Source organism: Vespa crabro, chromosome 4, assembly GCF_910589235.1.
Source record: "Vespa crabro chromosome 4, iyVesCrab1.2, whole genome shotgun sequence".
Taxonomy (NCBI): Eukaryota; Metazoa; Arthropoda; class Insecta; order Hymenoptera; family Vespidae; genus Vespa; species Vespa crabro.
Genome location: NC_060958.1, coordinates 19943 through 164121, shown reverse-complemented (window position 1 = coordinate 164121; position 144179 = coordinate 19943). Strand labels below are relative to the sequence as shown.

Here is a 144179-nt window from a genome sequence, read left to right as displayed (position 1 = left end):
AAATAAAAAAGATCAGAACAGATCAGATCGAATAGGATTGGATCCGATTGGATAAGATCAGATCGATCGTTCGAAAGGATCGAGGGTCGATCTCGTTCGATCAAAAGAACTTTCATTGCAACTCAGATTTCGATCAGAGCTGATACGCGAATTTAGAAACAAAGTGAAACTCCATTTCTGGCTTGGTAATGGTGGAAAACACGCGAACGTCGTTCTCCTTTCTCAGCTTTTCGATCTCGCGATGTATGTAGGTCCACTTCGATAACTGGACCGTTACTCGCTCAGCGAAACAGAGAGAAAGAGAGGAGGAGAGAGAGAGAGAGAGAGAAAGATAGATATACTATAAATTACACAGTTTCCATAGACAAGGGAAAATAGATTATCGAAACGTTCTTGTTCTGATCATTTTACACGTGTCTCGTGATTAGTAGTACGTTTAAATCTCGAATTCTTATTGCGTTTAGAAATTCAATGTAACAACGAGACCACGAGTAAAAGTTCAATTAAAGATGTTCGTGTATCGTAAAGATGCCCGTTGGTCGTTAGATGCGGTAAACGCGAGCTAACTTCCATTTTACCAAATAAGAAGGGATAAATGTTGTACGATTATCTCTCAAGATAATGATCATTTTATTGCTATTTCTTTTTCAATCTTTATATACATATATATATATATATATATACACATATTAAATAGTAGATATTATTAATCACGTATAATTATCAAAGTATGAAATGATTATTATTTAGATAGTTGATATTATTTGTAAATAATTTTTCATTAGAATAATTTTTCATCCGTTAAAAACAATTAAAAATGATCATTCGTTGAAAAATGAAAGTACACATACGCGCACCATCGACGCAGCATGCATAGTTGAGATTAACAAGAAAAAACTTCGCAGGAAACAAGGCTTTGCCATTCATCCTTCGTCCCAGTTTCACAACACCATTGTCCATCGTATTTCTTGCCCTATCGCAATCGTAGTCTTGACACGCGATAGAACGTCGATTTGTCACGCAGTCGGATCGCGCTATTCCGAAATCATTAAACGAATGATCTCCCTCGTCTAAAGTAAAAAAGATCTAAAGTAAAAAGTCTAAAATGAATATCTGGAAATGGTTCAATTGTTATTAAATTTTTTCCATCATTTGTTATGACCGATACGAGTTTGTTTCAGATTTGTGATTGTTGTACATATACTTTTATTTATTCCGATTTATTTATTTGTTTAGAGGGAAGATATTCATTACAACGAAGAAATTATTATATATTAATCAAAATATATTAAAAGGAAATTATTCAATTACTAAATCTAAAGCAAGAAAAAATGGACAAATCAAAAAATGGGAGCAAAAGTAATTCGCTTGTACAAATCTGATCATACGAATTCGGTCTTCGATTATGTCCAAGATCCTGATAGTAAAATCCCTAACACTTACGACCAGACAGAGAGAGAGAGAGAGAGAGAGAGAGACTAAGTACGGGATGGTATGCGTGAACAAATGTATGATATCATCCGATAGGTAGGCTATCCGGCTACGTGCTTTCTACCTACCACCGTGCCCCCTATCGGCGATAAAACTTCCTGCAATGTTGATTCTTCTTATGTCCCTCAAGAAAACCTACCACGGCTACTCTCTCTCTCTCTCTCTCTCTCTCTCTCTCTCTCTTTTTCTCTCTTTCTCTCTTCGGCGTTCGGTGTACCATCAAAGAGAAAATAACGAGGGAACTTTTTCACTGGATCTTTTTTTTTTAACCCAGGATGAGAATAATACTCCAATGCAAATAACGAAAAATAAAAAAGTAAAAATTCTTATATGAGAGAGAGAGAGAATTTATTATGAATATTTTTTAATATTATTTCCTTCTTTTATCTTCTTTTTTTTGTTTTTTTGAACACAAATAAAAACATTGCACAGTCAAGCTATCGCTGTAATGTCGCTGACATTTAATTCAATAAAAAGTTATTAGTACGAAGATTAAAAATATTATTTAATATTATTAGATTGAAAATAAATTATTCGTAATGAAATGTACATTATAGTAAAAAAATTAAACGAACGATAAATACGAGTATTTTCTAAAGAAAAAAAATATTATTGTTAACCTACAGAATCAGGATTTGAAATGTACATATATACGTACATTAGCTATATCGTTTGCTTTTCTCTTTATTATTCTTCTTCTTCTTTTCCTATCTTTTCCTTGCTCATCGCGAAGAGAGTCATTGGTATTCGTCGTGTGTTCTAACTCGAAGGAGGACAATGAAGGTGGTTAGGAGGGATAGGTAGTAGAGATGGGTGAGCGCGCGAGCAGCACTTATGTGCCCACTCGTACATGCTCGATTGTGTGTTGTATGAGGCACGTAGAGTGCACCTAAGACTCTCTCTTTGTATTTCTTTTAACGTGTGCGACGAGAACGCGTTTCATGGGACCTACCGCGCATCCCATTATGCTTACGCGTAATACTCGAGACGTTGGTGACTTCAATATTTTGTTGTTGTTGTTTCTTTTTTTTTTCCCTCTTCTTTTATCTCCTACCACCGATACATCTTTGATATATAATTATCTCTCTCTTTCTCTTTTTCTATCTTTCTTTTATTATTTTTTCCTAAATATGTTTCCTAATCATTCAAGTTTCTTCCTAACAAAACATGTTTTTTTCTTGGTAAGCTGTGACTCATCATGCTTCCAGACGATCTTCGTCATATCTCTTCCTGTGTCTGCCAAGTTTTACTAATTTGCTATTACCTGAAGGTATGAAGGGAGGATTCGTATTACAAAGCTTCGAGCTACTGCACCCATTTTTACGTCACAATGATAACTCCGTGCGATCAATAATATCTTACACTCTGTTTTTTTAGTTATACTTTTAACCATTGATGGAAACTTTTCTTTTCTTTTTTTTTTTTTTTTTATGAAAAAGTCGAATGAAAAGTTTACGTTCTATGAAAGAAAAAAAGGAAAGATAAGATTAGTTGGAATATTCGAAGATAATAAAAATTTTCTTAGTCAATTTTTAACGTGTAATAAATAGAAAGTTGAACTATAGACCCGTCCAATAGTTATTTTTCTTTGTAACCTTTATTGTACGAAAGATCGATAAGAAAAAATATCGAACAATATGGCCTATCTAAAAAAAGCCCATAGAATTTTGTATTCTGAATAAAAACAAAGTATAAAAGACAATAATATCTTCAAAATAGATGAAAACGCTTTGTTCGAATTTTTCTATTTCATTTCTTCTATATTTTTTTTTAAACCGACCCAGACGATTTCTACGAGGGAATGAAAATCACGGCACGTATTACGAGCTATACTTTCATCGGACTTTAGATTCTAGAAAATCTTTTTTAGGTTGCTAAGTCAAACGGTGTTGTCTAAGAGCCTTCGAGAAGTCAATTTGCAATGGGAACGCCTATATATCTCGTCCTTCGCGAGCGCGTGCACGCAGCTTTCTTTCGAACGCGAATCTCGAGCAAGTAGACGAGGAGAGCCTGTGTGTGCCTTTCCCACGGTCAGTTTCTCTCCCTCTCTCTCTCTCTCTCTCTCTCTCTCTCTCTCTCTCTCTGCGACACAAGACGCGGAGAATATATGCTTTCGGGCCCTCTGACACTTATGCCGATTTTCCTGGGAATGAGATCGCTAACTCATGGTCGAGTTGTTGTTGGTCTCTTTTTCTTCCCTGAGATTTCGTAGAGTTTGATATATTGTCGTACGGTCAATGCTTCGCCGGGCGTTTATGTAATATATGTATATTGATGAGATTAACGATTATGATGATAATCATATTCGTTATTTAAATTTGACTATCACTTTCGAATTCAGTATACATTTACTTGTATCATCATACGTCATTTCTCCATTTTTCAGACACTAACAAATATTTTAATGAATTTCTCAATCAGCGAATTTTATCTGGTAAAATTTAAAGGATATTATACTTTTATTCACTAATTATTAATTAATAATTGGATTTGGAATAACGTTATTAAATTTTCTTCATAGATATGATATTTATTTGTTGCCCGATCCCGAAGGGATTTTTGATCGTGCCCACAACCTTTACATCTTCACATTTGAAAGGTAACATTAACATGATAACATTAACCACCCTATACTTACATTTATAATCTCTTCGAATCCTTTGTTAAAGTCATCGAACGATAGCAAAAGTAATCAATTATTCTTTTAATCGTACATTAATTTATATCACCAGAATAGTTTTACGAATACGAGTATTTGAAAATGAGAATAAGTTGAGTCTGTAAACGATATCAAGCGACTACCTGCTTTGCATTTCTCGAAATCTCGTTCTCGCGCGAAAGTAGGCGTGGATGAATGCATGGATAGACAGTACAATATATCTAGACACATGTGTGTGAGTATATATACATGAATCGTGGGGATTGGTCGAAGAAAAGAAACGCGTATCTCGAGGATAACGAGAACCGAGTCGACCACCCGCACGCGCCTCCGTTCTAATGTTGTACGTTACATACGTATCTATACCTATACCCCCTGCTGGTTCGCGTCGCCGACGGCTTTTTAGGTCAATAAAACTCGACGAGCCGTTGCAGTTGTGCGAGAGTTCGAAGGAGACACGCGAAAGACGAGAGCGAAACACGTTTTCCCTCGAGATAGACAACCCTTTTTCATTTTCGTCGTCTCCGATTTCTTTTCGAGGCTAAATTCTACATTATAGATGCGTATTTAATCATTCGTTAACAAAATAAAAAGATGAATGAACGACAAATGAAAAAAAAAAAAAAAAAAACATAAAAAAAAAGGAAAGGAAGAAAAAGAATTAATCTTTTATCCGATTTCTAATAGTCCTCTTTCACATTTATTTTTATCGTTCGTATAAATAAAATCATTTAAAACATTATTGAACTCGCAAAGCGGATGAACTCGGGAGACTTTTCCCGAGTTCATTCGCTTCCGGCTTGTCTCGAATTTCGATCGATAAGATACCTTTCGTGTCTTTCGCGAATACGTCTTGTCTAGTCATACGATTTTTTTTTTTTCTTTCGAAAGACGGAATAGAAATATCGAATTCTTGCCTTTCCTATCGCGAATTCGATGTTGAAAACGTTGCTATTTTTTATTTTTACGATGGAATAAAAAAAAAGAAGTACAAGCAATTTCTCTTCTACTTATATCCTATAGACAAATTAGAAAAAATGCAAAGTTATCTAATAAGCTTACCTCGTTCCACGCGAACCCCATGAGGCGCGCGTCGTCCTTGAGAACACATATAACGAGAATGAAAGGACCGCGTTGACGGTGCCGGACATCGGCGTTTTCCGCCGACCAAGTCCTGCTTCTTCTTTTATCTTCTTTATTTCCCTTATTTATATTTTTTTTTATAAACTCTCTCTCTCTCTCTCTCTCTCTCTCTCTCTCTTCCACCCTGTCTCTTTTTCTATCTGCCGTACGAATCAATGTAACTTTTACTCCGAAGTAGGAAACGAAAGTAAAAGAAAAAAAGAAAAAATGAAAAAGAAAGAAAAGAAAAATGGGACCTAAAACTCAATCGAAAAAATCGCAAAGGGTACTAATACGCGTACTCGCGTGTCAACTCTGACCGAAGTAAGAAAGCTAACTGAAGGTAAAAAAAAATCACGATCCCAAAGACCGTGCGCGCTCGCCCGACGTCCAAGCAAGACTGAAGGGGAGACCGAAGTCCAAGTCGGTGAAACCTCTCTCTCTCTACCTGCGAAGAGACACCCGTCCATTCCTTCTATTTCGAACGTAATATGTTCGCACGTACCCGAGCACGTTGCTACGTTTGCATACAAAATTTATGTATTATATGTATATACGTAGCTACGTTTTTCGGTGTATGCATATACACAGCAGACAGACATATATAAACCTACTCATGAGACAAATATATATTTACATACATGTATATGACTCTTAAACACACACATTTACATACATATATATATATAGTATATTCCTATATCGTATAGACGCATGTATGTACACACACAGAGATAATTCTCGTTTGCCGTTTGTGTCGTAGCCTACTCACCTAAACACCCACCAAGTTCTTCTCTAACCTATCTCCCGTCCGTCTACCCACATAACTCGTTGAACCACCCACTCGGTTACCATACTACGAGATATCATATTCTCGGATGGCCCTGAGAGAAGAAGAATACTCAAGGAGATACTAAGTACTGAGAGAAGCAATAATAACGCGTACCGAGGGTCCTCTTTGTTATTCCTTTTTTTTTTTTTTTTTTCAAATTCTCTCTTCATGCATCTTACGTTATCACACGATGCATCTTTTGCAATAAGATTTACTTATTATTCGAAATAAAGAAAGAAAGAAAGAAAGAGAAACTTACAAAATATTTCCACGAAGGAGAATAATCTCAGTTGGTAAGAAGCTGACATTCTCGTGGCGCTTCTTTTTTCAAATCGTAAGCAACTATTGCGACCTTTAAAGGAAGGACACTGGCTAGCGTAGGCACGTTAGTATTCTTTTATCCACACTGCTAAGTCACTATGCGTACATTTAAGCTTTATTATATTCAAATATGCGCACGTTTAATGCCCTTCCGTATATGCATCTACCTTATGTTAGTACGTACAACCCACGTCCTACCTATGTAATAACATATCTATATACGTATATACAATGTAAGTAGATACGTATGCACCACCATGGATATCACGAAGAGTCAGCAGAATCAAGCACGACAAAGTTTTAGAAAGATTTCTCCTTCGGAGATGTTTAACTCAACTCGCCTACGATATCACGAGAAATGAATATCTCTATATACATGTAATCGAATAGAACTAATACCATGTTTACGAATGTACATATTGACATTTATTATCTTGGTATAACTTTGTGTAAAGTGTAATGATAGAAAGTGATGATTAAGTTTTCTTGTCCAACTATAATACAACGATAACAATAATAATATATACGTAATATTATTATTATCTGCATGTATCAATTAGAATTGAGAGAGAGAGAGAGAGAGAGAAAATAATAAACATAACAGATAACTGAATAAAATAATTTAGAAAATATAATTAAATGAAACATTGTACGTGTTTAATCTGATTGAAAAGTATCGCAAAACTCTTTGTTTCTTTTCCTACATAATCTAATCCTTCTTTTTCTCTTATATTGTCATTCAATCTAATCGTGTATAATCGTATATACATTTTGGTGTAACCATTGTTATCTAGATTCAATTGCAATCGATTTTTATGAATGATAGATTCTATCAAGACTTGAATTATTTAATCATCCACTTCTTACATTCGATGTTTTTAAATCTAGTCATGACATTGGAATGTATAGTAACTCATCGCCAACGTAAAAGTCACTATATCTCATTTTCAATTTGCCATGAGTTGCCTCGATCGTCAGGCAATAACAACTTTCCCAGTCGTCAAGCGAAACCTGTCTGATCGAAACTTTGTAAAAGATTAAATTATTTTGATCGATTGCATTAATCATTTTTATGCAAAGTTCAGTAAATCTAATCAAAAAAATTAATTCAATATATTCCACAATATTAATTTTAATTAGACTAATGAAAAAAGATAAACAACGATTGAAAATCATCTATATGTAACAATATTGTAACAATCCATTTGTAATTAGTCACTTATTTTCGCGGAATTATCATAAGTTTATATAACTATATGATAATAATATATTCTGGGTTTTTAAAGAGAATACTATCTCAAGGATATGAAATGTTATTTTTAGAACAGCTCAATTTCGTATTCTTTTTTCTTTTTCTACACACACCCACGCACACACATGTATATATATATATATATATAAATAGATAATAATTCAACACAGAGGCAATAATTAAATCAGGTTTGTCGAATTTGTTAAAGAAATGATCCGACGATAAAAAAAATTGCGTTAATCAAGTAGATTAGATAAACAAATTCGTGAAATGTATGATATTAGTTTAAAAGGTGTATGCGCGTAATAACGTATTTGAAGTCTTTTTCTTTTCTTTACGGTAAATGCGGCCTCTAACTCGGGTCGGGTCGAGACAGGCTCACGGAATGAATGTGGAAGACTCGTGGAAGGTGCGCAGGGACTTTAGCTTCCTTCTTTATCGCGTGCGTATACACCTCTAATGTCTAACGGTTCCGTTCTGCGAACGAGCAACTTCCTGAGGCACTTGCGAGAAAAGACGTCGACTGGTAACAATACCAGTGACCCGACACACACGTCCTCGCTTCTTCCCCATTAAGATAAATATCAAAAATGTTTGTGAGTCGGTTTCTTCAAATTGCCAAATTTTTTCTTTTTCTTTTTTTTCTTTTCTTTACTTTCCTTTTTATTTTTCTTTACCGATACAATGTAGATGCATCTTTTATTTTTCTTCCAATAGTTAGATATAACGTAACGATTAATTCGTTAAATCAAAAATAATTGTTGACTATGTATTTAGAGAAACGAGAGCAGAAAAAATAAATTTATCATTAAAACGGTTAATGATCATTTCTACGATAGTGTGACTCATTAAAAGCGATCATGAATCATGATATTAATTTGGTATTTAATTAAAGCTGCCATGGGAAATTAAAAGTTGATTTAAAGACGCTTCTTTTATATATATTATTATATATAGATATATACATATATATATATATATATATATATATATATATATATATATGTATGTATATATATAAAATACATGATTTCCTACGTGATTCAGATTGTCTTGTAGCTCCATATTAAATGTTACAATAATTACGTGAGTTTTTTCTCCCGGAAGAAAAAGAAGGAGAAAGAGCTGTTATATATTCGTTTGAAACAAATAACAATAATAATAATAAAATTCTTAAATTTTCATATGAGAAGCGTTAAACATTGTAAAAAGTATTATAAGGCGATCGAATAAATAATAGATATAAAATATATTAAACAATAAATTACTTACCGGTGAGTCGTCTTTCGCAGCCGTCTTTCGCCGTTTCCGGGAGTTCTCGGCCTGCAGTAGTTTCGAAAGCTTCTCGATCTCGCGACTCTTTCCTCGCATTTCGTCCATCTACGATGAAAAGAAAAAAAAATGTAAAAAAAGAAGAGAAATGACAAGAATCTGTGTGCGTTCGTATGCTCGAGAAAGGATCGATACTCGCACGGCGAAAGTTGCAAAAAGTAAAATCAAACGTCCGATCTCTGTTCCCCTCTCTCTCTCTTACAATTGCAAGTAACAAATAAGAAAATAAAAGATGGTGAATGGGGAGAGGACAACGATCGGTCCCTTTCGTACCGCTTTCGAGAAGCTCTCACCAAGTTGGGCCCCAGGGGCCTTTTGCCATCACCTTGGGAACGCGCGAATTTCGAACGTGTATCATCACATTATTCCCCCCAAAATATGCATTCATGAGGTAGGAGGTAACCCGATGTGCGTTTATGGCTTTCTTGCGATAACGAGTAAAGCGACTTCCATTAAAGTGAAGTGCACTCGTAGCAAGGAGTGATCCTTTAGATACAAAAGTAAAGTTTCTGAGAGCTTCGAAAGACGATTGTGATTCGATCGGAAATTCTTCGAATTTTTCAACATATTAATTTCTCCTCGAAATTCTTGTCATATTGTTTCTCGCGTCGCTCGCTTATTTATATTCGAAGAGATAAAAAGAAAAAATATGTAATCAAATTGAACAATGATGCTCTTCCTTTTTTTTTTCTCTCTTATAAAATCAAATGAAATTATTGACTTCGAAACGTTGGGAATAATTATTTTTTAATTAATTAAATTGCCTTTAGCAACGAAGCGTTTTCAATTTTTCAATAGGTAGCAGATTTTAATTTGCAGAGATGTAACCATTATTCTCTCTCTCTCTCTCTTTTTATCTTTCATCCCTTCATTGCGAATCTTTCGCTATTTGGCCAATCGCCCGGCATCCGATTGAGATCGTATTTACGTCGGCAATGCGGCAGATACAATTCTCTTTCGACGAATGTTGCGATTAGCAGGTCGTTCCGTGAAACATCAGAGGGCATCGATACTTCTCCCGATCGTGCTTCGATCGTGAGTAAGCAAATTTAAGAGGGAGAAAGAGATAGAGACAGAAAAATAAACAAAGAGTTCACAATGTAATCTCGAGTTAAAATATCTATGTATATAAGATTACACGGAACTCTTACTTGATGCGATAAAAATAAATCAAACGATCCTCTGTCGTTTTAACCTCGTTAAATAATACATTTATATAGATTTAAAGTAAAATAATTAACACAAATAATTTATCTCTTGCTCCAATATTTTATTTTTCATTCAAGTCTATTTTAATTAAAAAGGTTTTTTTTCTTTTTCTTTTCGTTTTTTTTGTTTTCTTATCGTCAAAAAACATCTTCTTTCGTTCGTTAGACTACTCTAAAATAAGTATCTAATTTGGTACGGTTAATCGTATTAAAACGAAAATTAAATTGAACGAAGGTGGAGCAGAACATTGAAACGTTATAGTAAATTGATTAAAGTTGTTCTATGTGTATGCATAATAATAATAGATGAAGAGTAATTTCATTAAAGAACATAGTCACATTCTCTCCCGTTAATTTCTTTTTTCCTGGCTGTATTTTTACCGTAGACTTCGAATTGAGTAAGCTTACCGTAGGAAGAAAAAAACTGACGACCGAATAAACGAACAAACACTTATTTCGACTCGTAGTGTGATAAATCGATTATCAAGGTAAACGAAGCCTCGAATCGAAGTCCAATTAATCCGATCCATTTCAGTCCTATATGTATATATATATATATATATATATATATATATATATATATATATATATATATATATATATATGTATATATATGTATAGATTTTACATATAGATTTATAAAAAGAAACGTATAAGATGAAAATAGAATTTTATAATAAGTCAATTTAGGACAAATTTCTTATAATATCCAGACAGATTCGCATTACATAGATTAAATATCGATTAAGTTTCTCTTCTAGGAGATATTAGATGAACAAGAACTAGTACCGTTGGATAAAGCAAAGTAAATTGATCGCTAAGCGGAGCATCGATGCAGTACATCAAGAAGGGGTCGTTGTTACGAGGTGAATTATGAAAAGCATCTTTGATGGGCTCTTCACGAGTGTCCATTCACAGAAAAAATTCCGGACCTATAAATAGCGTGGGAAGAGTTTGAAGATTTCGAATAATTGCACGGTATGGTTCTTACGAGGTAGGAAAAGAGACAGAAAAGATTTTTTCATATCGACAAAAATGTTGTCCATCGAGGTAATGTCGGTTATAGCGAGGGACATGGCCAATAGTTTTTCCTTCGACACGGGCTAGACCTGGAGGGCACAATTTTTTAATAAGCACCTTCGATCGAACCTCCGTGAAACGAATTTTCGCGTGAATTCAGTATCGTATGCGTGAGAGAACTATCCTTGCAGCCTCCTTTCTTTTTATCGCTTATTTTCTTTCGTTCTCTTTCGTTTCGATCACAAGGCGTAGATCATAAGGCGTATCATCGATTAGATCTTCATGGATGAATGCTAATTTCAAAAATCGAACAAACTGAAGTACGATTAGATGACGTTATCATCGAAGATGCATTTGAAACGGTATAATATCAAGTTTTACACTCAATTAGGTCTTTTTTATAATTTCTATTAGAATTAATTCTAGGATAAAATATATTTCTTATTTTCTTCGTAATACTACTTGAATTGATATTAATATTTTAATTGGAAATAACATTAGACTTTTTCAAATAGAACATGACATTTCCCAAGATGCCCCAAGAATTAATTATTTCAAACTTTACTTCTCTAATCTTAACGATTTTGTCATATTTATCTTCATTTCTTACGAAGAACAGGAAAAAGAGAGAGAAAAAAAAACAACTCTAATTGAAAACTAATTAAACTGGAGTATTTGAAAACTTACCATTTTAATCGTTTCGCTTCTCAAAGATTTTCGTAATGCAGTGAGCTCGGCCTCATGATTCTCATGTTGAATCCGTAATTCGGCCGCTCGAACTTTTTCGGCATCTGTGGCGATCTAAAGGAATACGTTCGGTGTTAATTATAAGGTGAAAGTTTAAATTACCTTTTAGAATTAGTACTAGTAGATCTAAAAGCAACGTTGTTAATCCGTGTAAACGCGTGACTAGGCAGACTCGTCCTGTGCATACGCGTGCGTATGTACGTCTGAACACTACAGAAATAGCTTGACCGTACTTGAGGTCAACTTGGTACGTAAATTACAGCACGGTCAACGTATAATGATATCTTATCTATAATGATATGATATTTATTTAAACTTTTCTATCGCTTTAAACGATCTATCATTGAATTTAATAATTAAACGAGTAAACGTTAATTAAACAAATAAATATTTCAACATAACAGATGAAATCACACAAATCAGAGATCTTAATCCTTATTAATCGAATACTTTTCACTCTTTCTAATTTTCTCCTCATACTTGATATATAGATACGTCAATATTATCTAGGATGAGTTAACTAAAGATAATGAAATATTTTTTGGTCAATAGAAAATACGGTGAAATCTTGTAAAAACAACATAAACTCAGAAAAACAACAACCGAACAAATATAACGATTGTGTATGATAATATATATTTTTCGTCTAAGATATTGAACGTATTTCTAATAACGAGTCTTAAAGGGTACGTTATTTATATTAATAATCGATAAAGTAAGATGATTACTTACACGTAATTTCGCTTCGAGTTTCTCGTTATTCGCGCGTAAAGCGTGAATTTCAGTTTGAAGGCGTCGGACCTCGGCACAAGTGGAACCATCGAGTCTACAGGGGGCGCTCTTTCCCTGAAGATTCAAACTTTCCAACTTGAGCTTTCGTATCGTATTCTCCGATTCTACGAGCCTCTTCTTCATTGCCGATATCTCTCGTTTATGATTCTCTTCCTTTATGAGGTCCACCTTCAATGACGACGACGACGACAACGACGACGGCGACGGCGACGTGCAATTTGATTCTGCCGAGGCCCCACGAGAGACTCTGAACAGAGAGATAGAGATGGAATGAGAGAGAGAGAGAGAGAGAGAGAGAGAGAGAGAGAGAGAGAGAGAGACTCGTAGCAGAGGAATGAAAAAGGAAAAAAGCAGGTAAAGGAGAAGGAAGTTTGATGCTCGTGTCACTCACTCACGCCGTGATTTCCGTTCCTCTTATTCTTTTTATTATTCTTTCCTGCTTTCCATCGAGTCTTCGTCACCATCTTTCTTTTTTTCTTGTTCTTTTTTGTTTTTCTATTTTGTTTATTTTTGTTTCTTTCTCTCTTTTCTCTATCCTTCTCGCGCGACCTCGTAAACTTTAACGTCTCCTCTATCGAAGCTCGCTCGGGTTTTTTTTTTCACGATGATATCAGGAGACTTTGCGATTACCATCGTATTTTTAATTCGTAACATTCGACAAACCCTTTTGATTGAGATTAATGAGCAAAATCTTTCAACGATTAATCAATTATTCCAACTGATAATATTTGGGCTCTTCTGACATTTACAAGATTAAGAAGATTATCATTTAATAAACGAACAATAATTCGAGAGTAATGAATAATTAGAGCAAATTTTATTATATCTCTTTTATCTGCATAAGGTTATGTAAACTTTGACGATAAATGCGTTAATTAAATCCATAGATAGATTATGTAATTCTTTCTGACATTAAACCTTTACAAAGAATTAACCTATTACTCAAAGAACCGATAAATACCATGACATTTTAATCGATCGATCAAGGTCAACCGATAAACGTACCTGCTCTTCAATTCCGAGATTATAAGTTGATACTTGGTAGCTTCCGTAGCCTTCGCTTCCCTAATGGCCGTTTCGATTTCTCTTTTGACTAATTTGGCGGCCCTTCTTTCCTCGTGCAACTCGGTTCTGGCATTAGCAAGATCCTCTCGTAATCTACGTGCTCCTTCCTCGAGCCACTGTATCGTTTTTCTGAGCCTCGTCGATTCGTCTTTGACGTTATTATTCGAAAGGACAAGCCTACGTACGGAAGCATCCTGTTCCTGTTTCTTTCTCTTTACGTTTGCTACACAAGTGTCATTTTCAATCTGTCTTTCTTCTTGGCATTCTCTCTCGTCCGGCAATCTTTTACTGCAATCCACAATGATACATTTTACTTTATCCATTAGATAACGTTTCTGCGTCCTCGTAAACAAAGGTGAACGATACGTTGAATCGAACAATAACATAGAACATATCGTAAAGTATCGTATCGTATCGAAGACGCGTTTTAGAACGTTTTGTTTACAAAAATTTCTAATATACCATGAATGAGAATTTTATTAATGCTTATCGATTATCCTTTACGTTTACCTTTTTCTTTGATCAGACGTAAGACAATTAACGTTGTAAGAAACATCCTGCCTAAACTTCCTCGTCGTATCGTCCTCGTTCTTTCTATCACGCTTTATTGATTCTGAGTTTCGATAAGAATCGACGGGAATAATATCAACGTCGCATCCATCGTCCTGTTCGTCGTTGCGTCGTTGCGTCTTTTGGGGAATGTCCGTAGCCGTCGTCGAAAGATCCAATCGTCTTCGTTTTCTAGTACACTGAAGATGTGGATCATTTCCAATTATTATCACGGAACATTCCCCGTTTATCGTTGAGTTAGTCGAATTGGTCGATTTGACGGTGTCTCCCGCAGAGAGCCTCGTCATCGTCGCTGAAAGATTTAAATGAGAACGAGGGAAACCATGAATAGATTTTATTTTTAAATTTTCCAACTTTTATGAGTCAACATGTATCGGTGAATAATTTTTAACAGATTTTATCGCTAATCGTACACAGTATCTAGCTATTGTAAATATCTATGAGAGAAGGAGTGACATATATCTCGCAATATGTTAAAAATGAAAAGAAAAAACGGATAGATAAATTTATCGATTTATCTACCGAATGTGAAACCGATTTTCCATTGAACCATATCCAATAGGAAATATTTTCGAGCGTTCAAATGGCTTAGCTCAATCCATGTTACCGCTTAAATCTTAACCTACTTCTTGGCACGCTTAAAATATACAAATATCTGTTCGGTAAGACTAATGGTAACACGAGAAAAGGTAATAAATGAGAAGAATAAAACGAAGGCAAAACATTAATGGTGTTTATAATAATAATAACGACAACAACAACAACAGTAACAATGGGATAATATTTACGTTGGATACGAGCAAGAAAAATAAAGGCGAAAGTCGAAAGATGGCAAAACGTTATTGACTTTTTTAAAGCGATAAAATCGCAAACAACAGACCGTCGAATAAATCGAAGTTATTGGTAAATTGAAATTTCCGTCTCTTTCTATCACGAATACGGCAAACTTTTGAAATACCACTTTGTTATCGTGGAGCATCATCGATCCAGCGAGAACAGCAACGATTCCCGGTGCCGTGCGTGGAGCTCACCAACCTCGCTCTTTATTGCACGTTCCGTTCACATCGTGCCTTCAAACTGATACTGTGTACGTGTGTACGTGTGAAGAGAGAGAGAGAGAGAGAGAGAGAAAGAGAAAGATCTATGAATAGCACAGTGCTTTGGCCCGCATTGGTCGTGCCCCTTCCGTTCCGAGTCGCTACTTTTTTTCATCTTTTCCATCGAAATCATCAAGGAAAAACTGCCATGCTTGTATTTTCCTATTTTTCTTTCTCTTTTCTTTATTTTCCTTTTCTTTTTTTTTTTTCTTTTTTCCTTTTTGTATACATATTCCCTTGTTTGGAGATTATTTCTACTCTACTTCCATCTTCCTTATGAGGAAAAGATAATAAAATGAAATAAAAAAGGGAAGGGAAACCTTTTCTCCTCGTTTTTTGAAAATGTATTCATAAAAAGTATTCTCTACTATCTCTAAATCTTCAAATAGATTTAAGTGACAGGTAGGAAGGAAGAGAAGAAAAAAAGGATTCCTTTCAATCGTTTTCACGTTTTTCTGACTCTTCTAACGTGCAAAATGAAATATATGTAAATTTGTAAGAGCTAAAAATACATGACGATTTAACGTATTTCGTTTTATTCGAAATGAGAGAAACGGCGAAGTATCTAAGGGAAGCAGCTAAGCTTTTGCGAGGGGACACCGGCTCGAAAATAGAGAGAATAGATGGTGAGGGTAACGGTGAGTCCTCGGAACTGTGTCTCTCTCTCTCTCTCTCTCTCTCTCTCTCTTGTTTTTCATGCGCCCGCGCGCGCGCGCGCGCGCGTGTATGTCGCATATACGTATGTACGAAACGTACACTTTCGATAGAATTCGCATAGGCGCGGTTTTAAACTCGTTTCGCGCGCAGAGAAAGTAACTTGTGCGGGCGGAAAACTTTCGTTACGGATTGTAATAACGAAATCGAAAAGTACAACGAAGGTGAGGTACAACGAAATTTCCGACTTCGATCTGTGAATTTAGGTCAAACGTTCGTTACTCTCGATACTCATCGTTATTATCGATAATTATGAAAACCGATAATGAGATGCAATTAACCGGTAATTATTCATCCTTATCAACACCCAACCATACCGTTTGAACAATTTTTTATTATTTCGCTGTTTTGCAAACACAACAACTACAATTTTTATTTGATGCAAAAAACATCGAACTCATGGGATTTGATGAAGTTAAAACGAGTTTCGCCTCGAGTCACGCGATGGATATATATTTTATATTAGATCTCGTTATAACGGAATTCATGGGATCGTGTAGAAACGAATTTCTTGTTTTATATTATTTTCCTTCCGCAATGACTAAAAAGAAATAAATTTGAAAATACATTCACGTATAGTCGCGTTTAAAAATTCTTTTTTTCTTTTTTGTTTATTTCTTTGTAGAACCTTACATTATATTTTATCGTCTTAAAAGTCATCGAAGATGTATTGTTTTTCATATTGAAGGCCGTAATTTATAAACGTTATCAAAAATTACTATCGAATACGTGCGATTATTAAAATCGAAGAATATCGTCGTGAAGTTGTAATGAAACAAACATCATAAATCATATGTTACAGTTTCACAATGCAAATAACGCAAACTGAAGAAAATTGAATGAGTTCAACGTTTCTAGGAATAAACGGAGAAAAAAAGCGATGGAAACTCCCACATGTAATTCAAAGATGCGTGCATGAAAAAGGTAGACTCGATTAACTCGTTGCGTCATCGACTCGAAACTCGACCCTCCGTCCATTCTCCTTCGAACAATTTAACTTAAGTCGCCTAATTTTCTAATCGTATCGTTGTTACTGCGAATAACAACGTGTGTACATTGAATGAATCAAAAATCACGAAATCGAATTCGAAACTCGTAAAGTAATGCTTCGTGTTAATCGAGTTTGCATTAATTAATTAGTAAAATTAAATTCGTATTGTCCTCTAGGCGAGAGAAAAATGAAAAATGAACGAAAAGAGAGAGAGAGAGAGAGAGAGAAAAAAGAGAAAAAAAGAGAAAAAAGGAAAAATCATGTTAAAAAAATGTGTTTCGAAACGATTTACAAGGACTCACCGTTCTTGTAAGGACGATTTTGCATGATCGATAGGTTCGAGATGTTTCGTTAGAAAATTTTGCTTTTCCTGGGAGAAGAGGGTCCTCCGCGTGAGAGACACCGTCACTAACTAAAAGCCTAAACTACACTGGCAGCAAGCACCGAGAGAGTTATATGTAACCGAGCACGACGATCGTTCTCGCTCGGTTTCATCCTCGTCTCTTCGCCTCTATTTAGCCTTCTCTCATCTTTTCCAACCACGATCACCTCTCTTTCTATTTCCCTTTCGTTCGTAAAGCTCGACACCTACGCATTCTCAAGCACGCACGTGTGTACACATATGTACGTATATATATATATATACATACGTATATACAGATCGTTATGTCTACGAACACGTAATATCTCGAACGTGTGGTCGACGTGTCGTAGAAAACGTACATGTGTGTGCGTGTGTGCATGCCTGTCCCTCTCTCTCTCTCTCTCTGGCTGTCTATCTGTATCTTTCTTTCATTCTCTACCTACGTGTTCGTAACATATCCTATCGTGAAATTACCTAGAGCCAAGTCTGCGACGTACGTTGAATAGACTCAAACCTCCTTTTCTCCTGTGATCCGACAAATTCCCTTTTTCTCTCCACTTGAGTAGAATTTTGCTTTTCCGATCTGCATTGTTTTTCTCAAATCTATTTTTCCTGTTCTTTTTTTTTTTCTAAGCGACGAAATTCATTCTAATTCATATTGATAAATATTAAAAATGTTCTAATTATTCTATCCCAATAATATTTGTATAAACTGTGCCAATCAATTGAATTTGAAGAGATAGAAGGGATATAAAAGAATAAAACTACAATGCAATTGTTTTTTAGAAAATAAAAAAAGTTTGGTATTTGCTCGTCCATTAAGGAAAAATAAGATTGGAAGGGGTATAATTTCTAACAATAGTATCGAGTGGGACGAGGTATGGTACTAGAGGAAAGAGGAAAAAAAAGTTAAGAAAGTAAAAGAGGAGGAGGAAAGAGGAGATGGCAGGTGGTGGGTAAGAAAGGGAAGAAGACAGAGTAGAGAGGCACTACTATCGGAAGCGCCTAGGGGTTACGAGTCACCAGCACGAGTAGCCGGCGAAGGAGAGTCGCGAATCGTGAGGGTGGCTTTCCGCGTCCCTATCGATCGACGCCTGTGCAGTGAGCAACCCCTCGGTGCCGAGCGTCGACCGTGTAAAGCCCAGGGAGACAATCTCCTCTGGTTCGCGCGTCCTGCTGCGTTCTACGTCTCCTTCTACCTAGTTCGAGTTAGCAACATCCTCTACTTCTTTTTCTACGTCTTTGGATTTGGATTAGTCCTTTTTCACGTGTGTTCTCACGATTTATCTTTCTTTCTTTCTTTCTTTCTTTCTACCTTCCTCCCCTCTCTTTCTTTGTACTTACCACTTGGCGAAGAAAAAAAAAACTAGAAAGTAGAATTTTCTCATACTTCGATCTCCTTTCCAAAGGAAAGTAAAAGAAGAAGAAGAAGAAGAAAATTGCCCAGTGAAATGTATATCCGAGGTGAATATTCGTGTGTCTATATGTATAAAGTGTATTTGAATGGTGGTTAGAGTGTGTCTTTCTCAATATATTTCGTTTTCTTCGCTCGTAGGTATGTATTATAAGTGATTTTGTTGTTCTTCTTGTTGTTGTTGTGATTGCGAAATTAGAGATAAGAGCTTTTACGCTCATCGATTCGAATACTGTCCGAATTTGAAACGTTGGTACAACCGGTTAGTCGACAGTGAAACAGAAGTATAACAGATGTTTAGTGAATCAAAATCCACTTTGCACGTTCGATTTAATTGTTTACATTTAGAACACATCGAGCGTGGACGAGTAAATTGTTATCAACCAAGGGACGGATCGCGAAACGATTAACCGTACTCGTGGTTACTTTATCGGTACGCTTGTTAGATTTATATAATAGTTTATATGGGAGTACTGTATACGTGTAACGAAGAAAAGTGGGAGGAGAATGGTGGTGGAAATAACGAGCTAATCGATTTCGGCGAAATGCTATTTTACTAGATTTGATGTAACCTCAACTTTAAGCTGTTAATAAATCTACATCCGTTGAATATATTTATTCGATATTATAGAACTTGTAGAAAGTTCAAAGACAGCAAAGTTATTGTCTTGACTCGCTTATGGCTCTCTATTAGATCGGATAATGAAATTATATTCTAGAAATAGCCGCTTCAGACGATGCCCGACTACTTATATTAGAGGTCGTTTCTCTTTAGAACCATCGAACCTAAGACTCTCGAATACCGACTGTCAGACGTCTTTGACCATTTCCACTTTGCCGCTTGAACGAGAACCATTCACGATTTTACTACACGGTGTATACGAAATTGTCGAGTCATAGGTACGATCGAATAGTACAATAAAATAACCACTGGGACGACTTCGCCGTATGACAAAATAACCTCCAGTTGCTATTTCCCCTCCCACTCTTTATATTCTCGATATACAAAGCTATTCTTCCGTACCATCGGCTGAATCATTCATGCACCAATGACCATGAAAACTAGACTCTTGGTTCGTCGATCCGGATCGAAGTATCGATTCGAAGAAAAGTTCGTGAACCTTGAAACCCCTCTTCGAAATTTAACGACTTGGTGAAAAGAAGACCAGAAATGAAAATGTTCTGATTATACCAAAATATAGACACCGGCCTGTTTCTTCTAAATCAAATCCTTCAAAAATCGAAAGTTTTAATCTAGAGAGAGAGAGAGAGAGAGGGGTGGGGGGCGCTTTTAGCTATTTTTTTTTTTTTTTTTTTGTAAAATATATAATTTGAATGAATTGTAATATTTGATTTTATTGAAAACGATAAAACTTACAATATTTTCCTATAGAAACTCACTGTCTTTTTCCAAGCGAGATTTATGAAATTGTCAAGTGATTAATCGATTCCTCTTTTTCACGAGCAGATTTCACGTTTTCTTTGCTCGCCAACGATTTCGATACTTTCTCTCCTGTCTCCGCACGCGAGTCGTCAATTTCTTGATAGTAGCAATTCTATCGGTTCTACTCTTCTTTCTATTTCTTTTTTTCCTTCGACAACCAGTTGGTATGATTAGATCACGGAATCGATGCGATTAGATAATGTTTCACTCGTAGTTAAGACGTGAAACTGGACGCGAAGGTGTTACGGCTTTATTGATAACAAGCTAAATACATTTTCTTTTTCTATAGAGATTATCGGATTCAAGGAATTCTTTTTCCTTTATTTCATTGAAATACGATAAGAATGCAGGTGTGAACAATCTGAGACAAGTGCCAGGTATGAAGAATTGAGTTTGTAAGGTGTTTATCAACATTTCTTGATAGTAATCCTTCAAAAATTGCTAATTTAATTTTTTTCGTATAATTTTTTTTCGAATAAAACTAAACGATGTACGACCCATTGTAATGGATTCGAGTTCGTCGATTAAGGTACATTAAGTTGTTAAAATATGGATGAATTCTGCAAGGCATAACAAAGGCTTAAACAAGTCGCATTATGCGTTTGTCTCGATTAGCACCGTCTGTAGTTTCCCTGTGTACTTAATTTAATTCTACTCGTTTAAACGTTTCACACGAATCCACCAACAAAAACGAATCAAATTCGCATAGTTTCTTCTATTAAAAAAAAAAAAAAAAAAATATAAGAAAATAACACTGCATTTGGTATAATTAAAAAAGAAAACAAAAGAAAAAGAAAAGAGATACTATAAATTCTATCACAAAAAAATATGTATTTCTTTTTTCCTTCCAAATATATTTTTATTGCGTCGAAATATTGAGGAAAATGAGAAAAAGGGACTAATAAACTGTTGATAATTCGATTATCTTGTTCTTCAAGATGATTCAAATTCATTTTGACGTTTATGTATGTGATAAAAAATAAAAAGAAAAGTAAAAGAATTGGGATGTCACGAAAACAGCAGATTGTTGTAGCCTGGTAGTACATGACTTGCTGTTTTGCGGTTAGATAATATTTCTCTTGTCTCTCGTTGATGTGCAAAGAGGACTGTGGGGAAGAGAGAAGAAATCTATGAAACGGAAGAATAGAAAAGAAAGAGAGAGAGAGAGAGAGAGAGAGAGAGAGAGAGAGAGAAAGAACGTGCGCGCGCGCGCGCGAGGAGGAAACGACGAGACCTTTTCTTGCATGCGGTGCATTTCAGTTGCCGCGTTGCGTTCTACTGTCGCGTTGAAAACTGTTCTTCGTTTTTCATCGATCTTTCTATAACTTTTTCTTAATCAATCAATCGATCTTTTTTATCGAGCACGTGAAAGTGTCTTCTTAATGATTATTGTGCATCACTATAAATGATAGTAATGATAAAAAGTAAAGTAATATTTCGATCGAACGATTCCGATAAAATAAATAAAAAACGAACGTTATCACGACGAGTCAATGAGAAAAATTATATGCCACCTAGTATATCTGTATCATTTTGTTGGTTTTACGATAAATATGCCAAATTTTTCATGCATCTCGAGAGCACGTAGAAATTATAAAGAACGATTGAGCGTTCTATTATGAAATAGAATAATAACTTAAAAAAAAAAAATAATTGTCATATATTCATTGTAAACGTTCGTCATGTTCGCATGGTGCCACGCAAATTTCATATTTTGTAAACTTTCGCAAAGTAGAAAAGTATTTCGAAAAGAGAAAGAAATTGTTCGTGTTCACATTCTTTTCATTCTTCTCCTTTGGTTTCAGAGAAAAAAGGATTATAGAAGAAACTGATGACAATAGAAACGAATGCAAAAATCGAAAGTATTTTTCTCAAAGGAAAAAATAAAGAAGTAAACGTTTCGTCGCTTCGATTAGATTCGGTGAGGATACACGCGATAAATTAACACGGCGAAGATAAGTGGAACGATCGAGACGTGAGTGGAGGAGCAAGGTCACGGATAAACGAGGAGCTCGCAAAGTGTTACTCGAGTGGGAAAGAGCTTGTTTTCTTCGCGTCGATGGACGTTAGCAAGGTTCTTTATTACGAAGACCGTTCACCGTCGGTGTCGCGTTATTAAAATAGACGACGTAGTCGAGTGAATCTTAAAAGGATTCGGTTCATTCGGCTCGACTTGGCCCAGAAACGATGGTCATCGTGGCAAAAGCGTTCAACTTGATAAGACCCTGCATGATTCACGAGCGAAATTCGAACGGTTGAGGGGGAAAGGATAAGAAAAAGGAAGGTGAAACAGGAAGAAGTAAAAGAAAAAGTAAAGGAAAAAAGTAGAAAAGAAAAAGGAAAATAAAGGATGTCGGAAAGCGAGACGAAACCAGCCTCACCGGTGCCAAACGTTTGCACGCAAGGTTGCAACAGTCTTATCACCGTACAATGTCCAACGCTTCAAGTGACATCGCGCATGTTGCGTTCGCCAAGTCACGAAAGTGTCACCACCGATATTTCCCTCTTCAGTGTATCCTCGATAGCGAGCGAATTACGAGGTGCCAACAGGTTGGTCACCTTCAAGTCGTACAGCGATGTGCAGCTAGCCGGACGGGGACCCTCGCCGAAACCCGATCGGCAAATTCAGGGTAACAGGTGGGTGAACATCCATTGACCCATTCATGAGATCTGTCATGTGCAGAGCAGAATAAAAATAATGGGCTTGCTCTACTCATCAATGTGCTTTATTCGAAATGTGTCATCATTAGCGATACTTTTTCAATTACTCCTTTGGACGAATTTGTATTTGTCAATATGACGTACGCGTTGAATGACACGCAAACCTAACAACTCATATTTGTATACAGGACGGTCCATGTAATTGGAATTATTAAATATTAGGTTTAATGAAAAAGTCTGAAACGTACGTTATATTAACGATAGCCCATCATTTTGTCATATCCAACGTAGCTAAGAATCTATTTTATCTGATTCGTTCAGACCAGCCGATATTCCGGAAATTCTCTGGTTCGAGGAAGAGAACGATCTGATCCGCAGTTGCGGTGTTCTCTCCTCGGCACTGGGCCTTCGTAAAAGCTTCAGTACGAGCGATGTCTCGCAATTACCAAGCCCAGACGCATCTGTACCAGCTGGACTTCGTTCGGCCGTCTCAGCATTGGCGCTCGATACCCAAAGAAACAATCTACTATTGGAACACGCGAGGCTCGATCATGCCTCGAGATCCTGTAGCACGTGGGTCGCTGTTGGTGAACCCGTAGCGAGTACCTCTCAACTTCCGAGTCCTCACGGTGGTGCAGCGCAAGAACAGCCGCAACAATCATCGAGCTCTCACTCGTCTGCACCTCAGCCACCACCAGCTCCACCACCACCACCTATACCCTTTACCGGTGCCGATCTCATTAGGTCTGTCAATAAGAAGGTTCGACAGAATTATATACGCCGAAGGTAGGTTATAACTATATACAATTAAGGTTATGTTCGGTCCTCTCTTAATCTTGCTCGAAAATCGAAATCATTCGTTTTAACGAAGAAAATTTGTGAGATCGTTTAAGGTTAGAAGAGATTAAGCCTCAAGATATTTTCTAGATAAGCGAAACTTACAAAAGGAAAGAAAGAGTAAAAACGTGTTCTAGGATTTAAGAGAAAACTATTTAAGAGAAAAATATTTTCTATAGAATATCGACATTGACAAGGAATTTTATGAAGAAACTAACCGACGAATCTAGGACGCCTAAAGAGTATCCAGAGTAACCTAAAATTGGATGTTTACACATAAAAGGAATGTATCCTTGAAACATTAATACGATTCATGCTTCTCAGGTTGCTGACGACTTATCGAGCTCTCGAACGACTATCTCAAAGTGAATTCAACTTGGATCAATTGGAGGCAGCGGCAAGTGCGGCACAAAATACACCAGGTACGACATTGCTCGTACCTGGTACTACTTCAGGACTTTCTGGTACATCGATAATCGGTCGTAAGGAACGGAATCACGCCTTGACCGTCAGAGACGTCGAAAGGGAACGTGGTAATCAATTATCCAAGTACGAGAGGAACATGATGATCTTCAATTGGCTTCACACCCTCGATGATACAGCGATCGTCGACAGTGTCGAATAATCCTAATCGATTGATGATAATCGGCTTATCAAAAGCACCTATGGCGCTTACCGATCACGGACTAATCGGCATTGACGGATTATTTCTATCTTCTTCTTCTTCTTCTTCTTCTTTTGTTTCTTTTTAATATTCGTTGTTCCGTTTATCTTAACCTCTTCTTTCTTTAACTTTTAAATCTCGATTTAAGATACACACACACACACACACACACACACACACACACACACACACACATACATAAATAAAATCGAGATGTAATTTCGTAAACGGAAGATCTTTTCATAAAGGAATAAAAGTTGTTACAGTGCAAAGATATGGAAAAACAAAAAAAAGAAAAACAAAAAAAAAAAAAAAGAAAAAAGAAACTGATTGAGAGACGTCCGTCCCCTCTCGTCCAAAGATATATCACATTAAATAGATAAAAGACAAAATAAAACAAAAAAAGAAAAAAGAAAAAAAAAAAAAAAACAAAAAACATAAAAAAAAGGAAATAATTCCGGCGAACATATCCGAACAATCGGTCGATCGGAACAATGTGTACGAAGATAACGATTCTCACTGATTCACCAAGTGCACGCACCTAGAGCCATAGAATGTTGAGACTAAAAATGCGACATCACGATCTATCTCATTTTTATTATACTTATACTTATCGTCGATGCAACGACAGAGTATGTGATATATTTTCCATTTTTCTTATTCGATGACAAATTTTCTCTGTTTTCTCCGTCATTGACAAGATGAAATTGAAAAATGAATGAAAAGGAAAAAAAAAGACAAAAGATACATAATGCAACATTGATATTATTGTCGTTGCATCAGTGATATAGTATAGCGAATCTAGGATAGCGAAACTCTTATCTTTTTTTCTTTGTCAGTGTTATACTTTATCCAAAAAATGAACAGAACCGTTGATAGCATCGTTGCTCGACTGCTACTAATATATTACAAAATTCAACTATGTAAGGAAGAAGTTTTATTATTTTCTTTCTTAGAAGCGGAGATTTCGATTAATCGCGTCTCGCCAGGTGTTCAGGATAAGTATTAATTAAGTTACAAGAAATCGTAACGCTAAAATTGAAGAGAGATCGCAACGAGCTTTTGAGAACTTTCTTAACGAGCCTCGATACGTTTACTTTGACATATCCAAACGATTTGTCGTTTTACTAACAACAAATTTATACATTTTCTACAGTAAAAAAGGGGGAAAAAAAAAAAAAGAAAACGGAAAAACAAGACGAACACACTTTTGTATTCAGTTTGATACAACAAGATATTTTTCTATCTATTATGCAAATCAATATATTGACAGGTACTTTAACAGAAAACACGAAAAGCTCCCTGCGATCTGCCTTCGGTTTAATAATACGTGTTCCTATCAAAGCCTTAACAGTCAAACATAAATAGTGAAACCAAAATAAAAAGAAAATAAAAAAATAAAAAAAAAAAGGAGAAAGAAAAAAATAAATCCTGCCCCCCCCCCCACAAAAAAAGAAGAAAAAAAAAAAAAGAAAACTGTAACCTTTGGAATTTACTTTTATACTAATTCTCTCACCGTTAAATAACCGACCGATTAATAGACTTCGCTTATAATACGCAAATAATTATCAGTATTATGCGTCATAACACACAATAAACACCTACACGTACTAATGAGAAGATTTATATATATACATATATATATATATATATATATATATATATATATATATATATATATGTATGATATGTATATGTGCGTATACCTATACATTCCTGGGGTTGTAAACGATGAATGCGTGATTGGAATAACGTACGCTTTCCTTCTTATATTATATATTTAACGTTTCTTCCAAATGTTACATTTGTGAGTCTCGCAGTACCGATCCTTTACCCGGTGATTTCACATCGGATGGTATGGAATCCTAATAAAATCGCAGAATCTATTATACATAGAAAAGACTTTATTTAACCTATATTAGAATGATACAATGAAATTCAGCAACCTCTTTATTCGGATTCACTAATAGAGCTCGCATCCGATTCATATTCACTAACGTTGATTGTAAATTTGTACTCTTGATCGCATCCTAAATAAGCGTCGCTCATGAAATATAAAGTATATGAATGTTGTCCAGGCGCCGGTGCAACAAAGTCTAACTTTACTTTAGCTTTTTGTTGCAAAGTTAGTCTCTTGATGGAGAGTAGAGAATTGGTTTTGGGATCACCGATGACAACCCACCAACCTTCTTCACGCTTTTGTGGGAAGAAAGGTGCCATCACTGGGCCGGTCACTTCGTCTTCTCTTTCGAGCTGAACGATAACGTTAACGGTACCGCCACTGTGCAATTTATCCTTGTCCTGAACCTCGTAGGACATTTCGATGTTGGGATAACGATTACAGAATTTAGCAACGTCCGCCATTTGTGCATCGGTCAGCTGTAAAAGTCTATTTCTATCGTCGAACTCTAGTTCTATTACATCGAAAACGGTCTCGACGCTTTTCTCTGTGCATCGTTTGATCGTTTCAGAGGTAAAGTGCGGTAATTGTTTCAGGTAAGAATCCTTCGACCACATGGCTTGCGTAACCATCTGTGCTAATTCCATAGCTGCAACGGCTGGTGTCAACCAACCTGAAGAGCTAAGGACATCGACGCAGGCTTGTATCAATCTAATCGTTTTGCTCAAAACTAATTCCGTGTCCTTCTGTAATTCCGGACCTAACTGTATCCTAGAGAGATGAGCTAGTAAGAGTAGTTGAGCCTTCACCTGAGGATCAGCCATTCTTGTCGCTTGAGGTGCATGAGGTAGTCGCGCTGCTAAACTTCTCAACAAATTCTCCTCTCGTTGTCTAACTGGAATCGTTTCGTACTCCGCATAGGCAGCCGCCGATATTATCTCCAGGAGACCGCGTATCTTCGTTTTATTGTTCAATGATAAACTAAACAATTCTATGGTACCATAATTGATGTAATAATATGCGGCGATCATTCCAAGATTCAACGGTAATGTATCCATTTCGTCCTCGACCGCGACACATTTGGCCAATTCGAGATCGTTCAACGTAGTTTCGACCAATTCGGATAGGTGATCGGACAAATGCCTATGCGTGACCCCTTGCAATCCGTAATAATTTGGATTTTGAGTAAGTCTCCTGTAGAGGAACGTCCATGTTAAATAATCGACCGCGTCTTGCTTGTTTTCTATCGTCTTTGTAACAATTTCGGCGTTAAAGTGATCGTGTAATCTGTGATCCAAATGACTTTCCACTGGGAGCGGTTCGTTTAAGAACTTCTTGAAGAAATCCTTTTTAGAACTTTGACAAAGGAGCACGCACTTGGCATCGTCGTCCTCGAGAGGTCGATTAGCCCGTGCTACCATTTGCAATACGTCCGTTATCGGATAATCCTCGTACGCGTGAGTTTTCCCGTTGTAACATTGAGTGTCCATCACTACTACCAAGTGGGAGCTAATGGATAAACTCCAGCATAGGTCCCTGGTTGCCACTGCTACTTGAATGGCATCGCTGTCGAACATTTGTTCGACTAAACGTCTATCATCCGCAGATAATCCTTCGTGCAAATAAGCTATACCTTGAGACAAGGTCTCTTTCAACGTTTTATCCGTCATTCTATCCAAGAAGGGCTTGATATCAGCTTCCTCGGCATGGAAGAATCTCGATGGCGCACCCTCTGCCGCTGTGAACGTTAACAAATCGATGGCTGTTAATCTGGCCTGTCGACGAGTTGGTACAAATACGATAACAGGCTTGTGAGCGGCGTGTCTCAATATAGCGTTATACACCGGTTTGGCCATAGCAGCCAATCTGGAGGCGTTATGGGTGATGTTAATTCCTTGAACGTGTAATTCCAATGGTACGGGTCTTACCGAAGGATGAAAGTTAAAAGTTGCCGCAGCTGGTGCACCCAACCATTGCGCAGCGTCTTTGGCATCGGCCAACGACGCTGAAAGAGCCACTATTCTAGTTGGTTTATCCAATTGCGAAGAGATGTATCTCGCTCTGGAACAAGTAACTTCCAATACAGGACCTTCCTCTCCGCCGATCAATTGCAATTCGTCCACGATAAATAGCTGAATATTCTGTACGTTTTTTCGTTGTTTCCACCTTCGAGAGAGCACGTCCCATTTATCAGCGGTCGTTATCACTATTTGTCCTTTGGCAAGTAATTTCAGATCCGTTCCAGTTTCTCCAGTCAATAAAACTACTTTTCTGTTAAGTTGTTGGCCAAACTTTACTAGCCAATCGGCATAAATCAGTTCGGCTAATGCCTCCTTGCTGACCATATAGATGCATCTGCCTTCTTGATTTTGTGTCAACAAACGTAGTACCGCAAATTCGGCAATAGTAGTCTTTCCAGAGCCGGTTGGTGCACCGACAAATACGTTATCGTCGGAATTGTATACCGCATTGAATACTTGGGTTTGTATCGGATTAAATTGCGGAAATTTGTTGGCATATAAATTTTCGAATTTTGCATTTCGCAATGCGGTAATCGGCAAAGGCTGGAGATCTAGCAACTCCGTGGGCGGTAGATTCTTTTCCGGTAATATAAGGTGTCTAAAGCTTACGGGTAATTGGGTCTCAGCGCCGATCCATCTGTCCGATACCACGCGTAAGAAATACTGCGGCGGTAAGGGTTCGAATACTGGAACGAAGAATTTGATCAAGTGCTCGTCGGTCGCGTATTTCGCTTTCAAAAGGAAATATTCGTGATGTAGTATGACCTCGGAATCGACGTCCTCGACGAGAATCCAAAATGCTTCGGAGGCACCGTGTACTTTCTCGTCCCATTGAAAGTCAGGCGTGATCGTTAATTCGACCCGTAAGGTAGACCGCGTGATCGGCTGAATGTGCGTCGACAATTCCAATTTTGGAAACTGACGGACATATTTATGAATGGTTTTGCCCAATTTCGGTGAACGTATCATTTCACCGGTTTCATTCGGTCCGAGATCGTACAATCTTTCCCACGGCATGTTTTTCTTCTCTATTTTCTTGACTATTTCCTCGGGCATCTTTCGGAATTGTCTTAAAAGTGACATGGACTGCCACATTCTACGATCTATCATCTTGCACAAGGATAAACATTTGTCCGCTAATTGGGCCCATCCGCGGAACAATACAATTTCGAATATAGCTCGCATTAATCGCGTTGCCGATTGCGTAACTAACATCATGTCGGACATCAGAGCGAATCCCTCTAATTTTAATTGTGAGATGTATGCCTGCAACAATACGTTCACTTTGGCACTAGGCTCTTCGATGCTTTCCTTGACCGGTATAGGTACCCTCTCCATTAACTTTTGCAATTCCAATTTCTCTTCCTCCCTGACGTTGATATTTTTGAATTCGCTGGACAATGAGAACACTCGGAATAATTCGATCTCGCTTAATGTACGCTTCAGAAGTTGATTGTACGTCGACATTGTTTCGTGAGTGCAATAATAATGCGAAGCTATTCTACCTAATTCGGTTGCTTGGAAATTTCCCGATTTACGATCGTACTTAATCAAACCACTTCGGTCTAACGCAACCGCGGCAGAATGGATCAAGTCAGCTCTATGTAATTCCAATAAAGGATCTTCTCTCAATTTGTCATGACTTATTCCATAGAGATTGGGACAACGCGGCATTCTAACGTACAAATACGTGTAACCGAGCCAGGTCACGGCATCTCTAATATTTTGAATGGTTCCTAATACTATCTCTGCGTTTAACATATCCGGTAGCTTGCTGATCAATTGCGATTCGATCGGTAATTGTTGATTCAGAAGAGACAAATAATATTGTAGCTCGCTATGATTGGTAATTAAAATTCCTTCGCCTTTGGTGTCATATTGCGGACGACCGGCTCGACCTAACATCTGTAGAACGTCCAAGGCACCTAATTCGACCCACCTGCCTTTTTCTGGATTATAAACTTGCGTACCCTTGATAATGACCGTATGAGCTGGCAGATTAACACCCCAAGCCAAAGTGGCGGTTGAAACGAGAACTTGTATGTGCCTGTCGGCGAAAAGATCTTCGACCAATGTACGATCTACTCTGGTCATACCGGCATGATGGATGGCAAATCCGTATGGCAATAAATCCTTAAGCTCTTGATTCTTAACTTGTTCCGCTTCGCTCCTTAATACCTCCATAGAAGCGGAACCTTCTCGAAGAAATTGCCCTAAGGTATCCTTTTCTAAACACATGTCTCTGATCGCACGTGCAGTTTTACCGGTCTCCTTGCGAGAATGCACGAAGATCAATACCTGATTCCTACCTGCGTGTTCCATTGTTTTTTCATAAACTATTTCATTCATAACTTGAAATCTTTTCAATGCTTTTTTCTCGGTCACGCCAATGTATTGCTGTTCCAAGGCAACGGGCCTAAAACTATTGTCAAAATAGAAAAGGCCTGTTTCCATTTTTATACGCAGGAACGTGGCAACGTCTTGATAATTTGGCAACGTAGCCGAAAGACCTACAAGCCGAACGTCTTCCTGCGTCGTTTCAATGTTCCTGATCGTTCTTGCCACCAATGCCTCCAATACCGGTCCTCTTTCGTCATGCAACAAATGAATTTCATCGATAATAATTAATCTTACTAACGAGGTGAACGTCTTTTCGCCACCTTTACGCGTTATAATATCCCATTTTTCCGGTGTGCAAACAATTACTTGCGTCGCAGCTATTTGTTCTCTGGTTAACTGATGGTCTCCGGTCAATTCCGAGACTGTTAAATTATAAGTCGACAATCGTTTTCCAAAATTACCAACCATTTCTTGTACAAGAGAACGCATTGGCGCTACATAAATAATTTTGAATTCGTCCGCGTTTATTGTGCCGTCTGCATTAATGTGTTTACCGATTTCACGCATCATACAGAGAAGAGCAACGTTTGTTTTTCCAGCCCCAGTAGGAGCACACAGTAATAAATTTTCATCGCTTTCCAACGCAGTCTGATATAAACGACTTTGAATTCTGTTTAATGTCTTAAAACCCTCAAAGGCAGGTTGGACGTATTTTGGTAAATCTTCGATCGGTAGAAGTTTCTCGTTCTCGCCAAATGGTTTGGGTTTCAAAGCAGGTACATGAACTTCCTCGTATCTAGAAATATATCAAATAAAAGGAAATTGTAAATTATAAATATAAATGGGTGCATATGGGTCAATCTTACGAGTTTAAATAATATACAAAGGGTGGCACAGGAACTGTTCTAAAACATTGGGCGATTTATCAAATGAACTTGGGTCCTTAAGTTTGACATTTTTTTTTTTTTTTATTTATTCCTCAAAGAAAGCTATTATACTACCAATTTGTTTCTTTGTTAAAACTCCATTTCAAACATTGTTCAAGACTTTGGAAATAACAGCAATTCCATCCGTTCATTGAAATTTTCGATATCGACGGGGTACGGTAAACTTTGCTCTCGAGATAATTCCACGAATGGATCGAGCAGGGTAGGGGGAAAATTGGCCAAATGCGACCACCAAATAATTTATGTAACCAAACAATGCACGATCCAACTATACAATGTTTTAAGATCAATTCTAATTTGTCTTCATGGTGGTTCCAAGGATTTATGCAACGTTTCTATATATACACACATATATATATATATATGTGTATATCGTCTGACGATAACAGCACGAGCTGTGTCGTTTTCGAAAAAGTAAGGACCAACTGCGCTGTTAAAAGTTGGGAACTAAAGTGCGTTCTAATAACTGATTTACCGTTCTGACATTAACCTCTTTCATAATGTTAGCTAATAAAAGTCAGCCATATAAGACGTTTGAAAATCGTTGGAAATTCCTGTGGCCCTTGCTATACATACCCTTTCCTTTGTTTCCTAAAACTTCCATCAGGTAATTGACAACGCTTGTTTGCCATAAAATGACTTCCTTGTGCAAATATTAAATCCTCCAAGTCTATTAGATTTCTAGTCCCTTGTACTTGACCTCCTGGACCACCGGTGTCTTCATTTTCTTCTCTTCTCTTACGCTGCGCTCTGGCTTCCATTGTTTCGTCCGCATCATCATCCCCTTTTCCTGTATCCAATTGTTTCAAAATTTTGGCAAGTATCGGATCATCGTTCATCTTATTACGTATCTTTTGTCTCTCCGATTCGGACTGCGAGGCTGCCAACATTGTGCAGTAAGCAACTAAAGTAAAAGATTAACATTATTAAATAAATTATATTAGTCCACAAAGTAATCATAAAGTATTGGCATGTTAACTTACTTGTGTGTCTATATTTTTTTAACTGCTTTATAAAATCGAAACAGTCGTAACCCAAAAGTAAAACTAATTGATTTTCACAATCACGATCATCGCTAGCATCCTTCAAAACTGTTAAGACTTCTGCTGCTCTTGCTTGAGAGACCATTGCGTCGTCGTATATTCTACTTAATCTTCTTTGGAGCCAATACGCATCTATATCAAGCGGATGCAATGGTTTCTCCTTTTTCATCTCTTCCGCGCCACCTAACTAAAAAGAAAAGAAATATAATAATTCATTAAATATAAATAATAAAATCGTACGTATATTAATTACTATATTATTTATCTTCTTACGTTCTCAGCATGAATGGCTCTATCATCGTTAGCTTCCTCTCCTTCATCTCCCTCGTCATCATTCTCCCTAACCTCTCCATAAACGTCTTCATCATCTTCCTCGCTGCTCTCTTCAAATTGTACGTTAATTCCATAAGTCTCATCAATATTTTCTTCATTTGTAGTACTTTTTTCGTCGCTTCCAAAATCTGTTATCTTCTTTCCAAGATTCACCAATAACGCAAATCTTTCTTCGGCTAGCGAACCAAGTAACAATTCTGTTTCCTTCTTCTTTTCTCTTTCCTTTAATCTGTCATTTTTCAATACCGCCAAAACCTCATCCGCAGCACCACATAGAATGTCACGTGGTTGATCACCTAAAGCTTCTTGAATAAAACTGAGCAATACTTCATAAGTTTGACGTGTTTCTTGAGTTTTGGGCCGATAAACGATACCAACCATTTCATCAACTCCTTCAGAGAGCAAAGTGGCACCTCTCATACGTGCAAAATCGTATTGTGCTTCGTCGCGCTTCTGACGTCTATAAAACATAAACATTATTTATATTTAACGTTTAACGTTCAATCAATTAACAATTAAATTGAATTAAGATTTCTCTTACTTTGCCTTTCTTTCTTCAGCTTTTCCTGGTTTCGTTCGTTGAGCTCTGTCTCCCATCCGTGTGCCATCGAGCTTCCCAACAAGGGACATAACTTCTCCTGTAGCTTCATCTCTGCTACGTCTTTCTATTAGTCGAACGTCTGCTTGTAAAACTAAATTTGAATTCTAGAAATAGACATAAGCTTCATTAGAGTAATAACGTTTTAACGTATGATAACACATTACGAATGCATTCCCGGTAAACATTCCCCCATAAGTAACGTTGACCTATGAGACCATTTTAAAATGGATACCTTCGTCCACGATTACGATAAATAATATTATTTGTTTGTTTATTTTACTGATATGATATTAGATTTATATTTAAAAAGAAGGATCAACTGATACTCACTGCTTTATACTCGTACTGCAGTTGCCGCGCTGCTGCGTCCGCCATATTCTCTTACAATATATTGTGAAACAAATATCCTAATAGGTTAATCTTAGAAAAGATACGAACTGCACTTCCGAATGCTTCATATATCCATACACTTCACGCTTGTTTTCTCATTTACGTTATTATTAGCATTGGTAGAATTGTGCATAATATAAAACGATCATATCCGTAAACTATTTGTCCATCTTATGGTATAACGTATTGAGTTAATGAATTAGAGATATCGATTGTAAAAAATCGATATCCGTATCGATATCCGTATCGATTACTGCATCGATCTTTTTTAAAATCGATTATACCATATCGATATCTCGAGGATCGATCCTTCTAGATATTTTACAATCGATCCCGATTGTTACTCTTCGACCATAGACATTTTTCTCGATCGATTTTTTATTTCAAGAAAGAAAGAGATATTAGAAGAGATATTAGAGGACTGTATGAGTGTGACACGAAAATTTATCATTTGACAATATATCCATAGTTTTTTTTGCTTTATTACGAATTGTTATGTTGGCCAACCTGTCGCGTATAGTAATTGCCCAATCTCGATACGTTCGGCATTCCTATGATACGAATTTGATTGGTTCGTCTGTTGTCGTCATCTTTCCATACATTTTCGTTTCGCTGTTCGCATTGAATTGAACAAAATTTCAAATCAACTTGTAGTATTTGAACATTTCTTGAAGGAAATTTTTTTTGGAAAAATCGATTCGTTGACACCTCTATTGTGAAAGTCCTAAAAAAGGAATGACAAAGCGCAACAGAGAAAGTTCTGTGATAATGCGTATAAAGTTGTATTAGCAAACAACATTGTTGTTTGCTCAAACGACTGATTCACTGAAAATACACAAGTATAATTGAAATTTCTCAGGAAAGATGAATTTTTTGGATCGTTCTTGCTGTTGCCGTTGACAGAGACATAATTACAATCAGTTACGTCCAATTGTTAACATTTTCTAATTTACAATATGATTAACAAATTATTATTGACAATGAGATAATTACTTCTTACAATCTTGAAGCTTTAACGATAATTTGTTGATTTTAAAAGAGGAAAAATATGTTTCTTAATGAAATTATCAATTAATTTTATTTCACTTTTTCACTTTTGCTAGTTACGTTCTGTCGGTATAAAAGGTACCTTCTATTACCCACCTTCCTTCGTTCGTTTCCAACGAGCGAATTGTGAATTGCTTTTATAAAGGCGCATTTGTAAGTAACCTAAATTATACAATAATTACGCAACATTATTATTAAATGCATTAATACCAATCGCTTTTTAATACCAAGATATAAACACTTGCGTATTTGTCAAATGATAATTACATCTAAATAACTTATTTCGATGTAAAAATTCTCAACGTCGTTTCTATTTTCATACGAAGTATTTCTTATCTAATCGCCTTTCTACCTCTCATTAGCCTTCATTAATTTTAATAATCGATACTGCTCAATAAAAATCTCCTCCGCATTTTATACTGAAGGAAGTGAGATAATAAATGTAAACGTTCAAGACGGACAAACTCATCGAAACCATAAATAAACGAGAAATTATCTACCAAGTATGGACCATATCAGGCAAGTAAGCGTATTATCAATAGGACCTATGAACTTTTCAAGATATCTTAGAAAAGTCATTCTCCCTTTTTTCTTTCTTTTTCTTTTTTTTTGCTTTCCTTTTCTTACGATAAATATTACTGATCGTTCCGGTTATTCGAATAGCCGTAACGTCAATTACGTACTCGCTCGTACAATGATAGCGACATCTACGAATCGCAAACACCTGATAAATTTCTTGATTACATCGAACGAAACTTACGAATCTTTTCAAATAATAAGTCAATTTATTCTCGAATCTAGAATCGAAAGTGTCCTTTTCCTTTCCTTCTCTTTTTTTCTCATCTCATTGAGAAATGAAAGTCGCCAAACAACTTCATCCTTTTTTTCCTTTTTTCTCTTTTTTTTTTTTTTTTTTTTTATAATCCGTAATTGATCCATTTTTTTCTTTATCTTATCTTTCTCTCAATAATTTCTATCGCTTGCTTCCAGTAATTACAAGTACGCAATTGAGTGAATAGAAACGGGTAAATAAGACGTCGCCATATATGCCATTAATTTTACACACAGCTGTGCTTACGTGCACAGTAAGACTATATAGAGTTTGTCTCTTGTCTTTTCAAACGAGAAAAAGCAAAGTATCCACTTGGGGAATATCGTTTTCTTTCTTTTATTTTTATTTTCTTTTTTCTTGTCGTTGATATATCATTCTGCATACTGGCGCTTCACTAAAATAACGGGCATTCGATAAATTCGAATTGTTACCGTGATTTCTTTTCAAATCTAAAAAGATTAAACATTTACAATTTATCCGAACGATCGTTCTTTTATCAAATCGACAAAATCTCAAAGATGAACACATGCCCAACAAGATCGAGACTGTGCTTTTACGTAACGAAGTCATTGCTTTTATCTGAAATATAAAGCGAACGCGAGAAAATAAAAGGAATCGTCGCGTTGGTTGACTCGAATGAGTCGAAGGCACTATCGTATCTTTCGGTAGAAAGAAAAAGAGAGAGAGAGAGAGAGAGAGAGAGAAAGGATTTTATTAAGCGTTTCAAATACCCTTGTTGGAAGTGTAAACTAAGCAAAGAGGAAAATAACAAGTGTATTGCAGATAGTTAAATGTAAAGTCAACGTCATACAACATAAAAAGGACATATATTCATTTGATAAATATCATTAATAATAATAATAATAATAATAATAATGATAAAGTTAATATACGAGAAAAAGAAGAATACGAACGATTATATAAAAATCGTATTATAAAATATAATTGTAGACAAGTAAATAAATGAATTGACAGAGCGACATTAGTAGTAAACAAAGAAAAAAAGAAAAAGGAAATATGTGCTGGCTTAGAAAAGAGAACATATATAAATAGAAATAATAATTCTAGCAACGACGAAAGAGAAAAAAGAGAATAATTAAAAGGAGAGAAATCGCTGTATGGAGGTTAATTAGCCAAAATCACGTGGGAGGGCAGATAACCGGTATCTTTGTCTTCTACTTCTTATCGTAACTTTTCCCTCTCCTTCGTTCAACTTAAGATTCAACTTCGTATTCTTCTTGCCCTTGCTTAAGAAAGAATTGGAAAGGAAGAAGGAAAGAGGGGAAAATCGTATCGCTGAGACGAAAGACATTTCGTCTGCGTGACTGACGAAGGCGGCTTTAATAAAAGATTAATTTATAAGGTGACTCTTGACCTCGCCTCGAGAAATAATACATTGTATCACCGATTAAATACTCTCGTGGAGACTGATTCTCTTTTGAAGTAGACGAGAGAGAATCCGCAAATGTATTGATAGTTATACTCCAGAAGATAGTTTTCTTTAAATTGTTTGAAGAAAAAACAAAAGGAAAAAAAAAAAAAAAAAGAAAAGAATTGAAATTCGAATCGAACTGCTTCGAGTTTGTACTAGATCTTAAAGTATAATGATTGCATTTAAAGTATAACAAATGGAGAACTCTTGAAACTTTTACATTTTTTATAAATATGAAAGAAACAAAACGATAATAGATATTTTTTAGCAATCACGAAATAACTTTTTAGAACTTTAGACTTCATTCGACATTGATTATTGTCATTTTCGTTTACTACGTAGCTGCAACTCACTGTTAAAATTATACGCACACATATCTACACGCATGCACGCACAAAAGCAAAGAAACACACACGTATGCGATAGACCTTCCTCCCCGTGAGCAACAGAGAACTCGCCCAAAGTCATTTCACGCACCGCGAAGCGCGGAAACAGGTCGTTTACTCGAGATTTCGTTCATAAATCAGACTACGATCGCATTTCCCTTAACTCTTCTCCCTCCCCACCACCACCAGTTCGTTCTGGTCACCACGATCCTCCTCACCGTGCCCATTATCGTTCACGGGGGGTTGCTACATCACTGACGAACTTAATCGTCCATCATATTCATTGAGATCCATCGCTGGAAAATCATCGAATCCTGCCGGAAACGGAAAGGTTAGAAAGAGAAAGATATAGACAGCTATTTCCGTTTTATTTGATCGGTCCTGTGATTTGTAAACAAATTTTATCACAAATTTTTCAATCGACTTACGATGATCCAAAAAAGGAACGAATAACGATTTATTCGAATTAACTTTTTCCGCATTTTCCTTGCCGGATGCCGATGTTCATCCTTTTTCTTTTCTTTTCTTTTGTTTTTTGGTTTTGTTTTGTTTTTTTTTTTTTTCAAGTAGGAAGCAAAAAAAACAACGCGGAAATATGGTGACCGTGATATTATTTTGATTTGAAGGAAATCAACAGGTGAGCATCGACAGACGGGTAGCGAACTCTTCGAAGTTTAGAATCCACTTTGCCCTCTTTCTTTCCCTCTTTTTCTACCTGTTCAGATCATTTTCGATATTATCCAACGACATATGCCCGACATATAGAGAAGGCAGATGGCAAAAAGTACCTATAAAGTGGTCTTCTATCGTGTCCGATATACACGTTGGAATCACGTAACGCTAAGAAATTTAAGGTATTTAAATAGTATTATCACTTGCACAGATACGTCATGGTCCATAACGATAATTTTTACATCTATTTTTATAATATTTTACATTATACTTTTTATTCTCTCGAGAATTTTATCCCGTTTATTCCGTTAATTTAAATCGATCGATTAATATTTAGCATTATATTTTAAAGATATTTGCCATTTCGTATGCATATGTGTCTCTTTTATAAAAGAAAAAAAAAAATTACATATCAATCGTATGTACTCAGTGACGTATTCAAAAGCACCACCTATCTTCATATCCTCTCTCTCTTATATTTGTTGCTTCATTAGAATACTTTTTCTTTTAATTTCTTCTTTTTAGATACAAACATAATAGAATAGAAAATATTCATTCAATTTAAATGTTATAATTGATATTGTAGATTATGTACAATTCTTATCCTAAGAAAGGAAACAAAGACTACGAACGTCGGAGACACAAATAGAAAGAGAGAGAGAGAGAGAGAGAGAGAGAGAGAGAGAGAGAGAGCAAGGATGATGTGCCTTCCACCTGTAGGTTACCTCTACGCGAATGGGATACGTTAATCCCTATACGTTACAGCTGCCGCAATGTCGTACGAGTGTGTGTCGCCGGTGAAGAGAAAGGGACGTACAGGTGCGCTTGAGTTGAGTCAATTCAGTTATGATAAGTAAAACTGTGCGTGCATTTCGTATTGCTTCTTATTTCGATTAATTACCGGCATATTTAGTCGAAGTTAATTCCTAAAATTATTACACTTAATGAATCTATAAACGAGGAATTTCTTGGACCGTAAATATTCGCAAAATACGCGGAAATTATAAAGGAGGAAGACATGTAAAAAGAATTAAGAACAAAGAAAAAAAAAAAGGAAATCATATATTTTGCATTCTTACTCCATTACTATTTGTCGTTATTTATATTGCGGTTCCTATTCCAGCCGTCAGCATAAAGAAAAAATGAGAGAAAACAATTATTTTAGGTTTAGTCATAAAAAAAAGTAATTGATTTTTTTTCATTGTTATCTTTAATATCCCTATTTTAATTGACGTTGAAATTTTTTCCATATTCATCGAATATAAAATGATTTAGAATATAAAACAAGGAAAAAAATGCATTCCGAATTAGGAATTCATCTACTCATATCGGTGGTTAGCATGAGCTAACGGAAAGTCGGAAGAAAATCGTACGGTTAAGTATATAAAGAAATTCGTGTGTGTCATGTGTGTATTAAAATATCGTATATGTATTTACGTGTACGCGTGCGCACATGCGTGTCCGCCTTCTCGTGTTCGTGTGAGACGACAGGCAACGTGTCATTAAATCGAAAAAAGCACTTGTACCGTCTACGCACTTGCCGTCCAGGAAGGAAGAAGAAGAAGAAGAAGGAGTAGAAGCACCTGACGTCGCACACCTCACGCTGGGGTTGCTTTTCAACGGTCAAAAATTTACCGAGCACTACATAGTGATTCTCCAAGTGTAGCCTTCGAGAGAAATGATCAAAAAAGAAAGAAAGGGAAGGTGAGGGAGAAGAAGAAGAGAGAGAGAGAGGGAGAGAGAGAGAGAGAGACCAATCGATGAACGATCGATGGCCGATCGATAATGAGCCGCAGGTGTTTCGTTCTCTGTTTCGTATAACGCGCGCTTTTGTTCGACCACCACCCTTCACCTCTCACCCACGTTATTATATTCATAACTCACATACTCGGCACGTTCTTCCGAAAGAAAAAGTTTTCTAAAAAATATTTTTTTATCTTTGTCCTCGATTACATCCTTAGCATATAATAATCGAAAGAAAAGATAAGTAATAAAAAATGACAGGTGATAATGATCAAATTAATTTAATGGAATTATAAAAGATACTTGTTTCAATATTAAGTACTTATAATTCATTAATCATAGATAATGATCGCACAATTATTCCATACATTAATCATTGTTATTAATCATTAATTTGAGTACAAATTTACGTAACGATAAATTATACAATTAAACGACGAATTCGATTAAATTTCAGGATCATTTTACCATTGAGGATCTCCATTATCGTGTAACGTTCGAGTCATACGTGCTTCTTCGTGGGGTGGGTCTTTCGAAGGGTGGTGCTGGTGGTGGTGGTAGTGGTGGCGCTCGAAGACGACGGTTGAAAGTTGCTCGGTTTCTCGCGTGGGACCTTCAGGTGGACGTGAAACTTTTTAGCTCTCTACAACACTCTCCAAGGTGCTGGGGTGTGCACCTGCTATACACCTGTTGGCCGTTGCCGAGCTCGTGAACGAACGATGCCGTTCGCAGTACACAACGACGGGAACGTCTTCTAGTCGTTTCCTCGACTTCTTCGTTCTCGTCTGCCAGACGGAAGATACGTTTCTCTTTTTCTTTCTCTAGTAATATGAAAAAGAAAAAAAAAAGAGAAGAATATAAAATTTCCGTTCCTCGAACTTTTAAACGTTTCCTTTCTGTCACACGTTCACCATCTTATTAGCAGCAACAAAGAATTTTTATGCGTGTATCTATTATCCTTGGAATGACCGTGCATTTTCAAAAAAAAAAAAAAAAAAAAAAAAAGAAAAAAAAGAAAAAAAATAAAAAACCTACTAAAATTAATATCTTAATAAATAAAAAAATATCTTCTTAAATTTATATTAATAAATTTATATTGATATATTCTATACGTACATCAGCATTGATCTTTATTTCATATATCTTCCCTTGATTTCACGCTCTTTATTATTTCCTTTAAAAGCATAACGATTACATTTAATCGATCGCGCGAAACATTAAGAACTACGTCATCGTATCAAATAGTAAAACCTTTAACGTTTGTAATCGTTAAAGTATCGTGCTTGCTATTATCAATTTTGAAGACATAAGGATTATTCAAGACGATATGTCCTGATCAGGCCTATGCCGATCTCGCACACGTTCTTGTCAGATCGTTTCCATCAAAGGCAAAAGTCGGTTGAGGGGCAATTACCGTGTGTAGAGGGGCCACCAGGTATTTCAGTGGTGGAGGAGTTAGCGATCGAGGGAGTTCGGAGGAAAGAGAAAGAAGAATCCAAGGAGGCGATTCAAGGAGGAAAGAAGATGAGGAGGAGGGCCTGATACACTTTTAATACGGGACCAAAGGAGCCCCCTGCACAGCAGGTGCACCGCAGGTGATTCTCTTCGTCCTTCTCTCTCGCCATGCAGGTTTTCTCTCACGAGTTCTCTCTCTCTCTCTCTCTGGTTCTCTTTCTCTGAAGAGAAGAGCGTACGCGTTGCCTACACTCTGCGTACGTATGCGATCTCCCACAGTCAGTGGTGAACTCGATTTTTTTCCTTTTTCTTCCTTCTTTTTTCTTTCTTCCCAACCTACTCGTCTCTACTACAATACTACGAAAAGACTACGAAGGGATTCTCCATCGTAGAAAAGGAGAGATAACCCTGAAACGATCTATCCGATCAGCAAAGACACATCGAAAAGTAGAGAACCAAGAGGATTTTTTCGGTCATCCCATGATTCTTACCCTTACCTTGGAACTTAATGATTCTTGACAGAAATCGATCGACTCGCCATGCAGTTGACGTTAGATGTCTTTTAATCGAGTAGGACGTCTTTCTCTTTCTTTCCTTCTTTTTTTTTTTTTTTTTTTATGAGGGGAGACTTTCTTGGAAAGGAGGATGGTTGATCTTCTTAAATAAGTCGAGACTGATGCACGACGGAGATATATACAAGGTAGCACAGCGAATTTTTACGGGACATGCACCCTGGGGGTGCAGAACAGAAGAAGGGGAAGGGAGGGGAGAGAGAGAGAGAGAGATCTTCCTTCGTTGAGAATCGTCCTTCGCCATATGCTCCAATTCTTCGTGGCCTTTAAAGATTTGGCCGGACGTCCAGCCCGATAAATCCAAAACGAGGGTCCAAGCGTGAATGTTCATCATCCTCCTCCTCCTCCTCCTCCTCCTCCTCTACCTCATCCTCGTTCTCCAATGATGCTCAGAGAATCGATATTCTCACTGCTGGTCTCCTGTGGGAAAGAAAAACGGCGCCAGACGAAACCCTTCTCGATTCTTTTAGGGTTGAAAATGTAATTGATACGCTTTAGACTCGAACCTTCTTTGAATTTCATTAAGGATCTGGGAACACCGACACCTTTGAATTTTCTTAAAATTAGCCGATCAATTTCCCACATTCTTTCATTTAATTCATTATGCATTTTCATTTTTATTTACTTTTTCTTCTTAATCAATTGATTCATTTAAACTTCAGTTCGATGGTAGAACGAAAAATTTCTTCGTAAGTTTTTGCAAGCATGAGTTATAATGTTATTTGTTATATTTTTATTAAGTATTTATGTAAACTTTAATGATATGTTTAAAAAAAATATATCGCTGTTCGAAGTTAATGTAGCATTAAAAACATATTTCAATATATACGTATGTATTGTCAAGCCGGTGAATTTTGCTGCAAACGACATGTGCGATTAAATACGTGTTATCTAAATTGCAGAATAAGCGCGTGCATGTGCCAGTTAAAGGTTGCCTTAAAAGTCGATCGTATTCTGTCCTTCTCTCTTTCACTCCACGTGGAGTCTGTTGCCTTCACCTGCTGCTTCTCTGCTATGCAAAGAAAAAATGTCAAATGCATTATATATAACATCGCTATTTTCCTACAATATAAAGTGAAAGACGGATATTGCCACGTTCTACGATCATTCCTTGGATCAAGTACAAATTTTAACCGTCGAATATTTCGATCTTAGATATTTAATATAAAAAGAAATTATTAAATAAAGAGTCATAAAATATAAACAATGCTAATTCATTCAAATGATCTTGCTCTTTTGTTCTTCTCTTCAACAAGTTCGTTACAGCATATACACACGTAGGCACATATACATGGCATGCTGGTTTCTTGCGAAAGATAGTGACATACATATGTGTGACGACAATGATTTTATATTTTATACGATGTATATCCTGTAGAATGGCACATGTGGGCCTATCATTTCCTTCACTTTTTTCTTTTATTTCTCTTATTTTTATATTTTTATAAAAATATAATCGTATTATTTATGAGATTTCTAAATAAGACATATTTAAGATAATTCGGAAAATTATCTATACCTTTAATTATTATTTATCGATTAAGATAGATTAAATGAAAAGAAGAACAAAGAGAAGAGAATCGAATTGCATTTCGTTAACGTTGAATTATTGCACGAACAACTCTCGCATTTCTTTCTCCAACGCAATTACACGATCAAGAGAAAGAAAGAGACAAGGTCGAGAGAGTAAGATAACTTTGTAGAAGGAAGTAACGATGTCGGAGACTGGCAAGCTGCGTTTGGTGCCGGTGCATGGTGGATGGTGCATGGTGCAGGACGGCCAGCATCGGGAGACCCCCATAAAAGATCGTTGCAGCTGGATTTTTTTGGAAAAATTCTTGGACGCCTGGGCGTATGCGTGTGCGGGGGCATGTGGTTGCGAGCGCTAAGAGAAAGAAGAAGAAGATCCTGAACGACGACAACGACGACTGCGACGACGACGACGGCGACGGCGACGACGACGACGAAGAAGAAGGAGGAGGAGGAGGAGGAGGAGGAGGAGGAGGAGGAGGACAGTGGTGGGTAGCAAGGTGCTGCCAAGGTGGCGGTTAGGGCAGCTGATCTTCGAATAGCAGCAGGTGAATGTGGAGAAGAAGGTAGAAGGTGGAAACGAGAGAGACAGGAAGAGTAGACGTTGCTCGTGCTGGTGGTTCTGCTTGTACTGATGTTGATAGTGATGGTGGTGGTGGCTCCTTCTGAAGGAGGTAGAATCCACGTGTGCATAAAAGGTGTTTCGTTATTGTTACCAGGCGCACGACGGCGGCTTCGTCGTTTTGGATTTATTAATCTTGTTCTCGCTGCTCTTTCGAAAACCAGACGCACCCTGGCTATTCGTTTATCGTCTGGAATTTTCAAGAGTCTTCCAAACGTTTCTTCTCCTATCTCTTTCTCTCTTTTATGCTACTATGGGCAAAAATCACACTGATGATCGGCACCGCTCAAGAGTAGATTTTCATGAAGAGAAAAAAAGTCATCGAGTAACAGATTACAGGCAACCCTTTGCATTCTTTCCCACAGCAACGAGTATGTATGTGTACGTCGTTGAAGTGTCAAGTATTAAGACGAAGTCGTGCATGCTATGTTTGGTATTAAAGTTTGGTATTAAGGAGGGTGGGTTAAAAATGTAAGAGACCGTTTGAAAAGAAAGTCTCTTTTATAGCGGCACTTTTTATCGAAGAAAGAAAATCCAGTCATTTTCACCTAAGCTTTTCTCTCTCTCTCTCTCTCTCCCGGCCCGCCCCCCCCCCCTCTCCTTAACGAAGAAGAAGAAGAAAAAGGCAAAGGGGGCGTACAAGGCACCGTACGCAACTTCCTTGCAAACTCTCGTTCCCATGTTCTCTCTTTATGGGTCTTTCCGTTGTCGCCGCTTCCCATGGACTTCCTAAACATTGACTTCCTTAAAGGAACCCGGAGGAGTTGAGCAGATGGCCTATTAATTCGATGGCCATGAAAGAAACCCCCGACTTACAACCACCAACGCACGAACCCTACCAAGAAGACTAAGAGAAGAAGAACACCCTCCTCCTACTTTTTTTTCCTACCCTCCTTCGACTTTCCACCCGCTGCCACGCACTTGTCACGCTCACTGTCGACCGTTAAATTCGTCATATTCTTTCCCTCTCTTTTTAGCTCGTTCTGCCGTTTCGCGAACTCACGCTAACACGGAAGCTAGAATGTTTACGAGAGTGAATTTTTCTGAAGAGTAAGTAACTATACTTATTGTAAGTACGTATATATGTGTATTTGTACGAAGAAACGATTGTCATTTTATAGATAGGACAAAAGTTACTGCGTAGGATGTTTCGTATCTACTAGAACGATGTTGAGTTGCGATCGTTCGGATAAAAAGAATCATAAGTGGTTTCACTGATTTTTATCCTAGTTGTTTCTAATGATAATACGACGTTTTGTAAATGAAATTTGAAATAAAGAAAAAGTTATCTTTGTAATCGTATTTTTTCTTTCTTTTATATAAAATAAATCTTGCGATTATTAATACAATGATAGAATCTATTGGAAAAGAATATAGAAAATATATAAACAATTTTCCTTTTTAATCAATTATTATAAATTAATTATAAAATTTTTAATCAGTAAGATTTATAACTTCTCCATCATCTGTCAAATTCATGGCAAAAAGAATCACTATTAAAATATAAAATTCATTAAACAAATAATATTTCCCAAAGATATCTTAAACGTATACTACGCGAATCGTGTAATATAAGTACGCATCTACTCGGATTCGCTATTTATAATTACGAACGTCCGTGTGCGCATAAATTACGTGACACAGGCACATTAACCCTCCTGCTTTTATTTCTGGGCATCGCCTCTGACCTCCGTGCAAGCGAGCTCCAATAAAGTAACCATACATAACTGTATGCAGCACAGCTTGTCTTAACTTTCTCTGTGGGCAATTAATTAACATAAATACTAGAATAATTGATACCAAGTCGGAAGCTTGAGATCTCAAACGTTGAATAAACCATTCATTTCGATTTAATGCGGTTACATTTAATCGATTAAGATCTTTAACCAATCTCCTAATTATTTCTAAATCTTTGAAATTTGTATCGTTCGCAACATAATAACCCGATTGTATTATGTATATATATATATATATATATATATATATATATATAAATGTATATAATATCAACAATTTATAATGTATTAAATACTATAAACAAATCAAATATATATTGACAGATTATTTATAAGCTAAGAAAAGATATCCCGCTTACATACGATATACTGATCAATAATATAATTTTATTCATTAATTTTTTATCTTTCTTTCTCTCTCAAAAATGTCTCTTAGGTCATGTCGATACTTAATAAAATTGCATCTCGAAGATCATGAAGTCTGAAACGCGGCATCGATAGAATCGTTTTCTAAGTAAATATCTATGTATCTGTCTATCGATCTTAACATCAAAGGACCTAAGGTCTACAGCTTCTGATAGAACTTAACGAGGTATTCGTTGCTAACGTATTACCATCTCGCTATCATCGCAGAGACTTGAGAAGAAAAAAAGAGAAAGAGAGAAAGGGAGAATGCTTCTGGTGTACCACGACATTCCTGGGATTTTTGCCGCGATCAGAAAATGACGCATATATGGTAAGACTTATGCGTGTGCATAAACGATAGAGAAAAAGGGGGAAAAAAAAAAATAAATAAATAACATTGAGAAAGTATGGACAAGGAAAAGCTGTGATGAATCGACAAGCGATCAACAATTTCTTAAGAATTTCTCTTTTCGATCCTTGTTTCGATCCTCCTAAAGGTTAACTGCAGAAAGAATTGCGTTTATTAGATGACTCGATGAATCGATTGGTGAAATCGAGAAATTGATTGAATTAAGAGAAATAAATCCCTGTTGCAACCTATTACATAGTATCGATTATTATGCAATTAACGTAGATGCATTTAATCAAATGAAGTTTTCCCTCTTTTCTTCTTTCTTTCTTGTTTTTCCGATAATATTCAATGTCTTTTCATTTGCAAACTAACTTTTCTTTCAAAATATTTCCACGATATAAATAGGTGCTCGAATGAATGAAATAATGTAATAAGGATGTGGCTTTAAAGTTATAAAGATGTATAGAACTACGATAATTTTTATTAGGATAATTATCATAAAATAAACGCCTACTTACATACCTCTTTCTTTTTTTCCTTCTAATCTTAACACATTGAATTACAAATTTTCCATACCCGACTCTTTAATCTTATATCTTTAAAACTAATTAAAAATTTTCTAAAAATAATTTAATATTTAAAAATGATAAACTTAACAAATTGTAATGATCGATAAGCTATTATAAAATTCGATATCGATAGAGAGTACGGGCACGTTTGAGAGTAAAAGGTGAAACTACTCCTGGCACAAGAATTTTCACGGTGAACGGAAGGATTCTTTGTACAAAAAAAGAGAGAACAAGATTTCTCATTCTTTCTGATGATTCGAAAAGCTGCGAGATCGAAGTGGATAGGCAGAATGAAATAATGTCGGTCAGGACGAAAAGAGACACGACCTGTGAGTAAGAAACAAAGTGAGAGAGAGAGAAGGAGTAGGGGGCGGAGGGTACACGATAGGATCTACGACTGCTCCCGTTTTCAGCGTGACTGGTAAAGGGTCCAAGGCTTTGGATATGCCCTTTGACGATTGCCGACAAACGAAGAAGACTTGTTCAAAAAGAAGAAGGATACAAAAACATTTTTGCGAACATTGTTGCGGCATATAATAACTGTTTCTTCATTGAAATTATTTCTGTAACGTCAGGGAAACTAATTTTTTTCTAAATTTATTAATTACTTATCGAACATTGTGCAGGTTTTTATCCACGTATAACTCATACTTACGTACATAAGTATATTAGAGGTACGTGCATCTACGTACAAGAGATATCTGAAAAGAAAACATTTATTTATTATTATTTCTATTGTTATTGTATTGTACATATATAATATCGTAATAATATTTAAACACAATAGCTTTTTATTAATATTCTTTATCTTTCGTTTTTTTTTTTTTTTTGTTTGAATATTTATAAAACCTAATTTGCATGGATACATATATACCTATACTAATAATTTTAACAATATTATTATACAATTAAACAATGTTTTTTCTTTTATTTCGAGGAGACGTCATTGCCGATAAAAATTATTAATAAAAAGGGGGAACAAAGAAAAATAAAACGTATGTGAAAGGAAAGAGGAAAGTAAGTATACCGATCACAAACTACCTGCAAGGTATTATTCCTTATTTCTAACGGATGCGAAGAACTCCGGCAGCTTTTCAGGGACAAGGCTCGCGTGTGCACGCGTTTATATGCGTTTTTCAGGCCGTTGATGGAAAGAGCGTGAAAAAAAGTCTCTCCAAGAGAAAACTGGTTGGCGTCTTGACAATAGAGGGGAGGGATTACGTAGGCGCCCTTGGGATCCCCTATTCAGGATCAACCTACTTGAATAGAAAGGATACGGGAGAGTGGGCTGCTTACTCTTTTCTCTCTCTCTCTCTCTCTCTCTCTCTCTCTCGCTTTCTCTTTCTTCTCCACGTATTCGTTTCGGTTACGTACTATGCGTATACGTATTGCGTGCATTCACGCCTTCGTTGGAAAACATCGTGAAAAATTAAAGAGATAAGAATGCGATAAGACGTTTCCTCTTTGATATGAATGAGCTTTGGACAATGATCCTTACGTATCGTCGCATCTTTGTATATCATTTATAATATAAAGTAAATTATAAAATAAAATTTCAAAGTAATTTCCTTCTTCGTTAATGTTTTACACTAAAAAAAAAAAAAAAAAACATACCATTAGATAAATTTATTTATCTATTTCCAAGATAGTTTTATTATTAATTAAAGAAGACTCTAGTGTTTAATTAAAGAAAAAGTGAATAGAGAAACAATTCCAATTACTATAAATATACATACATATGTAATAGATATTTACTTCGGTTTTTCTTCTGTCAAAAAAATTATTAAGAACATTATTCCTTAGGGAAAAGTTAGACAGGTACGAGTTGATACAAATATTATCGTATTATCGTTGAAACGAGTATCCACCTGTTGCCTCCCCCCACCCTCTCTCTCTCTCTCTCTCGCCCTTCTTCTGTCTTACGATAGAAAGAGGATGCATTTCTTCGAGGGCACGAAGTCCTGGCTTCGAGCAGAGGACGATGAAAAACAGAGATATAAAGCGCAAGAAAGGCAGAGAGAGAGAGAGAGAGAGAGAGAGAAATTGTCTATGGTGGGGGAAGAAAACGGAGGAGTGTGAAGCAGTTGGAGAAAGAGGAGTAGGGAAGAGAGAAAGATAGAGAAGGATGGAGAAGGATCCAAGGCAAAAGGAAGAAGAACGAAGAAAAAAAAAAGATAAGTGAGCCGCCCCCAGCAGAGCACGCAGCATCCGTAGCTCGTCCTGTCCCACGCCGGAATATAGTCCACTCGATACAAGTTCCTTTGCTTCTCTTTCTTTCGCATATTTAGAGATTTATCGAAACTGACCTAAATTATATTTATATATATAGTTTTCTTCATTCTTCCATATATTATTATAATGCGGAATAATGTAACAGATAGTAAGTGATAAATCATTGATCTTTCCTGATTCACGTCGTTATTACGACAATGATACATTCATTTATATACTTATATGTACCTTATATACACGCTACGTTTATAAATATATTGAAAATATATCTTAAAGATATCGTACGCGAGTTCTTCTTTTTTTTTTTTTTTTTCTTTCATTAATTCTTTATTTCATATCGCAACAATATTGTATCGTTGTATTGACAATAGTGTTATCAGTCATTACACATGACTATCTTCTTTCTAACTCCAATCATATATGTACCTCTCTATCTCTTTATCTATCTCTCTATTTCTCTATCTATTTCTCTATCTCTCTATCTATTTCTCTATCTCTCTATTTATCTATCTGCATCAATAAAAAAATATTTAACAAACAACAAATTATGAAAAGTGATCGGATCATTGACGATATCAACGATCGAGAGATCGAAAGAGAAGTTGACTAAAAGGGATTAGATAAACATTAGTATGTGCGTTGAGATAAGATGATACGAGTGTTGGAAGGTAAATGGTCGTTTTCTCGAATCTACCAACGAACTGTTCCGTGTTGGTTTCAGTTACTCATGCGTAGGTTTAAGTACGTTGATCGTGACCAAACAACTTCCATATCTTTGTATATGTTGATACATTTGTGTGTGTTCACGCTCGCGTGAATACATACGACATATGTGGATGAATAAGTCTAGTCTTCTCGCCTTGAGGGAATATCAAATACCTCGTCTCTTTCTCTCTCTCTCTCTCTCTTTCCCTCTCTCCCTCCTTTTACTTCACCCCGAGAATTGGTAAACCGGATTTTTATCGACGGAAAAAAACCACGGAAGCATGAATTCGATCGAGCAGCCATGTGTTTTTCTCGCCAATCGAGATCTTTAATATTAATCGATCGATGTGGATTAAAAATATTTTAAAATTATTCCTGTGAAATTTTCGCAATCAGTTATTAAACGTGTCCACGTTTATATATATATACACAAACATATGCCGCATGAAACGTTTAGTACCATTACTTTAAAAGAGGGAGAGAGAGAGTGCAAGCTTTTCAAATTATATTAAATATATTTTTATTAGTATTGTTCAGACAACCTACGTTTGATTATCTTCGATAACACACAATATGACTCGCGAAATGCAAATTCGCGTAAATCCTACCGGGAAGTAATATGATTCGTTTATTTTTCTGACGTTAAGCAAACTAAGAGAAGAAAATAACAATTTCGTTGTAACGTGTTTATGTTAGCTCGTATCTATAAAATTGGAATACGTTTTAAAAATTTATAGTCGATAATACTTCTTCTGAATATAGAAATCGTTTCAAAGTAAACGAAATAACGAACAGAAAAAATAAATGATAAAAGAAACAGCGTTTTAAGCATCCTAATTATCGTACGTATTTTCTCGTTCGCTCGCTAATAACAACTGCTTTTGTCTTCCGTCTTCGTACTCGGCCTGCTCAGAACTGTCTATCCCTTTATCGGACAAATCGCATCGAGTTGCACGCACAAACATCGGCACATATTCATCATTCACTATATAAATATCTTCTGAATATCGTAAACATTGAATCAATTATTATTTAACATTTTTACATTGTTGTAATTTATAAATATTATTTTTACTTAAGCATAAAGATCAGTCTTTTTTTTTTAAAGCTACAGTTTTCTTTCGAAGATCAAATTTTTCCATAAGACGTTCAAAAATGTCATAGATCGAGATCTACGATATCATGATTGATCAATCGATTTGTCATAGTCCCTAGAACGATAGTAAATCGAGCCCTTTTTCGACATCTCAAGTAACCTAATTGGGACCACCGTGATCGTGACCGTTCATCGACCAATTGTAACGCGTCTCTGGCCGTGTAATTAACCCAATTTATTGCAGTGGTTCTCGTGAAATTGTAGAACGCTATCCAAGTGCCATATCTTTCTGCTCCACCCACTTCAAAGTATTAGGTAACTAAAAAGCTTCATGCAGTTTATTAAATAAAAATTAAACATTCAAATATTTTTATAAGAAGTTTTTCTTTCGTTAAAATAATTATCTTCACAATCTACGACACCTTCTCAACTAGATAGAAATTCGTAAATTTCATGATCTTATAATAATAGACATCGAAAATTCTACTATTTCAGTAGAACGATGAAGGTTCAATTATTCGCGTGATGATTATATATATATACAACCAATGTTTAACAAAATAACACACAAATTAATCGACTTCATTGATTAATTTCTTACACTCATATTTTCACGTTAGAAACGTTTACTATAATCGCTTCTCATAACATATTGTCCAAGAATAATTCAGATAATAATTCGTTAACAAAAAGCTCTTGATTTATATAGAAGATCCTCTCGTCCCAAAACCTTTTTTCACTCTTCCCAACGGAGAAGATTCGTTCCAGGTACGAAATGCACGCGCGAGCGCGAGATCCTTCTGGCGGCGAAATTAAAAGAACTCGATTTAATTTTAACTCGACCAACAAATCTTTCTCTTTTCCCCACACTCCTCTCTCTCTCTCTCTCTTTTGCTCTCTCTCTCTCTCTCTCTCTCTCTCTCTCTCTCTCTCTCTCTCTCTCTCGTAGCTACCTTAAATCTAAAGGAAGCCAAGGCGATCTTACGCGGAGCATATCGTAGTTTCTCGCGCGTCGTCTCTTTCTCTCTCACACACACATGCACACACAGAGGAATACACATACACACCCACACACACATATATATATGTATATCTATGCATATAGATGCATGTATGTAGGTGTGCACGGGAGGAGAGCTGACGCATACGAGGGTGCACGCATCGCAGTGAAACGCATTCGAAGCAGGGGGCCTCTACCGACAACAGGCCTTCCTACGTCTTCCCGAGTATATTAGGATGATTCTCTCTCTCTCTCTCTTTCTCCCTTTTTTCTTTCTCTCTCTTTTTAACACGCCTATGTTCTTCTATAACACATTCATACATACATGCATACATATATGCATATATATATATATATATATATATATAGAACATGCATACCCGTGTAAGGATACATGCATACATACATACATACATACGTTCACGATCAATTCTTTTTCTCTTTTTCTCACATACATAGAATGAAAGTGCATTCGAATGCAGGAAGACGACGATGTACCTTCTCGATCGTGTAGGTTGCCCTGTGGGAGTCCCCGAGGCTTTCTTATCCCTTCCTCAAGGCGAGGACCGAATGCGTGAGCGAGCTTCCTATCTCTCGCATACAAATATATTAAACCAGAAAAAGCAAGTAACCGAAAGATAATTCTCTATCTTTTTCTCTTTCTCTCTCCCTCTTTGTTCCTCTTTCTTTCTCTTTCTTTTCCTCCTTGTCTTTAAATGCTTATGTTTATGAACAATAGGTACCCATTTCTATTACATCGATCCTTTCGAAAGTAAATCTAATGATCAACAACGATCCTTTACAGAACACATATACACATTCGCGCGCATACATTTACGCATTGAATGGATAAGAGCGAGTTCGTCGGTAGCACACTCACGCACAAGCACCTTCCGATCCAAAGTTACGCTCACGTTGGAGTGGGGGTAAGGGTTGAGGGTGTCACGTGGTGTTTCGTCCGGGTTAAGTTAGGTTAGGGGTCCCCACTCCTTCCTCCGAGCGACCGCCTCCAGAGGCCCCGGGGGCCCACGACCGCAAACGCTGCTCTTCTCGGCCCTGAGAGGGAAAGAGAGATAGATAGAGAGAGAGAGAGAGAGAGAGAGAGAGAGAGAGAGAGAGAGAGAAAGAGAAAAGAGGAGAAGGAAGAGGAAGGACTGAGTGAGAGGGAGCTTCTAAGAGAGCGAGAGAGAAAGAGAAAGAGACGGAAAAAAAGGGAAAAACGAACCGAAAACCCACACCCGAGGCAGGGACTCGCGAGGGTCCTCTTCGTGCTCTCAGTTCAAACCGAGCTTCCTTGGATACCGGTACTTCCATTTGGAGATATCGACGACGTTACAACGTGTCTCCTTTTTCTTTTCTACTATTTTTTTTTGTCCTCATCTTTCTTCATCTTCTTCTTCTTCCTTTTATTTCTATCCTTTTCTATCATCTTCCATCAATTTGTTCTCTTTTCATACCGATTTTTTTACCAGCTCATGTGCACCACTAAATAATATCGGCTCGGTCGAAAAAACAATACCTATATATGTATATGTATATGTATATATATATATATATATATATATATATATATGAATACATAGAGTTTCATTCGAGGATCAAAGAGCGACCACGTGCTTCGCTACACGGTGAATACCATTACCGATCGTGACCGGTACGAGTTCTCAGTAATACGATGCTGTAATCGTTTTGTCGCCTCGGTTTGCGAAAATAAAAAAGAAGACAGAAAAGGAGGAAGGGAGGGAAGAGTTTCGTTTGCTTTTTGTGAAGGTGACAACGAGAGACTCCAACGGATTTCGTCGAAGGATTCGTTTTGCAGAAATAAATAACAGTGAGAAATTCAAAGATCAAATGGTCGGCTATTGGTGAGTCGAATTTTTTCTTTCAAATTTACGTTTTTCTTACGTTAAGAACATGACGACATAGAAGAAGACTGACGAAACCTTTCTCGCATTTATCGAATATTTATCCTCGTATCGCGAGTGTGTTTACCTTTCCGAGATGAGATATCGATTTGCTCTGTGTGTCCGTCCGTACGTGTGTGCGTGCGTGTCTCGCATGATCTTGACAATGTAACAAAAAAGTATATGATAAACGTGTTTTAAAATACGAGGCGAGATATTCGAGGTAACGAATAATTAATGGATATAATTTGAAATAGATCGATGACGATCGAAAGACGATTTTGCGTCCTTTGTCTTGATCAACCGGCCAAAGGACCTCGACTAATCGCTTTCGCTCTCTATATACTTGAAATAACACTGTGAAATCGGGCTCCTCGAAGAAACTGTCATTCGTCGACCATCATCGTTAGTGTCCTTTATTTTGCTTTTATCCTTGATCCGTTTAAGCCGAAAAATATCATGGTTTATCGCGATCTACAACTTTAGCCGAACCTATCGATCTTGGTCTAAGGTTTCGACAGCTATCGAGACCAGTTATATTTGTTTTCTTTTTTTTCTTTTTTTTTTTTTTTTTTTTTTTTTCTAAACTCGTCTTCCTGCGAGAAAGGTTTCTGAGAAAATTTACCAAAGACGTGCAATTTAGGACTCTCGTATATTTAATTCGATCGAAGATATAAATAGTAATGCATAATGTTTAAATGTTATGATTGAAAATTAATTTCAATGATTAATTCGAAAGTATTCCTCGTCCTTCGGCATGAATCAGATACGAAATCCAAAGAAGGGAATGCCCTTGCCTTAATTAACGAAGATCGACAGCGACCACGACCCCCCTTTGCGATAAGCACGAGGAAGGAGAACTGCCATGGTCAAAAGTGACGGTGGTAAAGCGCCGAAGTAGAGAGTCGCGTTAAGTGGAACCGTATTATTTCTTCCTCTCTTGATAGCTATCCGACTCGTTAAGCACAAAATTAATTAGTCAAATTTTTCTACGTCGGGATTGGAATCTTTTCGAATAGGCATAGAATAAAGTAGTTCGACGCGTGTAAAATTTTTTATCCATTTCCATACGATAAAAAATATACTATGTTTAGAAAATTGTAAATATTTTAAAAAGGACCTAAACGAAAGCTCGAATCTTTTACAAATTCTCAACTTTCCATCGTACGGTATATGTACACATAGCTGTATAAAAGGTTTCGTTTCTACAATCGCCATATACCATGTTTGTTCCGATTCGTTGTTACCTTTCAAGGTAACAACGCAATGGCATGGACGATATGGTATTTCCCCCGTGTTGAGAGAAAACTAGGGGGTGAGAAAGTTTCGTTGACACCATCGGATCCGCTATGGCGATGAGTAAGAAAAAGATGGATAGAGAAAAGAATAAAGAGAAAGAGAGGGGAGAGAGAGAGAGAAATGGGGTACTTGTAAGGCCCCATATACACATATACCAGCATACGCGTATATATCTTCTATGAGGTATTTTCCAAGTCCATGGGGGGGAGCAACGTTCATGGAGAATAATGCCCTAATGGTCCCAGGATGGGATTATCTCAGGTCAGGTACCCTCAGAAAGGGAAGGAAAGCTTACCGAATCGAGTAGTAGTAATAGTAGTAGTCCTCAGAATGTTTCATCCCGTCCCACGGTTCGTGATCTAACAACAATGTGACCCGTAGGTTCTACCGAATAGGATTGCGCAAAAATCTATACCTCTATATAGCTTTAGAATGTGTGGGAGGTTCTTTCTTCCCCTTTTCCTTACCCAAACGATTTCCTTCGTATTTCAACTTAGGACAAAATGAGACTACCTTTGACATCCAACTTACGTAGACTACTATAAATGCTATCAACGTACGCGTGATAGCATTTCCTGTTTTTTCTTATTCAAAAATTACGCTTATGTCCTTCTTTTTTATTGATAATATTATTGAAACTAAGAAATGCGATTCAGAATTGTAGAAATATTGTAGGATGCTAACAATCAGTATACTTGATAGTGATTCGACATATTTCGATTTCATTCGAATGTATTGTGTTCGAGTTATATATAACATTTATAGATAAAGATTTTGAAGATCGAATAGAATGACTTATTGCTGAAAATTGTTTCTTTGAAAATTTATCCTTTTTGAAATTTATATTTTTCCTCTCTTTAAATCGTATCTTTGGAATTGGATAATTCCATATACCATGAAACAATATGAAAGACCTTTTTCGTAGAAAGGACTTCTCACGAGAGAATATATATGTAAAACCATTAAGATTTCAAGTAAAAGATTTTTCTTTTCAAGTTTTCTTAGGTCCATGAAGATCTTAAAAATGATGTTTAGCGAAGAAAGTAATAGTCCAACGTCCAATTCAACTAGAATCTACTCTAATGCCCGGTGTGTTTTCAAGATCAAACATATCTCATCCACTTTTTTTTTCCATCGTCTATCACAATGATACCTATGCATATATATTCAAGGAATCTTTCCAACAGTTCCGGACGGGAATTTTGAGGAGTCCGGTCGAATCAAAGTAAAAGACGAAAGTCTGGTAGAAGCTAGTTATGCTCAGCAACCGTTGGATCAACGTACCCCAAGTCATTCCTCCATGGGCTTAACGCAATATTTTCTAAACAATAGAACTTACCGTTGAGGAAGAAGAGAGCGAGAGAGAGAGAATGTTCACAGGACGAAAGGTCCCGAATCAGGATACAGGAGGAACCGGTATTCCGAGGTAGGACCGTTGCTATGAGTCCTCCTGCTTCCTTCTGATGGATACGAGTAGGATAACGGACCAACACGTGGGGGTTGAACGCAAAGTAAAGATGCGAAAAGATGCATATGAATGCTCACGTAGGAACGTATAAGACCCACTCCCTTTTGTAGAGGAACGATTGTACCATTGTTAGGTAGTCGAAGAGACAGGTTTCATTTATGGTCACGTATGGTAATGACTCCGTAAGGAAAAGTAGGGAGAGATAAAAAGACAGGAACAGGCTCCCATGAGTCTCTCGCAAAGCACCCGAATGGGCAGAATGAGGAATCGTCCCGGGATACGCAATATAAATTTGCATATTTTCGGCCCGCATCCTTCGACGTCCCACGTGGGAATGCAGAGGAGAACACGAGTACAGGTTAATCCCGCTCTCGAGGAAAGTCGTGCTCGGAGTGACGATGCTTTAACGGTTTCTTTTCCATGAACGATACCAACGGATTCAAAAGCGTTGACAAGCATGTTCCGAGTAAATCCTAACTACGAATCTCCATTTCGTCTTTTCCTAATATGATATGATATTAGATACGTTGACAAAGTTTTAATTTATTGTCCGAGTATTGTTCTCTATCGATTGGAAATGAAATCATACATTTACATTTAATACGATTGGACGTTGCTCTCAGTGAATGTCGAAAGAAATACTGTCGACCACGATATCTCTACACGGCCATATCGCTAACGTTATTCGATCAACAATTCGAACAAGATCGGTAGATTACGCATCTCGTTTTTTATCATATTTCCTTCGTTTCAATGATCATGACAACGGTAGCCCCGATATGGAATTTCAATAGCACGCGATGCATCCTGCATTTAAATAGTTATTTTTTTGCTACTTCGTTCGCAATGAACGAGCAGTGAGGAAATGGATTCGACTGTGACCTTCGGTGCGTTTACACGACGGGTCGCAAGGGCACCCAAAACAGACCATAAACGGAACAATGAAATGTTTTGGTTGGCTGGCCGACCTTTTTCCTCTCTTTCTTCGGCAAAAACAGATTCCGAGGTATCAGGAGGAGGAAGCCCTTTGTCAACCTCGGTCAAAAAGAGACTCACCAGAGTCTCGTCGTTGTCTCCATTGCTGCCATCTTTTTCTCTGTCGTCGTCATCAATGGTGGACAGTCAGTCCAGTGTCTAGAGAAGGACAATGGACCACCAGGACTGTGTTTCCATCCAAGATATGTACAATTAGCAACAATGCGGGAAACCCCCTGCCAGGCAGGAACACAGCCACCAAGCGAGAGCTCCTTCAACCCGCATAAATCCTTCACCATCGAGGATCTTTGCCAAATTCTCCTTTTTCTCTTTTAAACTATCTCTCGTCATATCATACGAGCCGGATCAATTCTTTGTAAACACGCAAAACTCTTTTTCCTCCTTCTCGTTTTTCAGGAATTATAAAAATCAGATTATATCCCACGATCGTTTCCAAAGATTTGACAGTTTCATAATATTCCGAAGGTTTATAGTAATTGTTTCGAGATTTATTGAAAGTGAAATCAAATGGAAACAAAAAAAAAAAAAAAAAAAAAAAAAAAAAAAAAAGAAAATATTGAAATGACAAATATTCACGTAAAAATTCTCGAAAAATTCACGGAAATTTAATCCAAAACGAGAATATCAAAAATGAAGTATCGATGCCCATCGAGGGAGAGACATATAGAACGTATTATTATATAAACTATGTAATGTAACTCGAGCACGCATGACAAGATACATAGGTATCTCGAGATTGATTTCATGAGGAGGGTATCGAGGTTCTCGGAGGATCGCGTTTTTGAGGCTGCTTTTCGAGTATGGTTAATGGCCCGCACGGTTAAGTGACTTTGCTCGGTTTTTTTTATTTTTGTGAAAAAGAAGGAAAGAAGAGAGAGAGAGAGAGAGAGAGAGAGAGAGAGAGAGAGAGAGAGAAGGAGAAGAAGGACCCTACGGACATGTGTTGCGAGCGGGAGTCATTTGAAAAAGAGAGAGGGGGAGGGAGAGAAAGACGGGGAGAAGGGAGGTGATCCTTCGTGTGTGGTCCTACCAGAGTCCTCGGTCAACGTGGAGCGTCGAGGTGTCGCCTTGTGTGTGGTATGCCATGGTGTCTTTACGTCGTACTATGCCCGTCCCACGTGAAGCAGTATAAGCGTCAAGGAGCTCAATTTCTTTTTCTCTTTTCTTTCCTTCCTTCTTTTTTTTCTCTTCTTTCTCTTCCACGTGCAAACACCATGAGCAGAGCCTTCAGAACAAGAGACTACGTAAGGGATACCGCTTTCATGGTGGACCCCCCGAGGTCTCCCTAACTTTCCCACTTCCTCTTCGTTTCGCGAAAGATTCAACGATCCTTCTTCCTCACCCTTCTTCGAGGCTAATTTTCAAAGGGCCAACAACTCTCTTGGATATCACAAAGCTGTTTTTAATAGGTTCAACGTTATGGAACTCGATGTAAGTTGTTCTAAAGAAAGAGAAAGAGAGAGAGGGAAGATGGAGAAGAAAAGGATGTTACGTAGGTTGTAGAAAATCCTCAGAGAATGCGGTGAAACGATGTGGGAGGTCGAACGTTCCGTTCGAATCATTTGTCAATGCAGCGCAGTTTAGCGATTCGTTTCACCGACACCAAAGTTCAACGGTGCTTCCATGGGTGTTGCCCTCTCTCTCTCTCTCTCTCTCTCTCTCTCTCTCTCTCGTTCTTTTTCTCCTTCGAGCTTCTCTCTTTCCATCTTTCAGCTTCTATTCATCCGAGATTCTCCTTCAACAGGACTAGAAAGCAACGGAGGAGTTTTTTATGCTCCCGCTCGAACGTTTTCTTTCTTCCATGCGACCAGTCCAAGGTGTGAAATGTGTGATTAATTATCGGTTTTCGTAGGCGGGTTGAGCTGCCTCGAAAGGTCACCCTGCCGTTCGTTCTCCCATATGGACGAATGATTATTCGACCACTCCAAATTCAACATTTCTATAGATAATCGAAAATTTCTTGCACATATGGGATTGTTTCTTAAGTAGATATGTTTTATAAAAAAAAAATATTTTCATAAGAAATTCGAATAGAAATTTAGCATTTCTAATATCGAGTTCCAACATTCTTATAAGTCTTATCTTATATAGCGATCGAATAAAAAAATTATCCGATTGTATATAACTACGTACTTTTCAATTATTTTTAACTATGCTTAACCTTTACAAGACTAGGCAAATATCGGAAAATGTTCAGATGAATTTTATCTTTCTTTTTTTTGTTTTTTTTTTTTTTTTTTGTTTTTTTCTATAAAATAACACCAGATATAGTATAGTATCATCACCCAAATATACCACAGGTATATAGGAAATACCTCGTATAGTAGACTTTGGAGATTTTTGAAGGTTGCAAGGCAAGCAAATAACGAGGAAAAGTCCGCAAATATTTTCTTTAGCGGCATTGCAAGTCGCATTCGTTTTATCAGAAAGAAAGGAAACGTACGAAGGGTGGGTACACGTTGGTCAAAAGTCTGCTCTGGCTTTTCGAAGGATACATAGACCTAACCAATGAATACCAAATACTTTGTTTGACGACGAGACAGACGAAAAATATCGGGTTGGCCGTGCATTGATCTTGTTTATTTTTGACCTCACCTATAGTCGGCTAAACTCATCTGGCTAAAATTCTTTCCAAGGTGAAGATTCCACACTTTTCTCTTTCTGAGTGACTCAGGATCCATTTTTGATATATTTCGTATGACGAAAACTTCAACGAATACCCATGGAGATGAAGTTGTTAAACGTTGAAGCAAGCGGTAGATATAACAGAAGCTCGATCGGTTCTCGAACGATATTTGTTGCTTGTCGAAGAGACATCAAGATCAGCACATCATGTTGGAAGAGAGTTCAGTCTCGTAGTTACGGCGCCATGGGCCTATTAAAAATGATGCTTAAAGAACGAATTATGGAAATGAGCCGTCATACGAACGTTGGGTTCCCATATTACCGACGACTTAGTCCGTTCGCGTTGAAATTATAGGTTGCGTGAGCCTATCCCTTCTTCTTTTTCTTTCTCCTCCTTCTCCTCCACCAACTCCTTCTTCTTCTCCTCATCCTCCTCCTCTTCTTCTTCTTCTTCTTCTTCTTCTTCTTCTTCTTCTAAGCTAAGAGGACCCCTCGGGGAGGAATACATTACGCTGATTTTCGGAATCAGAGATTAAAACCTCCCGTCTTGGGGCTCTTCTCTTCTTTTTCTTTTCTCGTCCACCCTTTTCTACTCTTCTTCTCTCTTACTCTTCTCTCCCCATGTTGTCCGAAGTTACACAAGCGAGTTTATAAAAGAGAATTCTTTGCTACTTTGCATTACAAAATAAGTTTGCGTTAAGGATGCCAGAAAATTACAATAATTATACTGGATCATTTCGTTGATTATCTTTAGCAATATTTTCAGTTAATGTGGCAATAAGAGTTAATGTGAGCAAGTTAACACCTACCGAAGGAACAAAGCATCAAAAAAGTACAATAATGATTTTCTTTTACATATTCCAAACGATCGATCTATTAAAATGTCAATAATAATAAATGGTATCGATAATCTTTACATACACTTTTGCTTGCAAACATTTATAAAACGTTGATATAAAGAGATTTAATAACATAAGAATCTCCGCGATGTAACGATTTATAAAAAGAACAGGTAAGTGTGAAAACTTTTTTTTACAGAAAATGTACAAACTTAATGAAAGAAAAATTTCCACGGGATAAAAAAAAAAAAAAAGAAAAATTAAAATAACTATTAAACTTTTGTAAAAAGAAGAAAAAAAAGAAGGAGAAGAAAAAGAGGATAAAAAAAGGAAGTACGTCCGTCGGGACAAGGCGCGTCGTGAGAGTGATGCGGCATGCGCGGCACGCTGCTTATAAACTGGTCACGTGACCGCAGCGGATCGACGAATCAGCAGACGGTAGCGGCGTACTGTCCGCCGACGCGGGAAAGGTCTTAAGAGAAGGAGGAAAGAAGGATTGGTGATGAGGGAGGATAAGACGAAGGAGGAAAGAAGAAGAAGAGGAAGAGGAAGAAGGAGAAGAAAAAGGAGAGAGAGAGAGAGAGAGAGAGAGAGAGAGAGAGAAGATTAGAGAGACGAAAGTTCACTTCTTTCTCGGTAGCAAGGTTCGAGCGGCACAGAGGTAGAGGACCCCCGCCGTGCTCTCCTGCTGCGACCGGTAGCCATCCTCTGTCCCGTTCTTAATACGCGTCACACACACACACACACACACGCATACAGAGATAGAAATACAGGAACATAGAAAATAGTAAGAAAGAAAGTAGAAATGTATAATATTTAGGTATATATGTACGATGGCGAAGGAGTTACGCCATTATGGCATTAATATTCGAGGCTAAATGCAATTAATCAGGCTATAGTTTTAAAGAAAATAACGTCTTCGGACTTTCATATGTAGTCTAGTACCATTCAAGGTCGTTCCTTAAAGACGATCAATTAAATCCTAAGATCGTTCGATTTCAGCTCGTTCGTTTCTATACTTATGGTTTTCATCATTTCAATCCTGATAATACTTGGCTAATGCATATATAAAGATATACATATATAAATAGAGATAATTAATTATGCATAGGAAAATATATTTACATGACTCATTTACGATCCATGCAAATACAGTTGAGCTTTAAAATGTATCGATAATGTCCGAACGATGAAGTAAGTAAGTAAGAAGAATCATCGAGTCTCACGAGACGTTGCGTGCATCATCGATAGGCCTAAGGCTGTTAGCCGTTGCTGCTGATGCATGTTCTTGAAGATCGGTAGCGAAGAATTAATTTTACCTAGTCAGCACAATCGGTTGTTCCAAATGGAAGTTCATGTCGATAGATCTTGGAACAAAAGCGACGCTTTTTTAAATCTCCAATCGTCAAAAAGAAAGAACATAAAGTTGACAAAGTACGGAAACGTTCATTCTCACGACACTCGAAATTCGAAATCGCAGCTTTCTAGTAGATTCAAAGATCTTGAGAAGAGAGGAGAAAGGAGGGAGGAAAAAAAGAGCAGACACTCGTCGTTAGACCACCAACGGTGCAACCAAATAAAAAGTACACTGAGGACGGCAGCGAGCGCGGGAATTTCAACCCCCGCTGCGTGTACGAGAACGAGTAGAGAGAAAAGAGTGGAGGGAAAGGAGAAAGAAGGATCTTACGTGTACAACCCTTTTCTCAGGGTATTTTTATAATGAGAACCACATGCTAAGTGCCACGCGATCTATATATTTCTTTTCTCTTGTACGACACCAATGAAAAGAACTTCAACCGTGCGGTTTCGAGATCTCAATTTTCCTTCGACGCGGTATTTGAGAACAGGACAAGCATCACGATGATTTGCTTGAAATAAGAGTAAAAAATTGTTTTGCGATGGAAACTCGATAAGTCGTCCATTGTTATCGACAACTAAAAGCAAAATATGCTTATTTTCTAATTATCTTTAGTTTTGATTAATTTTATTAACGAATATTTCTATCTGTAGCCCTATGATAATACATTATTGCATGATCGTACCGATTTTTATGTATAATTACCGTATTTTAATTTCAAAATAAATTTAGAACAATTTTTCCGTATGAAATATGATTCAATTTATTGTATCATTTCATAGATACTTTCTAATTGACTTAAAATCATCCAAATTCATTTTAATCAACAAAATAAAAACTCGGAATTACGTTATTTAACAACAAGTGTTATATATCTCTATCAAAGCACTAATATCACAAGAGATGTTGCTAGTATTTGAAAGTCTTACCACGGTTTATCAAAAAAATTTCATCTTTTTCCAAGTCGTTCCTCTTAGTGTCAATAGATAACCTATAAAAAGTATAAGAGCTACCGAAACGCCAAGAATCTTCTCCCTCTCTCTGTTCAGTCAAAAAATTCTCGACAAGTTACGAAGGGATATCACAGAATACTGGAATCAAATCTAAATGAACGATCTAAAGATGGTGGAAGAGAAGAGAAGTAAAACTTCTAGAAGAGAGAAAGCAAAAGAATGAGTGAGAGAAAAAAAGAGAAAGAATATGGCGCTATCTCTGTCAGATCTCAATCTAAAAACTCCGAACATATTTTCTCGAGTTTAGAGCCCGAGCAAGCCATCCAATTGGCTGTTGCTTTGTAGGATCTCCTTCTCCCACGCTCTCTATCTTTTTCCACCTTCTACTACTCTTCTCTCCCTCTCTCTCTCTCTCTCTCTCTTCCTCTCTGTTTCTTTGTATCCTTTCCTTGGACTCTCTTCTACCTGTTCGCCGCGATCCTCGAGATCAAAGAACGCCGACAACGGCAGTTCGGTCCGTGGGGTGTCATGCGAGATGAAGGGTGGGAACCGGAGAGAGGAGAGAATCTAAAGAAAAGAACGAGAGAGAGAGAGAGAGAGAGAGAGAGAGAGAGAGAGAGAAGGTAGAAACGATGTACCATATTCATTAATACGTTCAGGTAAAGACGTTGGGGGTACACTCACTTTTTTACTGAACCCAGATAAATAATGAACATCTTTTCGTGGCTCAAATCTTTAATTAGTATTTTTTAATCATCCCTTTATTACTATGGGCACCAATGTGAGATAAAATCTATCACGGGAATGATTTTACGATCGATTTATGAAAAATCGAATTAGTTAGTGAGAGGGGTCCATAAGGTTCGCGAAAGAGATTCTTAATCGTTTTTTATTCTTTTGTTACTTTTTTTTTTCATCTTTCAAATCGAGATCGTAAAGATACGATCGTTTACGGGAAAGGCAGGGTTACACGCATCGTGTCTCCAGATCATATCCCAAGTTCAGATCTAGAGACAAAGGCGTTCGCGTTCCTCGAGCCATCCTCCATTTATTAACGTCTATCTGTCGTCTGGCATCTGCCGTGTCGTCGTAAAAAAATCTCACCCCTTCTCTCTTCTACTTTTGTCTTTTTTTCTTTTCCTTTCTTTTTATTTTTATTATTATTTTTCTTTTTCTTTTTTTTCCCCCATTCGACAGCCAACTACTCATGGATAATTGTGACTCGATTTTCATTCTTCGAATTTAACGAGCGTGTTTTCGCATGTAGTTATAATCTCGAGTGATACAAAAAAAGGAAAGAAAAAAAGGTTATCCACTTTGTTACATAATACGAATAATTCTTATAAGCATTCAGGATAACCACGAATATACAGATGTAGAAATCATATGATAATTTCGAAGAAGAAGAAAAGAAGTAAAAAGGAAGAAAAAAAAAAAAAGAAGAGAAAACGGAGGTCGTTAAATTCATGTTTACCCAGTTATCTCATTTGGGCTAATGCAAGACGACCCCCCCGATGGTGTTATCGAAGTGTTATAGCGATAACTCCATGATACGTTCTCTTCGAAAAATGATCGCGGTGCTTCTGACAAACATTCTCTCTTCTCGTGCGTAAACATCTTTTTCTTTTTTATGCTTTTAACGGTCTTGAATTCGCCACGGCTTCGCCGAGGGCGTTACCGTCATAACGTTCGATTACAAATGGCAAAACCTTTAAACATTATTAACAACAATTAAACGATATAATTTCTTAATGAATTCAATAAAAGTTTACTAGAAAACTTGAGAATCACTGAGAATGATAGCAACAGGTGTATCTTGATTACCTGTCGTTCCGCCTTGTTTACCACGTTGCGTTGGTAGATCGAACGAACGAACGAACGAAGTCAACGAGATTAGATTGTCGCTTACTCGTTAGCACTCCGAATAAGAAGTCGTAAAAGTACGATATTTTTGTCTGTGATATCGTTCGATCTCGCTCGATTAATTCGAAAGTATAAAGATTTGATCGATAAATTTCTCCGTAAGAGTGCATGTACTTCTGTACACATTATAATACATATGTACACGTATATATATATATATATATATATATATATATTATATAATAAACATGTATATTTTGTGTATATATATATATATATATATATATATATATATATATATATATATATGAATGCGTATGTATTTCTGTGTGCGTGTTTGCATACGTATGTAAGATAGCTGCGATTTATGCAAAGTATGTCACAGACGTAAAACAAATACGAACAACATACGTATGTACAAAAAAAATATACGTTGTTATCTATGAAAAATATACATATATTGTACGTTACTGTGGTTTCCTTCTCTTTCGATCTGCTCGATTCGCTGATCTAGAAATAATCTATCGAGCAAAGTGCATTACGTAGGAAAGATATTTCATTCTTATTCATCTTTTCTCCATCATTTTACGAAGGAATTCCACATATTTATTACCAAAAGGCCTTATTTAAATCTCAATATGATTAGATATTAAAGATTTTACAAATATTACTCTTACTATTAGAGAAAAGAAAAATTGTTCCATCATTTGTCCCTGATAACCGAATAAAAATATATACATCATGATGTACATAAAATAAATAAAAAAAAAAAAATTTATTATTAAATATTTCGACGTTTGAAAAGAAAAATAATTATCTTGTGACCAAACTATTTGAAAGACAGCTAATTGTATTTTGATCGAGCAGACGTCGTGCGGTCTTGGAAAAGAATTTCTATAGAGAAGATCGATTAGAGCAAATCGAATGGGAGGTAACTGGAATGGTCGTTGCGGATCTTTGACGTCTTCAAATGTCTTCCAACACAACTATCTATTTCTCTATCTCTCTCTCTCTCTCTCTCTTCCAATTAACGTAGTCTTACTCACGATCGAACATAGACGTTTGTACCTAACAGTCGTAACGTTCGAATGGACGACCGATCATTGTTTGTTGACTTTTACGAAGCCGAGAAGCAATGTGTCACGCGACAGCTTCGTGTGTCTTCGAAGCAAGTGAATAATTTCAAGGACACTGTGCTTGGACCACTTCAGATACAAATAACTTTCGTTCTCTTTACTGAGAGGCAAAGTGAATCAATTGATGCGCACTGTTATTTTATTTTTTCTATCTTTCTTCCTAATTCAGAGAAATTAATATCGATAAATGTCGGTGCCGATATCATAATATATCGATACGATCGTATTTGAATCGAGACAGATCGATCATCGAGTGAATATTTTTTCTTTCGCGATAAAAATGAGGATTATCATGTTTCTAAATAAATTGACATTTATGAAAACAAAATATAACACAAAAAATAGATCCGATATAGATAAGACGATTCTCCAGTTGTGATATCAATCTCGTCGACAAAATTTCGAAAGATCTCTAACGCATTCTTGCGGCTAATGGTTCGTAAATAATACGAATCGTATTACGTAATGATTCTCTTTTATGGATTTTTCCTCGAACAGAGAGAAATCGATAGCGATAAAATTCGATAGAATACATGAGGGGTCGAGATAGTGCGAATTTTCAAAATTCTTTGCGTGACCTTCGCTCTTTTCTCATCCTTTTTCTTTCAAAAACAAATTAATTCGCTATAAAATTTGCTTTTCTTTTTCACGAAGCGATAAGAAGAATTGAGATAAAAATAAAATAAAAGGAACACGTTCGATTTTCCCGAAGGTTTTTCGATCTTTTCGAATTTCCTGAATAAAATACGAAAATGCGAGGCCTTGAAGATCAAGACTCTGTCTCAGGGACAAAGCCGTAGGGCAAATTGCGTGCTCCTTTTCAAGATATCGTCGATCTTCGTAAAACGTATTCGTTATCGTATGAATACAAAAGTACAACGGAATGATAGCGGACGAGCAACAAACAGAACTTTGCTCCTTCTCTCTCTCTCTCTCTCTCTCTCTCTCTCTCTCTCTCTCTCTCGTTCGCTCATATCATTGGGACGTTGAAGAAGGAAGGATGGATAAAAGGGAAGAGTAGGGACGCAAAGAAATTTGTGATGGATCGTGATACCGTGTGGGAGATGAGAGAGAAAGTGAACGTAACATCTCCTTTTCTCAGAAAAAACCTTTATTTATAATTGCTGGGAGCAATCGAGACGTCGATCCTCCCAGGAGCATCGCGAATCCCTACAGACTGATTTATAAATTACCATTATTACTTGCTTCCAGGCAAAACTCCGTAGAACATAGGACCTCGAGAGCCTCCAAGAGGTCGTAACCTCGATCTACTCTCGTAACGTCTTTCCAAACACACGTCGGACCGATTTATCGCATGGACCCGTCGAACCGGTCCTACTGCTACTCTTACATACTAATCGCAATGATATCGTTGTTCTGGTCTAAAAATAACAACTCGATGATAATAATGATAAGTTCAATTACATATAAGTTAAAATTTATATGCTCGTCGTTCTATTCGTTCTTATCCTATCGATAGACATCTCGTACTTCAGAAAAGTACTGATTTGTCAAAATCTTTCTTTCTCTTTCTTTCGAGTACCTTTCCGATAGATTGATACCTTTAGAAAAGATTGGTATTGCGAAAGAGACAAACGATCAGACGAACGATTACTTTTGGCTTGTCCCCCTTGTCTCAATTGAAAGCTATCAGGGTACCAAGTGTATCACGGATTAACGGCGGTATGACTCCATTCGAAATTTCGATAAAATCGTTTAGCTCGAGCTAAAGAAAAAAAAGAAAAAAAAAAAAAAGAAAAAAAAAAAGAACAATTGTTCCCTGTTGATAGAATCGTTTGTTAGGAGACGATAAGTGTTTTAGGATCATAATCTCGATCCGAGAAAAAAATTCAACGAGAACGGTCTATCTTTGGTCATTCTCATTCATCAGCAAGTTTCTTCAAGACGATCGAATTTGGATCGACCTCTAATGAAAGATCGGCACGATCGGTCTCGTCCATGCGAGGCGTCGGACACCGTCTCGTCTCAGCCGAGACGTCTATGAGTTCACGATACCAGCTGTCTCTTTCTTTTCTCAAGCGAGCCTGTGTTATCGTTCGTCGCCGAGGGAGCGAGGCAGAAAGTGGGGGCGTCAAAGACGATAGCCAGCCGATATATAAAGCTTCTTCGGTTCTCCGATGGCATCAGTTTTCATACATTCTCCGTCTACGACGCGTTAAAATTATTTTCATAAAAGGATCGCTCCGTTTCCACGTACGCTCGACCGAATGAAAAAATATGTGCGATAAGAGCTGCAAGATATCGAACGATTGTATTTAAACGTATCACTCGTTTTCTCGGACGAAGGAAGACAAGAGAAGAACGATCGAATATAAATAGTGAAAATAAAAAGATGAAAGTCTCGCTGTTTTAGCACCGATTGGATTCGGTGAACCCGATCGAATATCTTTATAATCTTGTTTAAAAGATTAACGGAAAGCGAGATAAAAGAGGAATCACGTGTATAGGTCGAAATATCAATCGGTCGAAAATATCGTAATATATTCGCTTATTAACGAGACGAGAATATTCGCGCGAGTGCCACGGCTACGTCTAACCGATCGACCGTCAGCCTCCAGCATCGTTATGTTCTCGATCGAATACAGCAAACAATTCCTGAGCTACCGTATACTCAAGTCGAACCGGTTCAAATACATCTGACGATACGGACTCGGACTAAGTGCTAAAAAAAGGGGGTTGCGCGAGGGGCTGAGAAAGAGTGGCGAGTGCGTGTGTTTTATGTATTTTATGCCGGCAACGACTTTGCGTTCCTACGGTCAGCTCAGATATCAAGGATACAGGATTCAAGGGTTCTCGATAATCAACAAGACCTGGAAAGTCTTGTAATCTTCGCGTTCGATGGAAGTATACGACTTCCTCGACGATTAGACCGTAGGACATAAGCAAGCAATTCCCTTGGTGTAGATTCGAGACAAATTTTTCGAAGGAACGGGGAATAATATCGATCTATTAGGTCGTCGAAGGAGAATGCTTCGTAATTTGTCCTGAAACGAAAAGAGGAAAGGATTGCAGGCTGGTACTTACCTTCCAGGTACCGTCTCATTTAGGATTAAATCTTGTACATTAAGGCTAGCTCAGGTTTTTGCCCTTAGAAGGATCGGAATTAAAGTTAGGAAAAAGGAAAGAGAAAGAGGAATACTAAGTTGGATTTTTTACCGAAGGACAAGCATCCGAAAGAGATCTTCGATCGAAGCAGCAATTAAAACCGAAATCTGCACGTCTTTGGTAGACCCGACGAGGTTCTCCTTTAAAAGGCAGCAAAGGGGAAAAAGGGGAAAGGAAAAAAAAAAAAAAATGATCGTTTACGTTCCGGGCAGAATGCCAAGCCACGTTGGTCCCTACGGTGCCGCTCGTTATCCTGGCACCCTGCTAGGAGCGATCCCGGGTTTTTACAACCCGGTTTCCGGTTACTCCAACTCGAGCTACTACGGGGGCTTGGGCCAGCAACACCAGCAACACCAGCATCACCAGCTCCACCAGCAACGCCAAGGATCGCTAGACCTTCCGGTTTGGCCTCGAAGGATGCCGGCCGAGGAGGAACTGGGAAACTCTCCGAGCGTCGCTCTGGTCGGCCTCGGTGTATCCTCTCCCGCTGGACTCGGAAACGGAGGACCGCCGAGTCCTGCTCACAGCGACTCCGACGCTTCCAGTTCCAGTCTCGAGCTAGGTTCCGTTCGGAGGGGTGAAAATGCCCAACTCAAATGCAGGTGAGAATATTATCAATGCTCTATCTACCTCAATGAACTTGGCGACTTGAAATATTTCTTTTCTATGGCGAAATTAACGAATAAGACGATGACACGTTATCGTATAGTAACAATTAAACGTTGATTAAACGATAACTACACACTTTTCATACGATTAATTTGTCTCGAAACTATTTCTCTAATATACAATATTATAATTTTTAGGTTAGGACGTATTGACAAATCATTCAATATGTTGAATTACACAGCGAATTATTCCTTGCCGAATTTATCTTTCTCTGCAATATGTTCTCTTTCGCGATCTTATTCAATGGCGTCAACAATCTGTTTCAGCATACGTATAACATAAAACGCAATTACTAATATAACTCCGAAAAATGGTTGTTGCTAGAAATAAAAGGAAAAGGAAAGCAAGGAAAAAACCGAAGACATTCGAAACATTCGCTCGGCTTATTTAATGACGTATTAGCTTTCCGTAATATTTCCTGATACTTGGTGATAGCATTTTATCTAAAGTCGCCCCTCTCATAAGTCGTGTTCTCTCTTCGAAACATTATCTAAAGACATTTCTGTTTTTTTCTTTTTTTTTTTTCACATCTTTTCAAGTAGCTTAAAGATTATGCATACCCCTTATCGCGTAAAAACAAATGTTCTAATCTCGGTAGAAGCCTCTTTTTACCTCTCTTATCCTTCTTTCTCTCGCAACACACTTTATGACGATAATGGCAGAATGACAAACGTTATATTCTCGCGCCATCTGTGAGTTTGCGTTTTATCTGTAAACATCGAGTTTATTGCACTTTCCAAAGGGTTGACAAAAAAAATATCGCGTTCTTGCAAGTTGCTCTTCGATCACTAAAAATGGTTCGATTGTTCTACATATCAACTCGAATATTATTGAAAAATGAGGAGGACATTTCAACTTCTTTATCTACCCGTTGTTCCTGCTTCTCTCTCTCTCTCTCTCTCTCTCTCTCTCTCTCTCTCTCTTGCTTTCGAAGCGACATTTTCATTTATCTCGCTCATAAACTCTAGCGCACATACGCACGTGTCCATGTACAAAATATACATGTGCGACGCGTCATATTCCGGTTGCAACTAGTTTACTGTATCTTTAGAGTTATCAAAGATCCCTCGGAGTATATTCTAAGCAGATTTGAAAAGATTCTCACTCCTAGTCTCCGAGTTCGATGACTGTAAAACTTGGAAAGCAAAACATTTTGTCTAGACGAGTTTTGTTTTCATGCGTAAATACGAACACAAGGTGAAAGAATTAAAAGAAAAGGAAAACACAACGACACTTAGGAAGTTTCGAATGTTTATTTTCTTCTTTAATTTCGAATGTTTATTTTCTTCTTTAATTTCAACATATCGCATTCGATACGTTGGAAAATACGTCCGTATAAAATGATTTCTAGTGAGAGTATACTAAGGAAAATTGTGGAAAAAAGCGGCAAGGGAAAAACTTGTATCATCATTTCAATATGAATTAATTTCGCGATTCATCCTAATTATTATTTTCATTAATCAATTCGTACAACTTATAGAAATATCGGGAAAGATCTGACGTCAGTGTGAAAAAATGGATGATGCTCTTCTTGATGGGATAACGAAAGTGATTAGCAGCATGAACGTGTGACGTCTGACTTATGTACATATTTCTTTACGATTTAACGTACGAATAAAAAAGCAAAACGTAACATCCTATCATCATTTAAAAATAAAAAAAAAAAAAGGAAAGAACAAATATTCTTTAAAAATAATCTTTTTAAATGCAGATGGATGCATTTAATTCTCCGTATGAAATTTCAGCGAATCTATCCGCCATCGATGAAAGATTTTGAAATAGGACGAACTTACGTAAATTTCTATCGAAGGAAAGTTTTTCCGCCGTACCTGGCACGCGACCATTACGTAAAAACTTCAAAGTCTTATCGTCGGGAACAAAGACGCTATCGCTCTATTGTAAATTAAAAGATACAGATGGATTTGCGTCAAAGACGATTCGATCAAGTCAGAGGATATCTCATAAGAGTGATCGTTCTGAGATGGAGGGTGGAATCGTTTCAACTTGTAGAGAGAATCGTTCAACATATCGATTTCAAAGAATTCTTTACTAGTAACACACAAAAATCTTATGTCTTCTTCTCTCGATCGCCAACGTAAGAATATTTTCCTTGAAGGCATCTTGATCTACGACCCCCTGCTGCATGTATCCGATTAACGGAATACGACAGTCGGTGGACTGCGAGAGAAAAAGAGATAAAAAGTTAGGACGACCAACAGATAAACTAGTGTCAAATGACGCCAATCGCAAAGTGGTCGGAATTGATATCAATTGTCCGTACGATTCGTGGCGGATATTTATGACGCAAATCGTACGACAATAATTTCGACGTACGTACAGCCCGATCTATACCGATATATTTATGTTACATCCGATCATCCCGATATCCTCCTTATGTATAGACACTTTGTTAAGGCGCAAAGAAATAGAAATGATGCAAAATGATTTCGACTTTTGCTACCTCGGAGACGCGAGTTATAATTATGATCGAAACAATTGCATTTCTATTCTTGCAAAATTGTATCTTTAAAAGGTCGAGTCATTGATAAGTCGAGCTCGTGAAAGTAAGATTACTCATTCATTCATTCATTCATTCATTCATTCATTCATTCGTTCATTCATTCATTCATTCATTCAGAGAAAATAATCGTATGATATCGCATAAGAATAGATAATAGATATATAAATCCATATGTTAGGGAATAATGCCAAAGTTGGGATTTTTCTTACAGATGGCAAAATTGTGGCCGATGGTTTACGTCATTGGAACAGCTTGCTGGACATGTCGCGAGACTGCATGCAGCACCTGGTGCTCGAGGATTGTTTTACTGCGGATGGGAAGGATGTGCGAGAGGTGAACGTGGATTTAATGCCAGGTAAGGATTAATTTTTTTCCAACTGCGAATTAATTAAGGGAAGAAAATATAATTGTTATTCTTTCTGATCAGGTACAAGATGTTGGTCCACGTCCGTACGCATACGAACGAGAAGCCACATCATTGTTTCCAATGCGACAAGAGCTTCAGCAGGGCGGAGAACCTAAAGATTCATGCTAGATCCCATACTGGCGAACGACCGTACGTATGTCCTGTCGAAGGTTGCAATAAGGCCTATTCTAATTCCTCGGACAGATTCAAACATACCAGAACCCATGCCGTCGATAAGCCGTACTGTTGTAAAGTCCCGGGATGTCCAAAAAGGTACACGGATCCTTCGTCCCTGAGAAAGCATGTGAAAACTTACAGGCACTACGTGAACAACAATGATAAAGTGCAGGAGAAGAATTTCGATGAAAATGGTTTACAGGATAAAACGAGATTCGACGCTACGTCACCTGAAAAACAAAGCAGTACCACCCATTCCGAGTCTGACAAGAAAGACTCAAGTATCGAAAGCAGCAATACCTCTTGCTCGAGCCCAAAGGCGAGCAATAGCTTCGAGGAGCAGAAAAATTTTGTCGAATGGAACAATATGTACAATCTGCAGGATCAACGGAAGGAACAGGAATTGGTGCAAAATTCATACGGACAGGAAGTAAAAATTTATTCCAAGATTTATGACGACAGTTACATAATACCGGATAGAATTCAAGTGAATCCGATCTACGGAAATACGGCTGGTAATACGATTATAAAGGGATCCGTGATGTCCCCACGTACCAGTCCAGGACACGTTCCAGACGCATCGCCGATAAGAATCGGAATGCAATCGACACCGATCAAAGCCGAAGAACCCGTCGAATGTCAAAGTAAAATAAGCACTGTTGATTATAGAAATATCGATTCCATCGTGAACAGTGCGCCCTGCAAGAAGGAGAGCAATTCAATCGTCGGTTGCGATACTATAAGAAACTCTGTGATAAAGCGGGCCGAAGACGTTAAGATGGAAGTGATCGAGCAAAAGGTAACGAAGGAGGAGACCAAAAAAGGCATGGTGGAGTGCTGCTGCCATCACAAATGTTGCGTTCATAACAACGACAATATTTTAGAAAAAACGAAAATACTTTCGGATCTTATTCTCAAATCGCAGAATCCTCTCTTTCGACATCTTCTTGGTTCGGTGGATCTGCAATATGGTTTGCAAAATATGTGGAGCAATATCATCGACAATACCAATACCTGCGGGCAAGATCTTAGAGTCAAAAATGAGAATATCACCGAAATAGAACAAGATCTTCCATTGGACCTAACAGTCAACAAGTAATGGTGTATCTAACGGAAATTTCTACAAGAATTATCAAAAGACTCATCTTAATTTCTGCCTCGATAGGCCCATCAAATTGCAACGTATATATGTATGTGTATTCCCAAGTGTTAATCCATTTGAAATTGACCAACAACGAGGGACAATTTTGGTAGACGAAAAATGTACTTTGTCTAAAATTATATTATTACGATACTATATAAAAATTAAGTATTGACAATTTTCACTGTATAATCCAGCGTCTAGGCGCTATTAATTGTGTGTGCATAATAAGATTTTCTGTACAACTCACAATCAAATGTCGATACACTATTACATTGTTTTATATTAAAAGGACATACATATGTAATATATGTAAATAGAAAAAATATATATACATATAAAAATATTATTATATCTGTACGGATGTTCGTACAAGCGGTCGGTCCACCTGAATATTTCTAAAAGGGAAACGTAATTTCCCAATTCGGAAAGCGCGTTCGACTATAGAAAAATATTGAATAAAAATATATTATTTATGTAAAAATCATTTATTCCTTTTAAATGTAACAAATCCCCAACACTGTTATTCTTTTTCCTCGGCATCGCATAATCCTTCTTCCTTCAACAATAATGAAATGACTTGATGCGTAGACTTTTCGCCATCATACTGCTTCTTAATAAACACGTGTACAACGACGTAAGCAGCAGACAATGCACTTGATACATCATATTTAGTAACAAAATTAATATGCATCTACTACAAATGGAAACCTTCTCTTTTGTTTTGCTGCATTTTAATCATTTTTAATGATAGACAGACAGACTTATGGAATGATAACACATATGGCACCAGTTGTTAACAAACGTACTGGATGAAGAATTCGGCAACTCCCGCGAACTTCGATCGAAGCGCAATAGTTTGTACAACAACACTGTCGACATGTTATCCGATGCTATCAACATATCACAATCTGTCTATAATGTTCTTCAGGGTATACTATGACTCAATAGAAGATCCGACATACCGTCCTTAATAATTTTTAAACTTTCCAAGTCGGCATTTATCGTATCGATAAGTTGAGCCATCCCCTGCTGCTCCATGCTTAAATACTAAAATAATTACTTAATAAATGAATCGTCAGAGAGAGAGAGAGAGAGAGAGAGAGAGAGAGAGAGAGAGAGAGAGAGAGAGAGAGAGAGAGAGGAAAAATAAAAAAATGGAAAACTAATTAAAAGTCAATAATTGCAAATAGATGTTGACGCGTACCGTTTTAATGTCGTCTTGTGCTATCGGATCCATCGTATACCTTTCTTGATTTTGGCTATCTATATGTCGTCTCATTCTAAGCTGAGACAACATTTCGCTGATTCTTCCTTTAAATTGTGTAGGCGCGCTTATCTGAGAATGCATAGCTTCGAATCTACGCGTCAAAACTTCTTCCTCTGGTTGTAATGACAAACCTACTTTACGCGTAATTTCCTGACGTACCAATACCTGCAAATAACAAAAGAATTATTTTGTAAATTGTAAAATTAAAATTAAACAATATTTCTTTCGACTAATACATTCATTAATCTTATATATAATTAATTTCTTTCATACCTGTAATACTCTGTGTTGTAGTTCTAATAATATTCTCCTATGTTCCTTTAACCTTGCCTGCGTAGCGGTATGTTGTCTTTGCAAACCTTGAATTCTCTCCGCAGCCATATCTAAAAAAGCTCTATGCCTAGCGGTCTCTTCCTTTTGACATTTCAATCTGTATTTAACTTGCTGAAAGCCTATCATCGGTACGGGTATATACATCTCGGGATTTGGATTGTCCAATTGAGCCTGCTTCCACAATCGTGGATCAATCGAACAAGGCGGATTATCTAAATATTCCTTCAATTGGGTAGGATCGAGTTTAACGAACGGAAACAAGTCCTTCACGCCATTTTGCACAAGTTGCTGTTTTTGCATGGGCTGAGAAAGATAAGCGACCAATTCATTAGCGGGAATCTTTCTCGAACTTCCAGTTACTCCTTTTTCAGAAATAAAGATAGTCACTTGACTTTTATTTTTTCCCGTAGACTTAATACTATCAATTATCACTGTCAAGTTAGGTTTATTTCCAAGGATGCCATTTAAAAATGCAATTAATTGTTGTTTCCCTTCTGTTACATTTTTCTCTTTCTTTTTAAAACAAAGTACAACCAATCCATCGTTATTATCGGCGTCGGGAATACGGCTATAGCCAATGGCCTTAAACCTACATAATGGATTTTCTTGATCTAAATCGATAGGCGGTGCATTTACCGAATAATATGCCTTTCCGGTACCCCACAATGCTTGAATGAGGTTCCATCTGGCAATTGTATTATCTCGTTCGTCATTGTATAACTGACAATTGAACACAGCGTTATAAAGTGCCTCAGAAATACCGCTGGACTGTTGTTGTTGCTGCTGTTGTTGTATTTGTTGTTGCTGTTGTTGCGTTTGTATTCCAGTTCCAAACCCGGTAAAACCAGTGGAGCCAAAAATATTACCTGTTGTTTGCGTGCCAAAACCTGTGATGGCGGTTGTCGTTGTAGGTTTCTGGCCGAAGCTACCAAAACCACCTATGGACGAAGAAAAATTTGTCGATGGAACCGTGCTCGTCGTGCCAAATCCACTGAATAAACTTGGTGCGGAGGTCGTCGTTGCCGTTCCAAATCCGCTAAAACCGCCAAATCCTAATGACGTCGTGGCCGTCGTTGTACCGAATATATTAAAACCAGTTGATGAAACAGGTGTACTGCCGAACGTTGAAGGAGTTCCAAATCCAGTGGTCGTAGACGCTGAAGTTGTACCGAAAGATGATCCAGTACCAAAACCACTGGTAGCAGGAGTACCAAATGCCGAAGTCGTTCCAAATCCAATATTCGGTATACTACCAAAACCTGTAGCTGCCGGTGATCCAAATCCTGTTCCAGTTCCAAATCCAGTGGTTTGCGTTGATGGGGTACCAAAGAGATTCGTGGCTGAAGTCGTTGACGTACTTAATCCAAAGGCTGGTGTTCCAAATCCTTTTATTATAAGAATTAACTTGAAGTTAAAGAAAACTAATTTCTATGATTCCTCTGATTGAGAAGAGTATGATAAAAAAAAAAAAAAAGAAAAAAATATGAACGTTCAATCTGAAGTTAACTAACTTTTGTTTATATCAATTTAGAGATGTCAATGAAACATATATTAAAAACAAAAGTTTAGATTCATTAATGATAGTCCATATTATTCATTTATATTGCATTTACATGTACGTACAGATATTATGAAAAATTGCAGAAAATTATAAATTATAAAAGTACAATATTTATTAAGAAATATTGGAAAGATTAAAACTTATATTGGATGTGTTTTAGACCATAAATTAACTTGTGCATCAAAGTTTTTTAAAGATCTTTACTAATAAATCGAAAAAAAAAAAAGAAAATATAATACGAGACAATGTCGTTCATGAGCCAACAAAATCAGTTGCACGTAAGATATTAAAATTCATCGTGAATATATTCAATGATTTGAAATAGTATTAAACGTTATCTTTACACCTTATAGCATCCTAACTTTAAGGATATGGCGCTTAATCTTTTAAAAGGTGTGACATCGTCAAGCAACAAATTAGTTTTAAGACAAATCAATGCTCCGCCTTTAGACTCCTCTACCGAAATGTTAAACGAAATTGGTACTACGGATCAGGCAATTGGAGTATGCATTCTTAATCAAAATTCCAATCAGACTTTTTAATATTGTTGTCTGCTATTTATATTGCTTTTTAGGACGTTACAGCAGAGATTATGATAACGACAATTGGAAAAATACCGAGCGAAATGTATTACCTAGAAGATACTTTATCTAATGTACAAACAAATATAGGTCAAACAACTGTACCCCATTCGATGACAGATGTTATACATACCACGATGGAAAACAATGTCATTGTGACTGGACATACGGCTCGTTCCGTAGTCTTTCTGATATTAACCATCGCATGTTTGATTCTATTATTTTTATGTTGCATCACGGCATGCATGATTTCGAAAACAAGAAGAAAAAGTTACTTTTTTAGCAGAAACGATATCGATTGTGACCCAGAATGTAATGGATTAAATCGGCCACTTCTTCGAACGGAAAAAATATCAGATGCAACCAGTAAAACGAGTAGTAGCTACTTGAAAAAATGATTAATTACCGAGATATATCAAAGCGTAGAAAGTGTCTAATGTTCATACTAAAAATGGACGTCTTAGAAATTTCGCGCCAGAAATGCTAACTACTCTAACCTAAAAATTTGCACGCTTTGTATTACTCTTAGGGTATCTCAGAATATCATTTTTTATTGGGAAATATTTAATCGGCAAAAAGCAATATTTCATAATAAGAGCTAATAAAGAAGAAAAATTAAAGGATATTCGTTGGACGAAATACAAATATCGTGGGCATGACATAACCTAAAATAACGTGAGTTACCTAGCTTGATCGGTGTGGGAGCTGCAGTTGCTGTCGAACCAAAACTAAAGGAAGAAGCTGGTGCTGATGTGGACGTTCCAAAGCTTGTTCCAAATGACATTTTGTGATAATTGATTCACAAATAAGGAAAAAAAGACACCGTGCGCACAAAAGGATACTCAACTAGAATAATCTCACACACACACACACACACATACTGCTATGTAGTGTGACAACGGCGCGAGCAAACATGGCGGAATGTATTAAGAGTCCAAGTCGTAATTTATTCTACTTACTGCAGATGGCGCAGAATTCGAAATACATATCGCAACGATTTGATTTTATATTATGAAAAAATCATAAAGTTGTATTATTTAAATTACGATTTCTTAATTATATATATATATATATATAATTATATATATATATATATATCTTTAAATTTATATTTTATGTAGATTTGGTTAAAACACCATTGATTTTTTTCTTGCCTTTGTCATCGTACAGAAAGCATTTATACTTAATCTTTTACACAAAATATAGACATATTTTTTTTAACCTGCTAATTGGATTTTATTTTCGACGAAGTATATGTCATGTAAATAAGATGTACAAAGTATAGTATATGCAGTACCATAACCGTAATCTGGGCTTATCAATATATAGAAATGCTTTGTTAATCTTTACAGGTGTATACGCTACATCGAAAGTAATATCTAGGTCTTGTCACGTGGAGGTTGCCATTTTTGGAAATTTTTGGAAACTACGATGACTTCTCTTTATCTTATCCCATTTAGTTATATATATATAATTAAATTTGAGAAAATATGCATATAAAAATCTGTGGAAAAGACATGAACAAAAAATGATAAAATTTTCTGGCCACTGTAAAGAAACAGCAGCCAAATCTACAAAGATCGAAAAAAATTATTTATAATAAGTCTGTTACCATAGTTTGGTCAGTCCCACAGCCGTTTGCAATATACCAATGTCATCTTGTTAGATCTTTGAGGAAGTAAATATGACAATCCCTTTCAAGTAACCTACACTCAAAAGAGATAATCTACATGTTTCTAATTTGCCTTTGTTAGACGTCTTAACATTTTTTCTGCACAAAAAAATTACTATCATACGCTTCATTTTATGATAAGTACGTAAGACTGATAGAAATACATATTCTTATATCGTATATGTAGCTATATAATGTCCCTTTGGAAAAAAAACCAACCGCTGTAACGTTTAAAAATTACTTATTTAGTAGTACTTATATGCTAATAATTATTTCTACAAACTTTTCATATCAGCAAGAAGAATTACAGAAACAATATTTGATCAATTTGATTAAGTCGAAAATGTAATCGTTTTATATGCACGATATTATAACGGATAAAATATTTGCAAGATCTGATTAGTATAGGACGGAATAATTAAGGTCACATACAGTTTTTAACGAAGTTTATAATTGAAAAACTTAAAAATAAATATCTTCACATATACCAACGTACATATAAGATACTTTCTTCAACATTTTGATAATGCTATCATAAATATACAATTTGAGCATGTCGTTTACTTGACCCTAAGTAAATGAGATACAATAAAAAATATTGTGTAGTGGATATGCTCACGATATAACGAAATCGATTAATTTTTTGATAAAATTTCTAAAGAAAGCGCAGATCAACGGATAAAACACGCACATTTCAGCTCTTGTGCTTATAATTTAGTTTTAATCTACGTTGTACATACACAATAATAATAATAATAATAGTAATAATAATAATAATAATAATAATAATAATAATAATAATAATAATAATAATAATAGTAATAATAATAATAATAACAACAATAATAACAACAACAACAACAACAATAATAATAATAATAATAATAATAATAATAATAATAATAATAATAATAATAATAATAATGATGATTATGATAATGGCGACGACGACGACGACGACGACGACGACGATAATAACAATAATTTGCAAATTGCAGTTAAATCGCGTTATCACGCTTTAGAGATGCGAAACGGTTCTTCTCTTTTCAGTAAATTGCGCAATTATGAGAGTGGACAGTTCATATCATATTAACTGATAAAATTGTATTTAGAAATTACGAATAACATTTGTTCCTGCCCAATGCAACAAACAAAAGCTTTTAAAATCGAGCAAAGATCGCACAGATATGCTTAATACTAAATTTTAGAAGATAGCTTTGTCGTAAACTTTTAGCCCGTTCGTGCATATTGCTTTGACATTGTAGCTGATGATATTCTTGTAATCAGCCGATGTTGTCCGTATCTAGAAACAAGAAGTCAGAAACCATATCCTTGAAATATAGCGAGAAAACCCTAAAGAAGTAAAGCCATTCATAAATAATAATGCAAGTATCAAATATATAATATGAATTTCTTTATAAAAAAAAGAAAAAGAAATATTTATATCGTGCACGATAAAATTTCAATGAGACACCTCATAAAGACTCCCAAATTATTTATGAATGGTCGAACTTTGTAAGCGTTTAAATCTCGTTAGCATTTTTTCTTTTTTTTTTCTTCTTCCTTTTCTTTTTTAACAATATTTATTGTATTAGCAAATAATTAGCAATATTAATTATTAGCGCGGAAGCGTTAAATTTAAACGTTACAAAATTTGGGAGCAGACTTCATGAGGTTTACATCGGTTAGCAAATAAAGTATAACGAGTATTGTCTAACGAGATTTAACTGCAATTGTTTCACACAATTTATTTATTCGATAATAAACGATATTTGATGCCACAGAGACAGAGATTCGTTTTGGTGACAAAGAAACCTACCACGTCTCTTTATCCTATTGTTATTGTTTGAACTTTCGATTATGCAAGAATAAATAAATAAATAAATAAATATTCTGTACCTTTTGTCGAATTCTATCGTCAAGAAACGATCGGATATAAGTTCTTTCTTTGGACCCGGGATTTTTGACGTGGTCAGTGATTCGAATAATTACAAATTTACATTTTCTGTAGGATTTGCAAGAGAAGTTGGGCCCTTGGGTGGTTTGATACGTGATTCGAACCCAAGTCTTTCGCTTTCCGGGCGACTGTTCTAACCGCTAAATTATACAAACCCTTAGGTCAACCTTCTCACGAATGCCTACTTATTAGAAATGGAGGTGCTTGCTCTTACACTTACAAATAAAAAATCGTCCAAAATAATATATACGTGTATATCAGATATCGAAAATTAATATTTTCATCGAGGAATATATGTAACATGTAGGGTTTAGGTTGGTCCTTAAGATTGGATTCTATAAGGTAATATCAAATGAGAAATTGTGTTATGGTCTGCTTGTTTTCTTTTCTTTCTTCTTTTTTTTCTTTCTTTCTTTCTTTTTTTCTTTTTTTCTTTTGATATAATATTTTGTATTATTTTTTGTATGCATCATTTTCGAGCATAGATTCAAGTATTTGGTGTCGTATCGAATATTGCATCCTTCATCTCCGACCGTATAATAACTTGGAAAAAGAATACTGTAGTCGTTCTAGAGAAAGATAGAGGGAGTGTGTGTGCGTGCGTGTGCGCGCGAAAGAACGGCTTGAAATGGCCTAGGCCGAGATTTAATCCATTCATCATCGAATTAGAATTTCAAATGACGTTTAATCGAGTTTCTACTTACACGAAGTTACGAATTCGATGACGTATTTACGCGCACGGGCGATTTCAAATACTTCAGACGGTTTAACATTTACACATTTACACGAATATAGAAATCTAGAATATGCTTTCGTAGAAGTAGTATTCGTACGAATCTAGGCAAATAGACGTCGAGCATCGCATGCTTACTAATTTTAACACAAAATTCGACTTTCTCCTTTATACTATTATTTTCTTTCTCTTACCTTTTTCTGAGAGGTGAGAAAGTATTATTTATTTGTGATACATACGTAAAGTACCGCCGACAATGACTATTGCATGATACCATAGTTTTGGTACAAAAAATACACAAAACTTTGGTCTACTCGAAACGTCTCCGAATGAAATGAGGTTGAATGGATTGGAATTTATAAGTACGATTCCGACAACTCAAAATCGGAAGCGGAAGCTCGAGAGGATCTTGTATTAACAGAAATACCCCCACCGATTGCACTGTCCGAAGTTCCCTCGCCGGTTACAAAATCGGCTACGATCAAGGAATCCTTTCCGATATTTCCACCTCCTCCTTTTAACGCATCACGTTCGATAAGCTTCTGTTTCAAAAGCTTTATTTTATCTTCCTTCTGTTCCGGCAAAAAGGAATAAAGAAAAAAATATAATAATGACTGTTCAATGTTCATAATATTCAGATCGATAGAAGTAATCGACATTTTACCTCGGCAATGAGTTTTTGTAGTTCATCATTCTCACTTAATAATTTTTGATATTTTTCTTCGTCCTCCTTTGACAATCCTACGTCAGGATTATATTTTGATTCTGCCTTGTCCCTGGGATGTCTAATCACTTCTATTACCTTCGGCACAAAGATCAACGCCATGCTGAGAAAGCAACAAAATATAATTGCTAATGCTACGAAAGCAAAACTGGCATCTTGTTGACTGGCTATAACCATCGTAACGGGGGCCGTTATCAGGCATAATACAACTACGTTATAAATTGACATGCCTACGTATCTCGAATCATTTATTTGCTTCACTTTGATACTTCTCGTTTCATATGCCAAGAATAAGCCAAAGACCAGGATAACACCTTTGTAACCATAGATCGATCCTAAAACAATAATTTTCACGTTTGATCGATATAAGCTGTAAAATCGAATCTGAAATCTTTTCCATTATCTTTCATACATATATTAGGAAGATAGATATATATATATATATATATATATATATATATACATATATACTAACCGAGCCATATGCTATTGTGTTCGCTCTCGCAATGCTCTAACTCTGGTCTTATTCTCGCGTCGTCGTCCCCGGTTGGAGGTGATTCCAATGGGAAAACTTCGATTTGCCTTTGCAAAGGATGAAATCCTTGCCATGTGCTAAGAAGTACGATGTCGACTACCAATAATCCGCTTACCATCGTATATAGCTTCCATGGCTGAATCTTCTTCTGTATAGATGAAACTTTTTGTTTAGCCATGAACAACTAAAAAGAACGGAGAAGGGATTGAAGATGCAGGACGTACGAGTAAGGTCCATAAATAAATCGTGAGATCCATAATATCTGAACGATAACAATTGACTGACCAATAGGACACATTAAAAGAAAGCACATACAATGGACGCGTCTAAAATATTACACTTGACGGCAAATAAACACGTTTATAAATTAATGTCGTATTTTAAACCACTCTGCGACGTTTGTAACAACGGTATATAATTCCGGGGAGGGGGGGGGGGGTTATTGATTTTTTAAATGCAAAAGAGGCCTATTTTATGGTCACGAATTATATACGGTTGCATTGTCATGTAACCTTCGAGCAACATCGATTTTGTTGCTGTGCGACACTTAATTAAAACACAGGATAACTCGTGCTGGATGGTCGCACATATATAAACTTCTTAAACGTTGGAAGCGCAAAGAAAATATGGTAAAATCGCTAAATATCCACTATTCGAGAAGGAAGTAAATGGTACTTCTAAAAACTATGCACTGTGCAGTGTAACAAACTAACTCTAGTAGACTAGTAATCGAATGATATGACGTTTACTTACCTTTGCCTGATCGGCTTTCGTTTTAGTAGTGAGTCTGTGAACTCGCCATACTTTACTGAACATAGCACCGAACGCAAGAGTAAAACCGGTAGACAACGTCCAAGCTCTCGCCTGACAAATTCCTGGATATTCATTTGGTGAAACGAATCTGCCGTCGATTCCAAGAAGAAATACAGATATGAAACAGGCTATCACACCCGCCAGCATGATCGTGTTACATACCGGATGAGAAGACATAATCACCCTACAAAATCAACAGGAAGAAATGAATGAAGTAAATGATAAATGAGGAAAAGTTGAAGATATAGAATGTTCCTTATCAAACGAAATCCTTTCACACCTTCGATGTCTATTCCAGACGTTGAAAATAATCAATACAATAGCTATAACTATCCCGACAGACGATATAGTACCCATACATATGAATAAAGGCAGTGATACCGTTCTTAGAACCGTCCTTACTATCGTTCTATCTTGAGGTACTTTCCCACCTATCCAACGCTCCATGTTCCGCCATGTAAGATTATCGCTTTGCGTATCATAGTACCCTAACTTAACGTACTTTCCATCGATTACTTGTTCGATTTGTGTCAATGCTATCCTATCACCTTGCGAACTAAATGCTACGTATCCCTGTGCAAACGGTCAAAGGCATTATTGAGGATAGACCTAATTAATTAATTAATTACAGAGCGTATCGCAAAATGTGGCCACAACCACAACTTCTAGGATGAATTCTTGATCGTTGAGAAGATCTAACCTTAAAAACTTGTGTCAAAAGGAATGACGAATTGAAGAAACATTCGATAAAGCAGTGGACACATCCTTTTTATACGCCCTGTAGATTCGAATATTTTTTACATACGGAAACTCCTAAGAATTGGGTCGAGTTGATAGCCGAATAAATCTCATCGGCGATTTCCTTGTCGGTATAGGTAAAGTTCTTCAAGCTCTTGCCCAGTTTATTTAACTTCTCCATAGTTTTGTTAAAGGCTAATGTATAGAAAAGCGTTTTCAGTTAAAGCAGTTCAATTCTAATCTTTTATAGAACGGGTATTTTATAAATATCTCGCTTTTCGTTCATTTTGAGGTTATTATGCTCTTATTATGAAAATCCTTTAGGAGGATAATTTTATTATTTCTTATTATCTTCGACTGTTACATCCTCCATTGGGATCTTCATCTCGTCATTGGATTCGTATGAGAAAAAAATCGAGAATAAAAGTGAAAGTTATCCTAATACTTTTTACATTTGACATGCTTACCTAACGCCACAGACCAAACAGCATCGTACGCAAGCGGAGCTTCCTGATAACCTTCGGGATACCGATTGTTATCGATATCAAATCCACCCTCCTTTAATAGTTTGTTCAATCTTTGCCTGAAATCTTCCGACGTCATACCGCTGATAGTCGTATCGTTATTTTGATTCCACATGAGAGCCTCGGTCGTAATATGACCTTCGGCAGCTTGTCTCATTTGTTCCTTAGTACAAGCGATATTCTCCTTATCGAGATTCATCTCGAACCAATTGTCCTCGTACCATCCGATGAAAAACCAAACGTAACTCTTTCCATAAAGATTGTGACGATATAACTCGCAGAGGACTCTCCTCGCAGCTACGACGTAGAAGAGACCAACGATTATTCTAGCGTCTTGTCTGCGTAGATTCCTCACAGCATCCGATGGATCAGAGAGAAAGCTCTGACGCGTGACTATTTCTATTCCTGCTTCTTTACAGCGTGCTTCTAGATCTTCTACCGTCTATACCATGAGAAAAGAAGACGTGAAAAATATTAGATTAGAAACATTATCTAGGAATAATGTTTACGTTTATTATATTATATTATTATTTGGGAATAATTTAGAGACGACAATATAAATGGACTGACAGAAATGAACACTTCCTCGGCTTGCTGCAATATGGCGACACGCGACCAGCCGAATTTTTGTAGGAGTTTGATTCTCGTGGGGTTGTGCACGGTGGCGGATGGATGTGTCCTGAATAAAGTCGGGAATCGATTTCTGTCCGATAGTGCTGGTGACGAGGCACCGTAACATAGCTGAAAAAATTGTTCGTTATTTCTTATTATTTAATTTGATGAAGGACAAAGATTACTTACGACAACCAAGTTCCACATTTTCGCTGCTTCAGCAACAGTGGTACAAACCGTGCTGCATCCGGCTAAGAGCATAAGTTTATGCGGCTTATAGTAGAGTAAATTGTACATTACCGAGGCACCAAGGCCAGGTTCGCACTGAAAGGGAATTATGATAAATTAGTGTATTACATATGACTTATAAATTATAATTAGCCGTTTACCTGGCTGTCATTGGAGTGCAATTTCAGGGTGAAACCAGGTAACAAATTTTTCTCACGATTAACATCATCCAGTGCCAAATTCACGGCTGGCATGCATGCCTATATATATATATATATATATATATATATATATATATATATATATATATATATATGACACAAAAGAGAACCAGCCCAAATTATCGGAAAGAAAGTAAATTTTATTGTTAATAAATTCCAAATAAATTAAAAATAATCTATATTATAAACTTACTTGATATTTACAGAACATAATATATATTATTTGATTTTTAATTTAAGGAAAGAAACATTTATCGGGTAAAATCAGGGTTCGTGATAATTCGCGAAACAACCACTTACAGAGTGTAAAAAAAGTGTTTCACAAACCTGACCACCCTGCCAACCACCCTCTCCTTCTATCGGGAAAATACCTCCGATGTGGAGGATATTGTCGTTCTCATCGGAAGGTGGTAACGAAGCGACAATCGTACGAGCTACCGTCAAAATGCTGATGATTAGGATCAACATTCTGTTGCTGAATCTCTCTCTCTCTCTCTCTCTCTCTCTCTCTCTGTTTTTATTCCTTTCCTCTATCTCTCTTTAAAACTACCCCTATGACATGCCCAATGAACGTGACTTAGAGAGGCGCACTTTTTTTGTACTCTTCATTCTCACACCGGTCCTGTTTTGAACTCAACTAAAGAAACATTTTCAGCCCTTCCGAAAAATCCTCTTTTAAATTTCTTTCCCTCGTGAGGGAAGTTGCTCTCAATCGAAAGGATCTTTAAATAAATCAGCGAACTATTTTGTGGAAACACTCGATCATTATCATAGGAAAAAGAAGTCTATCGAACTCACTACAATCTTATTGTCCGTATTAAAGTGCTTTTCGTCGAAGACGGAAGCTTCGCGGGAGCTTTCATATTGATTCCATCCCGGGACTCGAGGGTAGTAGTAGGGATAAAGGAGGTGGCTCTCAAGAACGTTCGTGCAGGTTCCCCCTCTTCTTTCTCTCGCACCCTCTCTCTGTGAAAATCGATAAGAAAGTTGTATAATAAACATGCATCGTACGATAATTCCTTTTTTTACAGTTTCATAGCGTAATCTTACTTAATTTTACATATATATATATGTATATATATATGTGTGTGTGTGTGTGTGTGTGTGTACATCGAAATATTCATTGTAAGGAAACATTTAGATAGATTTTTAATTTGTTTGTAGTATTGTCCTTGCTTGATCGGTAAGTTAGAACTCAACGTGATGAACATTCGTGAGTTTGTTGTGAATCAAAGAGCTCACCGTTTTCGAAGATAAAAGTGTATTATTATTGGATCAAATGGCAGCGCAACGTGCATTACCACAGAGCAAAGAAGCTTTGTTAAAATCATATACAACGCGATTGAAGGACGATGTTAAATCGATGTTAGAAAATTTCGAAGGTGCGTCCTAACCTCAAACTTTTTTCCTTGTATTTGAACGTTCTTCGAATATTGCTTTTTTTTTTTTTTTTTCTTTTTTTGTATCTATCAAACTTCATTTGTAAAGTTTCCTTTACATTTCTATTATATTACTTTGTCTTCAGAAATCGTCAAGCTTGCTAAAGGTGAAAATGATTCGCAACTCTCACGGATGGCACAATGCGAACAGGACACTTTTGAAATGCATGTCAGGGCAGCTAACATCGTTAGAGCCGGCGAATCTCTGATGAAGTTGGTTTCCGATATAAAACAATATTTGATTCTTAATGATTTTCCATCCGTGAATGATGCCATAGCGCACAATAGTAAATTGTTTAGAACGAAGCAAGCCGAATGCGATCAAAAATTGGCATCTTTGAGAGATGATATGGCAGCTGATTTGTATGACCTAGAAGAAGAATATTATACTTCGATATATAAATAACATCCGTTAAATTTTAGGAAATTTCTAATTCTTTTTAAGTTCGTGATGTTATAAATTTTTAATATTTATTTAAATAAATAGGATTAATTTTTATAAGACGATCCTCTTATTCATTTTCATTGACAATACACATGGAGTATGAAGTAAGACATACTTGTTTCCTTTTATTACTTCAATATTTTGACACACATACGAGATACATCACACGATATTTCTAATTAATAAGCATATTCGATAATGTAGTATTGTAAATTCAAGCGTCAAATTGTGTTAAGGATGATCATAAACGCTACTTGCATAATAACATGGACTCCGATAATCGTACTTGCTCATATTGTACAAATATAATTTACAAAAACATTACGGAGTTCCCCCAATTGCAATAAGGAGATTAAAAATCTACTTTACAAAAGTGATACAAATCAATACTTTGTCAATAAATTTGGAATGCTACGCGTACAATCTCCTCCCTAACTCCGCGGCGCAATTATCGATACCATGCAGATATAACCCTAGCTAGGTCTTCTTAGACTTGTTCTTCCATCCGAGCATTTCCTTGAGAGTTACTATCGAGTACTAGAAGAATAACAAGAGTATCACAGTGTAAGCACAACGCTGTGACATTGATCCACCAATTATGGATCGTGTATAATATAGGCAATTAAATAAAAGTATTACATCACAAAATACTTGGAGAACAACAGTACCTAATTAATACCTATTTCAGACGCAACAAAACGTGAGAACGATTCAATACAAACGATAAATGCACCTTTCAATAAATTATTATCTTTATATTGTATTTATTTACTTGAATCAGTCAGCGATAACGCAATCAAGTAAAGATTATCTATACCAAGTAATGCTTCGATAATACATTAAATACTTACACGATTCAAAAATGAACGTTCAGAATACATGCGGTAGACTAATATCTTGAACATAAATCAGACAATTAGAAGAAATAAAAATACATAGAATATCGGTCTTAATCTAGCTTAATTTTTTCCCTCCCTGAATTTCGAGAGTGGATATCACGAACCTAAATGCTCATAAGACCAATAATAATTTAGTATATACATAATTTTTTTCACTTAAAATTAATAATTAATCTTAATGAACCAATAAATCCTTTTATCTCCTATTCCATTATTTTTGGTCCTCGTCCGCGTATGACAAACAAAAAGCTGGCTGAAATTCGAAATGAAATCACACACACACACGCATGTACTTTTATTGAAGTACAATTTAAGTTACGTACGAGGCATCTTCCCAATACGCTTCGAAATATGATCGTTGTTTGACGTGAAACGGTGAATTTCTTTTTTCTTTCTTTCTTTCTTCCTTTTCGACTTCTTACAAATCCAGTAAATCGACAGTGGCTTATTGTACATATATGATAAGTATATTCTAAGTAGACTTACGTTCTACTTTGGCAAAAAACTTTTACAAATCTAAACCTCGGTATATTTTTCTTGGTGTATTGTTCTTTTTCTTTTTATTACAGATATACCCCACCCCGCCCTTCGCGATCACATACACCTCTAAGATATTCAATTTTTTGTTTTCATTTTTCTTTTTCTTTCCTAAAAACGTTTGCATAAAATTCTGTTCCTCGATTGGCAGCTTAAATACTTTGCAGTTTAGCGGTAAAATAATCTCAAAAAGGTTACAAAACTTTCAGTTCTCCCTATCGACTTTACTATGCATATATGTATATATATATATATATATATATATATATACACATACATATACATATACATATACATATATATATATATATATCTATAAAATACGCCAAAAAGGTGATATGCTTTCATTTTCTCTTTGCATCATATATCTGACATGACTACGATGTCTCGATGAATCGTCGTCGACTGGCTCGTAGTTTTTTAAGGCGCCATATTTAGAACAAGTACTAACATATCTTGGCAGTAATCGATGATTCGTTCTCTTTAGGAAAGTTATCCGTTCGCTTCGCGATATATCGTAAGAATAAGAGGTAAATGCATAAACTTGGAATGATACTGTTTCTTTTGTAAATTTGACTAAACGTCTAACCGTATTCAAACGAATTTTTCCTGCTGCACCGTGCATTCGAGGAAATCGAGGATTTCATTATCGTACTTGTTTTTATTTACTTTTCTCTCTCCTCCTCCTTCCCCCTTTCCATCGACCTTCTAGAATCTCATGGAAAAAAGAAAAAAAAATTCACTCTTTCGAAAGCCATTCTCTCTTCAATCGATTTTTACAATCATGAAAAAGTTTTTCCTCTTCAATTCTACGATGCTGATCCTTTTTCTTTTTCTTTTTCCCTTTCTTTCCTATGTTATCCTCGATCTCTGGAATATGATGTATTTCAAGGTAGAAAGGCAGAAAATATTTCAACGTGATTCCCTTTTTTTCCTTTTTGGCCTCTCGCAGCAGTTTTGTCTTTCTTTCTCTCCTCTTTTCTCGCTCCTCTTTTTATTTCTTCTTCTTCGCCGGTTCATCGGCTATTCAATAAAGAAGATCACCGGTCGTCTCGGAACCCCATGCATTGCCATCTTGAGCAGGTTTCAAGTAGTCGACCTCGCTCGCGTTTTGCCCTTGTTGCTGCTGCTGCTGCTGCTGCTGCTGTTGATCGTTGCCATTCGTGTTGTTCGTAGTCAAGCTTGTAACCGTTGTTAACGTAGCCCTGGTAACACCTAATTCGAAGCCCTCAGATGCCAAATCCACTTTGCTCGGTGTATAGCTCGCCAAACCACCACCTCCTAAAAAAGTGGGGAAACGTGTGAGAAGAATGACATAAATCCAAGTGTATTTCGATCATTTTTGTGATATGTAATAATTTTACGATCTCTTCGTCGATTGATTCTAAGAGCAATTATCTATATAGATATAAATCTAATTTTTGTATTTGGGGATTTGCAACGTGATGCTTTATCACTAAAAAAAAAGTAGGAGAACTATCGAGACGAATAAATAACGAACTTGTTAATTTCTATATTTCTATATATATATATATATATATATATATATATATATATATATATATATATATATATAGAAAGTCATTGTTGTTAACTATGAAAATTACCGAGAAGCGACGGGATGCTCGTCGTCGAACCGGTCGCGGACGTTTTACTGATGATCTGCGTAGATTGCTCTCCGGAAGTAGAGGTTTCGCCATCCACGATGCTGCCCTCGCCCTCCAACATCGAGGCCTCGCTTGGATATTCGAAGGTGCGCGTCGCCATATCATCAAATTGTATTCGATGCTGAAACGAACACGAAGATATTAGTATGAACTTATAGTCATTTCAATGATGTTTAATTATATCAAACAAAAGCATTAATTAATTTCAACACATTGAATGCCGCGAAAGCCATCTATGGCTCATGTCGATCTTTCCATTCAGGCCATTGTAATTCTTTTAAAATGAAACATGATCATGAAATTCTTCATAATATTCATCGGTTAATGCATAATTTTTACGCATAATGCAATTATTATAACGTGACTCATCGATGGATCATGCGGCGTAGTGGTACGTTTCCGCTTCACAAGAGAGCCCATATCTGCTATTATCTTCATGTTATCAAACGTCTTTTTAATTTCATTTATTCTTTTTCATTGCTAAACGATGGTAGTCTTATAATCCTCTCGCACAAGATATAAATAACAAATAAAGCTAGATGTCAAAAGAATGATATCAAAATACAAAATGAAAGTTTATATAAATTGCTTTCTCAATAAACAACAAGGAAATTACAAGGAAGAGTTTTCAAGTGACATACATGCATACATACGTACACACACATATATATATATATATATATATATGAAGATATAATTCTAAAAAAAATCAATTTCAAGTAATAGCGCAAATATAACTATTGCTTTAGGCAATCAATGAGGAAGAAATGGTATTGTAAAAATAGTAACGTTTTGTGACGATTGTCCGGATACATCTAATTTTTGCTTATCTTGTTTTAATACTAAACATCGTTTTATGCCACTTTAGTTATATATTTGTGAGACAATATAAAAATATTATATATATACAGATATTATAATTTAAAAAATTAATTAATTTAATGTAATAAAAGTATAATAAAACTATAACTAGAGAAACAAATTATGAAAGTTATCATGGAATTATATATATTTAAAAACTTTTTAAATTACCTTTCCATATATGACAATATTATTCAAATTAATAATGCTTTCTATGTTGATGTGTACGAATATATTTATGAATATCATAATTCATGTTTCTTGAACGTTCACAATGAATACAATAAGGTGGACCTATGAAATGGCCACGCGGCCTCAATGGAAAATCACCATGATGATAGTAGATCGGCATTCAACATATTGATCGATTGATTCTAGGACTAATTAATTAAATTTCGAGTAATTGAAGATAACAAAGAATTTGCAAATATGTTCCTTTCTCTTTTTCTTTTGTTCCTTTTTTTCACTTATTTATATTGTGCTTTTCTTAAAAATCCTCGAAAGAGACAATATCTAATGTTCCATATTGATCCATCGAAATATTTTTTAACGTTTTGACACTAAGAAAAAGCTTCAAGTTACTTCATATAGATCATAAAAAAGAATGAAAATTAATTACAAAACAAACAAAAGGAACGGCATTAACACAGACTGGCGTGGAATAACAGTAAGCGGTCACGCTCGTTGATTTTTCGAGCACAGAAGCGAAAAGACATTCTGCGATTTTTTCCTCTTGATAAGGTCGTAAAAAAAGATCGGAAGGAACATTTCGTGGTTTTTCCCTTTATTAACAAATAAAAAGTGATAAGTAAGAATACTTTTTATATCGATAAATTCACGATTTAAAATGATCTTCATTTGTTATCACGAGCACAACTCGGATTTTGTTATATAGATATGGCAATAACAGTACCTATCCACAATTATTTCAACTACGACTTTACTGCATGCCTTAGTTAATTATATCTACGCCTTGAACGTTCTCTTTCCTTCTGAGATTTTGCGAATAGCTGATGTTATAAAATTGAATCAATTAACGATCACGTATCCGGGATTCTAAATGTATAATTTATTTTCAGGTATAGTCTATATTTAAAATATAAAGATATATAATATCATATTTGAAATTTGAAGCGTTCGAAGATGAACGATTGAATTAATTAATCACGTACTTCGTGCGTATATATTATTGATATAATTATTAAAAAGATATATCTAAGAAAGATTAATTTTGTAATAACCTGTTCGTACATGAAGAATGAAACTTGAAACTATTAAAACATTAAGTAACTTTCGACGTAGATATACGTATACTGAACTTGAATTAATCACGACTAAATATCGTACTTCTAGAAACTCTTATGAAAGTAGAAATAGTTGTGTTCATAAACATTTGTAAAATTGTAGTGAAAACGATTCTAAAAAGAAGAGAGGCAAGTAAGAGGCTAATCGCAAGTTACTACCTACTTTCTTCTTGGTAAATCGTGAAAATGGCATTGTCAATAAGCTAGATGAGGTTATTGGTCATTGACAAATATTAATATGGAAAGTTCCCATTCTCCGATGCTTCTTTTACATCATGTTCCGTATGATGTATGACAAATCGTTTCTCTAACGAAAGTGCGCATAATATAAATGTTCGGCTTCTGAATTGTTTAACTTCGTTCACAAGACGCATACACCAGACATAACGAGTATATATACTCTTTGCAACGTGACGAATGCGTTACGTGACTTTGTCGAGTTGTTCGACATAAGGAACAACTTAATACGAATTGAAATTAGATACTTTATAAGAATTCTTATGAGTTTTCACGATTACCCAATATCTAACTTTGATGTTGATAGATAAAAAGGCAAAAATTACTGATTTTGTTTTTCTAATATTCTATATTCTATTTCTCCAAGGACTGATAATAAAAGATACTCGTATCCTTTGTAAATATTTTAATATTTAATTATTAGATTATTCGGATCGTTCAAAAAATCAGAATTTTCACATTTTTCAGAATTTGTCGTTTTTGAAATTATCGAAAAGGGATGAAAAAAAAAAGAAAAAAAGCGCATCCGCCTATTATGAAAGGGAAGAGTCAACAGTTGTCATTAAGAAAAGAGACGAGTAGAACGAGTTAGTGGAGACAAATTCGCGGTCGAAACGAATGAATCGCAAAGCTCAAACCGGAGATACTCGGAGCGTCTGCTTTTATTAGGACATAACGGATGCGTCTACATCCAGTTTTTATCATAGCAGCCGACCTTTGCGTACTCGTATATAACGCCGTAATAGTAAAATGAGATACGTACTACTGTTATGGGAATCACGACTTGCTACTAAAAAATGATCGATGCAAGGATTTATTTATTTTTCCTTTTATTTTTTTCTGACAAATCTTTACTCCTTTTTTTCTTACTCTTATCATCATTAATTTTTTATTTGTTATTTTTACAAACAATCAATGCTAAAAGTTATTTATTTAAAAATTTGCCAACGATATAAAACATTCACTGTAATAAATATTAATATCGATCGTACAGTGCGAAGAAATTCAAAGTTAAGTTCAGAATTAGACATTATTATTGAATGTATTGAAAAAGAAAAAAAGGTCATGATAGATATATCCAAACGGGAACGTAGTATTATTATGTAAGTGGATATGGAAGAAAACGACAATAAATCTTTTTACGTCAAACTTTGTTCTTCTGAGATTACGATCCTACGACTACAAGCATGTAATATCTTATCTGTGTAACGCGAATAAGTGTATACATTCGGTTTTTTCTTTCCATTGTCCGTGAAAACAGGGAGGAGTGGGGAGAAAGAGAGCGAGGAAGATAACAATTTCCTTTCTCTCGCAGAGATAAAGCTGTGCGTCGCTGAAATCCAGTCGAAGCTTTTGTCAACGTTAATTGTCGGTATCTTTTACTTTCTTACACATATATGCATATATATATATATATATATATATATATATAAAAGAAAAGGTCTAACACAAGTGCAGATTTTTAAAACAGACGCTCCGTCTTGTCCTTTTGCAACGTGTGAGAATTCTCGCAAAATGACAAACCGGGTTAGGGAGACAACAAACGGTTATTTGTTTAAATACCGTGAATAAGGTCGGCGGAGAGTCGGTTATCGATGTAACGACCGGTTAGAATCACAAACCGCAATTGCTATTCCGATTACGGCGAACGAAAGTTGAAACTTTTCTTTCAAGAATCGAGCACTTACTCGTTAGACAAAAATTGACCACCCGTCTCGTCATTCATTTTTCATCTTTCTCCTCTTTCGAACGATTATATATCTTAACGTATGATGAACGAATTTGACAACATACCGATGACCAATGTTACTACTGTCTTAGTGACGTCATGTCCTACTTTTTACGTGGAAAGTTGATTCGAGCGATGATCAAAGGTAAAATTTCGGCAATTCTCGCTGTATTACGGTTACGGTGAATTAATTTTTTGAAAGTGGATTTGAAAGTCAATAACAAAAACAAGTAATTATATTGTTCTCCGAATAATTATTAAATCTATAGAAAGTATTCGATGAAATAACAAGTCGTTGTTCAAGAAAGATTCATTCGTCGGTTGATTGTAATTTTCTATCGAACGGATAAATTTTATATACCGGTCGGATATTTAATAATTGCTTTGAAACACGTTGTCACGATCGACTATTAGTACCGTTATTACGTGAATCCTATACACTTCATACATATGTATGTACTTAGACGTATGCTACGCGTCTCTACGCATTTCTCTGATTTACATACACGTGAGACGACCTAGCCGTGAGCAATGCATAACAGTAATGACTAGAAAAAAAGAGAAAATAGACATGATAAAGAAAAGGAATAAAGATGCGAGAGAGAAGCGATTACATCTTGATACGCATGTACATATGTACGTACAGGCTATGTAATAACCGACGGCTATGCACCAGTGCATTCTCTCGTACACTGTCGAAACGCGTTACTTGCCAAGAGAATTTTGTTTAGATCATTTTGTAGAATTTTTTTGCAACCACGTTCTTTGTCTTTTCAATTTCGCGTGTAAGTTTTTCAAAGTTCTTTTTACCGTGAACGAAAAAGAAGAAAAGAAGATGGGAAAAAAAGGTGATCGTTCGGGACATTTGCTTATTACGGGAAACAAAAGTAGGTCGATGAAATTCTAGATCAGCTGATCACAGTAATCAAAATTTAGGAACACGCAATCGTTCTCATTTATAAACGAACGTGATAAAAGTAAATATTTGTTTGGAATCCGAATGGAATCGATTTTGTAATGAAAAGAAAATGCACGGCATAATTTATTTTTGACACGTTTTGATTTTTGCAGCGTTAACGAATAATAATGTAATTTTTAATAGTTAACGTAGACCTTAAATCGTCATAGTATTAACACGCGCGTAACATCAATGTACGTTGAATTCAACGCGAAAAATCGTACTTTGTTTCAAATTCCGACGATTATCAAACCTAGTGGTAACGATAATGATGCGTTAGAAGCACGAAGAGAACAATACTATCTTTTGTCAACGGGAAATGCCGATTATGCAATGTTCATTCGCCATTGTCATAATTATTTCGTTATATTCTTCTAGCATGAATTTGCCTTTGTCTCCCATTCGTTCTAATTTTTTCTAATTTTATCACAACGTCTTTCTCGAAACGAGTTAAATATTACAAAAAAAAAAAAAAAAAAAAGAAAAAAAAAAGAAAATAGAAAAAGAAAAAGTTGCCACAAAAAAGAAACTCCAACATAATAAGTCTACAATGACAAGCAACGTAAATACGATTCGTGTCGTGACAGTGTTATTAGTTAATATTTTACGAGTCCGCTCGTTTCATATACAATCTGAGATATTAAAATAATTTCGCACAATTTCAAATGTTTACATTATAGAACATAAACCAAGATAAGAAGCTAGAAAGTAAAAAATGATAGTTAATGCAAGATCGAGTGGAAAAAAAGAAATGAAAAGTGTCAATCAGTCGGTCGAGTATTCGATGTCACTCGGCGTCAAATTCAGAAACCATAACCTTGAGAGGCTTGACGTGTACACATTTGTAAATATGTGAGTGAAGGTGTATCAATAAATGACGCGTTTCATGATCCCTCAGACATACGCATTATCGGGGATTATGAACGTAATAATATTTGTATATAAGGTATTGGTAAAAATTCGGTGTACGAACGAACACTGAATATAATTGTAAATGATAAAAGAATAGAGAAAGTATTTAATGTTCGTTAAATAATACGTAATACATCAAATTTTATTCATACACTATCTAACATTCTGTCGGGTTAATCTAATCTAATCAGATGTTTGAATAAATACTTATCAAAAATAACTTGTTTTAGTCAGTCAGTGCTTTATTAATAAACCATGACATTTGCACTTTTACTTTTTTGACACTGTACGATCAATCTCGAGTACGTTTCGTCACGTTGGTAAACAGAACATTGACATTTTGTTTTTTTCCCAGTTATTAGCCACGACAGGAATTGCTAATTACGTGCTAGCGGTGCTAGCGTTACGCTAATGACAAATAATATATCGTACGAATTATCGTTGTTCGCCAACGAATGACCTTGACAAATATATTACGAGAGTTTGTGATTCGTCTTGTTACGAAATATCGTGAGCGATTCGAGGTAAACGCACGCTCACTTTTCGTTACGAGGCATTACATGCTTCGTTATACGCTCTCGCCGATGTTTATGGTTTTTTTTCTATTGTAGCAAACGTCGGTTATTCTGATATGAGCCGTTGATTACGAAAGTAGCTCCATACGTGGCTTAAATCACACACACACTTTTTTACAGTCTTGTTTTATTATTACAATATAAATCGATGTAACACAAAATAAACGATAAGCTTAATATTTATAGATTTTGAATTTAAATCACTTTCATAATTATAGGGACATATGTGATTTTGCGATAACTTACTCTTAGTTTCTAACGAATCTTTTGACGATATTCTATAGAACTACATTTGGCTGAGATAGGCAAAGATTTATTGTCCTATGTCTTAGCTTCGAGCTACGCATATCACCGATAAAACGATTGTTCCAAAGGTGAAACTTACCTATGATAATATGAGACGCATGATGCTAATGCGCAAAGTGGATCGTAAAACACGAATTATCTACTGTACGTCGGCACTGTATACCACTCTCTCGAAGGAAAAAGAAAAAGGAAAAAGGAAAAAGAAAAAGGAAAAAGAAAAAAGAAAAAGAAAAAAGGCAAGCCCACTTTATGCAGCTACTTGTCCCAACATGTGCAATTTTGTATCGTTAAAACATTATAATATCCTCTTTGACAAGATGCATTACGTTCGTGCACTCGTAATGGTCACTGTAAGTAAATCGAGAAATAGAGACGGGAGAGAGAAGATCGTTTTCGATGTTTTATTAGAAAATCGTTTGATTTTATGTTCAATAAATCCATCTTCTCTCCTTCTTTTCTTTTCTACGATGTTACCAGCAAATGTTATTAGAAAATTATGTACGAGCAAGCATAACCCGTTTTTATCTTTCTCTTAAGCGCAACACGAGCTTCCTTAAACGTCGAGAACGTAAAATTGACGCCATTTTCTTCGATGTATCAAGCCAACTTTCTAATCCTTTCAGAAAAATACAAATTTTTATGTATGTACGTACAGCCTTCGTGTACGACAATGATAAAGCGAGTTTTTGTTATCTTTAAGTTGGACAATAAGGTAAAAGAGAAAAAATGAGTGAGAGAGAGACAGAGATAGTATGACGAACAAGTTATCGATACGTTCCCATCAATTTTATACATGGGCTATCGCGATCGGTGAAGTAAATCGAGCGAAAATACGATCCTTCGAGAAACCATTGATCCAGCAAATATAGATTCAAAAGTAGCAAAAGAAAGAGAAACACGGAACTGTGGATCGAATGAGAACAAAGGATTATTATCGTCGACGTTGTACGACAAAGAAAACCGATCGCAGATCGTTTTGTATCTGTTATATCAGAAGATATCTTCTTACTATATTCTTTTTCCTTTTACTCTTTCTTTATCTCCTTTTAATGTGTAGCTTATATTATTGCTTTGTTATCGACTATGAAATAAAAGGTAAAAAAGAAGAAGAAACATTTTTCATTCAAATGACAATATCTAAATTTTCTTGCGAGCTAGAATAGACTTTTTTTTATGGATTAATTAGAGCTCACCTTGTGATTTCTTGGTGTTCTCGATAGATTGCTCCGACCATTGATAAGAATATTGTCATTGAGAAAGGACACATCGCAAGGTGACGGTGGTCCACCCGAAAGCTCCCATTCGGAATCATCGGTCGTTGAAGCATCCAAAGTTGCGTCTAGCACTATAATGCCACCGTCTCCAACCTGAAAAAAGGAATAAGATTTCAAAATCAGAACGAGGGACCCTTGGAATCCAGTGAGGCGACTCTCCACTCTACTCCAGAGCTCTTGTATTACGATATATAATACATATACACACATATATATCGAATTCCGTCGACCAGTTTCATGGTTGATTTCTATGGAAAGTTCTTCTTGTTAGTTAAACACCAAATTCTTTTTTTATTAAATAATGAATAATCGATTGTTTTCTTTATGCGGCTCTTTAGGATTTAATCAAATATCCTAATAATGAAACATCAGATCGTTTCGTTTTATCAAGTGAAAGGAAATTAATTTCTTATCTGTTCACACACGCACACACATATATATATATATATATATATACTACATTTAATTAATATTAATATATCATTTTTAACAAGATCATCGATTAAATAGTATACATATATGTATAAATAGAAAAATTTAACTTATATAGTCTATAATTGAGAGCACGAAAGTAAAGGAAAATATATAGTAATTGCGTGACCGTCCATTAATAGCAATATTGCGGAACTTGGATTGAATTTTATTATCGATAACTTGCATTATCAAACGATTATCTAATTTTTAATGTAAATGGATTAAACATACTCTACCAGTGTTTTAATCGCACGGCTTTGCGTGTTGCCTTTATCTACCGTGCAAACATTGACACGTATCGCTGACGATAATGAAAAGTTTAATCTCAAATATGATTTCTTATAACTTTCACTGAAAAAAAAAAAAAAAAAAAAGAGAAAGAAAAGTTTATTCAATGATTTCATCTGAGTGGAAGAAAGAGAGAGATTCAGCGATTTCGATTTTTCGATGAATGGAACATCCTGCCGACTCGAAAAAAAAAAAAAAAAAAAGAACGACCAGGCCGCACGCAAACGAAGACTTAAGCGTTCTTTCAAGGGTTCTTTTCTTCCATTGAAAAGAGGAAAAAATTATTCGTGTTATTTCACTAATACATGCCGAGAGAGTCCTTCGAGCTCGTGTAGCATCGTGTCGGCCATGATACTCTCGATTTTATACTTTCCTTTCTTCGGAATGGAAACGGTTATGTTTTACGTGATGACTCGTTTGATTCTTTGCTCGTCAAAAATTTCCTTAGAACGGCATTAAATTTTGTTTATATAAATTATACCTTTTATTCGTTCTCACTATTTTTTCTTCCAATTGAATATTAAATTTCATGCAATATAAATTAATACGAAATGTTTTATTTTGCAATTATTAAAAAGAATATTATAAACTATTTTTAATCAGTTCTGAATTCGTTTCTGACGTTTCAGCACGGTCACAAGTTCTCTTTTTTTTTTTTTTTTTTTTTTACATAAATACTCCATACTCGATTTTCTTTATAATAAAGCAAAGCAGGAAGAGTTTCTCTTCGATTCGAAAGTGTCGGCAGAAAAGCATGGATCTTAACGACGCTTATGTGAAATCGATCGATTCACCGAGGCGCATACCGTCATGACGAGGACGTTATCGATTTCCGGTCCACTTCCGGAGTCGTTCGAACCAGAAATTGCACGAGAATTTCGTTTCGAAAGCGATCCTACCGTTCCGTTTCGCGTTTAATTCAACATAAATTTTTCAATTATTCTAGAAAATATTTGACTTCGTTGGTACAGTATCGTTTTGTTAAGAGTACAAAAAATGGTTCCTCGTCACGCGTCGTAACGTTGAGAACTACGTTAACGGACGAGCAACGATGGAGGTCGTATTCGAGTCAGCAACGTAACATCTGCGCTGAAACTTAGTTCAAGGATGCAAATACAATATATATAAATATATAGTACCAAAAAGTAAGTAAACGTATGTTTCTTACGTTAGACTAGTTTTTTTCTCTAAAACCTGAAATTAGCTATCGTAACAACGATAATAGCCAACGTCAGGACTCTCTATTGTTTTTCATGTATTGTTCGCAAGTTTCTTTTTCTTATTTACTTATCACTATCACACTGAATTAGAACACATTACATTTAAGAGTTACAAAAGTGAGTAAACATCTTTAATCTGTAGCTGAAATTCTGTTGAAATGTATTTTTTTTTATTATCTGTACTGTATTATAAATTCATAGGATATAACAAGTATCCTTGCATAGTACAAATAAACTTTTTGTTCATTGTACAAAATGCAAAGTATTTACTTACTTCTGTTACATACCGAACTCAAAGATCTACCGTCTATCGATTGTAAGAGTTTGTATTAAGTAGGTTCTTTAATGTCCAAGTTATAAAGTCGTAATTTATAAAGAATTTTTAATATAAATACATTTTTAGTTTCAGTTTTACATTATATACATGGATTGGTCTAATTCGTTATTATTTCATTTGTTAAAAGAAGATTCTAATATTGAAATAAAAAGATTTAATATTTAAGCAATTTGTTGTGTTTTTTAAAACGAATATAATTTGAAAGATATTAAAAATCTGATATCATATATACACGTAGATACTATAAATTGCTTAATAGAAACTAAATCGAATCTCTTTACATTCATTTTCACATCAATATCGAATTGCATTAAACTTGTCGATAATTTCAAAAGATCCTATTGATCCTAAACCTAATGACTGAAGTATTCTTAAAGAACGTAGGAATACTTTGAATAGTAACCGTACGTGTAATTGAAATACGAAGAAACAAGAAAAAATACTTAAGTATTGAGTGAAAAATAAAGTAAGTGTGAATGTAATTTAACGATATAGGAAAAGAGTTCTCGAAGAGAAAATATAGTTAAAGGAGCGGCAATGAACCTGAGTATAGGGTCCCTGACTTCATGAGAAATTCCCAGGATGTTTCTTTCCATTATTCCGAGAGTAAGGAGGTATCACTCTGTTGTAGATAGACCTTGAACCCTCGGAGAGTCCAACGACAACAACGAAGACATTTGCTTAACGATCGCATGTGAATATATATCCGAACAAATACATGTCCCTTTACACACTCTTACATTCTTTTCTATCCTTTACGCGTATATATAAACACGTACGTTCGCATAACTAAGCGGAAGGATATAAAAAAAAATTACAACCACGAATTTACATATTCGTACATCATACAACATAAATATAAAACGATTTTTAAATAATCTCTCAAACGAACGATACTTAATTCGAGTATCTAATTGCGAGGTGGACCATTCGGACAAGCAAAAAAAGCTTGATTATGAATTAATTGATCACTAATCTTTTAAACTACCTTGCAATCTTCTTTTCTCTTTCGTTTCGTGCAAAATTGAGTTTCTTAGCCATACTATTATGAAATTATAAAATAATGTTTCACGAAGAACATATACTTTTATACAAGAACAAATAAATGAAACGTTATTTTCCGATTAAAAATGACAATAACACGGAGACGAACATACAGATTATTAATATTACTTATGGTTACTTTACATATATCCTCATAACTTACAAAAAAAGGTAACTAATAACAATAACATTATAATTATTCTCAATTCTCATTAATGTGATTGGACAAAAATTTATCGAGTATCTGATTGAATATCGAAGAAGATGGATACGTTTTTATGTTTCAGGAAGTACTTGTGTATCTATAATCCATCAAATTAATAGCTCTCACAAACATCTCTGATCGATGTGTTGTAATAGATGATCGTCGATTGGCTTCATACAAAATAGAGAAGTTCAAATCGAGAGAGAGAGAGAGAGAGAGAGAGAGATCGTTGACTGCTCGAAGCTCTTCCTGGATCGCGACCGGTTCCACGTATGCAGGAAACGTCTATTTGTGTCATCTCGAGCGTCGAAGCGACGCGAATGCGAAATACTCGGAGGGAAGCCTACCGTATCGAGATCGCTCTTCCCCTCGTTCAAAAATATAATCGCAATCCGCGGTAAACTTCTACGATTCAAGGATTTCAGAGATTATTCTTATCGAAAATATATAACGTTGATAATATTTTATTTTTTTTAAATTTAACATTTATTTTCAGATGTGAGATAGTTTTCAAGTACTTACTTGATAACAATCAATTGATACATACAACATGTGTCTCTGAATTGTATCGCGATACAAAGTATTTCTTACAGAAATTTGTCGTGTTTAATCTAATAATATAGAAACGTAAAAATTCGAAATAACAATAGTTATACATTTTATAATTAACACGATATTTGCAATTTCATGGAGAATCTTTGGAGAAGGTTACGAGGAAGAAAAATAAGGGGGGAAAAAAAGAAAAGAGAAGAGAATTTCTGTCGTCTGCCCCACATACCAAAACTTGCAAGCAGCTGATAGGCTTGTGAAAGGATCGTTGGAACATAATATTCCTTAGAAGGCCGAGTTAAGGAGCGAGGCTGAAAGGCGCTAACGGATCTCCATCGGTTTATCTCTCTCTCTCTCTCTCTCTCTCTCTCTCTCTCTCTCTCTCTCTCTCTCACTCTCTCTTTACTTGGTTTAGCTCTAGGACAACCATATATGTGGATTCCGCGTAATATTCTCTGGAATGTCACCGACGAGGGCACGCTACTTGCTCTCTCGTAGCTTTTTCCATGCTTCATATCACCGTTCCTTGATTTCTTCATTGATTTTGTCGTTATCGTAAAGTATTTTTTCGTTATTTATTTTACGTCGTCATCAAAGATTTGTCCCAACTTTTTTTTGTCGTCTAATTTCATTCTTTCATTCAATAGTGTGCAAACTATTTATATTAGCGATCCAACTTCTTAAACAAAACTTCTGCACATGACCATTATGTATATATACATATATATATACATTTCCACTAATATAATTGAATAAGTAGTAAGGATAGTAATGTAAATTGAGGCCATTGCGAACAGAACAATTCGAAATCGTGCGTTGTAATTATAATTTTTTGTTGCTATGTATGAATATATGTCGAAAGCATAAGCTAAAAATTCATCAAACGTACATATGAGCACTTCAACTCCATCGATTGCTTTCGCCGAACGTATATATGCGTTAGTCGTTTGCAAAAGATTAAAAGTAAATACAAATTTTTGTTATGCGTAAAATTCATGAAACTTTCGCTAACCATAATACGCGCATCAATGATCCAATTTATCGTTTTCATCGTTATTATAATATTAAGATCAACATAAAACAAATATACATATAAACAAATTAAAAGTAAGCGTTCAATGAAAAGCGAGCAATTGAAATTTGTTTATACTACGATATAAGTACAGAAAGAATTTTAAAGCAGAATGTTATCTAAAAGACGACGATATAAATAAGCAACGAATTGAGAACAATCCTTTATGGTTCCTGCCTCGCTCTCTCGCTCCAATGATTTTGTAAGCCAGTGCTCATTCGTAGATCCAACGAAAAATGGAACCAACTTCTTTACCGTCGGTCATTATTCGCGATCATGCTTACGATAACGCTTTTATAATCGTTAGATTTTGAGAGAGATATTTAAAAAAAAAAAATTAATACGACCTTATTCTAGTATGAGATAACCCAAAAAAAAAAGTGAAAGAAATTGAGATGGATAGAAAAATCGATAACGAATCTAAATAAAATTTTTATTCGAAACTAACAAATTGAATAAACTATAATTAAAATGTTGAATTATTTTTATAAAAATATAAAATACGAATGAATTTTCCTTTACGCGATAAGTAAATGATAACAAATACGTTATCTGAGTATTGTCGAAGTATTGTCGAATCGAAGTAACCAATCAAGCGAGTCGATAAAGTTAAATTAAGTCGTATGAAATGAGAAGAAAGAAAGAAAAAAAAAAACCACGAATTTGAAGAGAAGCATTCAGATCCTTTCATGTTCGTGCAGAAACGTTGTATCGCATTCCAGTTTGGATCGAAACGACGATCTCGATCGCCAAGAAATACTTAGCAATAGTGGAATACCGTAACGGTTATCGAGAGAAATTGGGTCAAGGATTTCTTCTCTGCGCGTAAATTCAATTACCATAGCCAGAGCCACGAGGGAGCCCATCATAGAGCTCTTTGAAATACGTGAAACCCCCATGTGAGTATTATAAAGATCAAGACCGAGATTCGATCAAAAGTCATGTACATACACATACGTATGTATATACATATGTATTATTATACAGATGAAAATATTTTTTTACTTCATTTGCGAGTATTTCTGAATTTTTCGATAGCTTGAAAAGAGAAAAAGACGAAAAACGAGTTTTTAATTAAACATTTAAATTTAGAATAATTTCGAGATCGAAGACGAGAAGGGGGAGAATTTATGCGAAATTAACGCATATGGTACGATGCCATACATTGGACTAAGTTATTTCCTTCCATTGCCACTTCTTAATTTTCAATCGATAACGCACTAGCAGACGATGACTCATCGCTAGACGATGATGCACACGACACGCGACGCCACGAGAGGCGTTTCGTTTGAGGCACACATCGTCTTTTCTTTTCTTTTCTTTTCTTTTTTTTTTTCTTTTTTAACTTTGAAAGAGTTATAATGTGTGTTAATAATATATAAATAAAATAACATTATTATACATAAATACATATTACATATCTGTAATCAATTATTTCCTTATTAAAGGTAACCATAGTTACCCCATCACTACTTGAATTAATAATTCAACTAGTCTATTTGAATTAATAAGTCAAGGTAAATGTAATATATCTTGATATCTTTATGACAATCCTACGCTCTTCTCTGACGTACATACATATATATTTATTTAATTCATTCTATATTAATTATAATTTGAATAAGAAGCAAATAATTTGCATAATACGACAAATTGTCAGGTATTATTTTTTGCGGTAAAGTGTTTCAACTTCGCACTTTGTCGTTGCGCACGAATAAAAATAAAACTTGGTTATTAATTCTACTGTTGAAAACAAGAAAAAAGAAGCAGACAAAAACGATATCTCTTATAATATATGTATATATATATATATATATATATATATACATATATACACCTATCTATAAATATATTATAGTATGTATACATAGGTATGAATAATATTATCAAGGATAAACTTGGTAATTGTAATGATAATAGAGCTAAAGGAAGAAAGAAGTATAACCGATGATACTGCGACAGTCGTGGAAAGACTTTCGTAATTTCCTGCAGTTTTCACAACAACAAACCTGCTGCGTAATAATAATAGCACGTTCGGTAGAATAAAATCGAAATCGAGTTTCGTTCCTAACAGAAGAAAAAGTGTGGCTCGCGAACGTACTCTCGATATTCTCGCGCTTCCTTTCCTTTTTCTGATCAAGAGCTCATATTTCTATTTAAAATTAGTATGTAAAATTCTAAAAATGATTAACATCCCACAAAACTTCAACATTGATAACGATAAAAATAAATATATCGCTTATTTTTATTCCTATTAAATATCACTTATTTAACTTGCATTTGTATAATTTATAAAGAAGATTTTTAAATAAAAATGAAAACATTTTCTTTCAAAGAATAACAAACGATGCAAAATACATTCGTTAATGTTTGTATAAAATTGAGATCTTCATTCAGTAAGATTCATCTAAAACGAAGTAATATAATTTGGACAAAAAGAAGTTAGACATTTAAACGAATCTTTGGAGAAAGCAAAACCAAGCATATGTGTATGTACAGTGCTATCCTTTCCAAGTTCCTCCTCCCACCAGTCCACCCTCTCTACTATTGTAAGAAGGAAGAAACTGCATTTAATGGGCTACTTTCACTGACGGTGCTTAAAAACTGTTATGAAGGCGTCCGTTTACGAGCTCGATGTCGGGAAAAAAGATATAATGGAAAGAGAGAAACAAAAAAAAAAGTAAACGATGGGTTAGAGGGGAAAGGAAAAGAGGATGTGAGCTCTTATCGAGCGACGCCATCGAAACAGGACGCGACGATGACATTAGCAACAATAATACAACGACGACGAGTCAAATCCGGATAAAGTCAGCTGACAGTGAACGTCAGCGGGTTCCAATCATCGGTGTCATCGCTTCCATTTAACTCCTTTCGACTTCCTAATTAAGTTTTTTCTTTTTTTATATCATTGTGCCTGGCCGACTTGATAAATTATTATGGTACATCCTTCTGAAGATATAGCCGAGGGAAAAAATTGTAAAAGAAAAGAGATTTTGCAGATTAGTATACCTTATACATATACACATACGTGCGTAAACACTATTATAATTTAATTTGCACATAATTTAATTTGTATATATAATTGCAAGTAAAAGAAATATATGTTTAGGATAGGTTTATTACAAAATACATTCCTTTTAATTTCGACACGATAAAAAAAATACGTAAACGAAACGATAAACGTCGACTTTTTACTTTCACTTTTTGATTGTCCGTTATTAATTAAGGGTAAAATATTCTCAACGAATATACTGTCTCTCTCTTTCTCTCTCTCAACGTATCGTGACAGCATAAGATTTTGATGAGAGACACGATCAATTCTATACCTACGCACGAGAGTTTAATGCACGCGATTGCATAATTATTATGGAGTTGAGAAGGTTAATTAACGCGCTGCTCGCTGGGATAAATAAGATGTAATCTCGTGCTGTTTAAGTAAAAACATGCTAATACGCGTCTTTTTGACGGTGGAAAAAACTTGATTTATCTCTCGACGATGACAGCCAATCACGTTGAATGTCGAATGGATGATGCGGTTTCCGCACTTCCATCGATATCTCTTAACTTTTCTTTTAACTCGAGCGATAATATAATGACTTATCTTCATTATATATAATAACTTAAAAGTGAATCGATCTTTTTTAACATGTTTTTTGTATCTTTATGTCTTGATAGTTGATTACAATATTTTGTTCCTCATCCATTTCGCGAAATTTTTAATGTAACAATGATATATATATATATATATATACACGTAAACTTTTATAAATTTGAAAAAAAATACATTGGAAAAGTGAAATTCTTAACTCTGTTGTGAAAAAACTCGGTAAAGAGAAGAAACTAAAAAAAGAAATAAATTTTAATCGAGCCTGTGTTCCCTTGAAATTGCAACTCTCTAATTCACGAGTTGTCGAGAGAAAAAGAAGCAACGAAGAAGCTCCACAAGTGTTCACATGGCAACATACAAGGACGTATACCAATGATAAGTAACGACATGAACTTCTAACTTTGCGATTTTTACGTTAAACTTGTCAACGAAAATGTTAAAGATGAAGAATGCACTTCTTCCAATCTCACAAAGTACGGTTATGATATATCGAAAAATTTCCTTTACAAATCTTGTCTCATTTTCTTTGACCGCATAATTGATATTGTACAATACAAACAATAGATTTAAAATAAGCGAACGCCATGAAGAGTATGTATATACTCTTATTATAAATAAAGCTTATCCCACGCGACGATAACTAAAAATATCAAGTTATAATCGAAAGAAACGTTCTGTTCGAGTTCGAATTATGAAAGAATTTTACCTACCCATCTATCTGTCTGCTTGCTTGGCTTTGCAAGGATACAAAGGATTTCAAAGCGACGTAGGAGAATATGTGAGCTCGACGAAATCCTTTTTATTATAAGTTATATATAGGGTATAACGTACGGAGGAGACAGCTGTTAGGGTAAGTTCATACGTATCGGTAATTTTTCTGAATCAACGTCAACCGAAAAAGGTATTTATATCTATCGATAAAACCATCAAATTCTACATGCATCACTGGCGACAAATCCGCTTCTCTTATCGGCAGATGCAGTATCGTCGATTGACGTCGATTCGACAAAATTATTATTATTATTATTATAGTTACACCAAATGACTGAAAAGATCGTTTCCGAGTTTTTACTTACCGTGAAGGATATATCTTAGTTATTTTACTTAGTTTATTATGTTTTTGCCTAGTCTGACGATATATGTTGATTATTTTTTCTTCTTTATTTCATTTTTACTGAAACATATTTTTTACGACCAGATCTTGTTAAAATTAATTTTTTTTTCGATGTTTAAATAAACATTAAAAAAGAAAACATTTTATCATTATAAAACTGTGGCATTGTGAATTAAAAACAATGTGAATCGTTCTGGTCTCGATGCGTGTTCTAGTTTTCGGTTCGTTAAACGGTCGTGTCTTGGTCGGCCTATGGGTTTTCTCTGGAATTTGATTCGATCGGAGGAAGACCCGTTAGGTCGATTAGATAAGGCAGAATTTCGATAATAAATGTCGATGGAGAAAAAAAGTCATATCGTATTGAATCGTTGGAAAAGTTTGTAGCAATTTTTACTACAAAATCAAAGATATAATGTATAGATAAATTATTTTTTTTCTTTCTAATTATTTATTATTTAATATTTCGTATACGTCCAATTTGTTAATTCGATTTAAATCTTATAGAATATTGATATAAAAAATCATTTAAAATCGCTAAGAAACTTTCGTACTTTCGGTTTTTAACTTAAACGAATCATCTCGTATAAATCACCTCCTAGCAGGTTATTTAATACGAGTAAGTGATATCATCCTCATCGATTAATCGACTAATGTATATTTTTAGAAAAAAGAAAAAAAGAAGCAATTCTTTCTTTGAAAAAAATAATTAAAAAATGGTAATAAAAAATGTGTTACCACGTGATAACAAGTTGAAATTAATCACAAAACTGACCGATTTTTATCTAATCGCAAAAAAACGAATTACGTTCAATCCTCTTTGAATGTATTTGTTTACTCGACGATCGCGTCTCGATTGAACGTTCGATCGTAACATAGAAACACGATGCACGTTGTATTACGGCTCTCGAATTTATCGTGAGAGAGAGAGACAGAGAGAGAGAGAGAGAGAGAGAGAGAGAGAGGTATTTGCTCTTTCCGAAAAGAACGTTTACAAGTATTTAAAACGTAGTCCGATCACATTGGAAATGGAGAATGTACGACATGACAAGTTGTGCCTTGAATCTTGATTCGATTCGTTTCAAATTCTTCATACATTAGTCACGACGAATTAAAGCGAATCGTTCATGATCTACGATCGAAGAAGAAAGTGAAAATATCCTGTAGTCTTATTATAATTATTAATTCATATAACGATCGACGAAACATTGCGACATCAAAACTTCCATGTAAATGAGGCTTATAATTGAAAGATTTGGACAGTACTGTCCAGATATTCGTACGGATATAGTGAGTGTTCCCTGTAAAAAAAACGAATAATTAAGAAAGATCTCGTACATCATATATTGAAAATCTATTGTTTTGGAATAAGTTGAGAAGATTTTGAAAGTTAAGATTACAATATAGAAGAGGAGAATTGGAATATCGAAAATTGAACAATTCATGATAATAAATACAGTCACATTTCCGATCGTAGAAGTATTTCTTTTGCTTTCAAAGACAAGAAAAACTTTTTAATGCAATGTTGTAATTTATAGAATAAAATACTTAATATAATAAAATGTATATTATGCAAGTTTGTCCTTAAAAGTTACCCACCATTTGACAAATATTTTAAGTTCATTCAAACATGGAATGATTCAAATTGAAAATTTATTTGCTTTCTATCGACCTGCTCGAAATTCTAAATGTACAAAGATAAAGGAAAAATAATTACACAAACCTTTGGCTTTTCGCGTTTCCTTTTGATAATAAGGCCATCGTTCTCTATGTAATCAGGAACGTCCTTCCTGTTGCTAAAATTGAATACCATTGTGTTGTTCTGTTGATTCCAAGGTTTGGCATCCCAAAGACCACCACCACCACCACCACCACCACCAGCACCAGCACCAGCACCAGTACCAGGACCACCAGTGGAAGTCGACTTCTTAGTTGGCTGTATCTCATCGGCACTCTTCAAACTAACCACAACCTTTGTAGGTTGTTCTATACTTTTAACGCGATTTATAAGATTCTTCTCTAACTCTCGATTGCTTAGATTCTGTTGAGGAATTTGGGTTTTGGTGGACACAAGTGGTCTTATAATACCAATTTGTTTTTGAGGCGGAGACGATTCACTTTTCTGACATCTTATCGTTTTAGATTCGTTACCCTGAGAATAGGACGTTGTGGTAGAACTGATTAAGCTAGCAGACTTTGGAGATTTGTTGTCAGCCTTCTTCTCTTCGATCTCAACATTGTCCCCGTTCTTCTTCTTGTTATCTTTATCTAGAGCCAATCTCTCACGAAGAAGTTTCGAAGCTATTTCCTGATCTCGAAGAATTCCAACAAAGGATTCATTACTCTTTATATCACAGCTACTAGCCTTTGATATATTCGTAGCCCTTTCCTCGAGCTTACGTCCATTTTGTTTCACACCTGGCAAATAATTCTTTTCTCTGGCATTGGACTCATCGTTGAACCTAAAACGCATTGTCGTACCAGCTTTACCAATATTGTCTAAAGCCGAGGAAGAAATTGTTTTCGGCCCATCCTCCACATCTTTGTTCTTCTCTTCCTCATCATCATCATCATCATTTTCATCATTATCTTCTTCTTCTTCTTCTTCATCATCTTCTTCTTCTTCTTCCTCCTCCTCCTCCTCATCTTGATCTTCTACCTCCTCTGCTACTTCTGGTTCTAGTCTCAACTCATCAATAGAAAGATCCTTCGGAATGGATGACTCGATGGTTTCATTTTTTTTAGGACTCGGCAACCTTTGTCTCATAGACAATATCATCGTTTCTTTTTCTACCTGGCGATTATGCGTCTGAACGAGCTTACCCGTTTCTGCGATCTCTTTGGCAGGACTGGGTTTACGGATTGGACTGGAACTCTGAAGTATAGGAATATTGACATCCTTGACAGGCGAAGACGGACTCTGAGCAGCTGGAGAAGAGATCCTGGGTGACAATAATGGAGTTAAAGGTGGAGATTTAATACCTATCTCGAGAGTACCAACTTTCGATCTATTTTGAGGTTCTGGACTCGGTGCTGGAGAAAACCTGAGCTTATTAAAGGTAGGCTCTGGCGAAGGTGACGGCGAATGAGACTTTTCAATTTGCTGAAACTTGCTCACTACAGAAGAAACTGATTGTACTATAGGATCGGTAATGACACCGTCGAAATGAAAATCCTCGTCCTTTTCTATAAGTTCGGCCGTTGGTTTTTGAGGTAAGACGATCTTCTTCGGTGACGAGGAACCGGTAGTATTAGTCCTGGCATTACCATTGACAAAGGGTTTAGGCTGTAGCGGCGGTTTAGGTAGTACCTTTTTTTGATTCTGCGCTTTGAAAGTATCGTTGATCGTCTTAAAGGTCGCTACCTTGGCAGCGACCTCTCCTTTAGGCTTCAACTTTTTCGCCGATCCTTCGAATATGCGCATTGTCGTCTTGACTAGATCGGGTGGAGGCCGTTCGGTTTCTGCCAAAACTGGCTTGATTCTTTTCGGCTTGTTTGCCGCCTTGGGCCGGTCTATCTCGCTAAGTCGGCTCTCTATCTTAACGGTGCTCCTGTCGACGAGAACGATGTGATCGTTAATCGGATCCTGTCTCGAGGCGATCCTCGTGTTAGCATTTGTCTTTGGGAGACCGGAATCATCGGTCGAGGATGAACAAGCATTGTACCTTATGAGAGTTTCGACGCTTCTAGCTCTCTTCATCGTTTCGTTACCACGATTAGCATTTCGATACCTATCGCCGCCGGTTTTGCTCGTTTGCCCGGCGACATTTCTCTTGGCGTACTTCCTACCAGAAACGGTACTCGGATTTTTTTCGTTCGTCGGCTCGTCCTCTCGATCGAGTAGATCTTCCAAACTGGCAGCACGTCGGAAACGTTGAACGGTCGCTCGGCTCTTGTTGGTTTCCCTAAGAGCGAGATTAAGATATTTGCTTTTGAGTTTATTCACGATACCAGGACCGTATTGTAGTTCCTCGGAACTGTCGCTTTCGGCGTCGGCTTCGTTCGTTCTCACGCCTACGGCGGTCTTTACGTTGCTTATCGTGTTACCACTAAGTTCTTCGAATACGTTGTTGCCGATCTCGCGCGTTCTCCTCGTCCCAAGGACATTATCCTCGGTCTCGTAATCATCTCCAACGTGCTCCATCTTTCGTTCCATGTCCGTGGATCTGATAGAAGCACCACTAGCACCACTACCGTTTACATCCTCCGAATCGGAGCAAAGTGAGAGATCCGCCTCGAGACGCATGTTGCGCGCCACTGAGCCAATTTCGCAGCTATTACCACCGTGGAGAATGGTGGCGCCACTAGCGAGTCCCCTGCCGACAAGCGGAGCCATCGTAGTAGGGAGGCCGCCCATGCCGCCCCCGGTACCACTAACACTATTACCGGCAAGAGCATCGGTAAAGGCGATAGCAGTACCAGTCTCGTTACTGCTACCACCGAACTTTTCTTCCTCGCACGTTGTCGTTATCGTCGTCGTTTTTGTCGATGATGCGTCTCGTTGTTCCTGACGACAGACTATCGCGATATCGTCGCGACTCTCCGTCGATGAAAGTTTAACGCTCGCTCCTCCGTTACTCGATAGAATCTTATTTTGTTGTCTTCGTCGTTGTATCAGATCCCTCTTCCATTGAGGCACGTTATTATTACCGGCTCCGTTCGACTCGCCGCCGGCCGACGCGTTGCCGGCGGTAGCCATCTTGGACGACACGCGTTCCCGAACGCGCTCGCGACAGACCTCTCCCTCTCTCTCTCTCTCTCTCTCTCGCTCTCTCTCTCTCCCTCCCTCCCTCCCTCCCTCCCTCCCTCCCTCCCTCTTTCTCTCTCTCACGCTCTTTCAAAGTTTACAAACTCACTTTCGCACCGTGACAACGATAGGAATACGAATTCAAAAAAGTGAGCCGATTTTTCTTCTTCTCGCCTCTCCTTGGTTGTTAGAACTGCTGCTGATGCCGATGCTACTGGTATTGCTGTTCGACGCTGCATCGACGAGAAGCGAGCCAATTGCGCGAGCGGATTCACCGCTCCTCGAGACAACGCCCGCGAATCGGAGTCCCGCGATCACTGTATAATCGATCGCTTTCGTGGAAAGGCTCCACTTTCGCCGGAAAAAAGGAGGGGAAGGTCACCCCACTCCTTCGTTACTTGTGGATGAGATCGATCGAAATCGAGAAGCGGCTACTACTTCTTTTTCTTTCTTTCTTTCCTTATTTCTTTCTATTCTCTCTTACCGTTTCTTTTTTTCTTTCACGATAAACAGCTATCGCCATAATTCGGCTACGTCGAAGATATGTTCGTAGACCTGTCACCGCGTTCGTTCGTCGACGATCGACGACGACGACCGTACACGATCAGACCCGATCGGTGAAAATCGAAGCTGGCACGCGCGTACACGCGACGTACACGCGAACGTGTTGCCCGATGCATCGAGAAAGCCGTTTTATCTGTCGTTGCTACGGAGACAACGACAATGATGGCAGCTACGAAGGCAACACAGCGAGACGCACTGCTTGCACACACGCAACCCTGATGCCGTACGTATGCACGCACGCAGCAAGTAATGAAAGGCAAACGAGCCTATTCCTGTACTTTTTCTCTCTCTCTCTCTCTCTCTCTCTTACCCGTCGAACGATCGCCTCTCACTTGCGGCACACGAGTCTCTCTTGCGAGAACCCTTTTGCTCCTCCTCCTCCTCAATATCTTTCACCCGTTCCACCACCCTTTTGCGCCCTCTCCTCTCTACGCCCTCACTTCCTCCCCACCGAACGTCCGCCAAGAACTTTAGGATCGATTCACACTGTTTACAAAAGATGTTTATCGTGAAATTTATTCAAAATACTTTTTACATATATTTAAAAAATAATTATGTAGATATACGTGAGCTTGGAAATAATGTATATGTTTATCTCGTTGGATAGAAGACAAGTTCAAATTATGCGCCTCTTATGTACTCTCGTCTGATTGGTGAAATGATCGATCATTTCAAAATGTTTGCAATTCGAATATAAATATCGATAATAATAAGCGTAGACATTTCTCGATCATTTATTGAATATTTTTTATGATAAATAAGATTTACATGCCAAATAAGAAAGTGCGAGATCAAATTTTTTTAGCACATTAAAGAACTATACGAAGGATCGTTGACGCGGTGTTTCCCTCTTCGAAAGATCGTTACCTTTCTTAATGCATTCCCTGCCAAGCAGTTTTTGACTAAGTGTCGTCTAAGTGTCGTCTAGGCGTCAAAAATACTACACACATTAATTTTTATATATTCGATAAATATGTAGAAATTATCCATTTTTTCTTTTTTTCTTTAATTTCTTTATCGATAGAGTAAATAAAGATAAACAATGTGTACTTAAATGGAAAACAAATAAGTTTATATATTTCATATTCCAAAAATATACAAGAATAATAAAAAAATTAATTTTTTCAATTCCTTCCCGACTTAATCTCTTTAGGATTAAATCTTCATTAAATCTACGACGATACGAAGGAACTGTTCCCATTAAAATTTTTCTTTTTCACTATAAAGCAAATATCTAAAACCGGCCAATTGAACGATAAATTCACACAACTAAAGAAAACTGCATCGCGCAATTCATCACTACGTCGCGTGTACCGTTATCAACGCACGGCTCTGAAAAATTGCTCTGAAAACATCATCCTAGAACATGTAATAGTGACTTGGAATTGTTTTCTTGGACTTTATCTATTAATAACACAGTTGGTTTAAAAATGAGATCCATTAACAACCGCACACGTATAAAGGAACGTGTTAATAGCATGGAATGGGTATCATTCTGTAAAAAAAAATCGAATTATACGATTATCATCATATCGTCACAACGGACGTGTAATCGCAATCAAAGTGCCTACTGGAATTACGTTTCTTTTGCGATAAACGATAAAAGAGAGGAAACAGCACAGATTCAACCATTGGAACGTACATATAAGTACGATGACCCGAAAGCATGAATGACCAAATGGAAGGATGATTTTCTCGTTGCGAAATTGGAGATTCGTCTTAGAGTGTAGGTGGTGCGTGCTTTAGTGCAGCTTGCTAAGCATCCTGCGTTATTACCAGCACAAGCTTGTGCTTACACATGCACACACACACACACACACATATATATATATATATATATATATATATATATATATAAAACACTGTATACACATACATACATGTCGACATACTCTTCATGAAATAATCTATTTTCGTCGTCATCCTCGTCACTGTCGCCGTCACCGTTGTCGTTGTCGTCATCGTCGTTACTAGCGAAGCTTGTGAAAATTTTTTAGCAATTTTGATCCTAATGTGAATACTAAAGTGAATACTAAAGAGAATTTTACGTTTCGTTATTTCGTCGGAATGTGGAATACAAATTTGATCGCAGACATTATACATTTCTCATTATATACTGTAGGATAGATCTGTTCAAATTAAAATATTCGAAAGACACTTTTTTTGGAAAGTAAGTTAATGTATCCATAAGTAACAAAAGTGTTTCAACGTTTTCATTTAATTGTTCTAAACTATATAAGGGCAGGAATGCAATTAACCCGTAAAGACATTTTTAAAGGGAATCAAAGTTCGCATAATCGCATATTCCTTGATATAACTTTATTCCGCGAGCTTCCGAAAAATAGTTGGAGAGATGCGATCGTTCGGTGTTAAGAACACGGGTGATTATCGGTAAAAGCGGTGAAAGGTTCAACTAGTCGGTCTTCGACCGAGACGGATCGCTTGCAACAAATGCATTCGTTACGATTACCTCATTGCGTTCTCTCGTGACGCTTTGTCCTGACCACGCACCACACGTTAAACACGCTTTAAAGCATTTCTAAACTATGTGTTACTGCGACTTAGGCGAGCGTCAACTTTCGCGTAACAGACGAGTTTGCAAAACTCTCTTGTCTGGAAGTACGGAACTCGACATTTTTTCAGTGAAAGAAAAAAGAAGAAAAAAGAAGAAAAGGAAAAAGAAGAGAAAAGAGAAAAAGAGGAAAAAACGATGTAGGTCAGATTTTTTTACAATCCTGATATCTATATATATATATATATATATATATATATATATATATCTAGGGAAGACATGAAGACATCTGCGGGCAGGTAACTTTGAATAAAATAACATGGTTTAAAATGATGTAGTGCTTAGGAACGATCGAGGACAATTTTTGTAAATTTTGCTTTTCGTACGATCCTTTTATAAAACTCGTTAAATACAAGGTTCAATGTTTGACGAGAATCATTATGACGGAAGTTATCAAACGTTTCATCCGACAAAACCGGTATTCATCGTATAATCGCATGTTTCTTATTATTATTCCGTTTCGCTTCGTTGTAAATTTTTCTAGTTTTATGATTTCTTTAAGCGTCGAAATCCATGAGAAAGGTTTAGTAAGTACTTGTATCGTCGAAGAGGGATAAATGCGAAAACAAAATGGTCGCCGCTTCAGGCCCCGCTTATCGACACGTACGGAACCAATTCCATGAGTGAAACCGGTTTGGAACTAGTTTTCTTCGGTTTTTCGGCCCTTCCCCTCGCAAGATCCTGTCGCATACGACTCGAGCACGAGTCGCATTCGTGTACGGAATCTCTCTCGGACGTGTGCAAAGTTTCACGGAGGTCACACGGAGGTATAACCTTAGAAATGGCAGACGACGAGAAAGAACAGAGAGGTAAGTAAATCTCGTTAAAAATCACAGAACGTGCTGATTCATTTTGTCTCGTCGATACTTATCCATCGCGCGTTAAATTTTGCGAAATGCAAATCTCACTTGCACCTTTTCTGGAATATCTTCGAAATATCTAATACCGACGATGTAAGATCCTTTCATTTACTTCCCTTACTTTCTCGTTTCCCCTCTTCCATATATCCGCCATAGGCACGAATAGACACGAATAAGTTATGCTCGTTGAAAAGTCATGCTCGATAGAAGAAAACCTATTCTTTTTTTCTCCTTTTTGGACAGATCCTTGGGACATATTGTGTAATATATGTTATTTTAATTATTTCATTATTAAGGTCCGAACGTCGATGGAAATCAAATGGAAATCAAAATAGAGCCTACGATGCAATGTTACGTCGAGGAGGAACATGAAAATAGTTTCTCTAGTTTCGAAGGTAACGGCGCGATACCCTCTACCGCGGACGTTGGTGCTTTGAATCTATGGACTAGCAAGGCTACCACCTGTCTCATCGGTCAATATAAGAAATATCGATCGATGGTCGGACAATCGACGCAGATCAGAAGTTTACGAGAGATGTTTGAGATGATATCTCTCGAGATGCAAAATTATGGCTTTTATTTTAGTCCTCAAAAGTGTGAGAACAAGTGGCGTGTTTTAGAGCGTAAGTACAAAAATTTAGTCTTCCGGGAACGATTGAAAAAGCCTGGAAGAATGAGACATTATGGTCATTGGGAACATAAGAGAGCCCTCGATGAAATATTCAATGAGAAAGAGAGACATGTGTATTTCGAAGAAAACGATTTTCCGTCGCCGACAAGATCAGTTAAATACTCTCGGATGATTCTACCAAAAACAACGTCGGAACAACCCACGAGCTCATCCAATTCTAATAACAATCAAAATAATGATCCGTTGGCTACGTTAATATCGAACGCAGTACCGGAAAAACAAGTACCGGAAGAATCAGACTACAAGGTTACTTTGACGACGCTATTTGAAAGGTTTTTGGAAGAAATGGGAAAGAACTTTGCGTTGGCCGAACGAAACAAGGAGAAACGACATAAGGAGGAAATGGCAATGCGCCAGAACGAGTTGGAAGTAAAAAGAAGATTGTTGAAATTGAAAGAACAAAAGATAGAATTACAAAAGTGTCAAATGATCGCTGCTGCTCAACATTTTCATCTTAACAAACAGTAATCCTCTATATCGAATTTTATCTTACATTTCGTCGTTTTTTTCTTTTTGCTAACTTTTTTCCAACTATTCTCTCCAAGTCACTTTTTATTTTTTATAAAAAGATCGGATTATATGATCGGGCGGAAGCTTCAATATTTGCTTGTTGGTAAAAAATGGTAAGTAATAGAATGCAATAATCGAAGAGAGAGAGAGAGAGAGAGAGAGAGAGAGAGAGAGAGAGAGAGAGAGAGCGAGCGAAAGATCTTAATATAGGGCGATTATATTTCAAATAAAATGAATGCACAATAAAATATTTGCTATTACGAAGATAATCATTCTAATTCTTACGAGGAAGTTAATAAGACGATGAATACAGATGCATTGCTGAAAAGCGTGTGAAAAGAGATAACGTAAAGAAGTCGCCAAGGTAACATTGAAAAACAATTGATAAAAAAATGAGATAAAACGATTGCACTTTGATTCAGATAAGGTCAAAAGAGTAATGTAGAATTTTATGAATTTCAACATCGTATTCCGCTTTAAAAATTTATATTGTCTATTAAATCTTCAGACATATTAATCTATAAATTATATCTTGATGCTTATGATTAACATTCAAAGATCATGTGAATGAGAATGAAACTTGAGGAGAATAAACACAATTTTTCAAGGTAAATAATATTTTAAATATACATAAATAAAAATCCAATAGTTGAAAGCAGTTTGGTATAAAACCCTATCGCCGTTAGATGGTGCTCGGAAAGTTTTAATGTTATTTTCAGTCGATAATGAAGGACTGTTCGACTAGCCTATTCCAAGAGATGGCGTAGATAATAATGACGGTAAAGAAACATGCAAAATCAATATCTTTTTTCTTTTCTTTTCTTTTCTTGATAATATAAATAACAAATAAAAATAAGACTGTAAAGTCCAATTTTTAATTTTCTATTTAAATGTAGATCATTCAAATAATGTCACGAATAATTGACTTGCTACTAGTTATTTTTACAATTAAAGTTATATTTTAATGTCGTACATTTTTAATACTTATTGATGTTGTGAGGGAAAATCTGATTGAAGATAATATTTAAATAATACTGTAAAAATCGTGTAATTTATTTTTTTTCTTTTCATAATTAACAATAATATCACACATGGAGAGTATATACGCATGCACTGTTTTGTAAAGTTAATTCGTAGACATTATATGGATATCAATATCCAAGATTAATCTATTCTAATTTTTATTAGACAAAGTATTGACTGAAGATAAATCTAATCTGTTACGTTACCCTGGCGACGCACAGTTTAATTCAGTGAGTCGAGGTGAGTTTATGTATATCTTTCGTTCGTGCTTCGCAACGAAGTTTGACGGGATCGTCTTTGCTCGATGATCAAGATCTGTTCAAAATCTAATCAATTGTATATCTTTTCGAAGAAAGTGTATAAGAAGACAAGTTAAAAGTATGGCAATGAGGAGAATGGAAGAGTGTCGAGTTTGCAATCAAGGATTACCGGCTTATAACATTCCAAATGGGCCACCGGACAAGAAACCCACGTACACTTTCGTCAAAAGTCCTAGAGCGATGTTGCACATGCAGAAGAAATACAGAAATCCACCGATGTAAGTATAACTTCTTCTTATATTCTTTCGTTTTACTAATAACGTATATACATCGTTTGTATTAATTTTAAACACCGATCCCGTCGATCGACAGCATACGTCTATCGATCGAGGAACGTTCGATTAACGAACGATAATTCATCTGAGAAATAATAGATAGAACCTAGAAATAATAGATAGATCCTTCGCGAATGATCGATGGACAGAAGTCAATCTACGGCAGAAAATAAAACGAATTAGAACTTTAAATTATAAATGTAATTCAACAAACCGTTCGATTTCATTAGTTTGCACATTTTTGAAATATCCTTGACTCCATTTTACCATTTCCATTCATCTTCTTTTTTCCCGAATGTATATTTTAAAAATATATAATAATCAAAAGAAACTACTTTGTTTATCTTCGACGATCACGTATCGATTTACTGTAAAGAACAAACTTAGAGAAACGATTAGATATTATCTTTGTAATAAGTTCGTCGAGAAACGAACGAAAGAACTTAAGATTTTTTAACGACGTAAACTTTGACTTCGTGGGATACCACCGAGCGCGAAATATCGATTGTCAAGTTTATTAAAACAGATATGGCAAGCGAGACTTTTGTTACAAGTCATGCGAAACCATTTTTTTTTTCTTTTTTTTTCCTTTTTTTTTCCTCATATTCGTATCTCATAAAACGATCCTTCGCGTATGTTATTGGGCTTTAATACTATGGAGAGTATAAAAAAAAAAAAGGAAAAATGGAAAAGTCGCCATCGATAACTGGAAACGTACGGAACATCGATAATGCAACGACCGTACCCGTGGTCCTAGATCGTGAAGCGAGTTATTCACGCGCGCACACACGCATGTACAGGCATATATATATATATATATATATGTGTGTGTGCGCGTGTAGTTTCTGGGCTTATAAACGACACAGGAGGGAATGACCGCGCTCCATGATTTTATCGGCCGTCATTTCTCTCTTTCTCTCTCTCTCATGTTCACGATCATACGTTGAGACTACGAAATATGACTTAGTTGTTATTTTAATTAACGATCCATGATAATTAAAATTGATCGAAATCTCTTATGTAAGCATTCGTAAACATTGTTTATTTAACGAAATAAATATTTATCTGAATTTTTCCAAGTGAAGCTCGAGACACGGAATCGGAATCTCGTTCTAGGAAATTGATAATTTAGAAGATCGATTTTTCTTTTTTATTTGATGCAAAATTGACAAAGTGTGATCCGTCGATATTGTCACGTCATATTGAAATATTTACAATTCGCCTGACTTCTCCGATATTATTGAACGAAAGTAAATCATTGACTAGTTTTAATCATTGAATAGTTAAAATGAAATTATTTTTCGAAGCGAGTAAAAAGCACCCTCGTAATCGCAAAACTTTATCATTGTGATCGCTCTTCTTACTTCACGCGACACGCAATTCATGTTTTTTCTTCAAGGACAGAGAAACTTAGATATTCTGATCGAAAGGGAAAGAAATTTAAGCATTTCTTTTGAATAATTTTTTTTTTTAATTTCAACGACGAATGTACAAATAAATACTATTCATTTTTTCGCCTCTTTGCGAACGAAAATTACTTCGAAATTTTATTTTAACGATCTGATTTTAACTAAATATAGATGGAGCACGCTTCACCTTGAAATGTCCTGAAAGTCGAGGGACAGATCTAGAGATCGCGTTTAGGTCAGTCGCGAAGAAAACGCAGGAGAATTCACACGAATTAATTTTAAGTTTTCACGCGTATTTACGCATATACACATATACATATACGTATACATACATGCATACAGTCATCCTTCTCAGGCATGCGCAACGTTAACGGCTGGTCAGCGTTATTGAGTGGCCGCCGAGCGTTAAAAGCATATATAGCAATATATGTAGTATATACGTATATGAACAAGCCCCCACTATTCGCGGTCTATATCGTTCGATTCTAAGGACATTGTCCAGTCTCTGAACTCTCACGAACGATTTCAAGCCGGTCAGTATCGGCGCGAACCTTGGCTGAGATACTTTTCTTATTCTTTTTCTCTCGGTGAGCATTTGTGTCTTCTCGTTTATCAAGAAATACTAGAGATTTTTTCATGGAAAAGGAAAGAAACTAAAGAAAGTACTATCGTAGCCGATACATTTGAATTATAGACGAGGTTGATACAGCGTAGGAAGTCGAGCTTATACAATAGACTTCTGTATTGAGTCTTCTTTCGTTTGAAACCTTAGCTTTTCTGGTAGGGAGAGAGAGAGAGAGAGAGAGAGAGAGAGAGAGAGAGAGAGAGAGAGAGAGAGAGAGAGAACATAACGGTAAACCAATGAGTAATAAAAATAAACATCATTTTGAAAATCATCGAATTCCTGCGACGTCTCGAAGGGAGAGGACATTGATTTTCTAATTTAAAGGCCGCCGAAAGGACAATGCGTCCTGCATACGTCGAGACACGAGGATGAAGAGCACGAATTAGTGATCTCTTCGCCATGCCAACTGGAATTTCATCAATGTTGCCGCCAACCGCGAACGTTGGATCGTTTAATAATGAAGGAAAAAATTCGGGAGCTTTTACGATCCTTCAAAGAGACGGTTTAGACTCGAGCTTACCTCTCTTACATGTCAACGACGACGAAGAGACGTATACAGTTTCGAAACTGACCAGAGTGGAGAACGTAAAGAACGATCTGTATGCTCGTAGACGTCTCTGTAAGTCAAACGAGCATTTGCTTTTGGCGAGTCTCCAATGTAATCAGGCTAATCCGTTACGGAAGAAACAGTATACGAAGAGTCAGAACGATCTCGAGGACGAAGAGAAACGTCGGAGGAGAGAGAACAAGGAGGAGAATGTGGAGTACGAAGAAAAGAAAGGACAAAGAACTAGTATTCCTCTTTCAACGGAAGATTTCAACGAGGTACTCAACGCTAAATTGAGGAAGATCCAAGAGGACGAGGAATCTATGCAAAAGTATCGAGACTCGAGAAGGAACGAGTCGATTTCTCAGCAACGAAGAAAACCGTTCATCACCACGGTTAAGTGCGGAGAGTTTCTAATGCCACCACCGGAAGTAGCAGCACTTCTTGGGATCGGTCCGATCACGAACACTCAGGATATCGTCGGAAGAACAATAGGTGGTATTCCTCCGGGTGAGGTAATTGATAATTGGCAAGGTCCTTCCCGTTCCAAATTGAGACCTCTGGTGTCATTCGGCAAGAAACCAGAAGTGCGTCATAGCAAACATAAGGCGAGATGTCAAGCGGCAGCCCTCAAGGCCACCGTTGATTTCGCACTTGACAAGACCAATGCGACTACCCTAGCCTCCTATTCTTGCTCCGAGGAACATGCTAGGAGAAACAGGAGGTCTCCGATCAGAGTGGACGGGCTGTAAGTTCGACGAGTGGCCCCTGTTTGCTTCATGTTTCTTTCATTCTTTCTTTCTTTCTTTCTTTCTTTCTTTCTTTCTTTCTTTATTTCTTTATTATCTCTTCCTTTTTTTCTATCTTTTGCTTACGCGTTTTTCCCTACTTATGCCTCTCTCTTTGTTCCCTTTATTTTGTAAATTGTATCAGTGATACAATTTACTTTTATTTCTAACTTCATTATCTGTCTCTTTCTTTCGTCTTGTCTGTTCTTGTTTCGTCCATTATTTTCTCTCTCTTTCTTTCTTTCTCTTTTTAATTCCTTCCTTACTTAGCTCAAGCAAAGCTTTACTTTCCTAAGGGCGAATCGAGATAATGGCAGTCCATAAGGCCGCGATTTCTTTTTTTTCTTTCTCGCAGATTACCAACGACGCCGCGAGGTTTACCGACAAAGTTGGAACCGATCAAGGGCGCGATGCTGAATAAGCTGCCTGGCCTTCGCGGCTGGTAACCGATCTTTCTCTTTCTCTTTTTCTCTTTTCCTCTTTCTTAGACGCTATTTTCCATCTTTTTCTTTCTCAATTTCCTCTCTCTCTCTCTCTCTCTCTCTCTCTCTCTCTCTCTCTCTCTCTCTCTCTCTCTCTCTCTCTGTTTTATTTATTTTATTATCAATCCTTTATCGCCGATCGTCGATATTTAAATATGGACATGCTTCACGAACGAAAACAAAATATTAATTTTATAATTACATTAAACATTAAGTAATTAATGAACAGTAATTGGTAGATTTGTTTTGCATTCTTTGTCTCTCCGAAAGCGTTTCTTGTATAAAAAATCTTTCAGAATCTTCCAGTTCTCAACATATTTTTTTTTCTCCTTCTATGGATTCTTATCAATCGCATAAACGATCGCATGCGAATAGGTTCTAAACACGCTCGTGTCATTATGCGTCATAACGTAGCCCGAACAGAAATTCTACATTGGTTATTCGTCGAGTAGTCGTAGAAAAAATAAATAAGTACAAAAATAAAGGGGGGAAAAAGAAAGATAGAAACTCTCTTTTTTGAGAATTGTCTTACACTTTAAAGAATACAGGAAAATATTTAGAGAACGGAGAAGGAACAGGTTGATGCAAGAATAATTAGTTCGTCGATTTACGTTTTAATTCAAACGAATTCAAGTTCTTCATGCTCGGATATGTGACTATTTTTGATACTTTTTCGTATGTTATATGTCGAATTTAACTTATTTTTTAATTATTTGTAGAAAGATATAATTCTGACAATTATAACAAGCGATTGCAATCCTTTATTGAATTATAAAGTATAAGTATACATTTGTTAGAGTTTGTAAGTAAACAAGAAAAGCAATTAATTCGTAAATAGTTGTATAATTAAAAGGAAGTTTGAATTTTTTTTACAAAGTACGAAAGTTTAATAATTACTCGATGGCAACCTATGTGACTCGCAATCAAATTTCCAGTGATCAAACGATTCCTTTCGGGAATATCATGTACGATCGCCGAATAATTCGTGGGAGCACCTTTGCAGTCCCTCCTGCCCTCGTAAGTATTTTGTATTTCATTTTTTTCTTTTTGTTTTTTTTGTTTTTTTTTTTTTTTCTTTTTTTCTTTCTTTTCTTTTCTTACGTCGAACATTGTAGATCGATGGAGAACAATCGATAGCGGCAAGGCAAGCGGAAGCAAGAAGAAGGCATCTGGCAAGAAAAAGGGCGCAAGCTCAAATTTGCAAAGTTATAAGATCGGGCTCGCCACCACCAGTCGCTGGCCGGAAGCACGAACCGGTCCAAACTGAATTTTATCTCGAGGAAGTAAGCGCAAAAAAGATTTTATAAAGCGATATCAAAGTAACGTAGTTACTCGCGTGAGATAGAGAAAAATATTAATTCTTTATAATCGAGCATTATCATGATAGAGCTATTCATCATAAGTCCGATATTTTTTATAGCGTTTTAATCCATTAAGTCATAAAAACTTTCCATTAATTATTTTCTTTCGTAGCCTTTGAAAAATTATTAAAATAAGCAAACGTATTTTTTCAAACTATCGATTTCTTTCATAATCGCATTCCGTCATCTATATTTTCTATACGAAGCTGTCAAAGTCCGCCCGTGAATTATTTTCGTTTTATAGCGTTTTATAGCCCGTGAAACATAAATAAAAGCTTCTTTGGATATCGAAGAAAAGAAAAAAAAAACAAGAAAAAAAAAATCAATTCTTCTACTTTGTACGTTTTCAATTTCTAGCTATTCGAGAAACCGGACGAATTCGAGGTCAGCACACAAACCGATTATTTTTTGGATCGACCGGCTACGCCGAAGTACTGTCCTGCAAAAACCGGCGAGGATGTCTCTACACAAATTGAACCAGGAGACGTAAGTCGAACCTTGCCCTGAACAGTTTTCAAACGTTCAACGGTAACTTATATCTACGAAGACACATTCAGTCTTTCGTATATCTACGAAGATTCTCGGCAGAACGATCGTTTTGCAGCTCTTCGACTTCGATCTCGAAGTACAGCCTATTCTTGAAGTAATCGTTGGTAAGACTATCGAGCAAGCTTTGATCGAGGTCTTAGAGGAGGAAGAAATTGCGGCTCTACGTGAACAACAAAGAAGATTCCGAGAATTGCGAGCTGCTGAAAGAGCCGAGGCAAAGAGATTGAAAGAACAAGAGAGAAGACTTCGAGAAGAGAAAGTAATGAAATATTTAATTTGAATATTCTTTCGTTAACGCTAAATACTTTGTTCTAGTTTTAACTTGTTTCTGAATATTGGTAAAAGTTAATAATTGTAAATATATTTCCACCATGAAAGGGTTGGTAAATCACTTCGAGTAAATTCTATTTCTATTTCTGTCCTTAGGATTTCTGCTTGAGGCAGCACGAGGAAGCAGTGAAAATTCAAAAAGAAACAGAAGATCGTGTCGCCGTTGCCGTATTACTTACTGGATATATAGCCGAACTTTTGCCGGCCGTTCTAGAAGGTTTAAAAATGTCTGGATTCCTCCTGGACGAGATCAAAGCAGGTATATGAATTTCAAAGTATATTCGAAAATAATTTGTCGAAAGATTCATAAAAATTATATAATAATAATAATATTTATAGATGTCGAAGAAGGTTTCATGCCATGGTTGATGAAAGAAGTTAAAAAGGAGATGGGTAACATGATCGAAAGCAGAGAATTGCTAATGGGTAAATTCAAATTTCTTTTTTCCATATCTAGAAAGTTACGTCTTGATACGTTACGAGTCGTACTAGTTTAGGCTTTACAGTATCGTCGTCAATTAATTATAAAAAAAAGAGGAATGTTTCTGTACTTTTATCATCACTAATGAGCTTTTAGAACTACGTCAACATTAACTATAGATATTGGAAAAGTTGAACGAGGAATATAGAGACAAGTCTCTGACAATAAAGCACGAACGCTGCACGTATACTTCTTACCGTTCCTTTCTCGTCTCGTTCCCGTTCGATATATATCGAAAGAAATATAAAATTAACGAATTTCCAAGATTACTCGCTATCAGTCAATTATTGATCGAATTTTTTCCTTACAGAAATCATCAAAGAAATATTGGAGAACAGGGCCGAAACGTATAGAAAATTAGGCGAGGAGTACGACGCTTCCAGAAGAAGAATATCCGATGATCATTTAGAAGATGGTGGTCGAGATATAGATTTTCTTAATTACGAACCACCTTTCTTGTAGAAAAACGATCTTATTCGAACGATAAAATGTCGATCGGTTTCGCGTTCTTTTTATTGGATTATAATCAAAACCAACAGAAGCATATAATTATATGAACAAAAATCAAGATCTGTTTCGACGTTCTGTATTCTATCGAATATCATAGTTAAGATATATGAACGAAATAGGTAGAATTTCTAGCGTGAAAAGAGATGTGTGTGTGTGTGTGTGTGTGTGTGTGTACGCGCGTGCTCTGATTAAATACTCAAAAGGACTCGGCCTTGTTGTCAAACTCGTTAATTGTACACTTTGTTCGAGGTATCTTATTTAATTTTGAATTTAGAGGCACTCGCTAGCGCTGGATCTATCTCTTGCTCTTCGTATAAGAATGTAGCTTCTTTTATTAAAAAGTGTACGATAGCTTTGCGACAAATCCATCTCCATCGATAGTTTCCATTCCCTGATAGAGAATACCGTCGAAACGATACAAAACAACGACAGTCACTAATACGGAGAGCTAGATTGTTTTCTTAAAAATTAATTATTATTTATTCTTCTTCTCTTTCGTCTTATCGATCATTTGTTAAAGATATTGTATCATGTACATTTTTATCCCCTTATTTTTTTAAGTCAAAAATGGGCAATTTTCCTGCCGTGAGCTACACGATACGAAATTCACTATTTAAAAAAAAAAAAAAAAAAAAAAGAAAAAGAAGAAAAAGAAGAGAAAAAAAAATAAAATAAGCTTAGGAGGCATGGCAGAGTCAAATAGTGGGGAAGGAATGTCTTCTCCCGGAGTAAGTAAAGGCAATTAAAGGTGCGGGCCATGTGGCCTCTTGCCGGCCCCAGTTGTCCACCTCTGCTTTATAATTTAGCTTAATAATTTAGCTTAATGTTCGATGATGTATAATTGCATAATGGCTGTTGTATTATTTAGAGAGCTTGTACTTAATTTGTTATTTATTTTAGCCGAATTATCGTCGTCTTGCGTGAGCGATAATAGACAATGTTTCTTATGCCGGCTGTTCTTTGATTAGAATTAAGCAGAAAAAAAACTAATTTACTTTTTCTATAATGACATACGAACGAACATAAATATACATATTTATATTTCAAGAGAATTATCGAAAGAAGATGAACATTATTGATTGTAACAAAAGAATGGGTATAGTATAAAAGGGTTATAAGCATGCCAATTGTTTGGATAAGCACGGTCGAGCAATCACGCCCGTAATTCGACACACTTTGTTATTCACTTATATCTTTAAGAAAAGTCGAATTGTTTATACCAATTTAAATGGTTTTGTTAATTCTACATGTCTTAACAGTTCAGATCGATTTGCATATGATTTATTGCAATGATTATGAAACGGCACTTAATGAAATTTTTAGGTAAAGAAGCATTAAAATAGCATTAAAGTAGAAAATATCGAAGGAAATATTTCATTGGCTGCCTTACAATGGGATCGATGACTCCACCGACAATAAATTCGTTTGCTCGACGATATTCGCTTAACCAGTACAAGGACAGCATGTTTGATTTACTAAAATCGTCCGCAAAATGAATTACCGTTAATTATTCTTAGGCAGGAGTTAGGCACTTCCTGCGGATAATTCATGTCGCCAATCGATTTGTTAAATCATTGTCGACGATCTCGAATCGTCCTCGATCAAAGAGAAAACAAACGTTTTAGATATTTGTTGCCGTACAAAAATCTGTTCTTCATTAAATCAGGATTAAATTCTGAATCATAATAATATAAGGTTTCACGATAAATCGAGATCAGCATGGTTTTAAACAGCCATCACCCAAAATATTCCAAATAATCCAACAGTTTTTCGATCTTTTGAAATAGTGCATACTATTATTTCGTCAGCTGCATCCCCATGAATGCAATACACTTTTTTCCCTTTCCTTTTTTCTTTTTCACAATCAAATGTAATTTTCAAGGAAATTTTCTCGCGCAAACATTCTTGCACCTTATTGTCATTCATTTTCAGTTTTGCTTTACTTCAAGAGACAAGACTGTTTCAAGAGACAGTTACTAAGAATTATTTTCTAAACGAAAAGTGATGCATTTGTCCATTATTATTCTCCTTCCTTATAAATTAACTCCTTTTAAAATTAAGTCAAATTAACTCCTAAAGATTAAATAATATTTCACGATATTGGGCCTCCGAACCGTATGCCTCACGTGTCATGTTACATGGTACTCGTTTTTGCCGGACAGTGGCAATATGACAGAGCCATTAGCTCGATAGTACTTGCGGTATATATATATTCGCAAGTAATATCGATTTTCAGGTCTCACCACAAGGAGGTTTGCTGCATATGGAGAGCCACGGGCTAAGACTTTACTGTTAATACATTAAAATCGATTATATAGAATTATTATTATTAATTATTATTTTATTTAAAATTATAAAAATTGACTCTAATTTGAAATAATTGAATGCACTTGAATCATCTCCATTCAGGATCAAACTACTACTACTACATTACTATGAGCATAAGTGTCAACGTGGTAAAAGGGTAAATGGGATTTTGATAAAACCACAAGCCAGTAACGAAGGGCTCGACATGCCGACCATCTGTAAAATATGACTTGTGCTCGATAGTTTCTCTCTTGAGCCAAAATTTCTAGGGGACTCTTCAGCATATAGCTGCCTCGTCCCCTAACCCCTGCATTGGAGCATTATTTACGTGCATATATACTATATATAGAATATGTTTACGCATCACAAAATGCCCTATCGTTGAAAACAACAATGCATCAACAACAATTAACATGCCACGGCGGATTATAAGAACGAAATCGTCCCTAATCTAAATCGACCTGATCTCGACCTGATCTCGACCTGATCTCAACCTGATCTCACTTTATGCAACAAGACTTAAAACACTCTGCGTGTTAACAAACGCATTTTTTATATTGGTGCAACAGCGATGACCTCAAAGCTTCGGCATAGCTGCAATATCATAAAAGAAAAAAAACAAAAATAATACATATCTACGTATCTATATAACTGTCCTCTGTTTGAAAAGCACATATTAAAATGCGTAACGGTCAGGGTCACCGGAATTATACTAACTAAACTTATCAACGGCTTCCAGAACTTTCCTAGTGCTTCTTCGGAATACTATAAATCAACGTGCCTGATTTAAAGACAAGGCATTTCCTTTACGGACATCGTACTTGTTTTTAAGTAATACGCGAAAATCCGTATCGTGTTCGTTATGTGAATGAGAACGAGGAAGAAGAAGAAGAAGAAGAAGAAGAAGAGAAAATTTATAATGGCGATGACAACGAACATTGACGAAATTAATATGGCACAATTTCATAAAGGTTTATCCGAATGGTGGAGCGAGGAAACAGAATATGCTTTTCAAAGGATCGAAAGGTGGACGGCTTTAGTTAGAGGATACAATCGATTTAAGTCAGAAAGATTATCGAAGGGCCATCAGACGATGCTCGACGAGCGTATATCAAATTGGAATATAACTTCGAATAAACTTATCATTGAGGATTCTTCTTTGAGTCCGTGTTTTCATAATTTCAAAAGAAATCGACGTAGATCTCATCACGAAGAGAAAATGAAGATCAATCAAAATAATGTTAACAGTGTTCTTGGATATCGATCTAATGATAATTTGGATAGCGCTTGTTTAGCGAATTATAGATACGATCATAGTATTTATTTCAAGACCATCGGTGAAATTAGAAATGATAAGAAAACTCTTAAGGAAATTAATGATGATTCTAAGAAGGAAAATCTCTTGATCGATGCTGCAGTAGTAGTAGTAGAAGAAGAAGAAGAAGAAGAAGAAGAAGAAGAAGAAGAAGAAGAAGAAATTGAAGATGAGAGTAAAGATTATGAACCCAGGCTCATTTATCATTCAATGGACTATAGATTTTATCTCGACAATGCTGATTCCAGAGGTAAATTTAATTCCAATCGAAAAGATGTTAATGTCTGGCCTATCACTGATTTAGCAGATCTCGATTTAAATTCGAAAATATCTAACACGGTGTATCATAAAAACGAAGTTAAATCTATGCTCGAGATAAATAATAAAAATATGGAAATAACAAAGGATGGTACCGAGAATAGAGATGATTATGAAAGTGGAATGTTTAATCATGAATTGAAAAATGAATTCAGAAAGAGTCAGAGTGAAACTAAGGGAGGATTGAATTTAAAAATGATTAAACCCGCAGGGACAATAAATGGTTTTATTGCTTGTCAAAATAATAATGTTTCCTCGGGAACACTTTCAAATGATACGGGAAATGTATCTACGTACTCGTCACCGTGTTACCGTTAATCCATCCATTTAAAATACATGTTTATTCAACCAGAAATTCAATATTTCCTAACGATTTTTCCAATATTCATCACATATGTTATATGATATCTGTTTCATGTACGTTTTTGAGAGACTTAATAATTTGAAGCGAAATAAACGTCAGGGTAGATTATATTTAACTTCATCAATTTTACATGGGAATTGAGTTACTACCTTCGTAATATATTCGCAATATGTTCATAATACGTACCCTTTCATGTTGTTTCATATCCTCTTTATGGTATTTTTTTTTTATCATCCTCTCCCTTTCCTTGTGTGAATGTATGGGCGTATGCGTTCCGCACAAGTTGGGGAGGTTGCGCCGCTCATAGAATGGAAGAGGGTGCGTCACGCACACAGTGTGTTAGTGTTCGTATATGTAAAAATGATTCTCTCGAAGTTGAGAAATTTAGCTACTGAGAGGAATTGTTCTTCCTCCTCGCCGCAAATCATAGTACACAATTTGATAATAAAACCATATTATCTTCATTATTAAATGCCCGACATTCCTTTGCGGAAACGTACTTTATCAGTCACTAATTTTCCTTTTCTTATTAGTACATTTCTCTAAAAATTTACTTCTTTTTAGGCAATTTGAAAATACAATAATGATCTTATTATATTTCTAGTTATCCAATAATTTCTACTAAATTATTTTAACTAGTTACCTCGTAGGAAAATATTGAATTTCCCTAATCGTTTATTTTTTATTACTACGTATAATCGAGTAAAGGAGTGATTTTATTATATTTCTAGTCATATAATATTTGCGATTATATATTGGTATTATCCGAATGATCCGTGGTTTTCTTTTCCTAACATTTACTTTCAATTATTACTTAGCATAATAGTAGAGATCTAGAATAATTTCTCTAGCTATCGTTGTTCGATCAACCGATTAAAAATCGCTCGAAGCATAAGTTATAAGAAGATGTAGAAAGATAGCTTTTCAATAAAATGACCCTTCCTTCCAAATGGAATCATTGAAATTCTATGTTCTAAGTAGTGTACGATGTTTTCCTCACGAAAAATAAATAAAGATGAATAAATAAATACTAAGAAAAGTAACAAACAATTTCCTCTCACTCGTCCCGAAAAAAAGATTCCAACAAAATTCGATTGTAAAAAAAGTAAAATGATCGAAAGAATATGAATATGTATTTATATGGGTATGGTGAAATGATCGATAGGCGATATCAAAAGGAGAAGAAGGTATAAAAAATAAAAAAAAAGAAAAACAAAAAAAAAATAAAGAACGAGAAAAAAATCCAAATTTAATCATAACATATATCATATTTCCAATGATTTATTGCGTAATTTATAATTGAATCTGAAGAATACCGGGAGATCTATACGACCCATGCTCTAGTACGAAATCGTTGAATAGTGATGCTGTCTCGAGGGGGAAAAAGGCAGGATTTGTTATCTAAATTGATCGAAAGCTTTGTTCATTGAAAGAGGACACGACATATTAGGAGTACACTCTTCGTTAGTGACGTATACTTTGACTTTATAGCACGGCATGATATAAAAAAAGTAAGTTATTTAATAATAATAAAAATAGGAAGGAATCATCACTTGATTGTACACGCGGAAAATTATAAATTAATAATTTTAGTAATTTTATAAATAATTAATCAATCCTTAACGTACACGAGGCATAATAAAGTAACTTGTCAAAAATAATAGATTCCTTTAAACGTTATAAAGATGAAAATTTGCGAGAAACTTAAAATAATTTTAATTTAAAATATACTTGAAAATTTTATCTCGGGGTTGTTGGTCTTCTAAATATAAACATAAACGGAGCTTCGATTAATTTTGACGATTGACAAGTTAGTTTCTCTTTGCACTCCAACCAGTGCACATACTCTCTATCTCTAAACCCGAAAATTTATCTCGTTAATTTTATAATTATTTAAAAGATCTTTAATGCAAGCAGGATGGAATAGAGTAATATTTAAACAATAGTACATTTATTTAAACATTAAAAAGTCAGAAACGCGCGCGGGACTTGAAATAATTTTTGAATAAAATTGCATTAGTTAAAATATAAATTTCGGAGCGGTTTTCTCTGGTAACATAAACATAAACGCATTTTTACATGACTTTGACAGTTCGCGACTTAGTTCTCACTTGCACACCAGTGTGTGCACTTCGTGATTCTCTTTTCTAAACGCTCAAGCTTATTAATTAACATTATCGATAATTTTATAATTATCTATACGAGTTTTATAGCACGCGGGATAGAAAATAGTAATATTTAAACAATTGTTCATTTATTTAAACATTAAAAATACTGAATCGCTTGCGAGACTTAAAATAATTTTAATATAACCTTCTAGTACTTAAAAATTTTAATTTCGGAGCGGTTTTCTCTGGTAACATAAACATAAACGCATTTTTACACGACTTTGACAGTTCGCGCCTTAGTTTTCTCTTGCACTCCGGTGTGTTCACTTCGTACTTCTCTTCTCTAAACGCTAAATATTATTAATTAACATTATCGATAATTTTATAATTATGTATACGATTTTTATAGCACGCGGGATAGAATATAGTAATATTTAAACAATAGTTCATTTATTTAAACATTAAAAATTCTGAATCGCTCGCGAGACTTAAAATAATTTTAATATAACCTTCTAGTACTTAAAAATTTTAATTTCGGAGCGGTTTTCTCTGGTAATATAAACATAAACGCATTTTTACACGAATTTGACAGTTCGCGCCTTAGTTTTCTCTTGCACTCCGGTGTGTGCACTTCGTGATTCACTTTTCTAAACGCTAATGCTTATTAATTAATATTATCGATAATTTTATAATTATCTATACGATTTTTATAGCACGCGGGATAGAATATAGTAATATTTAAACAATATTTCATTTATTTAAACATTAAAAATTCTGAATCGCTCGCGAGATTTAAAATAATTTTAATATAACCTTCTAGTACTTAAAAATTTTAATTTCGGAGCGGTTTTCTCTGGTAACATAAACATAAACGCATTTTTACACGACTTTGACAATTCGCGACTTAGTTTTCTCTTGCACTCCGGTGTGTTCACTTCGTGCTTCTCTTTTCTAAACGCTAATGCATATTAATTAACATTATCGATAATTTTATAATTATCTATACGATTTTTATAGCACGCGGGATAGAATATAGTAATATTTAAACAATTGTTCATTTATTTAAACATTAAAAATTCAGAATCGATCGCGAGACTTAAAATAATTTTAATATAACCTTCTAGTACTTAAAAATTTTAATTTCGGAGCGGTTTTCTCTGGTAACATAAACATAAACTCATTTTTACACGACTTTGACAATTCGGGTCTTAGTTCACACTTGCACTCCAGTGTGTGCACTTCGTGATACTCTTTTCTAAACGCTAATGCTTATTAATTAACATTATCGATAATTTTATAATTATCTATACGATTTTTATAGCACGCGGGATAGAATATAGTAATATTTAAACAATTGTTCATTTATTTAAACATTAAAAATTCTGAATCGCTCGCGAGACTTAAAATAATTTTAATATAACCTTCTAGTACTTAAAAATTTTAATTTCGGAGCGGTTTTCTCTGGTAACATAAACATAAACGCATTTTTACACGACTTTGACAATTCGCGACTTAGTTTTCTCTTGCACTCCGGTGTGTTCACTTCGTGCTTCTCTTTTCTAAACGCTAATGCATATTAATTAACATTATCGATAATTTTATAATTATCTATACGATTTTTATAGCACGCGGGATAGAATATAGTAATATTTAAACAATTGTTCATTTATTTAAACATTAAAAATTCAGAATCGATCGCGAGACTTAAAATAATTTTAATATAACCTTCTAGTACTTAAAAATTTTAATTTCGGAGCGGTTTTCTCTGGTAACATAAACATAAACTCATTTTTACACGACTTTGACAATTCGGGTCTTAGTTCACACTTGCACTCCAGTGTGTGCACTTCGTGATACTCTTTTCTAAACGCTAATGCTTATTAATTAACATTATCGATAATTTTATAATTATCTATACGATTTTTATAGCACGCGGGATAGAATATAGTAATATTTAAACAATTGTTCATTTATTTAAACATTAAAAATTCTGAATCGCTCGCGAGACTTAAAATAATTTTAATATAACCTTCTAGTACTTAAAAATTTTAATTTCGGAGCGGTTTTCTCTGGTAACATAAACATAAACGCATTTTTACACGACTTTGACAATTCGCGACTTAGTTTTCTCTTGCACTCCGGTGTGTTCACTTCGTGCTTCTCTTTTCTAAACGCTAATGCATATTAATTAACATTATCGATAATTTTATAATTATCTATACGATTTTTATAGCACGCGGGATAGAATATAGTAATATTTAAACAATTGTTCATTTATTTAAACATTAAAAATTCAGAATCGATCGCGAGACTTAAAATAATTTTAATATAACCTTCTAGTACTTAAAAATTTTAATTTCGGAGCGGTTTTCTCTGGTAACATAAACATAAACTCATTTTTACACGACTTTGACAATTCGGGTCTTAGTTCACACTTGCACTCCAGTGTGTGCACTTCGTGATACTCTTTTCTAAACGCTAATGCTTATTAATTAACATTATCGATAATTTTATAATTATCTATACGATTTTTATAGCACGCGGGATAGAATATAGTAATATTTAAACAATTGTTCATTTATTTAAACATTAAAAATTCTGAATCGCTCGCGAGACTTAAAATAATTTTAATATAACCTTCTAGTACTTAAAAATTTTAATTTCGGAGCGGTTTTCTCTAATAATATAAATATAAACGCATTTTTACATGACTTTGACTGTCCGCGACTTAGTTTTCTCTAACACTCCAACCTGTTCACTTCGTGATTCTCTTTTCTAAACGCTAAGGCTTATTAATTAACATTATTGATAATTTTATAAATATCAATACGATTTTTATAGCACGCGGGATAGAATATACTAATATTTAAACAATTGTTCATTTATTTAAACATTAAAAATTCTGAATCGCTCGCGAGACTTAAAATAATTTTAATATAACCTTCTAGTACTTAAAAATTTTAATTTCGGAACGGTTTTCTCTGGTAGTATAAACATAAACGCATTTTTACACGACTTTGACAATTCGCGACTTAGTTTTCTCTTGCACTCCGGTGTGTGCACTTCGTGATTCTCTTTTCTAAACGCTAATGCTTATTAATTAACATTATCGATAATTTTATAATAATGTATACGATTTTTATAGCACGCGGGGTAGAATATAGTAATATTTAAACAATTGTTAATTTATTTAAACTTTAAAAATTCTGAATCGCTCGCGAGACTTAAAATAATTTTAATATAACCTTCTAGTACTTAAAAATTTTAATTTCGGATCGGTTTTCTCTGGTAACATAAACATAAACGCATTTTTACACGACTTTGACAATTCGCGTTTTAGTTTTCTCTTGCACTCCGGTGTGTGCACTTCGTGATTCTCTTTTCTAAACGCTAATGCTTATTAATTAACATTATCGATAATTTTATAATTATCTATACGATTTTTATAGCACGCGGGATAGAATATAGTAATATTTAAACAATTGTTCATTTATTTAAACATTAAAAATTATGAATCGTTCGCGAGACTTAAAATAATTTTAATATAACCTTCTAATACTTAAAAATTTTAATTTCGGAGCGGTTTTCTCTGGTAACATAAACATAAACGCATTTTTACACGACTTTGACAATTCGCGTTTTAGTTTTCTCTTGCACTCCGGTGTGTGCACTTCGTGATTCTCTTTTCTAAACGCTAATGCTTATTAATTAACATTATCGATAATTTTATAATTATCTATACGATTTTTATAGCACGCGGGATAGAATATAGTAATATTTAAACAATTGTTCATTTATTTAAACATTAAAAATTCTGAATCGCTCGCGAGACTTAAAATAATTTTAATATAACCTTCTAGTACTTAAAAATTTTAATTTCGGATCGGTTTTCTCTAATAATATAAATATAAACGCATTTTTACATGACTTTGACTGTCCGCGACTTAGTTTTCTCTAACACTCCGACCTGTTCACTTCGTGATTCTCTTTTCTAAACGCTAAGGCTTATTAATTAACATTATCGATAATTTTATAATTATCTATACGATTTTTATAGCACGCGGTATAGAATATAGTAATATTTAAACAATAGTTCATTTATTTAAACTTTAAGAATTCTGATTCGCTCGCGAGACTTAAATTAATTTTAATATAACCTTCTAGTACTTAAAAATTTTAATTTCGGAGCGGTTTTCTCTGGTAACATAAACATAAACTCATTTTTACACGACTTTGACAATTCGCGACTTAGTTTTCTCTTGCACTCCGGTGTGTTCACTTCGTGCTTCTCTTTTCTAAACGCTAATGCATATTAATTAACATTATCGATAATTTTATAATAATGTATACGATTTTTATAGCACGCGGGATAGAATATAGTAATATTTAAACAATTGTTCATTTATTTAAACATTAAAAATTCTGAATCGCTCGCAAGTCTAAAAATAATTTTAATATAACCTTCTAGTACTTAAAAATTTTAATTTCGGATCGGTTTTCTCTGGTAACATAAACATAAACGCATTTTTACACGACTTTGACAATTCGCGTCTTAGTTTTCTCTTGCACTCCGGTGTGTGCACTTCGTGATTCTCTTTTCTAAACGCTAAAGCTTATTAATTAACATTATCGATAATTTTATAATTATCTATACGATTTTTATAGCACGCGGGATAGAATATAGTAATATTTAAACAATAGTTCAATTATTTAAACATTAAATATTCTGAATCCCTTCCTAGAATTAAAATAATTTTATTATAAACTTCTAGTACTTAAAAATTATAATTTCGGAGCGGTTTTCTCTGGTAACATAAACATAAACGCATTTTTACACGACTTTGACAATTCGCGACTTAGTTTTCTCTTGCACTCCGGTGTGTGCACTGCGTGATTCTCTTTTCTAAACGCTAATGCTTATTAATTAACATTATCGATATTTTTATAATTATCTATACGATTTTTATAGCACGCGGGATAGAATATAGTAATATTTAAACAATTGTTCATTTATTTAAACATTAAAAATTCTGAATCGCTCGCAAGTCTTAAAATAATTTTAATATAACCTTCTAGTACTTAAAAATTTTAATTTCGGATCGGTTTTCTCTGGTAACATAAACATAAACGCATTTTTACACGACTTTGACAATTCGCGTCTTAGTTTTCTCTTGCACTCCGGTGTGTGCACTTCGTGATTCTCTTTTCTAAACGCTAATGCTTATTAATTAACATTATCGATAATTTTATAATTATCTATACGATTTTTATAGCACGCGGGATAGAATATAGTAATATTTAAACAATAGTTCATTTATTTAAACATTAAAAATTCTGAACCGCTCGCGAGACTTAAAATAATTTTTATATAAACTTCTAGTACTTAAAAATTTTAATTTCGGAGCGGTTTTCTCTTGTAACATAAACATAAACTCATTTTTACAAGACTGTGATAATTCGCGACTTAGTTTTCTCTTGCACTCCGGTGTGTGCACTTCGTGATTCACTTTTCTAAACGCTAATGCTTATTAATTAATATTATCGATAATTTTATAATTATTATTACGATTTTTATAGCACGCGGTATAGAATATAGTAATATTTAAACAATAGTTCATTTATTTAAACTTTAAGAATTCTGATTCGCTCGCGAGACTTAAATTAATTTTAATATAACCTTCTAGTACTTAAAAATTTTAATTTCGGAGCGGTTTTCTCTGGTAACATAAACATAAACTCATTTTTACACGACTTTGACAATTCGCGACTTAGTTTTCTCTTGCACTCCGGTGTGTTCACTTCGTACTTCTCTTCTCTAAACGCTAAATATTATTAATTAACATTATCGATAATTTTATAATTATCTATACGATTTTTATAGCACGCGCGATAGAATATAGTAATATTTAAACAATAGTTCATTTATTTAAACATTAAAAATTCTGAACCGCTCGCGAGACTTAAAATAATTTTAATATAAACTTCTAGTACTTAAAAATTTTAATTTCGGAGCGGTTTTCTCTTGTAACATAAACATAAACTCATTTTTACAAGACTTTGATAATTCGCGACTTAGTTTTCTCTTGCACTCCGGTGTGTGCACTTCGTGATTCACTTTTCTAAACGCTAATGCTTATTAATTAATATTATCGATAATTTTATAATTATCTATACGATTTTTATAGCACGCGGGATAGAATATAGTAATATTTAAACAATATTTCATTTATTTAAACATTAAAAATTCTGAATCGCTCGCGAGATTTAAAATAATTTTAATATAACCTTCTAGTACTTAAAAATTTTAATTTCGGAGCGGTTTTCTCTAATAATATAAATATAAACGCATTTTTACATGACTTTGACTGTCCGCGACTTAGTTTTCTCTAACACTCCGACCTGTTCACTTCGTGATTCTCTTTTCTAAACGCTAAGGCTTATTAATTAACATTATCGATAATTTTATAATTATCTATACGATTTTTATAGCACGCGGGATAGAATATAGTAATATTTAAACAATTGTTCATTTATTTAAACATTAAAAATTCTGAATTGCTCGCGAGATTTAAAATAATTTTAATATAACCTTCTAGTACTTAAAAATTTTAATTTCGGAGCGGTTTTCTCTAATAATATAAATATAAACGCATTTTTACATGACTTTGACTGTCCGCGACTTAGTTTTCTCTAACACTCCGACCTGTTCACTTCGTGATTCTCTTTTCTAAACGCTAAGGCTTATTAATTAACATTATCGATAATTTTATAATTATCTATACGATTTTTATAGCACGCGGGATAGAATATAGTAATATTTAAACAATTGTTCATTTATTTAAACATTAAAAATTCTGAATTGCTCGCGAGATTTAAAATAATTTTAATATAACCTTCTAGTACTTAAAAATTTTAATTTCGGAGCGGTTTTCTCTAATAATATAAATATAAACGCATTTTTACACGACTTTGACAATTCGCGTTTTAGTTTTCTCTAGCACTCCGGTGTGTGCACTTCGTGATTCTCTTTTCTAAACGCTAATGCTTATCAATTAACATTATCGATAATTTTATAATTATCTATACGATTTTTATAGCACGCGGGGTAGAATATAGTAATATTTAAACAATTGTTCATTTATTTAAACATTAAAAATACTGAATCGCTCGCGAGACTTAAAATAATTTTAATATAACCTTCTAGTACTTAAAAATTTTAATTTCGGAGCGGTTTTCTCTAATAATATAAATATAAACGCATTTTTACATGACTTTGACTGTCCGCGACTTAGTTTTCTCTAACACTCCGACCTGTTCACTTCGTGATTCTCTTTTCTAAACGCTAAGGCTTATTAATTAACATTATTGATAATTTTATAAATATCAATACGATTTTTATAGCACGCGGGATAGAATATACTAATATTTAAACAATTGTTCATTTATTTAAACATTAAAAATTCTGAATCGCTCGCGAGACTTAAAATAATTTTAATATAACCTTCTAGTACTTAAAAATTTTAATTTCGGAACGGTTTTCTCTAATAATATAAATATAAACGCATTTTTACACGACTTTGACAATTCGCGTTTTAGTATTCTCTTGCACTCCGGTGTGTGCACTTCGTGATTCTCTTTTCTAAACGCTAATGCTTATTAATTAACATTATCGATAATTTTATAATTATCTATACGATTTTTATCGCACGCGGGATAGAATATAGTAATATTTAAACAATTGTTCATTTATTTAAACATTAAAAATTCTGAATCGTTCGCGAGACTTAAAATAATTTTAATATAACCTTCTAGTACTTAAAAATTTTAATTTCGGAACGGTTTTCTCTAATAATATAAATATAAACGCATTTTTACATGACTTTGACTGTCCGCGACTTAGTTTTCTCTAACACTCCGACCTGTTCACTTCGTGATTCTCTTTTCTAAACGCTAAGGCTTATTAATTAACATTATTGATAATTTTATAAATATCAATACGATTTTTATAGCACGCGGGATAGAATATACTAATATTTAAACAATTGTTCATTTATTTAAACATTAAAAATTCTGAATCGCTCGCGAGACTTAAAATAATTTTAATATAACCTTCTAGTACTTAAAAATTTTAATTTCGGAGCGGTTTTCTCTGGTAACATAAACATAAACGCATTTTTACACGACTTTGACAATTCGCGTTTTAGTTTTCTCTTGCACTCCGGTGTGTGCACTTCGTGATTCTCTTTTCTAAACGCTAATGCTTATTAATTAACATTATCGATAATTTTATAATTATCTATACGATTTTTATAGCACGCGGGATAGAATATAGTAATATTTAAACAATTGTTCATTTATTTAAACATTAAAAATTCTGAATCGTTCGCGAGACTTAAAATAATTTTAATATAACCTTCTAGTACTTAAAAATTTTAATTTCGGAGCGGTTTTCTCTGGTAACATAAACATAAACGCATTTTTACACGACTTTGACAATTCGCGTTTTAGTTTTCTCTTGCACTCCGGTGTGTGC

The 144179-nt window shown here is 35.6% G+C and overlaps 12 protein-coding genes across 27 annotated transcripts in view; 7 read left to right on the top strand and 5 right to left on the bottom strand.

Annotated features, from left to right (window-relative positions):
• LOC124423835 (janus kinase and microtubule-interacting protein 1-like) overlaps positions 1 to 17687 on the bottom strand; it is a 38352-nt gene extending 20665 nt beyond the window's left edge. For 3 of the 5 annotated variants that reach the window (XR_006942168.1, XR_006942169.1, XR_006942170.1), the window contains exons 1-6: positions 17516 to 17687; positions 14352 to 14703; positions 13782 to 14129; positions 12717 to 13023; positions 11925 to 12038; positions 8950 to 9057 (exon numbers count right to left, since the gene is read on the bottom strand). Coding sequence is in view for 1 of the 5 variants with exons in the window: in XM_046962083.1 (XP_046818039.1) it covers positions 8950 to 9057; positions 11925 to 12038; positions 12717 to 13023; positions 13782 to 14129; positions 14352 to 14703; positions 17516 to 17540 (1254 nt within the window). In the remaining 4 variants the exon portion in view is untranslated. The remainder of the gene's footprint in view (positions 1 to 8949; positions 9058 to 11924; positions 12039 to 12716; positions 13024 to 13781; positions 14130 to 14351; positions 14704 to 17515) is intronic. The other 2 variants (XR_006942171.1, XM_046962083.1) reach the window with 1 other exon arrangement.
• LOC124423837 lies at positions 16363 to 26488 on the top strand. Of its 5 annotated transcripts, none has more exons than XM_046962090.1 (4): positions 16363 to 16386; positions 22241 to 23072; positions 23418 to 23882; positions 24258 to 26488. In XM_046962090.1, the coding sequence occupies exons 2-4, from the start codon at positions 22786 to 22788 to the stop codon at positions 24556 to 24558; spliced, it is 1053 nt and encodes a 350-aa protein (XP_046818046.1). In that variant the 5' UTR covers positions 16363 to 16386; positions 22241 to 22785; the 3' UTR covers positions 24559 to 26488. The 5 variants fall into 5 exon arrangements, with proteins under 5 accessions (XP_046818046.1, XP_046818043.1, XP_046818042.1 ...); XM_046962087.1 differs by lacking the exon at positions 16363 to 16386 and adding an exon at positions 18557 to 19041; XM_046962086.1 differs by lacking the exon at positions 16363 to 16386 and adding an exon at positions 18557 to 19132.
• On the bottom strand, positions 26482 to 34390 carry LOC124423834 (putative U5 small nuclear ribonucleoprotein 200 kDa helicase). 2 transcript variants are annotated; one of them, XM_046962081.1, is made up of 6 exons: positions 34113 to 34390; positions 33723 to 33886; positions 33122 to 33641; positions 32789 to 33035; positions 32382 to 32709; positions 26482 to 31654 (listed from the first exon to the last, which is right to left on the bottom strand). In XM_046962081.1, the coding sequence occupies exons 1-6, from the start codon at positions 34155 to 34157 to the stop codon at positions 26548 to 26550; spliced, it is 6411 nt and encodes a 2136-aa protein (XP_046818037.1). In that variant the 5' UTR covers positions 34158 to 34390; the 3' UTR covers positions 26482 to 26547. The 2 variants fall into 2 exon arrangements, with proteins under 2 accessions (XP_046818037.1, XP_046818038.1); XM_046962082.1 differs by lacking the exon at positions 34113 to 34390 and having other exon boundaries at positions 33122 to 33497; positions 33560 to 33641; positions 33723 to 33765.
• Positions 34391 to 69134: 34744 nt separating this feature from the next.
• LOC124423458 (zinc finger protein ZIC 1-like) lies at positions 69135 to 75522 on the top strand. Of its 2 annotated transcripts, XM_046961174.1 has the most exons (4): positions 69135 to 70050; positions 70181 to 70726; positions 73526 to 73669; positions 73742 to 75522. In XM_046961174.1, exons 2-4 carry the CDS (start codon positions 70314 to 70316, stop codon positions 74994 to 74996), a joined length of 1812 nt encoding a protein of 603 aa, XP_046817130.1. In that variant the 5' UTR covers positions 69135 to 70050; positions 70181 to 70313; the 3' UTR covers positions 74997 to 75522. The 2 variants fall into 2 exon arrangements, with proteins under 2 accessions (XP_046817130.1, XP_046817131.1); XM_046961175.1 differs by lacking the exons at positions 69135 to 70050; positions 70181 to 70726 and adding an exon at positions 71719 to 73326.
• On the bottom strand, positions 75511 to 79695 carry LOC124423457 (probable nucleoporin Nup54). Its single transcript, XM_046961173.1, has 4 exons — positions 79468 to 79695; positions 76582 to 78026; positions 76246 to 76473; positions 75511 to 76088 (listed from the first exon to the last, which is right to left on the bottom strand). Exons 1-4 carry the CDS (start codon positions 79565 to 79567, stop codon positions 75966 to 75968), a joined length of 1896 nt encoding a protein of 631 aa, XP_046817129.1. The 5' UTR covers positions 79568 to 79695; the 3' UTR covers positions 75511 to 75965.
• LOC124423459 lies at positions 78039 to 79461 on the top strand. The gene is made up of 2 exons (XM_046961177.1): positions 78039 to 78705; positions 78777 to 79461. The coding sequence occupies exons 1-2, from the start codon at positions 78574 to 78576 to the stop codon at positions 79179 to 79181; spliced, it is 537 nt and encodes a 178-aa protein (XP_046817133.1). The 5' UTR covers positions 78039 to 78573; the 3' UTR covers positions 79182 to 79461.
• A 1630-nt stretch (positions 79696 to 81325) lies between the features above and the next one.
• On the bottom strand, positions 81326 to 91066 carry LOC124423891 (gamma-aminobutyric acid type B receptor subunit 1). Of its 3 annotated transcripts, XM_046962218.1 has the most exons (13): positions 90647 to 91062; positions 87868 to 88506; positions 87481 to 87579; positions 87281 to 87415; positions 87050 to 87220; positions 86423 to 86921; positions 86023 to 86150; positions 85498 to 85790; positions 85158 to 85401; positions 84345 to 84588; positions 83810 to 84204; positions 83579 to 83717; positions 81326 to 81758 (listed from the first exon to the last, which is right to left on the bottom strand). In XM_046962218.1, the coding sequence occupies exons 2-13, from the start codon at positions 88006 to 88008 to the stop codon at positions 81739 to 81741; spliced, it is 2508 nt and encodes an 835-aa protein (XP_046818174.1). In that variant the 5' UTR covers positions 88009 to 88506; positions 90647 to 91062; the 3' UTR covers positions 81326 to 81738. The 3 variants fall into 3 exon arrangements, with proteins under 3 accessions (XP_046818174.1, XP_046818172.1, XP_046818171.1); XM_046962216.1 differs by lacking the exon at positions 81326 to 81758 and having other exon boundaries at positions 82174 to 83717; positions 84345 to 84552; positions 90647 to 91066; XM_046962215.1 differs by lacking the exon at positions 81326 to 81758 and having other exon boundaries at positions 82174 to 83717; positions 90647 to 91065.
• Positions 88509 to 90072, top strand: LOC124423895 (mediator of RNA polymerase II transcription subunit 22). The gene is made up of 2 exons (XM_046962224.1): positions 88509 to 88922; positions 89066 to 90072. Exons 1-2 carry the CDS (start codon positions 88820 to 88822, stop codon positions 89383 to 89385), a joined length of 423 nt encoding a protein of 140 aa, XP_046818180.1. The 5' UTR covers positions 88509 to 88819; the 3' UTR covers positions 89386 to 90072.
• Positions 89523 to 115401, bottom strand: LOC124423890 (histone acetyltransferase KAT6A). Of its 2 annotated transcripts, XM_046962213.1 has the most exons (4): positions 112314 to 115401; positions 100603 to 100776; positions 92468 to 92648; positions 89523 to 92141 (listed from the first exon to the last, which is right to left on the bottom strand). In XM_046962213.1, the coding sequence occupies exons 1-4, from the start codon at positions 115287 to 115289 to the stop codon at positions 91888 to 91890; spliced, it is 3585 nt and encodes a 1194-aa protein (XP_046818169.1). In that variant the 5' UTR covers positions 115290 to 115401; the 3' UTR covers positions 89523 to 91887. The 2 variants fall into 2 exon arrangements, with proteins under 2 accessions (XP_046818169.1, XP_046818170.1); XM_046962214.1 differs by lacking the exons at positions 89523 to 92141; positions 92468 to 92648; positions 100603 to 100776 and adding an exon at positions 111622 to 111891.
• Positions 115402 to 117733: 2332 nt separating this feature from the next.
• Positions 117734 to 121788, top strand: LOC124423894. The gene is made up of 2 exons (XM_046962223.1): positions 117734 to 119282; positions 119630 to 121788. Exons 1-2 carry the CDS (start codon positions 119093 to 119095, stop codon positions 120490 to 120492), a joined length of 1053 nt encoding a protein of 350 aa, XP_046818179.1. The 5' UTR covers positions 117734 to 119092; the 3' UTR covers positions 120493 to 121788.
• Positions 121789 to 124081: 2293 nt separating this feature from the next.
• On the top strand, positions 124082 to 131235 carry LOC124423892 (flagellar radial spoke protein 3). Of its 3 annotated transcripts, XM_046962220.1 has the most exons (10): positions 124082 to 124148; positions 124511 to 125481; positions 125877 to 125963; positions 126939 to 127020; positions 127119 to 127286; positions 127722 to 127850; positions 127969 to 128172; positions 128340 to 128502; positions 128583 to 128669; positions 129035 to 131235. In XM_046962220.1, exons 2-10 carry the CDS (start codon positions 124586 to 124588, stop codon positions 129184 to 129186), a joined length of 1968 nt encoding a protein of 655 aa, XP_046818176.1. In that variant the 5' UTR covers positions 124082 to 124148; positions 124511 to 124585; the 3' UTR covers positions 129187 to 131235. The 3 variants fall into 3 exon arrangements, with proteins under 3 accessions (XP_046818176.1, XP_046818175.1, XP_046818177.1); XM_046962219.1 differs by having other exon boundaries at positions 124088 to 125481; XM_046962221.1 differs by lacking the exon at positions 125877 to 125963 and having other exon boundaries at positions 124088 to 125481.
• Positions 131236 to 132325: 1090 nt separating this feature from the next.
• On the top strand, positions 132326 to 133653 carry LOC124423893 (protein FAF-like, chloroplastic). The gene has a single exon (XM_046962222.1). It carries the CDS (start codon positions 132410 to 132412, stop codon positions 133490 to 133492), a length of 1083 nt encoding a protein of 360 aa, XP_046818178.1. The 5' UTR covers positions 132326 to 132409; the 3' UTR covers positions 133493 to 133653.
• The last annotated feature ends 10526 nt before the right edge of the window (positions 133654 to 144179 follow it).

What these genes read in the sequence shown, in the direction of transcription:
- LOC124423457 (XM_046961173.1), bottom strand. Translation starts at nt 79,567, where the DNA reads ATGTCATTTGGAACAAGCTTTGGAACGTCCACATCAGCACCAGCTTCT. An exon ending in TACAACACAGAGTATTACAG is followed by an intron (nt 76,474 to 76,581) that starts GTATGAAAGAAA and finishes TGTTATTTGCAG; the next exon opens with GTATTGGTACGTCAGGAAAT. An exon ending in CACAAGACGACATTAAAACG is followed by an intron (nt 76,089 to 76,245) that starts GTACGCGTCAAC and finishes TAATTATTTTAG; the next exon opens with TATTTAAGCATGGAGCAGCA.
- LOC124423894 (XM_046962223.1), top strand. Translation starts at nt 119,093, where the DNA reads ATGAGTGAAACCGGTTTGGAACTAGTTTTCTTCGGTTTTTCGGCCCTT. An exon ending in CGACGAGAAAGAACAGAGAG is followed by an intron (nt 119,283 to 119,629) that starts GTAAGTAAATCT and finishes TTCATTATTAAG; the next exon opens with GTCCGAACGTCGATGGAAAT.
- LOC124423890 (XM_046962213.1), bottom strand. Translation starts at nt 115,289, where the DNA reads ATGGCTACCGCCGGCAACGCGTCGGCCGGCGGCGAGTCGAACGGAGCC. An exon ending in GGAAACGCGAAAAGCCAAAG is followed by an intron (nt 100,777 to 112,313) that starts GTTTGTGTAATT and finishes TCCTTTTTTCAG; the next exon opens with GTTGGAGACGGTGGCATTAT. An exon ending in GAGCATCCCGTCGCTTCTCG is followed by an intron (nt 92,142 to 92,467) that starts GTAATTTTCATA and finishes CCACTTTTTTAG; the next exon opens with GAGGTGGTGGTTTGGCGAGC.
- LOC124423459 (XM_046961177.1), top strand. Translation starts at nt 78,574, where the DNA reads ATGGCGCTTAATCTTTTAAAAGGTGTGACATCGTCAAGCAACAAATTA. An exon ending in CTACGGATCAGGCAATTGGA is followed by an intron (nt 78,706 to 78,776) that starts GTATGCATTCTT and finishes ATTGCTTTTTAG; the next exon opens with GACGTTACAGCAGAGATTAT.
- LOC124423893 (XM_046962222.1), top strand. Translation starts at nt 132,410, where the DNA reads ATGAGAACGAGGAAGAAGAAGAAGAAGAAGAAGAAGAAGAGAAAATTT.
- LOC124423837 (XM_046962090.1), top strand. Translation starts at nt 22,786, where the DNA reads ATGTCGGAAAGCGAGACGAAACCAGCCTCACCGGTGCCAAACGTTTGC. An exon ending in CGGCAAATTCAGGGTAACAG is followed by an intron (nt 23,073 to 23,417) that starts GTGGGTGAACAT and finishes TGATTCGTTCAG; the next exon opens with ACCAGCCGATATTCCGGAAA. An exon ending in CAGAATTATATACGCCGAAG is followed by an intron (nt 23,883 to 24,257) that starts GTAGGTTATAAC and finishes CATGCTTCTCAG; the next exon opens with GTTGCTGACGACTTATCGAG.
- LOC124423892 (XM_046962220.1), top strand. Translation starts at nt 124,586, where the DNA reads ATGCCAACTGGAATTTCATCAATGTTGCCGCCAACCGCGAACGTTGGA. An exon ending in CTGAATTTTATCTCGAGGAA is followed by an intron (nt 127,287 to 127,721) that starts GTAAGCGCAAAA and finishes TTCAATTTCTAG; the next exon opens with CTATTCGAGAAACCGGACGA. An exon ending in CACAAATTGAACCAGGAGAC is followed by an intron (nt 127,851 to 127,968) that starts GTAAGTCGAACC and finishes ATCGTTTTGCAG; the next exon opens with CTCTTCGACTTCGATCTCGA.
- LOC124423834 (XM_046962081.1), bottom strand. Translation starts at nt 34,157, where the DNA reads ATGGCGGACGCAGCAGCGCGGCAACTGCAGTACGAGTATAAAGCA. An exon ending in GCTGAAGAAAGAAAGGCAAA is followed by an intron (nt 33,642 to 33,722) that starts GTAAGAGAAATC and finishes TATGTTTTATAG; the next exon opens with ACGTCAGAAGCGCGACGAAG. An exon ending in GAGCCATTCATGCTGAGAAC is followed by an intron (nt 33,036 to 33,121) that starts GTAAGAAGATAA and finishes TTTTCTTTTTAG; the next exon opens with TTAGGTGGCGCGGAAGAGAT.
- LOC124423895 (XM_046962224.1), top strand. Translation starts at nt 88,820, where the DNA reads ATGGCAGCGCAACGTGCATTACCACAGAGCAAAGAAGCTTTGTTAAAA. An exon ending in GATGTTAGAAAATTTCGAAG is followed by an intron (nt 88,923 to 89,065) that starts GTGCGTCCTAAC and finishes CTTTGTCTTCAG; the next exon opens with AAATCGTCAAGCTTGCTAAA.
- LOC124423891 (XM_046962215.1), bottom strand. Translation starts at nt 88,008, where the DNA reads ATGTTGATCCTAATCATCAGCATTTTGACGGTAGCTCGTACGATTGTC. An exon ending in GTGGTTGGCAGGGTGGTCAG is followed by an intron (nt 87,580 to 87,867) that starts GTTTGTGAAACA and finishes ATATATATATAG; the next exon opens with GCATGCATGCCAGCCGTGAA. An exon ending in CGAAAGCCGATCAGGCAAAG is followed by an intron (nt 84,589 to 85,157) that starts GTAAGTAAACGT and finishes CGTTCTTTTTAG; the next exon opens with TTGTTCATGGCTAAACAAAA.
- LOC124423458 (XM_046961174.1), top strand. Translation starts at nt 70,314, where the DNA reads ATGATCGTTTACGTTCCGGGCAGAATGCCAAGCCACGTTGGTCCCTAC. An exon ending in AATGCCCAACTCAAATGCAG is followed by an intron (nt 70,727 to 73,525) that starts GTGAGAATATTA and finishes TTTTTCTTACAG; the next exon opens with ATGGCAAAATTGTGGCCGAT. An exon ending in GAACGTGGATTTAATGCCAG is followed by an intron (nt 73,670 to 73,741) that starts GTAAGGATTAAT and finishes CTTTCTGATCAG; the next exon opens with GTACAAGATGTTGGTCCACG.